This window comes from Schistocerca piceifrons, chromosome 1 (assembly GCF_021461385.2).
Source record: "Schistocerca piceifrons isolate TAMUIC-IGC-003096 chromosome 1, iqSchPice1.1, whole genome shotgun sequence".
Taxonomy (NCBI): domain Eukaryota; kingdom Metazoa; phylum Arthropoda; class Insecta; order Orthoptera; family Acrididae; genus Schistocerca; species Schistocerca piceifrons.
Genome location: NC_060138.1, coordinates 688,566,346 through 688,710,524, shown reverse-complemented (window position 1 = coordinate 688,710,524; position 144,179 = coordinate 688,566,346). Strand labels below are relative to the sequence as shown.

Here is a 144,179-nt window from a genome sequence, read left to right as displayed (position 1 = left end):
ACATCAATGTGCATTGAGCAATTTCTGCAACCCCATAGCAAAGGTTATTAATGATCTCTTCAAATGTGCTGTTTGAGAATTTCCGACATAATAACTGCTTCTGTGGTTCACAGGCATCACATCAGATAATCTTGTGAAAGCTGCACATTATTTCAATGAGACAACTGCTCCTTCATCTTCAGGTGCCTAATGATGTTTTGCTGCAGTGGCTCCCCAATGTATGAACTGGCTCACTAGAAAAATGCTGGCACTATAACTGCTTCTGTGGTTCACAGGCATCACATCAGATAATCTTGTGAAAGCTGCACATTGTTTCAATGAGACAACAGCTCATTCATCTTCAGGTGCCTAATGATGTGTTGCTGCAGTGGCTCCCCAATGTATGTACTGGCTCACTAGAAAAATGCTGGCACTAAGGGATGGGCCTGTGATGTCAACATAGGCTAATCAGAGAGGCCATCAATATCCAGAGAAACAGAGAACAATCTTGATATACATGATGCAGGAAAAACGCAGCCGCAAATCATTGCCCAGTGTATGCATGGACTGAATGGTTGGTGCCAAATCGAAGTATCCCGACTCTCATTCCCTGTCTGTGTTGATTCGTTGGTCTGTGGCTGACAATCTCTTAGTACCACCAGTGTTGGTTCCCATGCCTTACTAAGTTGAAATCCCATGTCTCTATTAATCAGATCGTTACTGATACAAATTTTGATTGCTTCTTTAATGATGGAGTCCCAGCATTTGGAGATGGTTGGAAGGATCTCGATCTCTTCATAGTTCATCCTATGACCTGTAGCTCTTAGATATAGGTCAGTGTGACTTGGTTTAAGAAAACATTATGACCCAAGGAGACATCTTATTTTCTGCGAACCACCTATATCTTCAAATACTAAAAATTTGGCCAGGTCTTGTCTCTCCTGTGGCAAAATGTTCTACACAGAGTGTTCAATTTTTTTATAACTTTCTCATTCAGGTTGCCTTGTGGTAAGTAAAAGGAATTCTTAATATGACTAACATTATTTCTTTCTAGCAGTTTCTCAGATTTCTTTGTCACAAACTGCAGACCATTATCTGAAAGTGGTGCCTGAGGTTTTCTTTTTTGAACAAAGTAATATTTTTTCGGCTTATCTATCAGCACTCTGACACTGACTCTGCAGTAGGTGTAGAACCACACCTTTTAAGAGAACACCCAACACAATGAAAATGCAAATGCACTCACCTCTAGACACAAGCAATGGCCCAAACATATCACAGCGATTATATATCTAGGTTCATCTTCTAGAATGCTCTATCTTGAATACATATGGAAGCTGTCCTCACTTTTTGGCATTGATTGCATGCCATGACTCTCTTCTGTACTTGCCTTCTGCAATGCTGTGAGACACTTTTTCACACAAAATTGGTCATAATTCTGATGTACTAAGGCAATGAGCACTTCTACATGTTGGTCTGGAAAGCAGAGCTTCCAATCCTCTTGGCTTTCATTCTGTGGAAGAGAACAACTTGAAGTTTATAATAGACTAATAGACATGCAACCTTAGGGCATATTCGTATGTTTTACATACTTTTGGTACTCATCCTGATTCTGTTCCCTATGAATCTCCCTGCAGATTAAATGAATTTTTTATTGGTTCCTTTCACATAAAACACTTTGAGACCCTCTTTGCCTCCTTGGTTGAGGTCGCTAATGCACCTTTGTGGAGTGACAGCTGACCTGGGGACAGACAGGTTCAAATCCTGATGGAGGAAAAAGTTTTCACTGCTAGTATCTGGCCAGTAAGGGGAAGAGAGCTGGTGGTGTAAATTTTCTGATAACCACACTTTGCATCGATGTCCTGGTTTAAACGCCAAACCTCTCCACAGCGTCTCATGAAATCAGCGCACGTGACACTGTTGATGTTGATCCTTCTGCCAGATGGGGCCGTTAAGCTTGGTGGCCCCCTTGGTGCGATTCACGAGTAGTAGGCTACATGTCAGCATTGGATTTCACCTTCTCTCATAACATCATAAAACACAAACATTACACCACACTCCGCACAGACATGCAATACGTACATGTAGTATTATAAAAAGTTGTAATGGAGTGCGTTGTAAATAAACAAACTTTGAGACTCTCAGAAGTTGTCACCTGGTTTTTGAGCTGCCTTCAGCAGGAAATCTGCAGAGTGCATCTGCAATAATATTATCTCTTCGTTTCATGTACCATGTCTCCAAATCAAACTGTTGTAGAAATATCATCCACTGGGCCAATATGCTACGTCTTAAGAAGTGCCCTCTTGAGAAAGCTATTTGCTTTGTGTCAACACCACTCTGTGATTACCTAACAAATAACCCTCAAATTTCTGGAAACCACACACAACTGATACAGCTTCCTGTTCTGTCACACACTTTTTTTGTTTTGTTTTTTGCCACTGTAACATCTGACTCACAAATGTGATAGTGCTGCGTTGATTCTCTCCATCTTTGTTTCCAGAGCAGAAAATGTCAGCCATGATACTCTAAAGAGAAGCATCTGAGTATGTGAAAAATTGTCTATTAAACTTTGGTCTGCATCTTACAATGTAACAATTACGAATTTAGTTTCTGGAAGCTGTTTTACATTCTTATGTCCATGCCCATATGGCATTCTTCTTGAGAAGATGATTTAAACATGGATTGTTAAATGCTTCTAATGACGTGAATTGCTTATTGGGGCCAAACAGCCTGAATATAACCTACTACTGCTTTTTAGCCTTGGGACTAGGGAACTTCTGCATAGCACTTAATTTACTCCTTCTGCATTAATGATGAGTCTCAAGAATTTAATTTCACTTCTGACCAATTGAGTCTTACAAAAACTTTATGACACCTTTCTGTACTTGCAGTGCTACACCCAAATGGACATAATCAGTAGTACATCATCAATGTATACAGTCAGTACCTGATACATCACCTTTACAAAGCCACAAATGGATAAATTCAACACAAAAGATACTACATGGAAGTGGTAACACAACCTGTCATAAGAGAACACTGTATACGTCTGTAACTTGGGATCTAACTGTAGGTTCCAATAAACACAAGTAATGTTAAGAATGTTGTCCCATAATGCCTTTGAAGAAGTTTATCAATCAAATCTAGTCTGTCACTTTCCCTTTCCACAATCTCATACATCTTCTGGGCATCTAGTGCTAAACAAACACTGGTTTTTTTTTTTAGAAACACAAACAAAGGTTTGATACACTCACTCTGTGCATTTTTGATAATTCCCCAATCTCACATCCTATTTATTTCTTTTTGTACAGTATCTCTTTAGGAAAAAGGTACCTGATAATTATGTCTCTGCTGTGAATCTTTCATGTGGCTTCACTGCGAAACTACATTCAAAGATTCTAACTACTCCTCAGGAATCAGAAAATACTGTAATGTTTCTCAGAAGTATTTCTTTAAAGATGCTTTTTGTGCCTCAGCCAACATATCCACCCCATGGATTCTTTCACTTATCTCAGCCCTAATTTTTTTTTCGTTCATCAACAAGACGACTGCTTATTCTCACTAGACTTCCTCCTCTCTCTACCCTACACCCTGCAGCGTTCCACTTGGTTTTTAATTCTTCGTTTGTTGTCCTCAGTGTTGACGTACTGCGTTACTACACTGGCTGAAAAATGGGGTTTGTAATTTGGACACTTTACAGAAGCTCTCCTGGAAGGTAGGAGACGAGGTACTGGCAGAAGTAAAGCTGTGAGTACCAGGCGTGAGTCGTGCTTCGGTAGCTCAGAGGGTAGAGCACTTGCCCGCGAAAGGCAAAGGTCCCGAGTTCGAGTCTCGGTCGGGCACACAGTTTTAATCTGCCAGGAAGTTTCATATCAGCGCAGACTTCGCTGCAGAGTGAAAATCTCATTCTGGAAACATCCCCCAGGCTGTGGCTAGGCCATGTCTCCGCAATATCCTTTCTTTCAGGAGTGCTAGTTCTGCAAGGTTTGCAGGAGAGCTTCTGTAAAGTTTGGAAGGTAGGAGACGAGGTACTGGCAGAAGTAAAGCAGTGAGTACCGGGCGTGAGTCGTGCTTCGGTAGCTCAGATGGTAGAGCACTTGCCCAAGTTCGAGTCGCGGTCGGGCACACAGTTTTAATCTGCCAGGAAGTTTCATATCAACGCACACTCCGCTGCAGAGTGAAAATCTCATTCTGAAAACTGATAATTATTTTGGAATTAATGAAGGGCTGGCTTTGCTAACATGTTTTAGAATAGATCCAAACACATTATTCAAGATTACTAGCATTTCATCTTCCAAATGTTTACAATTAGTGCAGAATTGCTATTTGTTTATACTCAACAATAGGATTTTAGTTATGAAACAATTACTGATTTCACCCTATAACACAAGATACTAACTAGTAATAGTCGAAATGAATTAGAAAATTGATTACATACCTAAAACTAAGCACAAAATTAGATCTGGTGTTATATTCTTTAAAACTGAGGGCCACTCTTTCTCTTTTATGAAAATCCAGACTATATTAACGTATGATAATGGTACATAGTTAAACATAAAAAATGAATTTAAGGAGGAAGATGGCAAAACAAGAGGGGAATTAAAACTATCCCAACTTACTTCGTCACAACCTATAGACATTAATCACTCCTGTCTCTTGCTCTCCATCCAATTCTTCAGTCTAATGAGCTTCTGAAGCACCCAAACACTAGAGTTTTTGTTTTACAAAAGACATTACTAGATACTTTCCACCTACCTGGAACTTCAGGTGAAAAGCATCAAAATCTAGTTTACACGAATAATGATTTAGAAAATCGACACCCACAATTGTATCCACATTAAGATGTGGACTAATTAATAATGGGTGTGCTATTTAGATGTTATTAAATTGCAGAGAAAGTGGTATCTCATGTTTGATAGCTTTAGACAGGTTTCCTGTCACCACAAAACTGTTGCACCTAACACTGGCATTAACCTCATTCTTTGTTTGCTTGGAAATGCATCAAAAATGCTCTTGTTCCATTATAGATATCTTCAAACTGATGTCTATTAATATTTCAGAGCTGATACAACCTACTGCCCCTACAATACGTCTGATGTTAATACTGGTTTGTCTCTTGTATTATTTGCATAATAGCTCTTTTCCTAGAACAAAATCTAATGCTCGGATAAATTCTGCAATTGATACATTAAGGCCAAATGGTACAACATGATAGCAATAACATCTTCCTCCATACAAAAATGCAGTATATTTTCTAGTCTGAATCTCCATTGGTACTTGATGGAAACCTGCTGTTAAGTCTAAACCAGACATGTACTTCATATGTTCAAACTTATGCAATAACTTCTCTATGTTCTCAGGGTGATCAGTTTCCCTCTCAAAGTACACTCCTGGAAATTGAAATAAGAACACCGTGAATTCATTGTCCCAGAAAGGGGAAACTTTATTGACACATTCCTGGGGTCAGATACATCACATGATCATACTGACAGAACCACAGGCACATAGACACAGGCAACAGAGCATGCACAATGTCGGCACTAGTACAGTGTATATCCACCTTTTGCAGCAATGCAGGCTGCTATTCTCCCATGGAGACGATCGTAGAGATGCTGGATGTAGTCCTGTGGAACGGCTTGCCATGCGATTTCCACCTGGCGCCTCAGTTGGACCAGCGTTCGTGCTGGACATGCAGACCGCGTGAGACGACGCTTCATCCAGTCCCAAACATGCTCAATGGGGGACAGATCCGGAGATCTTGCTGGCCAGGGTTGTTGACTTACACCTTCTAGAGCACGTTGGGTGTCACGGGATACATGCGGACGTGCATTGTCCTGTTGGAACAGCAAGTTCCCTTGCCGGTCTAGGAATGGTAGAACGATGGGTTCGATGACGGTTTGGATGTACCGTGCACTATTCAGTGTCCCCTCGACGATCACCAGTGGTGTACGGCCAGTGTAGGAGATCGCTCCCCACACCATGATGCCGGGTGTTGGCCCTGTGTGCCTCGGTCGTATGCAGTCCTGATTGTGGCTCTCACCAGCACGGCGCCAAACACGCATACGACCATCATTGGCACCAAGGCAGAAGCGACTCTCATCGCTGAAGACGACACGTCTCCATTCGTCCCTCCATTCACGCCTGTCGCAACACCACTGGAGGCGGGCTGCACGATGTTGGGGCGTGAGCGGAAGACGGCCTAACGGTGTGCGGGACCGTAGCCCAGCTTCATGGAGACGGTTGCGAATGGTCCTCGCCGATACCCCAGGAGCAACAGTGTACCTAATTTGCTGGGAAGTGGCGGTGCGGTCCCCTACAGCACTGCGTAGGATCCTACGGTCTTGGCGTGCATCCGTGCGTCGCTGCGGTCCGGTCCCAGGTCGACGGGCACGTGCACCTTCCGCCGACCACTGGCGACAACATCGATGTACTGTGGAGACCTCAAGCCCCACGTGTTGAGCAATTCGGCGGTACGTCCACCCGGCCTCCCGCATGCCCACTATACGCCCTCGCTCAAAGTCCGTCAACTGCACATACGGTTCACGTCCACGCTGTCGCGGCATGCTACCAGTGTTAAAGACTGCGATGGAGCTCCGTATGCCACGGCAAACTGGCTGACACTGACGGCGGCGGTGCACAAATGCTGCGCAGCTAGCGCCATTCGACGGCCAACACCGCGGTTCCTGGTGTGTCCGCTGTGCCGTGCGTGTGATCATTGCTTGTACAGCCCTCTCGCAGTGTCCGGAGCAAGTATGGTGGGTCTGACACACCGGTGTCAATGTGTTCTTTTTTCCATTTCCAGGAGTGTATTTGTTTAAATGTCTTGATTTGAGCACAAGTCTTACTCCACCATCAAGTCTGGTTATTGTATGCATTATTGCACCTTTCAATTACTTCGCACTCTTCCATCTTTTGTAGTCTTTCTCCACAGCTTTTCTTTTTGAGATGGGTACTGCATATGGTATGATGAAAAATGGTTTGTGAGGCTTTAGATTAAGTCTGCATTCATAGTTTTTCACTTTTCCAAGTTTCTCACTAAACACATCTTTGCACTCTCACAACAAACTACCTGACTGATCTGTCTGTTCTTTACCTGGACTCCCAGCTTCTTTCAGTTTGGTGGCCACTAATTCAGCATACTTATCTTCACTATATTCTTCTTCATTGTCTTCCTCATTAATGTCAATATTTTCATTTACACAAATCACTCTTCTAATTTTGAAATTGTTCTCTAGGCAATTTTGCATAATTAGTTTAGTCACATGTGTTACATCTATCTTTGGGTTGGTAAGCCTTAACTTTTTGTTATTCCAGTCAAAATCTGCCTTTACTCCTTGTATCCAATTCATTTCAAACAAAATATTTTCTTTGAGGTCAAGTACCGCAAAACATCCTTGATTATACTGTACATCATTAACGGTGAACAATATTAAGGCTTGCCTGTTTAGCCGGCCGAAGTGGCCGTGCGGTTAAAGGCGCTGCAGTCTGGAACCGCAAGACCGCTACGGTCGCAGGTTCGAATCCTGCCTCGGGCATGGATGTTTGTGATGTCCTTAGGTTAGTTAGGTTTAACTAGTTCTAAGTTCTAGGGGACTAATGACCTCAGCAGTTGAGTCCCATAGTGCTCAGAGCCATTTGAACCATTTTGCCTGTTTACAACTTTGCTGTGTCTACCAATTATTCCCTTAATTTTGATTCCAATAACAGGATGTTCTCCAAAGTCAGCACTGTGTCTTATCTGGTTTCTATAAATTTTTCAGAAATGGCACAAACAGGGCTACCCTTGTCTACGAGACAAACTCCCTCATAATTTGCAACTTTCGTATGTATATACAGGCAACCCACAAACTCTTCCTCCCTGCTTACCTCATATCCATGCAACAAATCACCCTCAATCTCTCTAAAGTCCAAGTTGTTTATACCATTTTTGCCTGCACAATTTCTCTTATTTGTCTGAATTTTACTTAGAGCTACATCAGATGATTGCTTGATGTCATGTCCATCTTTTACACACTGTCTACTTTTCTTGGAACTGATCTCACCGTAAGCCTGCCGATTGGTTTTACCTTCCCAGTTGGAATGCAATTATTCACAAATAGCCTTGATGACCCTTTTTACTCTGTCACTGTCACTATAACTGTTGTAAGTATCCCATACAGTTTCTAGCAACACACTTAAATCATAATGGCTGCGCACGTGTTCCTTATCTGATGATACCTTCCCAGTTTCCATTGGTACAATCTGGTTCCCATATTCTTCACAAATCCTACTGACATCATCTTCTTCACCATTAATTAAATCTTCTTTAACCTCCATATAAACCATGCCGTCTAATTCTTCCTGCCATTCATCATTATTACTGACATTTTCATAATCAACATTACCACACATGCTTTCATTTTCAATACTAGACACTTCTACAACATATTTACAATGATCTTCAAAATTGTTGACAAGTACATTAGTACAAGTATCATCACTTAAGTGCTTAACAGGGATTAATTTACCTAAACTCATCAAGATTGCTATCAGAACCAACATTTTCTTCACAAACTTCTTCATCACACTGATTATATAGCCTTTAAATAGTTTCCTCCCCTAACAGAACTTGTTCAACATTCTTACAGATGCTAATACTTCTATCTTCGACACTTTCATTCGTACTTTTCCAGAAGTTACTGTTAAACTGTAATTTGCTAATCTGATGTACTCTTCTTACATCAGTTTTGTCATTTCCACTCCAATGTCTTCGATTGCTCTGTCTTGTGCAATTATTTTCAGTGTCTCTAGGCTGGTCGTGTTTAGCTTGATTTCGGTACTTTTTTCTCACCCCAAACTGAAAGTCTCCCAATGAGGTGACTGTCAGTTTAAATTGCCTCATCTGGATTGGTGCTTATCTAATTGTCTGTTACTATTCTCCCAAGGTCTCTAACTGTTGTCATGTCCTCTGTTTCCATTCCCATTACTATGGTTGATCCATCTATTATCACTTCTATTGTAACCACTATTATAATTCTGATTTTCATTATCATTCCTGCCTTGATTCCTGCTCTGCTTCCACCCCCAGATGGTTGACTGCCAAATCTGCCATTATTTAGCCTCTCATTTCTCTCAAAGGCTCTATCCAACTTATCTACATATCTCAAGAACTGATCTACAGAGTTGTCTGGTCCATAAATCAACTCCCACTGTACTCTTTTTGGTAATCTCCTTTTTAAGGCATCTGTTTGTATTAGTTCGTCAAAAGGTTTGTCTAAGTATACTAATTTCTTCAATTGGCTTTCACCCAAAACACTTCACACTACCGACACCTTCTCTATACATTCGACCATTCAAAAACTCACTTTTAATCCTAGCTTGTCCAGATTCTGACCAAAAGTTACTTAAGAACTTTCTTTCAAATTCATCATATGACATGGTAGAAGTACATTCTAATTGGCCCATGATAGTGCTTCTCCATCCAAAAATCGCTTAACAAATTTAATTTTAACATTGTCTGTCATGTCGTTACTAAAATTATCCTGACAATGCTGTAAAAAAATCAACAGGATGCAATTTTCCATCTCCTGGAAAGCATTTTAAAGGTATGTCACCCCATACACAATTAATATTGCTAACAAAATTTCTTTGGGCTACACCCTCTTGCAATTCTACAACTTTCTTACTTAAATCTACAACATTATTTTTACACAAATCTATTTTTTTCATTACAAATCAGTTCTACAGTACTTATTTGATTAGATATGCCTGTAAGTTTTAACCTAGAGTACCTTTTTTAAGTTTCTACTTTTTCATCTAAGAGTCCCCTAGTCTAAACAACCTTTCTAAGAGTCTCCTAGTCTAAACAACCTCTACTTTAAGTTTAGAATTTTCTACTTCTACATGTTTATCTAGTTTTTTGAATCTTTCCTTGTTTTTGGACAATTTCTAATACCTCTAACCTTCCTGCTACTGCACCTACATGAGTACTGAGTTCACCCTGCCCTGTCTCAACAGTAATTTTTAGTGCTGTCAAACCATCCTGGATTTCTCTTATCTTACTAGTATCCTACCTAATCTGTCCCACCTGTTCCTTCGCTTCTTTCATATGCTGCATTAATAACATTAACAAATCATCTCCGCCTACTCTACCCTGTGCAATTGGAGAACTCATGGCAGCATTTTCACTGGAACCATCTCCATAAAAACTTTGATCTACACTTGGATTACTGTTGGACGATAGTTCACTGATACTTGATCCTAGGTCCGAAGTGTTTTCTACAGATTCACCACCTATACGGTTCTCTTCATTCATTTGCATAGTCTCGTTGTTGATCATATAGAAAAAATCACACAACACTATTTAAAATTGGAAAATAAAAGCACAGTTACTCATCTGAATCCCAGCGGCGCCGTCTGAGAATTTGGTCCATTATCATCAGGTAATGATATTCAACAGCTGATTTGTCATCTTCCCACAGCAGGTGATGATTTGTTTTCCTTTGGTCTTACCATAGACTGTCACCACAACTCTGGGCAAAAGTTGTCATCATTTATCTCTTGCATTGGTTTGTTACATAGCCTGAAACAATCACTCATTAAACACAGTTCCAATTTCAATCATCAAATCACAGTTCAACTCCACCAAATATAATGTTCCTCTTGGATCTTTCTATTGCCTAGAGTTCATTTGGTGAAAGAATATAACAGTTTCCAACTGTGAAAAATTTATTGACAACTGAACTGCCTACTCGTCATGTTAACAAAACACTGACTGACATACTTGACAGATCTCATTGACTGACTGACAAAACAGCTACTGAACAAATAACATGCAGCTTCGCTGCATCACTTTATATAGAATTTTAACAATAAATTTCAAAATAACCCATTATTAATTTTGTGCACTTTTGATGTTAAAATTAAAATATACAAAACGTAAAGAAACTGATGTTACAGCCAAATAAGGTACAAAATATAACATCATATTACATAATTTTGTTAGTATTGTCTGTAGTTTTAAATATAAGAAATCAATCTGACCTTTAATTCCAATAATGTCTCTTGTATTATTTTAGTTATGTAATGAATTACACTTTGGATTTAGTTACTAACATTCTATGACAGTACAAATCTCATGCTTTATTTGTAAAATTTACAAATAAGGCCTTAAATTCCGAAAATCAGAAAGTTGTGTAGTGTAAACAATTGGAGAGTTAATTATAAATGTAATTAAAAAGGATATTAATTACAGAGGAGGACATAAAAATAGACAACAAATGAAAATAAATTGCTTGGTAATAACTTTTAAGCCATTTCTCAAGATAATGATGTTCTCTGTGTCAACCCACCAATCAACTGCAATTAAGGTAATTAGATGCACCAATCACTTATGTCAACATTTCCACAGCCTCTTAATATTTGCTGCCAGATATTTAACACTTCAATTTCTTGATCAAACATCTAATTCAGCAACTGTACATAATTTTGTTAATGACAACAATCCCCTGACAATCATGATAATATATGTCCTTCCAGAACATGCTATATGCTTTCACAATGAATATAAAGTGTTTTAGCAAATTGGATGGAATGATATATATATGTAAAGACACACATACAAGTCCCTAGGAAGCACTGACTAGTTCGATAACTATCAGGATGCATATAAAAAAAAGGTGGTATCAGACATTTCATATGATCCTTGGGGGGAGGCTGCACTGTTATAAGGTTGGTTGGTTTGTGGGATTAAAGGGACCAGACTGCTACGGTCATCAGTCCCTTTTTCCAAAACTTAAAAACACCCACACAGAAGAAAAATGAACAATGGGAAAGACGATAGATGACACAGGACAAGAAAAACTTAGACAGAGACCAGACAAAAGGAATTAAAATCACACAGAGTGTGACAGTGGTTGGCTGACCATAGAGACAAAAAAGGAAAAGCCAACTACTGAGAGACACATTAAAAACTCAGTCGAAAACAGACTCAACACAAAAAAAGACAAACACTTAGATTAAGTGATAAAAGCACCCTGCCCGAATAAAACGCAAAACTAAGTCTGCCATGGCAGTGACATCAGTTAAAAGGGCAGCGAGCGTATCAGGCAGTGCAAATGTCTGCCTGAGTACAGCTAAAAGCGGACAGACCAACAAAATGTGGACCACCGTCAAAGCCGCCCCGCACCAACATAGAGGCGGGTCCTCATGGCTCAGTAAATATCTGTGCGTCAGCCGGGTGTGGCCAATGCAGAGCCGACAAAGGACAACAGAGTCCCTGAGAGTGGCTCGCATGGATGACTGCCACACAGTCATTGTCTCCTTGATAGCACGGAGTTTATTGTGTGTGGTCAGATCGCGCCATTCAGCGACCCCAAGCGCGAAAACTTTGCGGTGTTAAGACTGCTCGCAAATCAGTCTCCGGGAGACCAATGTCCAGAGTTGGTTCACTGGTGACCTGTTTGGCCAGGCGGTCAACATGTTCATTGGCCGGGATGCCGACATGACCAGGGGTCCACACAAAGGCCACAGAGTGGCCGCAACGGGCAAGAGTATGAAGGGACTCCAGGACAGCCATCACCAGATGAGAGCGAGGGAAGCACTGGTCGATAGCTCGTAAACTGCTCAGGGAGTCGCTACAGATAATGAAGGACTCCCCTGAGCAGGAGCGGATATACTCTAGGGCACGAAAGATGGCGACCAGCTCAGCAGTGAAAACGCTGCAGCCAGCCGGCAATGAGCGTTGTTCTTAATGGTCCCCTAGAGTTAGAGCATAACCGACACGACCAGCAACCATCAAACCGTCAGTGTAAACAATGCCAGAGCCCTGATATGTGGCAAAGATGGAAAGAAAGCGGCGGCGGAAGACTTCCAGAGGGAGTGAGTCCTTTGGGCCCTGTGTCAATTCAAGCCGAAGGCAAGGGCGGGACACACACCATGGGGGTGTACACAGGGGGGCCCGGAAAGGAGGTGGAAGAGGGAAGACCCCAAGCCCGGAGAGAAGCTCTCTGACGCGAACTGTGATCGTACAACCCGACCGGGGCTGATGTTCTGGGAGATGGACGACCGACTGAGGGAACAGGAGACGATAATTTGGATGCCTGGGCATGCTACAAACATGTGTAGCATAAGTGGCCAGTAAATGTTGGCGCTGTAACTGCAATAGAGGGACACCTGCCTCCACAAGTATGCTGTTCACAGGGCTGGTCCGGAAAGCATCAGTGGCAAGTCGGATTCCGCTGTGAAAGATTGGGTCCAGCACCTGCAATGCAGAAGGGGATGCTGAACCATAAGCCAGGCTCCCATAATCCAGACAGGACTGGATTAATGCCTGGTTGAGCTGTAAGAGGGTAGATCGGTCGGCACCCCAGCTGGTGTGGCTCAAGCATTGCAGAGCATTAAGATGTCACCAACACATCTGTTAAAGCTGCCGAATATGTGGGAGTCAAGTCAATCGGGCATTGAAAACCACACCCAGAAACCGATATGTCTCCACCACAGCAAGAGGTTCACCGCCAAGATAAAGCCGCGGCTCAGGGTGAACAGTGCGTCACTGGCAGAAATGAATAACGCAGGTCTTGGCAGCCGAGAACTGGAAGCCATGCGCTACAGCCCAAGACTGCGCCTTGCGGATAGCATCGAGCAGATGACGTTCAGCAGCTGCAATGCCAATGGAGCTATAGAAGAGGCAGAAGTCATCAGCATACAAGGAAGCTGAGACAGACGTTCACACCGCTGCAGCAAGCCCGTTAATTGCAATTAAAAACAGTCAGACACTTAAGACAGACCACTGCAGTACCCCATTCTCCTGAACTCGGGGGGGGGGGGGGGGGGGGGACTATGGGAGGCCGCAACTTGCATGCGGAAGGTAAAATGTGACAGAAAATTTCGTATGAAAATTGGCAGCGGACCCCGAAGACCCCAACCATGAAGCATAGAGAGGATGTGATGGCGCCATGTTGTATTGTACGCCTTCCGCATGTCGAAACAGACAGCAACGAGGTGCTGATGGCGGGCAAAGGCCGTACGGATGGCTGACTCCAGGCTCACCAGATTGTCGGTGGCAGAGTGGCCTTTACGGAACCCACCCTGAGATGGAGCTAGAAGGCCTGAGACTCGAGTTCCCAACTCAACCGCTGGCTCACTATGCATTCGAGCAACTTGCAAAGAACGTTGGTGAGGCTAATGGGGCGGTAGCTGTCCACCTCCAAAGGGTTCTTGCCAGGTTTCAAAATGGGGATAACAATGCTTTCCCGCCATTGCGATGGAAACTCACCCTCGACCCAGATACTGTTGTAAAGGTCGAGGAGGTGCCGCTAGCAGTCCACTGAGAGGTGTTTCAGCATCTGACAGTGGATGCGATCTGGCCCGGGAGCTGTATCAGGGCAAGCGGCTAGGGCACTGTGGAATTCCCACTCACTGAATGGAACATTGTAGGATTCAGGATGGCGGGTGTGAAATGACGTTCCAACTGCTCTTTAATGGAGCGGAAGGCCAGTGGGTAATTCACAGAAGCGGAACTGAGAGCAAAATGGTCTGCTAAGCAGTTTTCAATTATGTTGGAGTCAGTACAAACTGCTCCATTCAGTGAGAGGGCAGGGACACTGACAGGGGTCCGACAGCCATAGAGGCGCCTAATCTTGGCCCAAACCTGCGATGGAGAGATACAGAGGCCAACGGTGGAGACGTACCGTTCCCAGCACTCCAGCCTGTGTTGGTGAATGATGCAGCAGGCCCGCGCACGGAGCCGTTTAAAGGCGATGAGGTTTTCTGATGAGGGATGCCGCTTGTGATGCTGGAGCGCCCGCCTGTGATCTTTAACCACCTCAGCAATCACAGGCGACCACCAAGGCACAGTCCTCCACCTAGGGGACCCAGAAGAACGGAGGATGGCAGATTCTGCAGCAGTAACGATGCCGGTGGTGACTGAGTGAACCACCGCATCAATGGCTTCATTAGAAAGAGGCTCAATGGCGGCAGTGGAGGGGAACAAATCCCAGTTCAAAAAAAAATGGCTCTGAGCACTATGGGACTCAACTGCTGTGGTCATAAGTCCCCTAGAACTTAGAACTACTTAAACCTAACTAACCTAAGGACAGCACACAACACCCAGCCATCACGAGGCAGAGAAAATCCCTGACCCCGCCGGGAATCGAACCCGGGAACCCGGGCGTGGGAAGCGAGAACGCTACCGCACGACCACGAGATGCGGGCTAACAAATCCCAGTCAGCCTTATTCATAGCCCATCTGCAAGGGCGCCCAGAAGAGTGATGCTGTGGCAGTGACAGAAAGATCGAAAAGTGGTCATTACCACACAGGTCGCCATGCACACTCCATTGGACAGACGGTAAGAGGCTAGGGCCGCAGATCGAAAGGTTGATGGCGGAGTACGTGCCATGCGCCACACTGAAATGTGTGAAGGCACCATCATTTAAAATGGAAAGGTCGAGCTGTGTCAATACATTCTCAACGGTGGCGCCTCGACCTGTTGCCACTGACCCACCCCACAGAGGGTTATGGGCGTTGAAGTTGCCCAGTAACAGGAAAGGTGGAGGCAATTGGGCTATCAGTGCAGCCAGGACATGCTGCGAGACATCACCATCCGGTGGAAGATAAAGACTGCAGACAGTAACAGCCTGTGGCGTCCACACCTGAACAGCAACAGCCTCTAAAGATGTTTGTAGAGGGACAGTCTCGCTGTGAAGGGAGTGAAGGACATAGATGCAGATGCCACCAGATACCCTTTCATAAGCTGCCCGGTTCCTATAATAACCTCGATAGCCATGGAGGGCGGGGGTTCGCATTGCTGGAAACCAAGTTTCTTGAAGAGCAGTACCAAGGAAAGGGTGAAGGCTGAGAAGTTGTCGGAGCTCAGCTAGATGGTGGAAGAAACCGCTGCAGTTCTCCTGGAGGATGGTGTTGTCCATGGCTGAGAAAGACGTGAAGGGACTGGGGAGGCAGATTACGCCGCTGGGTCACCTACTGTCACCAGTTCAGTACCTGCGCAAGTGATATCCATTGTGTCCGAGGGTCCTGTGAGATCCAGGTCTTCAGCAGACACCATAATCTCGACCTCATCCTCAGATGCTGAGATTGTAGGAAGCGGTGGGACAGGTGCCACCACAATGTCGAGATTCTTGGGAACCATTTTCTTTTTCTGCTTCTCGCGCTGTGCCTTCAGTGGTTCAGGCTCGGAGGGCTTCACTGGGTCAATCTCAGGGACGGACGACGACTGTGAGGCCCTACGACCAGCGACTGGTGGTTGTTTCAGCCACTTGGGGGTGTCCGCTTTTCCGCTGGTCTGAACTTGCGACGGGAGGCCCTCAAGGGACCCCTTCCTGGTGAGAGGAGCCGAAGAAGTCTTACGCTTCTCTGGCTGGGAAGTGGGAACTGATGTCCCCGGTGGTTGGGGGGGGGGGGGTGTAGCTCCTGAAGTAGATGGAGTAGGAGCAACAGGGAGTGAAGTGCCCCCCACAATCAAGGGGCCGGTGGATTCTGACGGATCATAGAGCCAACTGTACATGATGACACGGGATATGGGAGAACCGTTGTTGCAGCAGCGGCGTAGGTTGACGTCATTGGCACAGGATGTAGCCTCTCATATTTCTGCTTAGCCTCAGTATAGGCCATGCAGTCCAAGGCCTTATATTCCACGATCTTCCGTTCTTTCTGGAATACCTGGCAGTCCGGCGAGCAGGGGGAATGGTGTTCTCCGCAGTTAACACAGATGGGAGGCGGTGCACATGTAGTATTGGGATGCGAAGGACGTCCACAATCTCGACATGTGATGCCGGAAGTACATCGGGATGACATATGCCCAAACTTCCAGCATTTAAAACACCGCATCGGAGGAGGGATATATGGCTTCACATCACAGTGGTAAACCATCACCTTGACCTTTTCGGGAAAGGCATCACCCTCAAAGGCCAAGATGAAGGCACCAGTGCCTACCTGATTATCCCTCAGACCCCGACAGACGTGCCAGACGAAGTCAACACCTCGTCGTTCTAGGTTGGCGCGTAGTTCATCGTCTGACTGCAGAAGAAGATCCCTGTGGAATATAATACCATGGACCTTGTTTAGACTCTAATGGGGTGTGATGGTAACTGAAACATCCCCCAGCTTGTCACAAGCGAGTAACCTCCTTGACTGGGCAGAGGATACTGTTTTGATTAGAACTGAACCAGAGCACATTTTGGACAAGCCCTCCACCTCCCCGAACTTGTCCTCTAAACGCTCCACAAAAAACTGAGGCTTCGTCGACATAAATGATTCACCATCAACTCGCGTACAGATGAGGTACTGGGGTGAATAATCTGCGCTGCCGTCTTTAGCCATACGTTCCTCACATGGAGTGGCCAGGGAGGGAAATGTTCTCGGATCATATTTCTTGCCGTTGAGGTTAGACCTTGATCGCTTAGAGACTGCTGGTGGAGGCCCACCAGTGAGAGATGATGTACCACGCTTCATTGCGGATCATCCGCACTGATGCCACCTCCCCAAGGGCGCCACCTAGCCACATCAAAGACCACCTGGCAGGATGGCCTTTGCCACAAGTCCTGATGCCCCAGAGGGATAGGCATGTACTCCTCGGAATAAGTGGGGAGGTAGCAGCTCAGGCATCAGCAATGCGATCCCTTTGTAGTTAGGGGGCTTCCACCAAGAGGGTACATGACGACCCCACCACAATGGACTGGCTACCGTGCTGGATGTCAGGTGTCGAATATCCATGTATATCACGAGGGCAAAGATGGAAGCGCACAATAGAGGGAATGTATGCTACCCGGAACACACTGCAGCTGATGTGGCCGGAAGCTCGGTGTAAGTCCAACTCCATGACAATATTGGGTGTGCCAGATCTTAGGGCAAGATGGATATAGAATGCACCATGTAAGGCGTCCTTCCCCAAATGGTACGCACTAATGGAAAATTTTGAAATGTAGTGGTCAAACCCCTTAGGGGACCATCACATTAAAGGCCGAAACAGTTGAGATTCCTTTTAGTCGCCTCTTATGACAGGCAGGAATACTGCGGGCCTATTCTTACCCCCGAACCCGCAGGGGGGTGTACCGTTATAAGTCTCAGCTACCTCCTCAATAATTCAGCTGCCTTGCATCTACCTGCATGTCTGCCTTATGTATTGGCCTTTGGTTATAGGTTGATAACTGTTCATAAAACCATTGTTTTTCTCTGGCTCTTAAAAGGACCAGCTGGCACCTGACTGTGCCATTTCCAGTGTCGCTTTTAATAATGCTTGTACATGGATAATGCTAACTTTTTACTGCCAACACATTCTATGGCAGTATTCATACTATTCGCTGACAATACAATGCATCCTAGTTCACCTTGTCCATTCACGTTTATGTATCAAGTCTGCCTCCTGAATGCCTTGCAGTGGGCCAGCATTCAATTCCCAGCCAGGTCGGAGATTTTCTGCACTTGTAGACTAGGTGTTGCATTGTCCTCATCATCATTTAATCATCATCAACAAACAAGTGACTGAATGTGGCGTCAACTGAAAAAGACGTGCAACTCGGCGGCTGAATTTCCCCAGATAGGGACATCTGACCGTCAGTTCCATATAATCATTTCATTTTTACAAGATACAGAAAAAGGATGAAAACACACATCGTTGTGGAGAAGGACTCTTTGCAGCAATAGTTGGAGGAATAACAGTGGCACATAATCTAGTGCTACAGCAGACTAGCCTGTTATTTTTGCAACTCAATCCATATCAGTGACACTGCATCCTTTTAAATATCACCTGCCGAACCTGGTCTGCACTTGTTTTGATGTCATGCTCCATCTGCTAGCACATGCACAATCTTTGAATTAAATGATGGACTTGGGAAGAGGTTGATTGGTCAGAAAGTAAGTAGCAACTGTGTTTGGTTAAAAACAGACTGTGGCATAGAGCGCCATAAATATCGATATTTGTTCTGTGCTTAAGTGTGCTATCTTTGAGGAGAGGGCTTTGGGTAGGATGTTGGACGCTAATGGCAGTTAGCCTCCGGACTTGTATCTGTGTAGAAGCTAAGTGCGAATAAATCTGTATTTGAGAGAATTCTAGTTGTTTACCTACAACTATTCCATATTCCCTCACTGGTGACCCCGTTTTTGTGTAATACATGTCTGAGTTACCGCCCGAAGGTTATTTACGTGTCTACTGCGTCGGGTTTCTCCACGATCGCGAGGGCCTTTGTTCAGCTCCAGATAATGGCCTTTCAGCATTCACCGCCGCCCGGATTCCAGCAACATCTCTCCAGCACTCCTGCCGTCATAGTGGACATGCCACAAGAATCTTCGGAATCCTTCAGCCAGAACATGCAGTGGAATTCATCGAGTGCCGCCAGTTTCTTCCAACCGCCAACGGTCGTGGACTCTGGCTTTGTTAGCCTGGACCTTCCCACGTGTTCTCCACAGAGTGTTGGTCGGAACATTCCTACTCCTGTATCGAACACACAATTCAATGCAGTTCATGGCGTCGAGCGAGGTTTTGCTACTTTGGAAAATACAGTAGTAAATTCAAACTCGAATCAGTCCCGCCACGTGTGTATCCTTCCGCGCCGGCTAGTCAACAGGTGTTCAATGCTCGCCAAACAGCAAATATCACACCGAGTGTGCATCCTAGTGGACGTGTGTGGGATCCTTGTGTTGCTTCTAATCAAGTCAACAATTCTGTGCTGGACAGTAATTACTCCGACATCTACAACCAGCCCCACCACTCACGGTCGAGTGAATACTGTGTGCATAACGGACATTCACCGGCGTACTTAAGCACTTGTGGCTTCTCTCTGAGCTACCACGTCAATGAGAATGCACATTTTGACTACGATCCTCACACCGTTCGAGCGTCCGTCGCTTCTCAGCCGCCCCCCCGGCGTCAAGTGTATTTCGCGATTCCCGCATTACGGGACGCCAATAATTCGGATTCGCAATCTTCTGCATGCTCTACTTCCGTCCGAAGTAATAGGTGCATCGCCCCAGTGACTGCAGTGCCGAATCTGCCGAACTTACCAGACTTCAAACCCACTCACCCGGAGTTCTGGTTTAACCTGGTTGAGCAAACATTCAATGTCTGTGCTTTGGACGACGACGCACGCTTCACCTGCCTCATGAACCATCTTCACGACTGCGTCGATTTAATTTACGATCTGGTCAAAGCACCCCTCGTAGCAGGGAAGTATGCTGTGGTGAAACAGACGATACTGGAGCGCGTCTCTAAAACCAGGAGAGAAAATGTGCGACAGCTCATCTACGAAGAGCGTCTCGGCGACAGGTCTCCGTCCCAGCTGTGGCGGTGCATCCGTCTGCTCGTCGATGAGTAAGTTATGCCTGATGACACGCTCGCAGAAATCTGGACTGAAAAGCTGCCTTTGCCTGTCCAGACTGCAATCTCTGCGTATGAATATCGGCCAGTAAATGAACGTTTACGCGCCGCCGACAGAGCATACTCCGCCAGGCAACGTGAGCTCCGTGCACTGCATTCTGGATGTGACCGCACTAAGACGCTTTCTGACGCCACGCCCTTGTCTGGTGCTGCTAATAACAAGTTTGTTAAACTAGCCGCCCTGCCTGCACCTTCAACTCCCCGCAATGACAGTGCATCGGCCTTTGTGGAAGACTCTGGGGCACATACTCCGTCACCTAGCAACTACCCACAGGAGCACAGGCCCGCCCAACCTTACTGTTTCTTCCACGTGAAATTCGGGAAGCAAGCTCGCAAATGCCAGTCACCATATTCTTACCCAAACTCCAACCGCAGGTAGGCTACGGTGCCACCTCCTGCGATGTAAACAACGGGCACCATCCCACGTTGCACTGCGTTTCGGACAATAACAGTAAGTGTGGTCGAGTCTATGTTCGCGATTTACGATCAAGTGTATGTTTTCTGGTAGACACTGGCGCAGATGTCTCTTTGCTGCCGGTTCGCCTAGCAACCAATAAAGTGCAACCTCACAAAACAGTACTTCGTGCAGTGAACTTGTCTACCCTACAGTGTTCGGGTTCCACTTTTTATACAGTGAAACTTTCGCCCGAGTGCAAGCTGGAGTGGACATTTCTAGTGTCAACAATTGAAGAACCTATTCTCGGAATTGATTTCCTCAAGCACTCTCAGTTGTCACTAGATTTTGTGCAAAATACTGTGTTTTACCCCTCCCCCTTAACTTACATATTCTTCTCGCTTCACCGAGTGACAGTTCGGCTAACACCAAACATGTGTGCTGTGCTAAGAATTGTGTAAACTTATCCTTGGAGCTGCAATCTTGGACAAACAAGTGGATATTGGAGTGCGCCAAGTCTTCGAATTTGCGGATGGAACGTACGGAAATGCTGCTGCATTTGCGCGACATACACCACGAGTTGGCCTCCACACAACAACGCCTCGCGGCACTACAGGCAGACGACTCGTCGGCTACAGACAAGGTCAGTCCATGCCAATCTGGTGTTCCCGTGCCCGCGCACGTTAACGACAATGTTGTGAACTCTGTAAACTGTGTCAGCACCCCCTTTTGTAATGATAGGGCATGCCCGAGTGCTCATGCTCCTTGCGTTCCGAATGGACAATTAACTTGCCAAGCTCGTGGCAATGAACTACGGCCATCTGCTGTTCGGCCACGCTCACTCGTGCCTACAGCGCTCGTAGCGGCACGGCCCGCTACCAAGAACCAGTGTACCAACCTCGCCCATGTTAACACGTGTACGGCCTTTACGCAGCCTACGAGCGGGTGGCACACCTGTACTTCCGTGCCCTCAGTGCCACAGCTTGGCCCGTCCGCCACTGCCTGCTCCGCTTCACAGACATCTGACTGTCGTGTCGCGCCACGTATTGCAGTAGTCACTAATGGCACAGTTCATCGGTTACGTCTAACTGATGGGCCGCCCATATCACAACGCCCACGCCGCCTCAAGCTGGAATTTATGAAAATTGCAAAAGAACAATTGGACGATCTGTTACAAAAGGGAATAATTGAACCTTCTTCCGGTTGCTGGGCTAGTCCTATCCTGTTTGACCAAAAGAAAGACGGTACTTGGCATATGGTCAGAGACTATAGGCATTTAAATGCCCGCACCATCATTGATAAATATCCGGTCCCACACATTGCAGACTTCAATCATGTGCTCGCAGGTGCAAAGTACTTCTCTGTTTTGGACTGTAAGCACGCATTTCTTCAGATTCCTATGGCTCCAGAGGATATTGAGAAGACTGCCATAACCACTCCCTTTGGGCTGTTCCAATACAAATTTATGCCGTTTGGGTTGAAAACCGCCCCCCAAACGTGGCAGCGTTTCATCAATCAAACTTTATCCCATCTAGACTTTTGTTTCGTATACATGGACGACATATTGGTTTTTGCTTCTACTTTGGAACAGAGTGAGGAGCGTGTTCAAGTCATGACAGATATTTTAGCAGCCGCTGGTATTGAACTGAACAATAAAAAGACTCAATTGCACCAGTCATCCGTCACATTCCTAAGTTATGTTGTGTCATCAGACGGTCTGACACCACCACAGGACAAGATCAAGCCTGTTCTCGAGATGCTACGCCCTCAGACCTATAGGGAATTATGCAGGTTCATCGGAACAGTTAATTATTACCGGAAACATTTGCCAGCCGCTTCTGCGGTGCAGGCTCTTCTCACAGATGCTCTCGCTGGCACACAAACTTCTGGCACTCGCCAGGTACCATGGACACCAGACATGGACAAGGCATTTAATGAACTCAAACAGCTGTTGGTCTCCGCTGTCACTATTGCTCACCCACGGGCGGACGCCACAATGTTTATCACTACTGACGCTAGTGACAATGCTATTGGCGCAGTACTGAGTCAGACATACAACGATGTTACGACCCCCCTGCAGTTTTTCTCAAAAAAGCTAAACAACGCGCAGAAGAAATACTCAGCATTTGACAGAGAATTACTTGCAGTTTATGAGGCCATAAGACACTTCAGAACTGATGTTGAGGGACGAGATTTCTATGTGCTCACTGATCACAAGCCGTTGGTTCCTGCCATAAAAAATCCTGCGGCTGATCCGCCCCCACGACGCTTTCGTCACATCGATTACATCTTGCAATTTACAAATGACATTCGCTACATCCGAGAAGTGGACAATGTGGTCGCTGATTTTCTCTCGTTTGTTGGTGCTGTCACAACCTTAATTGACTTAACGGACCTACCTCGGTTGCAATCGGCAGACCCCGATACCATGCAGTTAATTTCAGACCACAGCTCCTCTCTCCAACCGGTACACTCTACTTTCCCTGGCATATCTGACTTAGTGTGGTGTGATGAATCGACTGGTACGTTGCGGTCATTCATTCCTAAGCCCCTTCAACGCCAGGTCTTTGACAAACTACACACATTAGCACACCATGGTGTCAAAGCTTCCACCCATCTGGTAGCTGAATGGTTTGTCTGGAGAGACATGTGCCGTGACTGTCGGTCTTGGGCAAGGGCATGCATGGTGTGTCAACAGAACAAAGTTTCCAGGCACACTTCTCCACCTCTTGGCTGTTTTGCCCAACAGCCAGGCCGGTTTCACCATGTTCATGTCGACCTCGTAGGCCCTTTGCCCCCCTCCGAGGGTTTCCGTTACTTGTTTACAGCTATTGACAGGATGACTCGGTGGGCTGAGGCTGTGCCTATTCCGAACGTTACCTCTGAGACAGTAAGTCGAGCATTCTTAGATTCGTGGATCTCTAGATTTGGCTCACCTGTTTACCTCACCACTGACCAGGGGCGACAATTCGAGTCTGCAGTTTTCTCTGACTTATGTAAAATGTGTGGTATCGTCAAAATTCATACTTCTGCATACCACCCCCAAAGCAATGGGCTTGTCGAGCGATGGCATCGCACCTTGAAGTCTGCCCTGCGTTGCCATGACTCACTATGGGCAGAGGCACTGTCCTTCGTGCTTCTTGGCCTTCGTGCGACTTTCAAGGAAGGCCTCAAGGGTTCCGTAGCAGAGTTTGTGTATGGCCAACCGCTGGTTTTGCCTGGAGAATTAGTCACTCCGACCCCACTTCCATGGCCCTCTGAACTCCCTTCACTTCTCGAGCGGGTGCGCTTGCACTGCAGCAAAATTCAGCCGCCACCTCCGGCTGCTCATACACCTCTGCGCGTGTACGTACCGCGCACGCTAGACTCTTGTGAGTACGTGTTTCTCAGAGACGACTCAGTCAAAGCCCCGCTGCAGTCGCCCTACACAGGTCCTTACAAGGTCGACAAACGCTCTGAGAATAACATGGATCTCCTCATAAAAGACTCTGTAACCACGGTCTCACTCAACCAAGTGAAACCAGCTTTCATTGAGCCTCAGGTGAACCTCCCTGATTCTGCCCCTATTTCTCCCACTCCTGCTTCGAGTGGCAGTCCATCTTCCCACACCATGCATTCGGGTATTGATTCTCCACAGCGTGCTTCTCTGCCGAGCACTGCTCCTTCTCCGCGTTCATCTAATTCAAGTAGCCAATCTTTTCGGGGCTTCACTCCTCACAGCCCTCGCAGTTGAACTGCCAACCACTCGGATTCTACCATTGTGTTATCATCTTCGTGTGACAGCTCTTTGTCACGCCGTTCAATCCACGCTGGCTCCTCGTTGCCTTCGGTCACGCTCCCTCGTCTGTCAGCTAATCGCCCGAGGTTGTCTCCTGCACAGTCCAGTGCATCTGCCACCCCCCACTTAGCAGATGCTTCCCCCTGCCATGGCTTTCCCACACCTCCCTGCCTCCCTACCATTGCTCGTACAGGTGCCATCCAAGAATTCACAACACATGTGCACCCTGATGACATACATAAATTATCTGTTGTTGTAGATGGCGATACAGTGTGTGTGGTACCCACGTGTGACAATATTGAGGGAGGAAGTGCAGAATCTGGTGTGGTGCGCCGCTTTAAATTGAGCAGAAGTGCTGCGTGTGGCAATTTGCATGCCTTTGTTAGGCCTTCTGGCGAGGTGATTCTCCGCCTGCCGGCTGACGAAGTGCTACACCTCCACTCCAGGACGGGACGTCGTCTTCAACCGCCGGCGTCGCTTGCTGACTTCACTATCGATGTACCGGGTTTCACCCCCCGGTCTCCTACCAGTCGACCGCTTCCGCCTGATGCAGAAGAACTGTGCGTTACCTTCCTAACTTCTCACCCCCCCCCCCCATTCACAGGGACGTACTCCATACTGTGCGGGGGGGGGGGGGGGCTATGTGGCGTAGAGCGCCATAAATATCGATATTTGTTCTGTGCTTAAGAAGTGTGCTATCTTTGAGGAGAGGACTTTGGGCAGGATGTTGGACGCTAACGGCAGTTAGCCTCCAGACTTGTATCTGTGTAGAAGCTAAGTGTGAATAAATATGTATCTGAGAGAATTCTAGTTGTTTACCTACAACTATTCCATATTCCCTCAAGACTATAATGTCAAGGTCCTGTGTACTCCAATTTCAAATCAAAGATAATACGCATCATGCCAGAATTTGGGAGCCTTTATAGAAGGAACCAATTCAAAGTAATTGTCCCAACATCACACCGATGAACTAGCAACCAAAATGGGATATTAAACAAAATATGCTGCCATGGGGGACTTAATAAGAGAAACATTAGGGTAGTTCTGATATTGCTTAGTACTTAGACCCACAAAATATCCCACTGCTATCAAATTTTGATGCAAAACCATGGCCAGGAGGCCATCTGCGATTGTCTATCACAATAACGAGAATATACAAAGTATGATAATAAGTGTAACTCTACTTACCAGTACTAACGTGAGACATGATGTAGTATCAGCATGAAATATCTTTGCTCCTCTGATCTGACCATGTCTAAATCTGTAATCATCATCACAGTTCAAAATACAATTTTTGAGCATCACTCAAAGTCACTTCCTATGTCACTGTACACAGTTATACTTTGTAAATCATCAGATGAACTTACAACAATACTTATTGCACTACTGAGGTTGAGCTACCACCAGCTATATAGTCTAACTTCAGCCAAGTACCAGTGTGATCCACTGAGTAGAGTCATGCACAGTGCTGGTTTCAGGTTGTCCAGCCCATGTTTTGTGTCCTGTCTCATAAGAGCCATGGGCCAGCCTGCCTGGCCCACTGGGCTGGCGATCCAGAGACAGCAACCTGATGGGCCAGCCTTTTGACTTACCATTCCACTGCGCCCTGTGACCTGATCGCGATACTGCTGCAGCCCTTTGACTGTGCTGCAGCATATCTTGCATCTATTCGGAACATCTTGAGATACACAGGGAGAGAATGACTCATTCACATTACGCACTATGTGATTCCCACTGTGAGTCTATTCACTACTACAATAACTGTGATTATAAGAGTCGCATTTCTATGAGAAAGGAATGCTTCTTATTCTGACAGTGTGTGTTTGCTTTGCACTGTTTGAAAATTAATGCACCATAAATTTTTGTTGGAAAACAAGAACTGCATCATATAAATAAACCACTCTTGGAAATCACACAGTTTCTGCAGAATAAATCTTAACAAACAGAAGTTATGCGAATCAGCAGGTCACCAAGATTTTGTGGACTGATCAATGATCTTTTCTCATTGATAGTCAGCCCCACTCAGCTAAAATTGCTTTCTCCAGATGCACTTGTTATGGGGATTACTAGCAGAGATCAAGCTAATCTGAAAAACCTCTTTTTCGCGTACCCTCCATGATGTCAGCAACTCAGCTGATTCCTCATTTTCAGTGCAACCTGTTGCTAAGTAACATGAAATTGCATAGCTGGATCCTCATTTCCAGAGTAAGCTGTTGCTAAGTAAAGAGAATTTAACGTCTGCACTGGATTGCCAATTCAACTTTACTATGGTTCCATAGGGAACAAACCATCTTCTTTCACTGGGAAAAAAAACACATAACTTACGACAAAAACATAACTTACTTATTTTTGTTGTGATTGTTTGCAACAACCGTTTATAATTGATGAAAATGTATCTCCAAACCAGATTGCTCACCATCTTGTGCTAAATAGAACAGACAAATGTGGTGCTGGATTTAAGATATGATACATGTTGAGGTGGAACTTAAGGAACTCTCTTACTAATGTAGTGAAAAAGAAATGCAGGAATCCATTCGACAATGAAAGAAACAAAGTAGCTGACTGGATGATATACTAGTGGAGCAAATAAAATGATTTCATCAAATAACCATTAAATGCCTAGTCAAATTCTTTAACTGCTTGTGACAGAAGCGTATCCCTAAAATATGGAGAAAAAGCAATGTAGTTGACATTTTAATATGGGAAAGCTCCATCCAACCCCAAACAAAACTGGCGTGTTTTGCTCCCATGCCATCTTTATGAGGTATTTGAAAGAGTTCTTTTGAAGCATTTGACCCCTGTGATTTGAGTGTCTATTAACACTTGGGCAGCAGGCTGCAGACCTCAAAGGAACTGCACAGCCAGGGTGTATACGTGGACGAGGAAAAAATTCCCAGATTTTTTCCGGATTTCCCGGTTAGAAATACACTTTCTCCCGGATGAAAATACACTTTTTTCCATGTTAAGTAACAGTACACTTCCTCGTAACAGTAAAACTTATCAATCCTTTTGATGGTTGTGGCATAGATGGTTGCGGCGTAGAATTTCCCGGCACTTTAGAAAACGAAACTCAGGAGAAAAAACACGTTAGCAAACGCCGCATGTTATTTTCCGAAGGACTGAAATCGAAATTGTGATGCGGTTTTGTAAGCCAGTCGTAGCTCAGGTCAAGTGATAGCACCAGCCCATGACAGTGGATATTCGGAGCATAGGACATGTGACAGTCAGCCAATATCAACAACACTGTTAAGCAGGGTGAACACACTAATAGGTAAAGGTAATGGTTTAAATTAATATACACAGTGTTGCTACAAGAAAAGAAATGCTTTCACGTATAATATTGGTCTCTAAGATCAATAAGCTGCAAGAAAAGCTAAGCTTTTCACACAAATGTGCCACTAAAATTTTTACCAACGATATTAATGTCTGATCTTTTGGGCTCAAAAATATTGTAAATGGTCGTCCTCAAATGCTCAGTGATTTAAGAAATTCATCGGACATTTGCGAACAGAGTTCGTTTTGCTTAAAAGGAAATTTACTTTGAAAGTAATGCTTTTCAAACAACCATTCGGAATATTTTCCCACGACCTGTTAGAAATAGATTCGTTTCGGCAGTTGCACCAGATGACAGGCGTCGCCGCACTTACGCAGCTACAGTGACGCAGGAAGCCTGTTTAAGTCGTATGTGTAAAACATTAAAAGATCTTACATTATGTCATGAAAGAAACAAGACATTAGAGGATATTCCAAGAGCATGGGAATTTTGTGAACCATACTAAAATGCATAATTCGGCTTAAAATGCACATTCGTATGTCCAGAATCAGATGTTAATTTTCTTGCAGTACCAGTACTGTATTATCTCATGTTTTGTTCTTTATTATGGCATAATGCCATACGTGCTAGAAGATGAAAACGTGAACTTGAAATGCAGCAAACAGTTGAAGCTAGCCAATCATGTGGAATTAAACACTTCATTTCAAATAAATTGACTGCATCAGCAGAAAAGATTAATAAAAGCAAAATTTCTTTAACAATCCGACAACCATAACTTCATTGTTCTGCAAGGCGGAAACAAAATAAAATCTGAAACTAATAACATATTTTAGCTTTCCGTAATTATGTGAATGTATTTTAATTCACTTGATAGCTCCCGGCCTCAGAAATCCATTTTGTTTTCATTTGACGTGAGAGCAATAAACGAAGAGGAAACAGCAAAACCACTTAACGGTAACATGGGTCATGTGGAGAATACCACCTCCCGACTACAACTCAGACTGCTATGTGCATCAGGTCTGAATCTACGATATTTCCGAACCTGGGCAATATTAGATATTGGCACTCCCCTACCCTCGAGCGTTTGACGTAGGACGCCAAAAATATACAAAAAATCGACTTTTCAAAAATATCTTCATTTTGTAGCGCGCATCTTTCTGAAGAGACTGATACATAAAACGTGTGTTCGAGGGAATGTAAGACATGTTATTTGGTCTTAAGTGTGCCAAAGTGGAGTGCCACGCCTCATCACACAACAGCATTCTTCCATCGCATGTCTCTGTATTTCACTCTGTGGAAACCGGCAGAAGAACTCTTCAGAAAATCTGCAGCCTATCAGCTAATAACTTGTTATTTTGTGTGACATAAATATAAGGAAACGTTAGCGACAGCCCCGGACATTTGCACAAGCCCCACCCATTTACCCCCCTCCACACCTACTGCCCGCCACACCAACCAAGAGCGCATCAATATGATCTTTGGTAGTCCTCATTGCTGTCATGTTTTTGTTCGTCGTTTTTTGTTTTACCGTGGTTGTTCATACTAGCATTGCTGTGCTGTTAGAACTCCTTAGCAGTTTGTGTAATACTGTCAATATGAAACATAGATATGCACTCTCAATAAAGTTATCATACACAAGGTACCTAATCTTGACTGTTGTGGCCAACTGCTGTCAAAACTGATACCTAACAGACATTAAAGTGCGATAAGATGTGTTGGAATGACACTGACGAAATTGTGTACATATGTTTAACAATAGGCAGCTCTAAAGCTCTCAAACACTGAAGAAGAACTCAAAGTAATTTTGTGTCTGCTATAAGCAAGCAGTTATAAGAGTTCACAAGTAAAAATTCACCCATTACACAGGCAAATATTAATGAAGAAAGTCACTGTATAAATATCTGACTGCTTGCATTGCACATTTCTACATTATCCCGCTCTTATATTCTTTAGTCTTAATGAGGTAATCAGAAGCAAACCAAGACATCGATTTTGCCTTGTTTATGCACAACATTGACTTTAGAGTAGACAATCGAGATAATGGACAGCATCCTTGGCGATACTACCAATTAATATTTCCCAACAGATTTTCTTAAACTACGCGATGTGACGGAAATTTGCGCTCACTGCAGTTAACAAATATCAGATTTTTTGATATAGTGCAGATGAAAGCTCATGAAATAAAAAAGAGAGTGTGGATACCATTTTTATTTTTCTTTCTTATTGATGATTTTTCAACTCGCATATTCAGTGAACATATTTCTAATTCTTTTCACGATGGTACCGAAAAAACTGCATTTCGTACTAACTACTGATTTTCTCCCTTGTTATGACTGGCATATCTGTGATACGAACAGCTTTGATGTTGGAAATGCGGTAGATCATGGGCGGAGCTTAGGATATGGATTGTTGTGGAGGGGGGTGATTGGGCGGTACTTGTGCAGTCCGGGGCTGTCGCTAACGTTACGTTAAATATAGGATACATAAAAAGAGCAAAGACGAGAGACAAGCAAGACCGTACACATTTCTTCAATCCTTAAGCCCTAGCTTTTCTTTCCTCTCTAATCTTGCCACAGCTTTATATGGCATACTTTCCTTTCTGGCAAAGAATCTATTACAGTACCTCACCAAAGTTCGTCATCGTTTTGCTACATGGAAATACGAAATGTCGTCGTCTAATACTAGAAAAACTGTTAGTAAAATAGTACCCAAGACTAGTGTGGTTTCTCGATCTGATTACGTGTATTTTGTCAGTGTCTGCTAGATAAAATGAAATAGGCCTGCCTAATATTGCAGCAATTGTTACACATACCAAATAAATGAGACTGTTTTGGCACAAATGGTCATTTTCATAACACGACAGAACATAATTCACGAAGTACCAATATCAAATGCCTATTAAGCCTACTACAAGCAAAAAGTTTTATGTTACGAAATAGCTTCACATTTCATTCATACTCTGTAGCTTCTGAAGCATGAGATCGAAAAGCAGTACTACGAAATTTTTATATAAATTTGGAATCTTCATATTCTTCTGTAATTTGTGTGAGGCCCCGTTTCTTCTCGTTCTTCGTTCTAACAAACAATATTGTCATCACTAATTCTGTAACTATTTCCGACAGTGTCAAAACTTATCCTCTGATTAACTCCACTAACCCTGCCACAGTCACCTTAATAGTGTAGCGGTCTCGCCAAAAATTTTCTGTCAAAATTTCATTTTCTGGGATACACAGAGAAGGCAATACGTAATCTTTGTTGCCTGTTATTCCTGTTAGTCGTTTATTTCCACTCTGGTAGTCTGAATCTATGGAATTCTCTAGTAATTATAACAATGCTGATCATTTGTAAACCCAGTTAACCACATAAACAGCGATTGGCACTAACCCACTCAGCTTTATTCCGATCAGCCCGTATAGCCCCGTCCCCTTTTGTCTGCAGGAAAGTTTATTTCTAGATGCGACGGGGATTCCCCTGGCAGAGGCATCACGTGCACTATGTGCGTATTCAAAAATAAACTTATGATACATTCAAAAAATGTTCAAAAACCAACAGGGGTGCGTTCAAAATCATATGAGTAATGGATAGACAACATGCGCTGGATGCTAGGCGCTTTCTGAAACACGGTCTTTTTGCTCAATAACATGGACTTGGCGCCCCCCGCCCCTGAAGCTGCCACCCAGGGCAGATACCCCCCCCCCCCCCCCCGGTTTGCTCCCACCCCCTAGTTCCGGGCCTGTTGCACATATGTGAATCTGGCAGCTTAGTCCCACCAATAAAATTTTTCCGGATAGCATCTGGCTACTTGCTGCTGTTGCTTATACAGATAATTACTGTAGCCAGAAGCGGGAGAAGGTACTACTCAAACGTGGCCCACCTGCGCATGACCTCGGTCGCAACCGCTCAAACGAATCTAGTATAAACAGTTGTGACATCAAGCTCATCGGAGGCAATTTGTTGTAATGAAACATTGCACAGTCTTCCTCAAACGTTTGTCACATTTTCCTGTTGGCAGACGCTTGTGTGACCACCGTGTTTTGTTGTTGTATATGGTGCATTTCCTTTGCAACTTAATTTTTATTTTCGTTTTGTACTTGTTTTATTGCTGTAGCGAGATACAGTAATATTCTTTGTTAGAGTATTGTTTCTTACCATTCAAAGTTACAAAAATATAACTGAAAACTAAAATAGCGAAAAATTCCAGGAATTCTAAGAGACTCCCGGGTCTTACCCAGTTTTCTGGGATAAAAATTCCCGGGTTTTTCCCAGATCTCCCGGGTCGTATACACGCTGAAAGCTCAAGCCACCAACTTAATACGTGGATGATGGATTTGAAAGACGAGACATCCATGGAGTCATTTTTAGTAATCTGTCTTCAGACTGCTACACCATTAAGCAGCATATATTTCACCATAAGATTTACAGCATTATAGGCGATTGTGGCTTCATGGAAATAATTGACACTTTATTGCACACCCGAAAGTTTTGTTGCATTTCAAGAAAGAAGAAGTCATTGAAGAAACCAAAATAATGGCTTGCTCATAGGAAGTGTCCCCCCCCCCCCTCTTTAATATATACAATAACGACCAATCAAGACCTAACATGTGCAAAAGCTTAATATATGCACACAATCTTGCTTTAGTAATCCGGGCAAACAAGTTTGAGGAAGTTGAGAAAATTCTTACAAAAGCACTGGGACCTTTCACTGAATTGTACAGTAATAACCAACTGAAACCTAATACTCAGGCAATGGATGTCTGTGCTTTCCACCTCCAAAACAGACAGGCAGATAAAAAACTAAAATTAGGACGACAGCAAGTTGTAGCATTCCTTTATGCTTAAATACCTTGGCATCACTTTAGACAGGTCTTTGAAATAATGAAATCTCTGTCTCAGCACCAAGCTGAAAGTGTCAGCCTGAAATAACATAACTCAAATTCACTACCAGTAACCGGAGAGCAGAACCTCTGCCATAGCACTCTGTTTCTGTGAAGGGGAATGTGGTACACTGTAGACTTATCAATGGCTTTTGATAGGGTTGATCATAAGGTACTTCTGTCGAAACTGGCCAGAGATGGCGTAAGTGGAAAACTATTGCACCTCATCACATCATATTTAAAAAACAGAAGACAGTGTACCTCAATCTCACACAATAATGGAGAAACATTAAAAAGTTATACATCAAGGGACAGAAATATTAAATTTGGTGTGCTTCAGAGATCGATAATTGGTGGAGGAGGAGGAGGAGGAGGAGATTAGTGTTTAACGTCCCGTCGACAACGAGGTCATTAGAGACGGAGTGCAAGCTCGGGTGAGGGAAGGATGGGGAAGGAAATCGGCCGTGCCCTTTCAAAGGAACCATCCCGGCATTTGCCTGAAGCAATTTAGCGAAATCACGGAAAACTTAAATCAGGATGGCTGGAGACGGGATTGAACAGTCGTCCTCCCGAATGTGAGTCCAGTGTGCTAACCACTGCGCCACCTCGCTCGGTCGATAATTGGTCCCTTCCTTTTTATATGTTACGTTAATGACTACCGAAGGATAATAAAAAATGATACTGAAGCCTGGAAGTCAAGGGAAGCCAGGATTTGGTTACAATTGTGGGCAGGGCTGTAATCAGTTACTATTGGTTGCCTTTTACAATTACACACAATTTATTTTAAACCAGTAATTCGAGACTCAACAATAAATAAAAATACCGCACATTATTAATGAAGGAATAAACAACTGTGTAAATAATAGTGTTTTCAGTGAGTTACAATTTAGAAAATTATTAAATACAGATACAGCAGATAATGTTTTAAAAGCAAGCCACTTGATCTGGGCAGAAGGCCTTACACGCCAGAAATGGCAATAAATTAAGAATTCTTTAAAAACTCACTGCAACTTAAAAATTACATGTATTGAAATATTAAAGGTAAGTTGCCCCAAACACAGCAGAAGACACCAGGAATGGCAGTAAACGAGGTTTTAAGGCTTACTGCTAAGATACAGATAACAAATTAGAATTTTAAGGCAAATAACCACAATCACGGCTGAGGGACATACACACCAGGAACGGTAATAATATAAAAAATTTAGAAACCTGCTGTAAAACAGCAAATACAATAGCAAAGGTTAATTAAAAAAACAAGCAACTGATCAACAAATGGGTGAAATAAGATGATGGTAAGCTTTGTAACACAACCCTTAACATCCACAGAACACTACACTGCTAGATTTATTTCAGAAGGCGACCAGAACTATTAACTAGATATATACAACCTTTAATGTAGGCATTACAAGGTATTGTAATAAATAATACAATAATAAAACACAAGTACCAGTACACGAGTTCCTTAAAGGTTACCCGCAGAAGGTGTGGGCTGAAGGAGTGTTACACTGAACTTCTGGCCATCAGACCCCCTTTTAGAACACACATGTCTTACAAGAACTAAGGGGCCACAGGTGCTCCAGGAATCGACCTCTGAGAAGGTTCAGCAACAAACACTTTCACAAGCGATGAGATAGGCAGCCAAGAGTTGCATTCACTTCACAGGATAGTAACTCAGACTAGTGGCAGTCTAATGAATGACTAATGATAATCTTGCTGAAGCTACCTGATGTCAGATAAAACAAATGCAACGATGGAACAATATGCCAAAGCTGGAACTGATGGTCTGCAATACGTCCCCAGAATACTACGTTTAGAGCACCCGGAATGAGAAAGGAACCACTACCACCAGAATAGAACCGGCCTACAATCAAGAAATGTACACTGCCATTACATACACTAAGCGACCCCCCCTCCTCCCCCCGCCCACAGGGCAGGTAACTGGGGTGTTAGCGGCCAAATCAGATCTGCCTTGCCCAAGCACTCCACTCGCTACTCTTCGCCTCGGCTACACTACGAGCAGCAACATGAACCCAAGTTGCTGGAGAATCACGAGACGCCACAATTGTGGAAGTTTATCTACTTGGACTGAAATGCACTCATGTTAAAGCTTGCTGGATGTGGTTTACAATGAGGTCGTGCACCCTCGTGACCACAGCCCTTCCATCCGGCAGTCCATGCGTGCCACCAGCAGTCCCGGCGTGTTCTGGCACTGCGTGGACCTGGCTACTACTGAGTCCCCAACCACGATCCGGAAAAACGACGATGTAACCCCAAAGATAGGGCAACAGTTACTACATATTGATAACTGCTGCTGCTACTAGTGGACTCGCAACACTTGCGAAACTGTGTGGTGTCAGTCAACACCAGAAGGAAACAAACAACCGCAACCATGCCAGCTAAACGTTACCATTTGGCCTCTAACAGAGGGCGGAAACCTACAAAACAGCACCAACGCAAGCCGCAGCACGGCTCAGATACCTTCATTACAATGTATGCAGATGACACTTCAGGCCTTTGTTGGGGAAATGATTTTCTTAATCTCAGCATAGAGGTAAAAATATTTATAGATATTGCAAAGGAAAATTTGAAAATGGCACTCTAAAAGTCAACTTAAAAAAAACCAAATATAATCCCCTTCAATGTTGGTGATTTGCGAACTTGTATTGATTCTCAAGATAGTAATATTTTAGGGAAAACCTGCAGTTAGTGTAAATTCCTAGGTATATACATAGATAGCAAACTACTATGGACACAACAAATTGACAATATATGTGCAAGGCTATCATCTAGCCTATATGTTTTCAGAAGTGTAGCTCCACACGTCAATAACCAAATGATGAGGACGAAGTATTTTGGTTTAATACATCCATTTCTAGCATATGGTCTTTCATTGTGGGGCGAGGCTTCCAAAACTCATGTGGACCGAGTATTTAAACTCCAGAAAAGAGACTTGAGAATATTAGGCAAAAAAGATGCTAGAGCATCATGTAAGGGATTGTTTATAGATTTTAAAATACTATCTGTTCTATGTATATGTTCGAAACAATAGTATTATTAACTGTAGAAGATAAGAAAGATACATGTAGTAATGCAGAAATTCATGATCACAATACTAGACAAGTACAAAATTTCTATACGATAAACAGAAGACTGAAAAAAACAGCAAACAGTCCATATATTAATGGAGCAAAATACTTCAAAGCACTGCCAAATGAATTGAAGGTAATAACTGTAGAGACATTCAAAAAAACATCTAAAATTATGGCTCATTGAGCAGTGCTTCTATAGCCTACTGTAGAAACTAATATCTAAAGTATTATTATGTCAAATAATTTGGACCACATTCTTAAGTTCCTATTATAAAGTAAATTCAGGTTGTATACTGTTGTATTCTACTACCAATTGCTATACATGTAATTACATGTTTCACACAAATAAATTACAAAATTACAAATATGTTTGACATTATTTAAGGTGCTCCAAACACTAATTTCAAATCCAATATTGTCACTGTTGCATGTGGAATATCTGTACTACGAAAGTTTTAATTTATTCTGTACCGAATTTTGGAGCTGTGCAAGTACACTAAAAGACACTGAAATGTTCTTGATTTTCTTTATTATAAGCAACACTCAATCTGAAATAATAATGCCACCAGGAATATTGCCACGTCCTTTCTCAAATCCACTAAGTAAGCGTATAGAGAGCAGCGATTTGTACTAGAATCTTTTTATCGCAATGTACAGCCAATACTGCATTAATTTTCACCATTTTTAGAATAAATTGAGCTGCTGTGAAACCACAAATCTACATTTTGTTAATTAGATAATATTTGCTTGCTTACATATATATTTTAACCATGCATCACATAATAGAAACATTTATGTGCTCATAACATCATTGGCAAAAAATTTATACTACAAAGTCACATATACTGCCAATGTAGCATAATAAACCACACTCTGAACAACATGTTTTGGAGAGATTGTTAGTGTACTATACCACTGAAACTACATATTTTCATAATACAAATGTTGTTGTTGTTGTTTTTGTTGTTGTTGTGGTCTTCAGTCCTGAGACTGGTTTGATGCAGCTCTCCATGCCACTCTATCCTGTGCAAGCTTCTTCATCTCCCAGTACCTACTGCAGCCTACATCCTTCTGAATCTGCTTAGTGTATTTATCTCTTGGTCTCCCTCTACGATTTTTACCCTCCACGCTGCCCTCCAATACTAAATTGGTGATCCCTCGATGTCTCAGAACATGTCCTACCAACCGATCCCTTCTTCCAGTCAAGTTGTGCCACAAGCTCCTCTTCTCCCCAATTCTATTCAATACCTCCTCATTAGTTATGTGATCTACCCATCCAATCTTCAGCATTCTACTGTAGCACCACATTTCGAAAGCTTCTATTCACTTCTTGTCCAAACTATTTATCATCCACGTTTCACTTCCATACATGGCTACACTTTCAGAAATGACTTCCTGACATTTAAATCTATACTCGATGTTAACAAATTTTTCTTCTTCAGAAACGCTTTCCTTGCAATTGCCAGTCTACATTTCATATCCTCTCTACTTCGACCGTCATCAGTTATTTTGCTCCCCAAATAGCAAAACTCCTTTACTACTTTAAGTGTCTCATTTCCTAATCTAATTCCCTCAGCATCACCCGACTTAATTCGACTACATCCCATTATCCTCGTTTTGAAACTACATATTTTCATAATACAAACGTATAAATACGATAAACATCAATTACTACCTGTTAGTTTCTAAGTTGGTGGTCCCTTCTGACACTAATCGCTGTTGAGAGAAGGAAAAAGGTCTCACAAAATTAAAGTGTTTTTAACTTTTATGGCATGGTGTTATTCCCTTCATTTTGCACGTTCATAAAACTTGTCCCGTAACACCAGTGACTGAGGGCAGAGTGTACAGTACTCACCACGTTCTTTTCGACAGAGTTATAGCTTATTTGCATTTGGCATCTTTTTAATAGCATATGCGGCACAACAGCACTCGTGTCAAAGGACAGAGGTATTGTGGTAACCATCCCGTCCTTGGATGCCGAAATCTAACCTACTTCACACAGAATAGATTCGTGACCAAGCTGTTGGCTGATGTTATCGAGCAACCTTTGACAGTGGCGAATGATGACAGTTGTCAGTGCCACTATGAACTCAGCTTAGCATTTTAGCTAAGTGAACTAAATATTTAGATCGTGTTAAATGCCACTCAGTATTCTTTTTAAAATTTCCCCATGAACTAGTGTAGCGCTTTGGACAGAGTAAAACTAAGGTTAATTTTTATTGTATTATTTGTAACCAGTATTTACGTCTTAACTTTCTTTTGAAAATCCTTCCGATTGCACATTGCCCCACTCAGCAGGATGCCCTACTACATAACTTAATGCAAAATATATTTTTTGAGAAGAGGTGTTGGATGTACACCTCCGTCAGGTTTAAACTTTGGTAAACGCTTGTATAGATTCATGCTACTGCTTAACTGTAGCTGTTCTAGTAAAGTATTTGTATACAAAGATTTCCTGTACACCGACTTTCCGGGATTTTGTGCCTCGTTTTAGCTAGCTCATCCCACAATTGTTTAAATTTATTATTTGGATGAGTTACTTCATTCCCAGAAAGTCGTACAAACAGAAACAGAATCTCCATTTCCGCTTCTTTGCTCTAAAAGTTCAATACAATTTTGGGCATCTGAGATAAGATCCTTTGCAAGTTTACACTCATTTACTGCAAATTTTCGCAAACTATTTACTCCAGTATGAATTTCCCTAATATGTTCTTGAATTTCGTTACGTACAAGGTGGCATTATAGTATGAATTTCGTTTTTAAAAAAGTTTAATTTATGATCTAGCGTATTCGTTAAACGCTCCTCCAAATGCTCAAATCTCACATCAAATTGAGAAAATCTGTCATTGTTACTGGTAAGTACCTCCTTCTTGGATGACTATATTTTATTATCAATGTCTTTAAACTGATTTTGCATCTGCTTGGTAAATTCATCAAATTTTCCCATGTACTGGTAACCCTCTTTCTTGTGATGGCAGGCATGAACAAATATTTTATTTCTCATCTCAGTATGTTTATCGTCTATATCAATGATTTTAATTGTAAAATTAATTGTATTCTACACTTGTCTTATTGTATCACTGACAATACATACAACCTTTTTAAATTTGCCGCCTACACAGCTCACTGTTAACTTTATATTGTGTGTTGCTGACTAACTGCATGTAGGCTGCAGCGTGCCAACGACAGTGTGTGCGCTGCAATCTTTTGATGACTTCTTGTAGATTGTGTACTGTCCTTGGGTGAATACCGGTTTGTTTCTCCCCAACAAAGTTCTTCTTCCTTTTTCACTCAATTTTATTATTCATTTCTGATTCAGTTTGGCATTTGTACTGTACAGAACATCTTGTTTTATTCCCGTTGCCCTTGGCAATGCATTTTCTTCTTGGTGCTTTCTTAGAAAACTAGACTTGTCTTTTTCGTTACATTTTATCTCAAGCATCAAACACCTAAATAATTTGCCACCTGGACATTCCTTTTATATATGATGAATGTTGCTTACTGAATATTTGGTCAACGTTAAGTATTTTAATCAGGATCCAGTTAGTCTGTGGCCTGAATCTATGTGCCTTCTTCCTCCAATTTGGCTCAGACTTCGCCTCTGCACAGGCTGCAGATAAAGCTGCTCAAAATTAACTTCTCATTCTCATTCACTCCACCACATAAATAAGAAGTGAGATGTAATTCACCTTCTTATATTATATTCAAAATTACTACTCAATAAATGATAAATGAGGGCGGTTACCAACTCTTATACTGCACCTCTGTACTACACACATAAAAGATCTAATATTGAACATTATCAATTACAATACACGTATTACCTTTGATATTTTGCGTTCTAAGATTTCATTGAGCTTTTTCTTCCGCACCGCCTGCTCCATGGAACTCCTCTTTCCTCAGCAGGTAGGGTCGTCAGACTTCTACCAACTTTCGTACAGTCACTAGATCGTTAGCTCTGGCATCAGCACCTACAATTTATAACACCTCCCAATACTGGGGTGCTCATCACTTATTGACTACTTTGTCCTGACATACGTATTTAAGGACATAATACCTCTCATTCAAGGAATGGGATGTATCACTACAACATTTAGTTGTCTACTCATTTGTTCAATTATTTAAACTAAGTAAACTGCATACTGATTTAGCAGTATCTCTCAATATTGCACAGTTATGTAATGTAGAGTTTTGTATGGCTTCTGACTCAAGTAAATGAATAAACATTCTCTCTGGATATTCCACTTTTGTTATTCCTATCCATCTTTAAACAAGGCATGACAGTTTTAAATCCAAAAGCACTGTTAGGTAGAAGCAGATAAGTTGCAGCAATCAGCATGTAAAGAAGTAATATGGTTGATTACTTCTAAACTGGTTTTTCCATTTGGTGAAATCATAATGAGGCAGACACTCTGTGACAATGCGATTAATTATAAATGAATAAATTGTTAACACTGCAAAATGTATACTATATATTGCAAAGAATTTTATTTCAATGTATGTTTACATAAGTCAATTGCAACAAGTAGTAAATCAAGTGAAAAAAGACAATTATGTAATAAATAAATGTACACATATTTTAAATCCAAATTATGTCTATCATAATGGTGGCAATATTTATTCAAATTAAATAAATTTTTATTTGCTGATAAAACAGTATGTGCAAGATCCAAATCAAAGTAATGACACATTCCTTTCTATTTATCAGGACCAGTCTCTCACATTGTATCAAATACAAACAATTTTTATTAATGGTTTATTCTACTGGGAAGTAGGCCTGCAGAAGATATTCATAAATCTTCACATCATTTTCCAGGAACAAGCAAAATATCACTCTGTCCACCTGTGAAAGAAAAATATCCATATCTCGGGTCATTCAATAAAAGCAACATAATTATTATACATCTGTATTTCTAACTGCATTAGGGCCTACTTATTTCAGAATGCATTACTTACTGAATCTCCTTGCTTCTCCAGGAAACTCCGAACTGTTTTAAGAGCAACGTTAGCTGCAGCATTCGGAGGATATCCTAAACAAGATTTCCGTTGTCAAAAAGAACAAACAAAGATGTCATTAATCTAAAGGAAGCTGTAGAATGTCATGTTCAGATATGGTTGTAGTGAAAATGATATGGGCTTGCTGTCCTATGATATGGAATCAGTACACTTAGTTTGCTTCTCACTAGTGCGAAGTTTATGCATTTATGTGTATATGTGAAATGATGTGTGTAAAATGAAAAAATACTAACTAATAAAAAGATGTATGTGTATACATGCATAATGTATAATGTAAAAATGAGTAACAACTATACTTTTATGAATATGTAAAATGTATTTTGATAAAGCCAACTGCATGGTAAACATGCTGAATGGCTAATAAATAAACATAAGAAGCATATGAAGGGATATAAGTTTAATACAGCACTTAATTGTTTTATAAGTATTCTATGGATCCACGGTGTGGCTATATCATCTAGATGTGGGACAAGTCAGCGTAGATTTTACACGGCACATAGGTAATGACAATTACGTTTTTAGCAGTCAATAACAACAATTACTGATAAACTTCTTTAACAATGTGCCATTAACTTCACTATTATAATAGTTGCACAGACATGAAAAAAACTTTCACATACTTTTAATGAAGAGTAGAGAGGAAGGTCTTGGGGATGTTGTCTTGCGTATGTTTAAATTACAATCAGTTTTCTTTCATCCATTTACAATTGATCAGTCGATCAGTTGAGGACTGAAGATTTTAGTATTGGTGTATTTCACCCCCTTTTATGCCAGAGATGGATTAGCTCATGGGAGAAGTCATTATTCAGTGTCATGTTATGACTCTAATACACCTGTAAGAGGCCCGTTCAAAACATTCCGGAACATTGGTAATTTCATGCCAATGGTATATTGGAGTGAAATGCGGTTGGCATCCCTGAACATGCCTGTATTTAATATGTAAAAGGCGGGAGTTTCACTCTTGTATGTCTGTTATTGTTCAGTGCTGTATTGAGTAGAATTTTGTGTTGCACAGTTTGCAAATTTCGTGATGGTAGAGTTGGAAGAACAGTATGTCTGCATTAAATTTTGTGTGGAACTCAAAAAAACCCTTATAGGGACACCCCAAATGATGTAGGAAGCCTACGGTGATGAATGTTTAAACTGTACTTGGTGGAATGGTTCACATGGTTTAAAACTGGCCGGACAGGAAGTTAAAGGATGACCCTCGTTCAGGATGCCCTTCGAAATGTACTGTTGGTGCTTGTGTCAGCAATGCCACCGAAATTGCGCTTGTTAATCAAAGACTGACTGTCTGAGAGATAGCAGAAGAATGTAACATTTCAGCTGGATCATGTCATGAAATCCTAGCACAGCATCTTGGAATGCATGTTGCCGCCAAGTTCATCCCACAACTCACGAGTCAAGATCAGAAAGACCTTCGCCTCACAATCTGTGAAGAGTTTTTGCATCGCACAAGTGAGAACGATATGTTTGTTAAGAGAATAACTGGTGATGAGGCGTGGGCCTATGGTTATGTTGGTGAGACCAAGGTTTAATCTTCACAGTGGGTTGGGAAAGGTTCTCCAGGACCAAAAAAAAGCTTGTCAGGTCATGTCAAATGTCAAAGCCATACTGAGAGTTTTCTTCGACATTGAAGGATTAGTTCAACATGAATTCGTGACACAGGGCCAACGGTTAATTGGTAGTACTATCAGGAAGTGTTGCGACACCTGCGAGAAAATGTGAGAAAGAAACAGCCGGAAATGTTATGAGACAATTCATGGCTCTCGCATCACAATAATTCACCTGCACATTCAACCCTTTAGGTGCGTGACTATTGTACGAAAAAAACAAATCACTGTGTTGCCTCATCCTCCGTACTCTTCAGACCTGGCCACCCCTGCAGATGTTTATTTTTTTATTTATTTTTTATTTATTTATTTATTTTTTTAAGTTGAAAATCTCGTTGAAAGGACAAAGATTTGCAACAATATATGGGATAAAAGAGAATTTGCACATGGTGCTTCACGCTATCCAGATAGAGGTATAACAAGGCTGCTTCCGGAAGTGAAAACAGTGTTGGGAGTGGTGTAAAAATTTTGTGGACAAAGTTCCAGAATTTTTTGAACAGATCTTGTATACTACTCTTTCAATGTTAAAGAAGTAGTTTACAATAACAAGAAGCATTAGAGAATACATTAATTGTGATTTTGTGATAATAATTTCAAGTTTCCAGAAGCAGGATGCTAATGAAGCCAACCCCCCCCCCCCCCCCCCACTTTTTCATGGGAGAATGTTGTGTATGAAACAAGAGGCGCACAACAAATACTGAAAGGGGCCCCGCCACCACACAGGTCCAACCACATGCCTGGCATCTCTCACGTCTGTGCAACAGCCTCCAGGTGGCACTCACAGGCGCGGACCTCGTCCTGTTTCTGCACCACTTCGTTCAGCCAGTTGCACATCTGCTGATAGATGGACATCAGCCAATACAGAACGCTGTTAACTGCACACTACTTTGCTCCCATCTTGTATTGGTGGATGCAAGTTACGAACCAGCAATTAGCAGTGCCTAAAGTCAGCCCAGTTTAGTACTCTGAAGACTACTGTCTGACCTACTAGTCAATATTGATGGTGTTATTGAGTGTTTGATCATTTACAATCAGTTAGAGTGAGAATATATAGACTGCCAAGAGCAGCAACGTTATTTAGACATCGCTGTGTTAGGTTTAGGACAACAAGTTCCATTCATCAAACTTTACTAAATTTAAGTACTATTTTGTAACATACTTTTAATACATCTTTGCTATAGTGCTGTCCTATCAAACAAGTGTTTGTTTGTAGGTGTGCAAATCAGCCACTAATCAGAAACCATTGCAGGGAAACAGTCATCTGCTACTGTGGATGTTTAATCTAGAAACAGTGGTGGCCAAATCAAAAAATGCTGATAATGATACAGTCACAGTTGCTACTCAAGATGACTGTACTTGTTCCATTCATAGGTAAACAATGGTGCTCACTGTTAATTAGAAAAATCAGGGAACTTATCAGAAGACAAGGGAAGCAAGGACTCCTAAATTGGAGACCGAGAATTTTATGGTGACTTCAGCAGAGACATGAAAAGGAAATCTAAAGCTTGCTGCTAAGACTCGAAGAAAAACACTAACAAAATTCTGAAAATGTGAGGACATGTGTATAATGCATATAAAAAAGATAATAAAGGCAAAATTATTCAAAAACTCCAAGAGGGGTATGATGATTAGGTCAAGATGATTAGGTTGATGTGGACTTCAAAGATGTGTCAAAATCAGTTCAAAGGAAGTGTCATCAACCTTCTGTTGGTGATAGGCAGGCAGTATTTAATACATTCTGGGAAATGGTGCCATGGAATCAGAGGAACATTTACGTAATCAGTCTTGTGGATATAAATCCGAACAAATAACCACGAAAATACACTGGCAAATCCAGAATGGGATGCTGATTTATCATTTGAAAAATGAGATGGGAAAACAAAGCCTGCAAAAAAGACATTTCTCAATACTCTTAAGATTAAATAATGGAATGACAAACTGGGTAAGGTAACTCCACACGTGGAATGAGCCTTGATTCGAAACTGTCATGTTCTCAAATAAAACAAATTAAAGAAAAAGATGAGACAACCTTAACAAAAGAATTCCTGAACTACCTTCCAAAACTGACATTACATTACAGCATGAAATCTCCCTTTAAGCTGTACCTTGAGCCTATTTCACAGTGCAAAAGCTGTACGGATAACACAAGGAAAATTTTAATACACAGGGGGTTCCACCATTAAGTGGGATCACCTTTATGTTATAAGAGTGCTACCTTAGCTTCCCCAAAGAAATACCAGTGCGACCTGTGTTACAGTTACAGGTTTCGAAATGTGGGTGAAGACATGGGGAAGAAGCACACAGAACAAAAAGAGCAGACAAGGACACACAATGATCTAGATAAGAACACCACCCAGACATCTACTCATTGAAAACCATGGACTTACAGGTTGTGACAGTAGTTCCCAAATTTACATGACACAGACGACAGCAGTCTCTCGACAGCAGTCTCTGGGCTTCAGTAGCCAGACTCTGTGGTCATGTGTGTGTGTGTGTGTGTGTGTGTGTGTGTGTGTGTGTGTGTGTGTGTGTGGTCATTTGTGATGAAGGCCTAGTTAGCCAAAAGCTCACTTTCTGACAGTCTTTTTGTCGAGCATGCCTGTGATTTTTTTGTTATGCCTATCTGTGACTTAGCATCTCTGCTACATAGTGAGTAGCAAATATTCTTTTCATTATATTTTCCATTCCATCCTGCATATTTCATTATTTAAAATTAGTTGTTCATAATTTTACAATGCATAATTTAGAAATTCATGATGCAGTGTGTTACCATTTGATCAAACACAACATGAGAATTGGTTGCATCAAGTTTTGCATGTGTATAGGACACCCAGTCAAGAACAATTTAGGAAAATTCTGTCCAATCATTTTGTATTCTGATGGCTGCAGATATTAGAACAGGAACACAATATTGTCGTAGAAGAAGCTGAGTAGCACTGTGGTGTAGTGGTTATGATACTAAACTGTTGCATGGAAGGTTGTGTGTTCAAAACTCACCTGGACTGTACAATTTTAATTTCTATATTCGGTTCGAGTACATTCTAGAAGTATCCACAAATGTCAAGACTCATTGTACTGGAATGTTCTGTAGCTGTATACATACTGTATGTGTTCTGGCCTGAGGCAGTTCGCTCTGCGCTCTTATATGTGCAAATGTTGAATAAGCCTTCGTTAAGTGAAGTTAGTGTTCGTCATTAATCTAATTACACCTTCTTCTATGTGACATTATTCTGGTGGAGGTGGAGGGTATTGGAATGTGTGAAAGTGCACATTATCGACGACACAGTGGCTCCCATCAGGCCACAACAGAGCCGCCATTTACATGGCGAGGAACCCGAGTTCGAACCATAGTCAACAGATCGCAATCTACCAGAGACAGAAGAAGAAGAAGAAGAAGAAGAAGAAGAAGACGTTATGATGACAGCAACTGTGTGCCACCACATGAAATATCTTTCCACATTCTGTGGTGATGATGGCCAAGATCCTAACGCGTGGCTAAAGGTATATGAGCGTATAGCCAAATTTAACAAATGGAATGACACCGTGCGTACGGCTAATGTATTTTTCTACTTGGAGGGCACTGCCAAGCAATGGTATGAGAAGAACGAGAAGAAGTTCACAAGCTGGGAAGTATTCCAGGTAGAACTGCGCAAGTATTTCGGTGACACACAATTATAGAAGTGCAAGGCTGAAGATAAATTAAAGTGCAGGGCACAGTGTCCAGTAGAAACTACAGCATCCTACATTCCAGACGTCTTGGAGCTGTGTAAAATAGAGGATCCTAGAATGAAGGAGGAAGACAAGGTTGCGCATCTCAGGAAGGGTGTTGCTGAGGACGTCTATCAAACCCTACTCCTGAATGAAGTTTTGACAGCAGACGACTTCATAAAATGGTGCCACTACATCGAGACAATGCATCAAAAAATAATTACAAGCAAGAAGTTTGAACAGCTTCCAAATGTCGTATCGATGTCTGTGATGGATTCTGGTGGAGGCTCCGAGTATTGGAATGTGTGATAACGCACATTATTGACGATACAATGGCCCCCATCAGGCCACGACAGAGCCGCTGTTTACGTGGCCAGAAACTTGAGTTCAAGCCATAGTCAACAGATCACAATCTACCGGAGACAACTGATTTCACAAGTGTTCTTCATCAGATAGTGACAGGAAGGCACTTGGATTGCATGGCGAGCAAAGAACCAAGACGCTTCAAGAGGTCATAAGGGAGGAAGTGGAACAGACATTGAACCCAATCTCTTGTCCTTCATTTCCCTTCAAAATGATGAAAAAGTTGACGCACAGGTGAAGTTATATTCCTACAATGCCGCATGAAGAACCTGTTTGGGCACCAAGGAAGACTGACATCTGAAGGACCCAGGATAACCAACCAGTATGTTACCACTGCAGATGACCAGGACATGTGGTGCACTATTGTCGAAAAAGTTGGCGGATATTTGATGACGCCTGTGCCAGAAAAAAGCAGACTGATCTTATCCGACGCTAACTCCGGGACAACAAAGATAAACAAGAAGATGTGGGTGCAAGATGACGTGGGTCACCATTGCCGCAAGCTAGCCGCTGGAGAGGACACTCCCCAACATACAGATCAAGGTCTCCATTGCCATTTAGAAGCTCCAGCCAATCACCTAGCCGCTGCAACCTGGAAAGATAAAGGTTGCGACCTTCCTTGGAGGTGAGGTCGCCAAAGAGAAAAATCCTCTGCTGTCGATCACTACAAAAACGATAGAAAACTATGTCGATATCCTCATGGACAGCTGACCAGCCCAAGCTCTTGTGGCCTCTGGAGCATCATATCCAGTGATTTCGGAGAAGTGCCATCGCCACTTGCAGAAAACCATATTCACCAACAACAAAACATCTCTGGTGAAGGTGGCTAATGGGAAATATGTAAAACCTACAGGAAGATGTACCAATCATGTGGGTACAACTGGCCATACACAGCCCTTAGAATTCGTCGTCTTACAAGAGTGTAGTGATGACGTCATTCTCAGATGGGACTTTTTGAAAGCTTTTCAGGTAATTATAGATTGTGGTCACTCGAAGATTATGCTAGAAGAGATGAGATACTGTGGATAGGAAGATATGCATCCGAGTGTGTGGAGACTATGTGTGCTGGATGAAGTGATCATTCCTGCAGTCAGTGCTAGAAAGGTAATTGTTACGTGTCATGCCATGCATCAACCCATGGATCTTGTTGTGGAATGTAAGCGAAGCATACCACTGAAGAATAACTTGCTCATCCCAGCCTCTGTCATCTTGTTTAAGAATGGATTCGGTAAATTGTGGATAGTTAACTGTCGCCGAGAACTGCAGATCCTTACAAGACACATGTGCGTAGGAAACACTGCGCCGTTAATTGAAGAACAGCTGAGCATCATAGAAACCTCCCATGCTGATTCTGTGGGAAAAATTAGCACTACCACTACGAGACAAGATCTTCTAGCTCAACTATCACCAGATCTCACTAAGGAACAACAGAAGAAGCTACATGACATTCTCCAAGAGTTCTCTGAATGCTTCAATCCGCAGGTTAAGAGAAAATTAGGCAAATCGACGGTGAAGCACTGGACTACAACCAATAAGCCAGAGAGCAAACCGTGTGTCAGCGATGGAACATCGAACAATTCGCGACGAGGTAGAGAAAATGATGAAGAGTGACATCGTTCAGCCTTCGCAGAGCCCATGGTCGTCACCAGTGGTCCTTGTCAGGAAGAAGGATGGCAGTTGGCGCTTTTGTGTTGATTACAGGAAGCTTAATAAGGTAACTATAAAGGACATTTACCCTCTTCTACAAATTGACGAGACACTAGATTGTCTGAAGGAGGCTAAGTTTTTCTCAACCATGGACATGTACTCATGATACTGGCAAATCGAGGTAGATGAGGCTGATCATGAGAAAACTGCATACATCATCCCTGAGGGCCTGTATGAGTTTAAGCTAGTGCCGTTTGGTTTGCGTAATGCACCAGCAACTTTTGAACGGATAATGGATAATCTTCCAAGTCACCTGAAGTGGACGATGTGTCTTTGTTATTTAGATGACATTATAGTGTTCTCAGAGACATTTGATGAACATATAAAAAGACTGAGGGTCTTCTTAAGTGTCTCCAACAAGGTGGACTGAAACTTAATCCAAGAAAGTGTCTCTTTGGAACAAAAGAAATCAAAATACCTGGACACCTTGTGTCAAATGAAGGTGTGCGGCCAGACCCAGATCTATAATGGAATTTCCTATTCCTAAAAGCATTAGAGATGTGAGAAGCTTCCTCGGATTATGTTCTTGTTACCGTCGTTTTATCAGAGTTTTGTATCAAAGCCAGACCACTCCAAGAGTTGTTAAAAGCTGATGCTAAATTTATCTGGGGTGGTGCACAACAAGTTTTTTGATGTGCTGCAAAAAGCTCTGACGACTGACTCTGTACTTGGTCTGTACGATGAGAGAACACCAACAGAACTACACATAGATGCCAGTGGGTACGGGATCAGTGCTGTTCTGGTGCAAATTTCGGATGGAAGAGAGAAGGTTATAGCCTATGCTTCTAGGACACTTACAAAAGCTGAGAGAGGCTACTCAACTACAGAAAGAGAAGGTCTTGCTGTGATCTGGGCCATGTGCAAATTTTGACAGTATCTGTATGGAAGGCCATTCACCGTTGTTACAGACCATCATTCACTTTGTTGGTTGACAGGTCTTAAGGATCCAACAGGAGGTCTCGCCAGGTGGAAATGTCTTCAAGAGTATGACATTACCATAGTGTACAAAAGTGGAAGAAAACACCAAGATGTCGACTGTCTCTCAAGAAACCCTGTGCAAGATCATCAAGACTTTGATGAAGATAGTGACTATCTTGCTGCACTCCATGATCTCTCTGCTGAGCAGAAGAAAGATGCCAAGATATCTCAAATTACACTTGCCTTAAATCGGTCAGAGGATGTGAAAGGACAATTTAATGTAGTTAATGGATCACTTTGCAAGAAAAACTTTGATCCATATGGAAAGAGATGGCTACCGGTGATTCCTAAACACATGCGCTTAGATGTTCTACAAAAATTCCATGACACACCTGAGGCCGGACACTTTGGATTTATTAAGACTTATGATAGAATCCACAAGAGATTTTTCTAGCTAGGTTTATTTAGGAGTGTCCGTCACTATGTGTCGCACTGTTGAGGGTGCCAGAGGAGAAAGGCAGTTCTTCAGAAACCACCTGGCCGACTCATACCACTTCCAATAGCCGAAATCCCTTTCCAGCGTGTTGGGATTGTCCTCCTTGGATGATTTCCAACGTCTGCTAGTGGCAATAGATGGATTATTGTTTGCACTGATTATCTGACACGCTATGGGATTACAAAAGCCGTGAAAACAGCCGAAGCTCCCGAAATAGCCAAATTCATCGTGGAAGACACTGTATTAAAACACGGTGCTCCAAGGTCATTAATTACATTACTCATCACATGACTACTGCCTACCATCCACAAACTAACGGGCTTACTGAACGCCTTAATAAGACCTTGACCAACGTCCTATCAATGTTTGTCAATGTTGAGCGGAGCAACTAGGATGAGGTGCTACCTTTTGTGACATTTGCCTACAACACCGCCAAACAAGACACCACAGGATTTACGCCATTTCTCCTGGTGCACGGGCATGAGGCAACTACGACGATGGATACTGTGTTTCTGTTGCATCCTGATGACATGGATGATGACTATATTGGCCAGGTGTTAACCAGAACTGAGGAAGCTTGGCAGTTAGCTTGAGTCCGCACACTGCTGGCTCAAGAAAACGATCACCGAAGGTATGACGCGAGCCAATGCCCTGTTGTCTGTCTACCAGCCTGGTAACCTCATCTGGATCTTCACTTCTGTTCAGAAGATTAGTCTCTCTGAGAAGCTCCTCAGACGTTACTTAGGACCTTATAAGGTTGTAAGGCAGTTGTCTGATGTTACTCATGAAGTTGAATATTTCGACCCTGACATAAGATGATGAAAGATCAGAGATACCATCCACATACTTCGAATGAAGCCCTACAAGGATCCTGAAACCCAGCGTAAATTAAAAGCTCCAGCGGCAGGCAACAAGTGGAAAGGTGATGAAGAGTGTAGCAGCAAAAGAAGTTCTAAGAAGGTCACTGTCCATGTGAGCATCAGTCATCGGGAGTCGGAGTACACAGGGCCGATTACTCGTTCCTGGACTAGGAGGACGCAACACCGAGATGCTGTTCTCTTAAGGAGGGACCAATGTCTCAGAAGAATCTGAGTAGCACTGTGGTGTAGTGGTTATGATACTAAACTGTTGCATGGAGGGCCTTGAGTTCAAAACTCACTTGGACTGTACAATTTTAATTTCTATATTCGGTTTGAGTACATTTTAGAAGTATCCACAAATGTCAAGAATTATTGCATTGGATTGTTCTGTAGCTGTATATATACTGTATGTGTTCTGTCCGGAGCCAGTTCGTTCCACGCTCTTGTATGTGCAAGTGCTGAATAAACCTTCGTTAAGTGAAGTTAGTGTTTGTCATTCATCTAATTACGCCTTCTTCTACGTGACATTATTGTCAAATGCTCTTTATTTGATATTGGAGTTTTGATTATGCAAAAGTTTTGGAGAAAAGACATACTCAAAATGAGTGTGACTTAGTTCACAGTTCCATCTAGCGCAAGCTTGAAGGATGTGAAGTTGAAGTTCCTAGCCCATACACCTTGATACCTAAAGAGGTGACAGTTTCACAACTATATGTGCGCTTCCATGAAGGATTTTAATAAATATTGGTTAAGGTTTCCAAGTGGGTATTGTTACTTGCTTTATCAGCACCAAAATGAATGTAACAGTGTAAAGTTATACAAGAGACTGACAAATACCACAGAAGTAACATACCCTACCACAAATGCCAAGAATGTTCCATGTATCTGTTGTAATTAAGCTTTCCAAAAAGTATTTTCACTGTTTCACTTTTTGATATGATAAAAAATTTCACTGTAGCACTGCAATGCAAATATTGTGCCCCAATGAAATGTATCAGGTATTCTACACAGTTTCTTGTCTCTCTTGCTAAAGTCGTGTTTTGCTACTCATGCAATATTGCTTCTTCACTGACAGTATCATGACCTGCTGTCTGAGACACCTGCAACTGTAGTCTGCAACATTGTTTCAAAATAAATTACCTACTGATTCCACAATGGTAGGTTCTTGTGATTTACACTGTTAAATCATGGTGCCACTTTTCATACACTTCAGCCACTGTCAGATGTTAAACATTCCATCAAATGTTGTGGAAGTGGAACAAAGAAGGGGGGGGGGGGTGGTTTGAGGCAAATTCTAGTCAACAAATGGAATGAATGCTTGACACCTCCCAAACCATCACCCAGCTGAATGCTAAACAAACGGTGAAAAACGCCAGTTAGGAAATTATACATAACCCATTTCTTGCTTTTATCCCATGTCACTCATTCCTCACCAAATGAAAGTACACAAAATGAATGTACTTATAGTAACAATATCTTGTGAGTCATTGGCGTCCATTTCCCAACATATGTTCTACAGAAATGCATCTGTACCTCATAAATGGCACAGTACATTTGATCTTTCAAATCACAAGTAAACTGTAGCATCATCATGTGAAAAACAAAAATCAATTTCTTATAGCTTATACAATATCAGACGAAAAAATCAAAAGAAAGGGGAAACATGCCATGCCGTATTCTGAGAGACCACATATTTGCTACAATAGTTTACCAAAACATACAAATGACAAATTACACAGTTTTGCCACAACATAAGAAAATATAACATGACAAAAATGGTCACGTTTTGGCCAGTTTTCACAGCAAGCATGGTAGACAGTACTAAGAAAACAATATTCAGAGTAATCCGTAAGTGAAAAATAACACTGATACAATTACACCTACACACACTGTGGTGAGCAAAGAACTTCTTTCCAGGGTCAAACTAGACTGCAAATTGCAATTATAATGTTTTTATTCTCTCCATCCCCCCCCCCCCCCCCCCCCCCCCCCCCCCCCCCCCCCACACACACACACACACAATTATCTACCAAGCAAATGACACTAACAAGGCACAGATTGCAGATTATCTGCAAAGCTAACATCAACCATTCATCTTTGGAGACAGAGATGTGCAGTATCATTGTACACAATTAAAAAGTACTGTACAATATGTTGTGGTCAAGTACAAGCCAAACCCAGCTATGAGGAATGGGAAAGAGAGGATCAGCCCAAGATTAAACAACGCCAGCACTAAGCAAAAATAAAATTTTGGTGACTTATGAAAAATTTAAAGAAAACTGTTTTATGTAAAGTCACAACTGGATAAAAATCATGCATACAGTCATTAAGTGATCATACTGGCACCAAATGGAAGATCCTGGGGAAAAGAATTAAACACTGAAGGTGGTCTCTTCAGTTAGTTCACTACATAATTGTATGTTTTTGGCTGGCTTGGGTTGGGTTGGGAGGGTGGAGTTTCACTGGTTGTGACAGTTAGTGTGGAAGGTTGCTTCAGTTAGTGCAGGATGTTGTTTGTTGTTCTTATAAAAAAGATGAGGTGGTTTTGGTTGGAGTGGGAGGTGTTTCATGCCTAGCATTTCATCCCCTCCCCTGCCCCTCCCCCCAAGTTTATTATCATTTTGATAGTTGTAAACTGGGTTATTATTTGTAGTATTTTTATTTCCGTATCTACATTTTACTTTTTGTGTTGTTCTTGTCAGCTTGACTCTACATTTGTTTGGAATTAAATGTTTGGTAAGTTTCACTTCTGTACTCAATCTATTTTTTGTGGTTTTAGTTATTGTTTTTTCGCTGTCTTTTTTGTGTTTGATGCTGTAAATTTTGTCAATTTGTGTTAAAAATGGCATGTGTTGCAGTGTTTCAACATTTATTTTCTTTTTGCTATCTTTTTTGTAACTGAGCTATATACATATATATAGGTCAATTATTGTTGTCAACATTTTTGCATTATCTACATCTACATCCATACTCCGCAAACCACCTGACGGTGTATGGCGGAGGGTACCTTGAGTACCTCTATCGGTTCTCCCTTCTATTCCAGTCTCGTATTGTTCGTGGAAAGACAGATTGTCGGTATGCCTCTGTGTGGGCTCTAATCTCTCTGATTTTATCATCATGGTCTCTTCGCGAGATATACATAGGAGGGAGCAATATACTGCTTGACTCCTCGGTGAAGGTATGTTCTCGAAACTTCAACAAAAGCCCGTACCGAGCTACTGAGCGTCTCTCCTGCAGAGTCTTCCACTGGAGTTTATCTATCATCTCCGTAACGCTTTCGCGATTACTAAATGATCCTGTAAGGAAGCGCGCTGCTCTCCATTGGATCTTCTCTCTCTCTTCTATCAACCCTATCTGGTATGGATCCCACACTGCTGAGTAGAATTGAAGCAGTGGGCGAACAAGCGTACTGTAACCTACTTCCTTTGTTTTCGGATTGCATTTCTTTTGGATTCTTCCAATGAATCTCAGTTTGGCATCTGCTTTACCGACAATCAACTTTATACGATCATTCCATTTTAAATCACTCCTAATGCATGCTCCCAGATAATTTATGGAATTAACTGCTTCCAGTTGCTGACCTGCTATTTTGTAGCTAAATGATAAGGGATCTTTCTTTCTATGTATTCGCAGCACATTACACTTGTCTACATTGAGATTCAATTGCCATGCGTCAATTCGCTGCAGATCCTCCTGCATTTCAGTACAATTTTCCACCGTTACAACCTCCCGATATACCACAGCATCATCCACAAAAAAGCCTCAGTGAACTTCCGATGTCATCCACAAGGTCATTTATGTATATTGTGAATAGCAACGGTCCTATGACACTCCCCTGTGGCACACCTGAAATCACTCTTACTTCGGAAGACTTCTCCCCATTGAGAATGACATGCTGCGTTCTGTTATCTAGGAACTCTTCAATCCAATCACACAATTGGTCTGATAGTCCATATGCTCTTACTTTGTTCATTAAACGACTGTGGGGAACTGTATCGAACGCCTTGCGGAAGTCAAGAAACACGGCATCTACCTGTGAACCCGTGTCTATGGCCCTCTGAGTCTCGTGGACGAATAGCGCGAGCCGGGTTTCACACGATCGTCTTTTTCGAAACCCATGCTGATTCCTACAGAGTAGATTTCTAGTTTCCAGAAAAGTCATTATACTCGAACATAATATTTGTTCCAAAGTTCTACAACTGATTGACATGAGAGATATAGATGTATAGTTCTGCACATGTGTTCGATGTCCCTTCTTGAAAACGGAGATGACCTGTGCCCTTTTCCAATCCTTTGAATGCTACACTCTTCTAGAGACCTACGGTACACCACTGCAAGAAGGGGGGGGGGGGGGGGGGCGGCAAGTTCCTTCGCGTACTCTGTGTAAAATCGAACTGGTATCCCATCAGGTCCAACGGCCTTTCCTCTTTTGAGCAATTTTAATTGTTTCTCTATCCCTCTGTCTACCATTTTGTCATCTGTGCAACAATCTAGAGAAGAAACTACGGTGCAGTCTTCCTCTGTGAAACAGCTTTGGAAAAAGACTTTTAGTATTTCGGCCTTTAGTCTGTCATCCTCTGTTTCAGTACCAATTTGGTCACAGAGTGTCTGGACATTTTGTTTTGATCCACCTACTGCTTTGACATAAGAACAAAATTTCTTAGGATTTTCTGCCAAGTCAGTACATGTTTGTAATGTACTTCTTTTTGTTTTTTTATTGTTTTATCTATCTAAGCTGTTTATGTAAAATGTAGTAATCTATTTGCCAGACGGAAAGTGAAAAGGGACCTCTAAATTTGAGTTAGTTATAATATGTTGAATATAGTTGATTGGAAACAGGTTTTTTGAGATGGCGCATTTTAAAGTTTATTACCGGCATTTAATGTGATGTAGTTAAGAAACAAATTCTGAATATATATTACACTTAAAATTTCCTTTGTCAAATGGCAACCCTTTTTCAAGTTAACATTACACATTAAGTGGTTAGCCCCCTTAAGACCTATAGCACATTATAGTGTACAAAAATTTAAAGCCAAATAAACAGGCCCCACACTGAGAACAATTAGTGTACCCTGCATAGATTTTTTTGGCAAAATATTGGTAATTTTATTCTGAGTTATGGCATGTTTCACACCAAATTTTGATGTTCAAGCCATTATAGGCCCAAAGCTGCTTAAAATTCTGAATTCACAGAACCCTCAAAAATTGAGTCCTGAGATCCCATATTTTATAGTGGCCAAAGGATTCAATTTTCAACTTCTAAACTATTTGTGGCTGAAGGACTTCAAGATTGTTCACAAAGAGCATTTTCATCTCTTCTTGTTTGATTCTGGAATATGTGGCTGGTAAGGTTTCTCCTCATGATCCTCACTGTCACTGACTTGTGGTTCTGGTTCTACTTCAGGACACAGAATGTCTTTTTATTCCTCTATGCAATAGGTCCTGATGTTTATAAAAAGATAACCTTTTCGGGTTTTGTCATTCATGCTGGAATTACTGCATCAGAAAACCCAATGGGTCTATTTTCTTTAGCAAAGATGTAATGCGGAAATTAATTTCCATCAATGTCCATTTTGCAACATACACTATCTTTGTAGCTGATGTTGAACTCAATGTTATTATATTTAGTTATGTAAGGTCTTTGTTGGGATTACTATTCTCCACCATTTAATCAATCATATGTATTCACAGCAACATCATCTTGTTCATCTCTAGCAGTAACAGCAGAATCAATGTGTGTTGCAGGTGCATGTTTTTGTTGGTACAGTAACACTGGCTGCCACCTGGCATTTTAGGACTGCCAATTGCAAATTTAGTAACATCTGTAGGCATTTATAACTCTCATACAAAAAGGCATTACTTGTCTTGTTTGGCATTCTTGTATTCACAAAATGTTCTTTTATACGAAGCTAATAATATTCTGTCAGGCACTGCACACACAGCTGCGAGATCTAGGAAAGGGGGCCTCTTCCTGAACCAATGTTATTTCCCCATAACGACAAGAGGTCATTTTTCAGAAGACTTGCACACATTGTTTTTAATGATATTATTCAAATCAATATGAACATGTAAAGAATGAAAAAAGTACTAGAATTAAAAAAAATGAAAAATAGACATTTCAGACATTATCAGGTAATTTTGCTTGTATTGAAAATTTCACTTCTCCGACAAGACGTTCCTTTTCATTTTACATCTCAGATTCACAGTTTTCCATTCAGTGTTTGTTGTTATTTCTTTAGTTGTTATTTCTTTTAGGAATTATTTCTTTTGGTGTTGCTCTTTGTAGGTGAGCTATGCAGGTCAATTCTAGTTGATGAGTCAAAGGTTAATCTATTCCATTTCTGTGGTTGTACAAAAAAGCAATAGCAAAATGAAAATCCTACAAGAGTACATTCTTACTGCAAGAATGCAAACAATAACAAACTTTGGAATAGAAAACTACAACTGATATGTATAGGTGAATTCCAGTTGTCAATGCCAAGGTTTCTAAGTTATGGCATTTTTCCAGTAGTAGAAAAAGCAATACCAGAAAGTTAAATCCATCATAACTTAACACTACACACCCAAAAAAATTACAAATAACAAAACAACATGACATCTAATTGATCTAAATAGCTAAATTACAAATATTGTCAACAAAAATGGAAATTCTAAAAGAAAGCCCTGCATATAGGAACAGAAAAGATGTAAAAAACCAATGAACTTCACAACTGATAACTAGAAATCACCTACATAGGTCAATTTTAGTTGAAGATTTCAAGTTTATTTTCTTGTATTTGGAGAATGTATGTGCATTGCATTTTATAACAAATACATTCTTCATGTTGCTTTCTATACTACTGTAAAAACTAACAAATCTCAGCAATGACGAACTAGAATTGATCTAAATAAATAAATTCTAGTTACTGATCACAAGGATAGTTATTTTTTGCATTACTACAGAGTGTGATGATGAAAAGTTAAATCCTTAATGAAATGACAATTCAAACCCAATAAAAACCACAAAAAATAACAGAATGTTGAACTGGCAATCAGAAGTGACATGTATAGCTTAATAACATATACTTACACTAAAATTAACAATCCTAAAAGCAAGCACTTCACACAGCTATTGTAGAAATGCAAAAAACAACAAACCTTGAATTGACGACAAGAATTCATCTATATATGTCAATTCCAGTTATCAACTGCTAGGTATATTACTTTTTTCCATTTTTGGAGCAGCTGTGTATGTTTAGGATATTCATTTTCGGTGTTGTTCTCCATACTACTGCGAAAAATAAAAAACCTTGGAATCAATAACTAGAATTGTCCTGTGTAAGTGAACTCTAGTTGTAGATTCCACGGTTTGTCATTTTTCGTGTTTCTACACACTAACAAAAAGTTAAATTTTTAATGAAATATCAATTCACACCTAATAAAACCCACAAAAAATAATAGAAGATGGAACTGAAAATTAGAGTGACACCAAAAATGAAAATCCTACAAGAAAACATGGTACACACCAACAGTGAAAATGCAAAAAATAGCATACCTTGGAATCAGCAACTGAAACAACCTATATAGGTGAATTCCAGTAGTCAGTTCTACACTTTGTTACTTTTCCCGAATTTTCGTTATGTATCTAGGGGGATTTCTGTGTAGATTTCCTGCTTTTTCCTGTTGCTGTCATATTCATATTTTGTATATGTTACTATCTGTTTAATTTTACAGTTGTTGTGTTAAATTTTAATTTGTCCCCACAATACACTTTGCTGCAGCATTCCTGTTGGATTCAACATTATTTTATTAATAAAAATTACCACAATTCTATAATGTCATGAGTTTATGATGCAGAGTATTGTAGTGGAAGCTGAAGCCTGTCTGTGGTTCTTTTACTTATTCACCTAATCTGTGATGATAATTTACTTCACATATGTATATATGTCTGTCTTTTTTTATCATAAAAAGGTAAGTAGGTAATTGTGTGTACTGTGATTGTAATTTATGGTATGTACATGTATTATCTTTTTCCTGCTATATTTGTTTGTTTAAGAATAAGTTTTGATTTCAAGTATTGCTTTCCTGTGGCATCTTTGGGTTATCTACAATGTCACTAGTCAAAGATGATGGGTGCAATCAGACACTAGAATTTCTCCCGAGTTTCTATACAGTTAATGTAAAAGTACTTGCCACCATTCTAGCAGCAGTTTCTCATAGATTGCTGGAACAACAAAGTAATACAAGTGAATAGCAAAAACCACAGAACACGCTCATTTTCAAGAAGGATTGCTGGACACATGAACATAATTATAGGCCTACATCACTGATGCCAGTCTCTTATAGAATTGTGGAACATGTTTTATGCTCACATATTACAGATCCTTTTGTTCAACAAAAATCAAAATAATCAACATTAATCCTGTAAACAGAACTCTTGCAAAACTCTGTTACATTTGTCCACAGAAACCAGAGGGCTGTAACAACAGTGGTGACCTAGTTGGTGTCATGTTTGATAGCTTCCGAAAGGCATTCAATATAGGTATACAAGACAGTTTCGGAAAATTTAATTTGATTCAGGATTTCCTGTTGCATGTGTGCGTGTGTGTTACTGACATCAATGACCAAAAGCTATAATTGTGTGACTCTTTTTGTTGTGCCTATCGCAACTCAGCATCTCCACTATATGGTGAGTAGCAACTTTCCTTCTCTAATATTGTTACATACCATCCTGGATTTTCCATTGCTTGATTTTTACCATTATATAATCTATCTGAAACCTTCCTGTGTCTCTAGGCCTCTTCCCTGTATACAATCCTCTTCCAGGATTCTTGCACCAAGTGTTAACTATGATTATGATGTGCCTTGTGCAAAATTCTATCAGGCGGCTTCCTCTTTCATTCCTCACCCCCAGTCCATATTCACTTACTGCTTTTCCTTCTCTTCCTTTTCCTACTATCGAACTCTAGTACCCCTAGAATATTAAATTTTTGTATCCCTTAATTATCCAAATAATCTCTTTTATTGCATCATTCATTTCTTCAACATCTGCATTACCTGCAGAACTAGTTGGCATATAAACTTGTACTACTGTGGTAGGCGCGGGCTTTGTGTCTATCTTTGCTACTATAATGCATTCACTATGCTGTTTGTAGCAGCTTATCTGCATTCCTGTTTTTATTTTATTTTATTTTTATATAATTAAACCTACTCCTGCATTACCCATATTTGATTTTGTATTTATAACCCTGCATTCACCTGACCAGAAGTCTTGTTCCTCCTGCCACCAAACTTCACTAATTCCCGTTATATCTAACTTTAACCCATCCATTTCCTTTTTTAAATTTTCTAGTCTACCTGCCCGATTAAGGGAGCTGACATTCCCACTCCTATCTGTTTTGTTTCTCCTGAAAACGATGTCCTCCTGAGTAGTCCCTGCCCGGAGATTCGAATGGGGGGACTATTTTACCTCCAGAATATTTTACCCAAGAGGATGCCATCATCATTCAACCATACAGTAAAGCCGAATGCCCCGGGGGAAAATTATGGTTGTAGTTTCCCCTTGCTTTCAGCCGTTTGCACTACTAGCATAGCAAGGCAGTTTCGGTTGTGTTACAAGGCCAGATCAGTCGAACATCCAGATTATTGCCACAGCAGCAACTGATAAGGCTGCTGCCCCTCTTCAGGAACCACACATTTGTCTGTCCTCCGAATAGACACCACTTTGTTGTGGTTGCACCTACGGTATGACTATCTGTATCGTTGAGGCACACAAGCCTCCCCACCATAGGCAAGGACCATGGTTCATGGATGATGATGATGATGATGAGGATGATGATGATAATGTTGTAAGGCCCAATGGCCTGAAGCAAGTCTTTTAATTAGATGCCACAGTTGCATCTTGCATGTCCCTGCTGTATGAGCTAGAGATCACTGATCCAAGGTGGTGATTAATTCTGAGCCTAGATCTTGCCTGTGTCTCATGTCGCACTATATGCACAGATCAGAGGACGTCTTGTATTCTCCTTATTTCACATTAAAAATTATAGTAGACTACAAAAATTTATGTTGTTTAAAAAAAAACAACAAAGAAATGTTACTCTACACTGAGTATCATGCATTACAACACTTCTTATACCTGTTGTCAACTAGCTCTTATAATAGCATATTTCTGCTGGAAAAAAAAGAACAGAAACTTCTTTGTAGGCAAACTCCCCTGCCCAACCTAGCTGAACTAAGGACACATTCTGTGTCCTTTCTGAATGAAAAGTCCTAAGGTGAATGGCTGGATCATCATGGTTGACCAGAAAATATTTTGATAACAGATTGGACTGATGCCAGGAGGCTCGAGAGAAACCAGTCAATTGTCACTCAATGATACTGTAGCCACAGAATACTATGTTTCTGGATTTTGTTAAGTAAAAATTTTAATTTCCGAACATTTAATGCAAGTTATCAATCTTTGCACCATTTTGAAATATTGTCATGGCTCAATATCTGTGCAGCTTTTCCCACATGGTGCCTCACTATAGATAACCACATTGTCTGCAAAAAGCTTGAGATTACTATTAATATTGTCTGCATGGGTACCGAACACTTGCCTGGGGCAAACTGGAAATTACTTTTGTACCTGTTCAAAAAATCCCCAATCTAGTCACATATTTTGTTTGATACCCCATATAATGGAGTTTTTGTTGTAAGTGTTGGTCTGGCAATGAGTCAAATGGTTTTTGGAAGTCAAGAAATACTGTAAATAGTGCTGCTTCTACAGGACTACTTTTATCCAAAGCTTACAGGATGTAATGTAAGAACAGTACGAGTTCCTTTTCATGTGATAGTTGGTTTTTTTTTTTTTTTAATCCATGTTGATTTGCATGGAGGAAAAGGCCATTCTGTTAATGGTACATAATTAAATCTAACCTCAGAATATGTTATAAGATTCTACAAGCAAGTTTTCTGGTCCAGACTGCATACCAATTAGGTTCCTTTCAGAGTATGCTAATGCATTAGCTCCATACTTATCACATAGAACCATTCACTCGACGAAAGATCTGTACCCAAAGACTGGAAAATTGCACAGGTCACACCAATATTCAAGAAACGTAGTAGGAGTAATTCATTTAATTACAGGCCCATATCATTAACGTCAATATACAGCAGGATTTTTGAGCATATATTGTGTTCAAACATTATGAATTACCTCAAAGAAAACGGTCTATTGACACAGAGTCAACATAGGTTTAGAAAACATTGGTTTTGTGAAACACAACTAGCTATTTATTTGGATGAAGTGTTGAGTGCTATTGACAAGGGGCCGATTCCGTATTTCTGGATTTCTGAAAGGCTTCTGGCACTGTACCACACAACTGGCTTGTAGTGAAATTGCGCACTTATGGAATATCTTCTCAGTTATGTGACTGGATTTGTGATTTCCTGTCAGAGGTAACAGTTCGTAGTAATTGACAGAAAGTTATCGAGTAAAACGGAAGTGATTTCTGGCATTTCCCAAGGTAGTTTTATATGCTCTCTGCGGTTCCTTATCCATACAAATGATTTGGCAGACAATCTGAGCAGCCGTCTCTGGTTGTTTGCAGATGAAGCTGTCGTTTATCAACTAATAAAGTCATCAGAAGATCAACTCAAATTGCACAACAATTTAGAAAAGATATCTGAATGGTACAAAAATTGGCAATTGACTCTAAATAACAAAAAGTGTAAGGTCATCCACAAGAGTACTAAAAGGAATTGACTAAACTTTGGTTACATGATAGATCAGTCAAACCTAAAGGCTGTAAATTCAACTAAACACCTAGGAATTACAATTACGAACAACTTAAATTGGTAGGAACACACAGAAAATATTGTGGGGAAGACTAACCAAAGACTGCATTTTATTGGCAGGAGACTTAGAAAATGTGACAGATCTACTAAGGAAACTGCCTACACTACACTTGTTCATCCTCTTTTAGAATGCTGCTGCGCACTGTGGGATCCTTACCAGATAGGACTGACAGAGTACACTGAAAAAGTTCAAAGAAGGGCAGCACGTTTTATATTATCGCAAAATATGGGAGACAGTGTCACTGAAATGATACAGGATTTGGGATGGATATCATTAAAAGAAAGGTGTGTTTCGTTGCGACAGAATCTTCTCACGAAATTTCAATCACCAACTCTCTCCTCTGAATGCGAAAATATTTTGTTGACACTAACCTACACAGGGAGAAACAATCACCACTATGAAATAAGGAAAATCAGAGCTAATACGGAAAGATAAAGGTGTTCGTCCTTTCTGGGCGCTACGTGAGATTGGAATAATAGAGAATTGTGAAGGTGGTTTGATGAACCCTCTGCCAGGCAGTTAAATGTGATTTGCAGAGTATTGATGTAGATGTACGATGAATAGACGTGTCATTGTTATACAACAAAGGTCCAAATGTTAGCCTGAAACTTTTCTTCCTTGCAAGCTCCTGTTTGTGAAGATTGTAAACTGTTAAGAGTACTCTGCAGGAAACTGATTAATGCAAACTAAAATAAAACAGAGAAAAATGAAAATCTGTAGCAACAGACTCATTCCTATCACACAACAACATAATGTCTGGTGGAAATAACAGTGCTTGGCTAACAAAACTTACAAAGAGATTTGATCAATCACAGTTACACTCTGTAATATGTAGGTTTTTCAAAATCTCCAGTCTCTCTCATGGAAAAACAACCACCAATATTACAATAAAGGGAGTTAGGAAGATGAAAGGGGGGATGGGGGCAGAGTTTGCCCTGCAATAATACTCATTGGGTGCCCATTGAGATTTCAGTTAATGTATTTAGGGCACACATTTTAAGTCCCACTTACCATAAACTCCTGTTGAAATGCAGGGAAAGGCCTGAAACAAAAATTTCTATTAAGTATTTAGCAATTTAAAAATATTTATATAATGAATTGCTTAAGTATCACTGATTACAATGATTTTTAAAATATTTACGTAAGTGCTAAACTAACTTCATTGCTTAGTCGAATTCAAAATCTAACAAATTTTACTTATGAAACAGGTGCCTCACTTACAACTGTTCGCAGATTATTGTTGACGAGTATATTCAAACACGTATCATAACAAGATTTAAGAAGGCCTGGGTTTTCTCCTCGAGGACCAACAGTGTGAATGACATCTGCAAATAAATAAATAAATAAATAAATAAATAAGTAAATAATTTGTAAAATACAGTGGGAAGGCATTATCTGAAATATTTAAGACATACCAATGACACCTGTTACAAGAGACATGCAAAGCCATGGAGCAGAACAGGTCAAGAAAAGAAAAAGGAGGAAGATTAAAGTCCTCTAACAGAAAAAGAAAAATCAGGGGAGATAGTCATAACAAATAAGATGAAAAACAATCACACAAAATAACTACTGGTAATGAAAACTTTATGTGACAGTACAACGCTACTTTAAAAAAAAACTGAACATGCACACATAAATGCAGTAACAAAACTAAACTATTATTAGAGAAGACGAAACATTGCAATGACAAATATGGTTGTAAAAGTTAAAATAGGGAAGATAAGGTTGGAATTTCCAACTGGAATTGGAGATCATGAAACACTCTTGTAGCTAAACACCTAAGTCTTAGGGACCAACTGATTACCAAGAGTCAACATTTTATGAGTCAATGATTACAAGTTTTCAGAGAGTATAATTGGGCACTGGCATAAATCTCTTCACGAAAATGTTAATTTATTTTTATATCCTACAGTCAACATTTGGAATTTTTTTATATATTTTGTCCATTTTGTAAACAAGCTGTTATGTCCATCTATTCTGTTATAACCTTTAATCACTAATAAATTGCGTGGATATACAAAAGTAGAAACAATAGCGGGTTACATGCTACTAGCTCCGTATCTGTCATTCGACTGCCGTGCCGTGACATGCGGCCGGCGCCGTTCATAGCCAGCTGGCGCTCCCGCGCTCGGCCGAGCTGCGGAGCGCCTCTATCGCCGTGTTCGTGTACTGACGTAGCGGCACTTTTAAATCTCGTGGCATTGTCACAACACTTTTCCCCCCTTTGAAAAAAAAACACTCACTTCCTTGGAGACACGGACAGTGCGGAGGCATCCATGGCCTCTTGGGAGGCCCCGAGAAGATCCCGCGGAGAAACACGAGAGTATGGTCAAAAATGTCCAGGACAGAAGCTTGTGCGTGGAACGTGCCTTGTGGACGAGATGATGGGTGAAAACTCCGGAGCAGCATCCATAGGTGTCGTGGACTTGGGGGTGTGCTCCAGCGAGATGGGTCCCGGAGAAGGCGGCGTCGCGACTGGGGCCGGTTCCGGCGAACTCGGAAGCGGGAGCGACGTCGGCTGCAGCAACACGCACGGAAGATCAGCAGCAGCGACAGGACTGGCTTCTCGGGCTGGTGGAGGCGAAAGAAGGGGCGGTGGCACCGGCGTGGCCACCACTCGTGGGCGCATCTGGTCGTAATGGCGAACAACAATGCCGTCGTCTGTACGTATTTCACAAAGCCGGCGGCCGCGAAGAGCCTGGACCACCCCTGGAATCCATTTAGGGCGAGATCCATACCCTCGTGCCCACACGTCGGCACCCACCGAGTATTTTCCCGCACGAGGGGACATAGTACAAGGCCTGACAGGGTGAAGCAGGTGCAGTAGAGTGCGCGGTTGGCGGCCATGCAAGAGTTCAGCAGGGCTGCGATCACCAAGAGGCGTGAAGCGATAAGAACTCAGAAATTGCAACAGAGCGTCATCTGTGGAAAAATCACTAAGGAATTTTTTCATCTGGCTTTTGAAAGTGCGGACAAGGCGCTCGACCTCCCCATTCGATTGCGGATGGAAGGGCGGTGCGGTAACATGATGAATCCCTTGTCCAGTACAAAAATCACGGAACGCCTGCGAAGAGAACTGAGGGCCATTGTCCGTGACAATCGTGGATGGAAGACCTTCTAGCGCAAAGATTTTGGACAAAGCCAGTGTCGCCGCCGCAGTGGTGGGCGACGGACATTGAACAACAAACGTAAACTTCGCGAAGGCGTAGCCAATAAGCGCCGAGGAAGGGGCCGGCAAAGTCAGCGTGCACCCGTTCCCACGGCTGCGCCGGATCAGGCCACGGAGAGGGCATTGTACGGGGTGCAGCCAGTTGTTGAGCACGCTGACCACACGCAGCGACCATGTGGGCGATGTCCGAATCAATATCGGGCCAATAAACGTGCCTGCGGCCCAGGGACTTAGTCCGAGAAATCCCCCAATGGCCTTCATGCAATAGTTTGAGAACATCCTTGCGAAGAGAGGCTGGCACCACGACCCGTGGAGATGCGCCATCCGTGGCCAGAAGAACAACACCCTTACGAACAGACAGACGAAGGCGCAAGGCATGGCAGTTGCGAAGGGGATCCGATGCCCGGCCCTTGGTCCTGTCCGGCCAACCCCGTTGAACAAAACCGATCACCTGACACAGGACCGGGTCCCGCGCAGTAGCCGATGCGACCTGCGAACCTGTAAGTGGAAAACCCTCGACCGCACGACGTTCTTCCTCATCAATGTGGAAACAGAGTAGTTCATCTCGATCGAAAACCGGGTCGGGGCCCATCGGCAAATGCGACAACGCATCAGCGTTGGCGTGCTGGGGTGTGGGGCGATAGTGGATCTCATAGTGAAAACGAGACAAGTATAAGGCCCAACGTTGCAGGCGGTGAGCTGCCTTATCTGGAAGCGACGCCGAGGGGCTGAACAGAGAGACCAGCGGCTTGTGGTCGGTGATGAGGTGAAACTTAGAACCATACAAGAAAACGCTGAACTTTTTTAGAGCGTAAATGATAGCGAGCGCCTCCTTTTCGATTTGAGAGTAACGCCGTTGGGCATCGTTGAGGGTCTTGGAAGCGTAGGCCATCATACCGATGGGCGAGAACGGCCCCTAGGCCATACTGCGACGCGTCAGTCGCCAGAACCAAGTGCTGACCCGGACGGAATGTGGCAAGACAAGGTGCCGACTGCAAATGAGCCTTCAGGCGGACAAAAGCCTGTTCACACTCGTCAGACCAACAGCTGATGCAGAGGATGAGCCACCGCCGCCGCGGATGGAATGAATTTGTGATAATAAGCAATCTTGCCTAGAAACGGCTGAAGTTCTTTGACCGTAGACGGCCGGGGTAGAGCGGTAATGGCCGCAACATGCTGTCGTAGAGGACGTATACCCTCACGGGACAAGTGGAAACCAAGATACACAATGGAGGGTTGGAAGAACTGTGACTTGTCCAGATTGCACTTCAACCCAGCCGAATGCAGAACCCGAAACAGTGAACGCAAATTGCGAAGGTGCTCCTCAGCGGAGGCCCCCGTGACAACAATGTCATCCAGGTAGTTGATGCAGCTGGGAACGGAAGCCGTGAGCTGTTCCAAAAACCGCTGAAAAATGGCCGGCACGCTAGCGACGCCAAATGGTAACCGCTGGTACTGATACAACCCACAAGGAGTGTTGATGACGAGAAATTCCTTGGAAGACGCATCCAACAGCAACTGATGGTACGCCTCCGATAAGTCAAGTTTGGAAAAGAACTGGCCCCCAGCGAACTTGGTAAATAACTCCTCAGGACGGGGAAGAGGATAAGTGTCAATGAGGCTCTGAGCGTTGACAGTGGTTTTAAAATCACCACACAATCGCAAACTCCCGTTTGGTTTAGAAACCACCACGATTGGCGATGCCCATTCGCTGGAGGTAACAAGAAGGAGAATCCCCGAAGCAGTTAACTTGTCTATCTCAGCTTTGACAGGTGCACGCAACGCCATCGGAATAGGGCGTGCCCGGAAAAACTTAGGGTGAGCTGTAGGTTTAAGAGTAATGTGGGCTTCAAAATCCTTGGCACGACCCAGACCAGCAGAGAACACGGATGAGAATTCAGAACACAATCCATCCAGCTGCTGATACGGAATATCCTCAGATATGAGGTGCACATCATCATCAATGGGGAACCCGAATAACTGGAAAGCATCATAACCGAACAGGTTTTCAGTGCCCGCATGGTCCACCACATAAAACGTGAGGGGCCTAACAACAGACTTGTAGGCAGTGGAAGCATCAAACTGGCCAACGATAGGAATTTTCTGCTTATTATAAGTTCGTAGATTTCGCATAACTGGAGACAAGGTAGGGGAGCCCAACTCCAAATACGTGCGAGAATTAATGAGAGTTACTGCAGAGCCAGTGTCCACTTGCATGCGAATGTCTTTATCCAGAACACCAACAGTAACAAACAACTTATTTGTTTGAGAAAGCACACAGTTAACATCCATGTCTGATGCCTCGTCCTCGTCGACAGGAACTTTAGGGGACTGACACACAGAAGCAATGTGGCCTTTTTTCCTACATGAATTACACGTGGCCCAACGTTTTGGACACGCGGCCCTGTCATGCTGTACAAAACAACGTGGACAAGAAGGAAGTGCGGAACGAACCCGCTTCTGTGGTTGCTGTTTTCCCTGCGAGCGTGGCGGCCCAACGCGACGTTGTTGACGCGAGTGAACCACCGCCACATCGTCGTTCCCCTGTGACACAGGCAAATTGTCCACGTCGAAAGTGGTCTGTACGGCGCCTACATCACACCACGCGTTTATTTGGGCACCAGCAGCGTGAGACACTTCAAAAGATTGAGCGATGCTGAGAACTTCCGACAACGATGGGTTTGGCAGTTGTAAGGCACGTTGCCGAACTTCTTTATCAGGAGCAAGCCGTAGAATAGCATCCCGAACCATTGAATCAGCACAAGACTCATGATGAGTGTCCGTGACAAACTGACATCTCCTACTCAGACCGTGTAGTTCCGCCACCCTAGTCCGGCAAGATTGATGGGGCTGTTTACGACACCGGTAGAACGACACGCGGGCGGCCACGACGTGGGTGTTTTTTCAGTAATAGTTAAGACAATAAGTCACACATTTCCTGGAAGGACAGAGTGGCAGGTTCCCGCAGAGGGGCTAACTGAGATAGCAGCTGATAGATCCGTGGGGAAATCCAAGATAGAAATAACGACTTACACATAGGAGCGTCGACAACGCCGAAAGCCAAGAAGTGTTGCCGCAAACGCTTCTCATAATCCTCCCAGTCTTCAGCGGCCTCGTCGTAAGGAGGGAACGGAGGCGGAGAAGAGGAAGACAGACGATGAGAAAGCGACGTCGACAACGCCTGAATAGCAGCCGTCAGCTGTGTTTGTTGTTCAATGAGCGCTTGCAGAATCTGTTCCATGTCTGCCCCGACACGAACACACAATCCCACAACGCAGGAAAAAAATATCCGACCTCGTCGCCAAAAAGTGTTATAACCTTTAATCACTAATAAATTGCGTGGATATACAAAAGTAGAAACAATAGGGGGTTACATGCTACTAGCTCCGTATCTGTCATTCGACTGCCGTGCCGTGACATGCGGCCGGCGCCGTTCATAGCCAGGTGGCGCTCCCGCGCTCGGCCGAGCTGCGGAGCGCCTCTATCGCCGTGTTCGCGTACTGACGTAGCGGCACTTTTAAATCTCGTGGCATCGTCACAACATATTTCTTGTGGATTTCTTGTCCTTACTTGTGATGCCAACATAGGGTGTCATGTGTTAGATACTTTATTTTGTCTTTAATTGTTTTTAGATATGTTTTCCTTTTATCACCGACTTTAAATCTATTTTTCATTTGTATTGATGTTAATTGTCACTATATGTTTTACTTTATCCTGATTTATTGTACTTTCAAACATGTAAATGCACTGTAGTGGAGCTTCCGTCGGCTGCAGCAGTGTCCTGCCCGCCATTCTTACATTGTGCGCACACATGCGGTCATATACAACTTATATACCAATATTTGAGTCAAGATTGGAAGTGTGGCCCTATCTAAGCACAGCTGCATGCCTCTGCTGAAGATAAGGATCATCTCCTCTTTCACAGTTTCACCACAAATTTGCAATTTGGCTCTTTGTCACTAATCTAGGGCAATGTTTTTCAAAATCCTTTTGCTTTATCGTTTTAGGTGCACACCAAAATTTTGACTACTTATGACTAATGCATTACCTGTAGTTTCTGTATTTAAGTCTCCCTTGTCTGATGTATCATAGTATTTTAAAAAAAGTTTTTACCATCTTTTTATGTCAGACATGATCATAACCATGATCTGCTTTTCTATATTTTTCCCATGTGGGAATTCTGAAAATGTCTCAAAAAGGCGAAACATGTCAATAAAGCTTATGATGTTTTTGCAACCTAGACCGTGTTTCCCACTCTATGCTGCACCGTGGTCACAGAGTGGAAGGATTTATACTTTCCAACTGGGATCTCATTAGCCTTGAAGAAGCTGTGTGTCAAAAAATCATTCTACTATGAAGTTTACAAGTATTTATGGTTTTCAGTTATAATTCCATTAAATCAAGAAACTGAAGTAAGTTAGTTAGTTTTATGTTCCATGGCTCATTTACATAATAAATAGTGATGAATTGCAGGATGTATACACAGCCACATCGGTTGCACAAAAATTTGCATGTTTTGTGCAACCGATCTGGCTGTATATACATCCTGTAATAAAAAGTGTATGGTTGCTGGCTCACAGTCAATTCAAAATGTTTAAAATTCCAAATAGTAATGATGTGGAATAAGTCATTTTATATTCCCATCAAAGAGATAGAATATCACAGAGAGGCAACACTATGATCAGAGTGAACAACCCTCTGCCATGTTTTTGGAAGTTAAAACAAAGGGGACATGGAACATGATGGGATGTAAGGAAATTATAAAACCTAGCTTAAAATAATAAATTCACATATTCACGTAAAGCAAAACACTCGAATGTTTTTTCTTCACTGGTGTATAACACAAATGAGCAAACCCACCAACATATAATATTTTTTAACAGTATGTACGTGAAATGGGATATATTTGTAGTTTTACTGCTTGTGTGCATTTAGCTATACACTGCGCAAACTTAGGCATAATTTCAAAATGAAATTTGGTAAATGCACATCTTAAAAGTTTGCACACGTACTATCGCACTTTTAAAACAATCACGGAATGATGAGTGACTAAAATGAGGGAGCCACAACTGCTTTTGACTGATGTTTATCTGAAATCAGAAATCAGTCACATGAAATTTCACACTCACTAATTTTCAGAGGATTCATCGTATTTCATTGTTCCTGTACTATAACTTGCTTTTAATGACAGTACGCTGTTTCAGGGCAGTGGCGCATTGAAGATTTATCATAAATACATCACTCTAGATCCGGATTTCTATAATTAAATGTCAGTTAAGGAGATTCTAAGACAAATGATAACAACACAATCTGTGTCTTTCTTATTCATCTAACAATTATATTCTGCAACATTCAATGCTATCTGCATACAAAAACATGACCTATCAGGAGCGAGTTTCTCCAATTTCCCAACTTCATTTGGATTAAAAAATGAAAGATGTTGCTGCTGTGAGTGAAACAAGCAGCACTGACATTTATGAGGTGTATCCTTCAAAGAAATCCCCCTCAGATGCAATACACTTGAGACAACGCTTTTTCCAACGTCAAAGCACTTCTCATATGCACTTTCTGGTACAGCCTTGAGTACTTCCAGTCATGCAAATTTATTTCTTCAATCGTTGAAAATCTTCGTCCTTTCATAGGTCTCTTCAGTTTTGAGAACAGGAAAAAGTCACAGGGAACCATATCCGGTGAATATGGTGGCTGAGGAACAACTGTAGAGTTTTTTTTTGCCAAAAAATCTCACACACACAACGTTGAATGAGCAGGAGCATTATCATGATGCAAAAGCCATGAACTGTTTTTCCACAATTCTCAATATTTTTTGCATACTGCTTCTCGAAAACTGCACATAATATGAAGGTAATTCTTATTGACCGTACGACCTTGAGGCAAAAATTAATTTGGTCAACTTGGTATGCTTTTTTCGGTCTTGACTGTATGGGATGCTTCCGTTGGAACGAATGGGCTTTGTTTCGATGTCATAACCGTAAACCCATGTTTCATCAACAGTTATGACCCTTTTGAGCAAATCAGGCTCATCACTGACATTCAAGAGCTCCTGAGCAATGCTCATGCGACGGTTATTCTGATCAAAATAGAGAAGCTTTGGAACAAACTTTGCTGACACACGTCTCATGCCCAACACATCCGAAAAAATTGCATGACATGAACCGACCGAAATGCCAACATCCTCAGCAACTTCTCTTACAGTAATTCCATGATTTTCCAAAACAATTTTCTTCACAGCTTCAACGTTATCATCTGTTGTTGATTTGCTGGGCATCCAGAGCGAGATTTGTCATTAGTATCTTCTCAGGCATCTTGGAAGAGCATGTACCACTTGTAAACAGACTCGCTGTATCCCACTGTCAACATTTCAAGCGTTTTAGGGCACTTGATTCCATTTTTCACACAAAATTTGATGCAAATTCTTTGCTCCATTGTTTATAATAACCAAAAATTGCCGAGCACACAACAACACATCTAACCTTTCTATCTTCAAAACCAAACAAAGTATGCTGTACACTTGAAACTGTGAACATAGGTTCGGGACATGTGTGCCAATACTACAAAAACAGCAATCATATTAATAGGCTTGTTTGTCATGGATATTCAGATGCCATGGCATCCTTAACAATGCTTTCATAAATTTGGTGGTCAAGACAAAGATCGCACCACACAGCAAGCAACTGACGCCAGATGACCGTTTTCTGAATACCAACTGCAAGTGGCAGTACTTCCTCATTTTAGTCACTCGTACACAATTACTTCCGAGAGTATGGTTGATAATAGTACAGTGTGGCACTGCAAGGAGTTTTGAACAATGAGTCACAGCCTCTCTATGTACATTCTATCTCTTTGATTCACAGCAAAAATTGTTTTGTAAATATGCCTACATGCTGATAATTTAAAGTGGTTTTTTAAAGACTTACATATGTGAGTTGTTATTTCCTAGCCACTAACTTTTACACATTACAGTAATAGGAATTCTTCTATGAAATACAGGCACCGTCAAGGAGAAACTTTTCAGTTTATTTTCAAATTTTACTTTGCTGTCTGCAAGACATTTTGTATTATCATTGAGCAAGTGTTAAAAATTTTGGTTGCAATACTGCGAACCCCTTTTTGTGCTGAAGACACCCTTAATGTGGCATAATGAGTATCACTTTTTTCTTCTGGTACTGAAATTATGTACATCATTGTTCCTTTTGAACTGCAGTGGATTATTTACAACAAACTTCATGAAGAAATAAATATACTGTGAAGTAGTAGTCAAAATGCTTACCTCCTTAAACAGATGTCTACAAGATGATCATGGGTGAGCAACACATATTGTTCTCATAGCGTATTTGTGAGTGATGAAGACTTTCCTTTTTAAGGATGAGTTATGCCAGAATGTTATCCTCTATGACATTATTGAATGGAAACATAGAGAATATGTGAACTTACTGATTTGTCTCTCCGCAACACTTACTCTAAGTGCAACTGTGGCTGAATTAAATTCTTTTGAGAGTTGACCAACTTGCTTTTGCCGGTTTATATTCTCACCAATAAGGAAACAAGAATTTTGAAGCTTCCACTTTAGTAATAATTTCCTTGTCATGTACTACACTTATTACTGGCACAGTACCTCTAGATGTGCAGAACTAAATATTTTGCGTCTTTTTAAAACTGAGGGTGAGACCATTCACAGAAAACCAGTCAATGATACTTTTAAGAACACTGTTTACCATTTCTTCTGTTACCATATGTATGCTTGGATTGATTACAATACCAGTGTCATCTGAAAAAAAGAACTAATTCTGCTTGTTGTATATTAATCGGAAGAAGTGAGTGGTTAAAGTAAGTTTTTAGGCTTTCACAGGCTGTACAATGATGTGTCAATGTTTCCCTACTATTACAAGTGGCCTTCATGAGCAACATTACGTATCCTAACTATGGCCACTTTCAGTAGTCTGCAAACACTACTGCATAATTTTAAAAACATGGACAGGTGTACATTCCAGAAGAATTTTATGAAGATTTGAGTAGTTTGCATGTTTCTGTCATTTTCCTGCCCAGGTGAAGATTTGAAATTAATTTTCATTATTTATTTCTCTATCACACGGAATGCTAAGTGCAAAATGGTTTGAACACAAAGATATTTCTCAAAAAGAAAGCTTACAATGGGTAATTAATTACGGCATTGGTACAATATGTAATCATGTCTAGTAGTGGCATATGAACTTTTCAAGATGGAAGGAGCCCCCTTATGTGGCATAGCTTACTTGCTGCATAGCCACAACCAATAGTATCCAGTTCCTAAATATGAAATACTACTTCATTATCCCAAAATGAAAGTTATTTATCAGATACCTGCATTATAGAATGGACATGTGTGGCTTATTTGTTCAAAGAGGAACTGAGGGTAAAGCCAACAATTATTTGTTAGTGATTTATGTTATCTTCCCCTGGATTTAACAGTAATATCATGAAGCCATTACGTCACACAGCACTTCACTGAGCTTCCCTAAATAGGAAGTGGATGGTTAGCTTCTTGTAGATTACTTAAATGCTACAGCCACATATCTATATATATACAAGGCAATGTCTGACTGACTGACTGACATGTCACCACCCAGCCCAAACCTCTAAGGATAGAAACCTGAAATTTGGAGAAGGTGTGGATCTTATACTGCAAATGTCATTTAGGAAGACATTTCTTGAAATTCCAATCCAAATTGCGTGAAACATGGAATGAAGGCTTTTTTTAAAACAAAAATAGTACTATTATGGCAAATTGGTATTTGGTTTCTTGGTCAAAAATAAAGAAATATGTGTTTCAGCATTTTTGGAAATTAAACCCTAAGGGGGTGAAGTAGTAGGTGGAAGCTTTTTTTTAAAAAAAACCACATGTCATAACTAATGGCTTCTACTGTGTTTTTAAAGCTCCACTTATGAACAATGGTGCTTGACTTCTGGGTTACAAATAAAAAAAGGCATGTTTCAGTGTTTTTGGAAACTGAACCCGTAGGGGATGGAATAGGGGAAGATTTTTAATGAAAATATTTTATTACGAAAACATTTTTAAAGTTAAAACTATGAAAATTTAAAATTGATTTTTCAGTTAGAAATAAAAGAATTCAATCCCCAAGGTGATAAACTAAGAGACGAAAGTTTTTATGGAAATATTTCATCATGCAAGCATCTTTGAAGCTGAATCTATGAAAATTTGTATTTGGCTTTTCTATTTGAAATAAAACATACGCACATTACTGTTTTTGGAAATTCAGCCCCCAGGGGGTGAAATAGGGAGCGAAACATTTTCTGAAAACATTTCATGGCAAAAGCATTTTTACAGCTAACTCTTTGAGAATTGATGTTTGGCTTCTTGGTTACAGATGAAAACATACATGTTTAACTGTTTTTGGAAATTCAACCCCTAAGGGATGAAAGGAGGTCAGACTGATTCACTAACACATCACTGCCCAACCCAAACCACTAAGAACAGAAACTTGAAAGTTTGGAGAGGGTGTGGATCTTATACTGAAGGCATTGTTTAGGAAAAGGCTGTCCAAAATTCCAATCCTAAGGGGATGAAATAGAGGATGAAAGGCTTTTTGAAAGTGTGTCACTATTAAGGGAATTTTGAAGCTAGAACTACAGAAATTGGCATTTGGTTTCTCAGTCAGAAAATAAAAAAAATATGTGTTTCAGCATTTTTGCAAATTCAACCACTAAGGGGGTAAAACAGTGGGTGAAACTTTTTGTAAGTAAATAATTACTAAAGAATTGCTAAAGGATTTTTAAGCCTAAATCTATGACAACTGGTACTTGACTTCTCAGTACGACATAAAAAAATATGAGTTTCAGTTTTTCTGGAAATTCAACCCCTAAGCGAATGCAATAGGGGAGGAAAATTTTAAAGAAAATATTTCATTACAATAATAATTTAAAGCTTTGTTGTTGTTGTGGTCTTCAGTCCTGAGACTGGTTTGATGCAGCTCTCCATGCTACTCTATACTGTGCAAGCTTTTTCATCTCCCAGTACCTACTGCAACCTACATCCTTCTGAATCTGCTTAGTGTATTCAACTCTTGGTCTCCCTCTACGATTTTTCCCCTCCACGCTGCCCTCCAATACTAAATTGGTGATCCCTTGATGCCTCAGAACATGTCCTACCAACCGATCCCTTCTGCTGGTCAAGTTGTGCCACAAACTTCTCTTCACCCCAATCCTATTCAATACTTCCTCATTAGTTACGTGATCTACCCATCTAATCTTCAGCATTCTTCTGTAGCACCACATTTCGAAAGCTTCTATTCTCTTCTTGTCCAAACTATTTATCGTCCATGTTTCACTTCCATACATGGCTACACTCCACATGAATACTTTCAGAAATGACTTCCTGACACTTAAATCAATACTGGATGTTAACAAATTTCTCTTCTTCAGAAACGCTTTCCTTGCTATTGCCAGCCTACATTTTATATCCTCTCTACTTCGACCATCATCAGTTATTTTGCTCCCCAAATAGCAAAACTCCTTTACTACTTTTAGTGCCTCATTTCCTAATCTAATTCCCTCAGCATCACCCGACTTAATTAGACTACATTCCATTATCCTTGTTTTGCTTTTGTTGATGTTCATCTTATATCCTCCTTTCAAGACACTGTCCATTCCATTCAACTGCTCTTCCAAGTCCTTTGCTGTCTCTGACAGAATTACAATGTCATCGGCGAACCTCAAAGTTTTTATTTCTTCTCTATGGATTTTAATACCTACTCCAAATTTTTCTTTTGTTTCCTTTACTGCTTGCTCAATATACAGACTGAACAACATCGGGGAGACAACCCTGTCTTACTCCCTTCCCAACCACTGCTTCCCTTTCATGTCCCTCAACTCTTATAACTGCCATCTGGTTTCTGTACAAATTGTAAATAGCCTTTCGCTCCCTGTATTTTACCCCTGCCACCTTTAGAATTTGAAAGAGAGTATTTCAGTCAACATTGTCAAAAGCTTTCTCTAAGTCTACAAATGCTAGAAACGTAGGTTTGCCTTTCCTTAATCTTTCTTCTAAGATAAGTTGTAAGGTCAGTATTGCCTCACGTGTTCCAGTGTTTCTACGAAATCCAAACTGATCTTCCCCGAGGTTGGCTTCTACTAGTCTTTCCATTCGTCTGTAAAGAATTCGTGTTAGTATTTTGCAGCTGTGGCTTATTAAACTGATAGTTCGGTAATTTTCACATCTGTCAACACCTGCTTTCTTTGGGATTGGAATTATTATATTCTTCTTGATGTCTGAGGGTATTTCGCCTGTTTCATACATCTTGCTCACCAGATGGTAGAGTTTTGTCAGGACTGGCTCTCCCAAGGCCGTCAGTAGTTCCAATGGAATGTTGTCTACTCCGGGGGGCCTTGTTTCGACTCAGGTCTTTCAGTGCTCTGTCAAACTCTTCACGCAGCTACATTTATGAAAATTGGTATCTCATTTCTTGGTCAGATATAAGAAAATATTTGTTAGGGGATAAAAGTTGCTATAGAAATACCTCCACAAGGATGCAAAAGGCATGATTAACAAAAAGGTTGGACTCCAGCTACCAGATTGCTTTTTGTTCAGAAGTACATTCAGAAAAGACCATGCTGATATGGTTTTAACTATATGTCTGCCTGTGTCTGTATGTGTGCGGATGGATGTGTGTGTGTGTGTGTGTGTGTGTGTGTGTGTGTGTACCTGTCCTTTTTTCCCCCTCCCGGGATTGGAATGACTCCTTACCCTCTCCCTTAAAACCCACATCTTTGTTTTTATATATATTTTCCCACGTGGAATGTTTCCCTCTATTATATTCATTTAATTCATGCTTATTTAGACTACAGCTAGCAGAGTCTTACTCTGACAATGTTCTTCCCAAGTAGCCGATATTATTAGGATATCATCTACATATATTATCAAATCCTTTAGCAGATCTCTCCCTAATGCTTCATCTAGTGCACGTATAAATACAGACACTGAGATACTTAGTCCAAATGGTAATACATTAAAATGATATGATTTACCATCAAACAAAAATGATGTATATTTTTTGGATTCCGGGTCTAATTTTATTTCCCAATATCCCGCAGTCAAATCCATCGTGCTAAAGAACCTTGCCTTTTCAAATTTGGTTAACAATTTGTTGATGTTAATTGGTCTGTCTCTTTCTGTCTCTATATGTCTATTTAATGTATGAGCATCTAATACTAATCATACTCTGCCTGCAGCTTTCTTTACCACGACCAATGGATTATTCATGACTCTAGAACTCCACTCTGTAATATTATTGTCAATCATTTTGTTGATTTCATCCTTAACTACTTCTTTCAAACTTACATGTATCGGATATAGCTAAAAGAGAGAGAGAGAGAGAGAGAGAGAGAGAGAGAGAGAGAGAGAGAGAGAGAGAGAGAGAGAGAGAGAGGATTAACTGAACGATCAAAAAACACTATTTCATATTCCATTAGAATTTTACATAAACATCGTCTTTCGTTGTTTGGTTAATATTTGGAATTCATTAACTTTGGCATGTATATCAGCTCAATATGATACATGATTTACATTATCGATGTTTGGTGACAATTGTGCTGTAGCTGTTAATCACAAACATTGACACTCAGTTGTTTGTTTCCCAATGTAGTTATCTGTCACAAACAGTCCCCTTTACCAAAACATACAAGATTTTCATGAAAGTTCAAGATAACTTTAAACTCTAATAGCCAATCTAAACCAAACAATACATCTATATTGATATTCTCTACTATTAACAGCATTTTATGAAATAATCTATTTCCAATGCTGCAGTTCACTCGAGTTTCCTACTTTACAATCTTACTTTTTGTTCCTGTTATTCCAACTAAGTAAACTCCGGTCACTGGTAATAACGGTAAGTGATTTTTAGTCTGTAATGAATCAAAGAATGTATTGGAGATGAGTGATACCTCACTCCCTGAATATATATGCTGACTTTGGAATTTTCCATGATCCCTGCTATTATAGGTTGTGGATTGTTGGTAGTCAAGCTCAGTTCTTCCAGTAGCAACCATTCCTTTGTAGGTATTTTGTGGGTAAAATTAAAATACTTGTGTGGACAAAGGCCTCCTAGTGTATTTCCACGTCCTGGGTCCCGGCCCTGGATCCAGATCGCACTATGTTTTCCTCATTGTCCGTAATCACAGGTTGGTTACCGAAGCGAGGTACTATGTTATCACTTTTTACTCTATTACTACTCGGTAAAAATTCCTGAGAAGTTACTGGACCTAAATTCGAAGGTGGGTGCTTTTTCTGATAACTGTTGTTACTATTTTTCCTGTTGCACTGGTGTACTCTAGCTAGGTTAGCCTCATGTTTTTTAAAATTATTACCACTGTTCTTTTGTAGTTCGGGCTATCACTTCGGTGCAAGATTTCATTGCGGCCCTTATTTAATGCAACCAGTGCATCCACAAAGGACAACAACTCTTCTACTGTTTTCCAACCACTACATAATATATCTTTCCTCACATAAATGGGTAATCGTCTATTAAAATTCGCACTAACCCCCCCTTCTTCCATCGACTTATCTAAGTACTTCGCCCATATTAGATGCCAATCGAAATACTTCCTCATGGTACCCCAAGTATTATTGTAGTATTTCGGGTCCCACAGATCTGATGTTAGTTTTTCCTGGGCACTAGCAGACCAATATTTCTCTTTAAAGTTCCTTTGAAAATCTCACCAAGAGGAAAAGTTCTCAACATTTACGGTTCCCCATTCGGAGGCTTCTCCTAGAAGGCAACCCACAGCAAATTCGATCTTTTTAGAGTCTTCCCAATTTTTCGGTAGAGCTTGGTTAAACCTTTTCAAGAAAGGTGTCGGGTGCACATCTCCATTGGGCTTGAATTTAAAGAATTGTCTCGATAGTCCCAAATTCACTCCCCATTGTAAATCAGTAACTACTTCACTTGTCAGCATAACATTAGGTGAAGTTATCCATTTTTCCACTTTGTCCTGGATAAGTCTGAATTCTTTCCACAAGTCATTTATAACCTTTCGGGTATCTGAACATTCGGAAGAAACAATGGGCGACACGCTACCAAATGTCATTCTCTCGGTGCCTTTTCGATATATGATCCCTTTAAATTGCTCCTCCAAACTACCTATACTTACTATATCAGAGTTTGCTATCTTCTCTTGGAAGCTTCTTTCACTCGTATACTTATACCTGTACTATGCGACTGGATTATTGGCATTAACTTATCTTGCTTTTCAACACTATCTTTTAAAGTAAGCAATCCCTGCTTTACAGCATCAAACTTAACATTGCATACATTTTCAAATGATCCTAACTTTCCATTGATTTCTGATTCTACAGTATTACATTTTTCCTCAACATCAAATTCTAACTTTTTTGCTAAATCTTGTAATTGATCATTCTGTTTCTGACTACAGTCAGTGAACAGTTGATTTACATGAATGTCCAAGGAATTTGTTAATTCTTTCTTAGAGTCTAATTTCAAATCCTCTACTTTACTATTCAAGGTGTCAAATTCAGTCTTTGAAGCATCCATGTATTTGAATAGATTACCACATTCTTTGCTCTGTGAGTCGACTTTAACATTTAACAATCTTAAATTTGTTGTTTGGGCATTCAGTTGGGACTTCACCAAGTCTAGTTCTCTACTTAAAGTCACATTCTGTGCATCTATTTTAAAATTTAACTGCAGACTCTGAGCATTTAAAGCTTCATTTAATTGAGCATTTACTGAGTCTAACTTAAGATTCTAGATGTTCCAAGCTTCCCTCTGAGCATTTGAGTTAGAATGTAATGAGTCTATCTTAAGATTCTGAGCTTTAATTACATTTACTACCTCAGACCAATTAGGCCTGTAGAATCTGGGCTGCATCGGTGAGTGGATGTGTAATCAGCACCAGTGAACGGCAACTGGTGCCAGTGGCGTTGGTTGTTGGTTTCCGCATAGGTGTTGATGAGCGGAAGTGGAAGCAGGTCAGCACTGGTGAACAGCAACTAGTGCCGGCAGCGTCAGGTGTTGGTTTCTGCGTCTGCGTCCCCGCGATGCATGTGAGAGCTGTATATTCCCTACCCCAGATCATCTTAATCAGAGTGATCTCGGCGCATATCTTCTTAAAGAAACACACAGGAATCTCCTCCACTTTTTCTCAATTTAGATTTTTTTTACTTTTGAATACTCGGTCATGTTCCAAAGTCTCGGAGCAAAATCTTGATCCCATTTGGTTTGGGTGCTATGGCAACATCAACATACATGTTTCTCGTTTCTGGTCTTAAATTTCCTGTTTTTGAGGTCCTGTCACGGTCGCCATGTTCTAACGTTTTTGACGACTAGAAGAACATATGAAATGTATGTGCAAACTCCCCACTTCTCTCACACGAGTTGACTTCCTTGGGAATACGCAGCCGATCTTCTCCTCCGGATAGCCGGCTTCTGAAATCTCTACAAACTTCTCCAAGGGATGATGCTAGTCACAGGAACCTTTAAGACTCTCTCTCTCTCTCTCTCTCTCTCTCTCTCTCTCTCTCTCTCTCTCTCTCTCTCTCTCTCTTTGTGAAATAATAAGGTACTCAGGGAATACTTTTCAATAGCTATGGATATATATGAGCTGCATAAAGAACGAAATTCACACTTCACACAAAACATTCAGCTTCACGTAAGTAACTCTTATCGTCTCTCATAAGAAACAGATTTAAGTCCATTTAGAAATGAGTTGGCTTAACAACCGTGTCTCTACTACAAACATATTGTAAAATACATCTTGCCTTCAGTAAGCCTAAGATGAAGAGTTTTTTCACAATTCAGAATCTCAATTGTTCTTTTGTCACTAACAATAGTCACAATTACAAACAGCACAGAATAACACAGAAGTTCCTTGGTTCTTCCGTGTGCTTTCACTACGACTTCCATGGATCGCCTGACAAGTACCTGTCGGTGCCGTTCAACCGCCACGTCGACCTTTTGCTCGCGACTGATTTCACACCTGCACACACAGAAAGGTGATGTGCAGTAGACAGTGTTCCTTTCTCCCACTCACATCTAAAATATCGTGTGTTCGAGAAGGTGGAAGGCCGAGTGGTTCTCGAATTTACGCAGAAATACTCAAAACACTACAGGGCCCATGAGACCGCATCTACAGAGCCATCTGCTTCCTGTAATGGCTGACGACGAATGTCTACACACAGTAATCCAAGTTTCATACATCGGTATCTGCTTCAAATCCATAAAAATGTCGAGTTTTGTGCCTACGAACTATGATTAGTGGACAGCATTGGTTTTCTCTTATCGTTTGAAGAAAAATGCTGTGGAATCACATCAAATGCTTGTTGAAGCTTTCAGTGAACACGCTCTTTGGAAAACACAGTGTTTTGAGTGGTCCAAAAAATTCAAAAGTTGTGATTTTGACATTATAAATGACGAGTGTGGGAACCCACCAAAAAAAGTTTGAAGACAACAATTGCAGGTCTTATTGGATGAAGATGGTACTCAAACTCAACAGGAACTCGCGGAGCAATTGAATGTGATGTAGAAAGCTGTTTATCTGTGGTTGAAAGCTATGGGAAAGGTGCAGAAAGTAGGACAATGCGTTCTGCATGAACTGGATGAAAGACAGCAAGCAAATCGAAAGACCACTTGTGTGCTCGCCAGATACAAAAGAAAGTCATTTCTCCATCGAATAGTGACAGTTGATGAAAAATGGATGTATTTTGAGAATCCTAAGCATTGTAAATCACGGATGAATCCAGGCAAACCATCAGCATCCACTGCGAGACCAAATTGCTTTGGAAAAAAGACAATGCTCTGTGTCTGCTGGGATCAGAAGGATGTAATCTATTATGAGCTCTTACAACCTGGTGACACTGATAACACTGATTGCTACCAACAGCAAATGATTGATTTAAACCAGCATTATGTGAAAAATGACCGGAATATATAAAAATGAGTCAGAAAGTCATATTGGTCCAAGATAATGCCCCATTACCCACATAGCCAAATAGGTCAGGGAAACAACTGAGGCATTCAGCTGGGAAATACTAGAGCATGCAGGTTATTCCCCAGACTTGGCTCCATCCGATTATCATCTATTTGCACCACTGGGACAAGCTCTCACTGAACAATGTTCCAATTCATAGGAAATGGAACAAAAATGGCTCACTGACTGGTTCACCTCAAGAGAAGAACTGTCTTTTCTTTTTTCCTCCCCCCTCCAAACAACAGATATGTAATTATTGCAACCAAATTCTGGTTTCATACTTCTACACCTGGTAGTATCCTATGAATATAACACTAGTGAGTCATAACTGAAATCTGTAAACTCAAACAAATACTTAGGTATAACACTTAGGTAGGACACGAAAGGGGAAAGATCACGTCGGCTCAGTCGTAGGTAAAGCGGGTTTCGGTTTATTGTTAAAATAAGAGGGAAATACAACCATTCTACGAAGGAGAATGCTTAGATGTCGCTCATGTACTCATCCTAGAATACTGCTCAAGTGTGTGCGACCTGTGCCAGATAGGACTGGCAGGGGATACTGAATATATGCAGAGAAGAACAGCACAAATGGTCATAGCTTTGTTTAACCTGTGGAAGAGTGTCACTGAGATGTTGAAAGAACTGAACTGGCAGACTCTTGAGAACAGACAGAAACCATCCCAAGTAAGTCTACTAACAAAGTTTCAAGAACCGGCTTTAAATGATGATTCTCAGAATATACTACATCCATCTACATATCGCACCCATAGGGATCATGAGGATAAGATTAGACTAGATTAATTACAGCATGCACAGAGGCATTTAAACATTCATTTTTCCCATACTCCCTATACGAATGGAATGGGAAAAAGCCCTAATAAACGGTATGGTAGCGCATACCCTCTGCCATGCACTTCACAGTGGTTTGCAGAGTGCAGATGTGGATGTACATACCTACATGAATAGCCACACACAGTATAGCTGATATAGAGTAAGTTAAAACAACAACAACAACATGCATTTTTACTAGCTGTTTTGATAACTGTGCTTCCTGAAAGCAAATATTAGCCAAACCCATTTGCCTCTTTGTTAACACACATGTAATTATTTACTTGGTACTTTAAGCTCCTGGATGGGATTAGTTGTTCTCAGTAATTGAAAACTCTAACCAACAAACTTTTGTCTATTAATTACTGCCAGAAGCTGACAATAAGTCATATTTTACGAAGTAGGATATTATGCGTTTTCACCCACTGGCAGCACCCATAGATTGCTTCCTTTTAAGCAATACTAATAAAGACAAGCAAAAAAAGTGATGTTCACTGGGAAGAAAGGGAGCAACAAAAAGGAAGAGGAAGGGTGGTAAAAAGAAGAACATTGTGATGAGATTAGCACAGACAACTCAGGTTAGCCATTTCACGAAAGGAAGCAATCTACAGGTGCTGTCACTGGGTAAAAACACATAATATCCTACTTTGTAAAATATGACTTATTGTCAACTTCTGGCTGTAATTTTCAAAATATTTTCTGTGTGTGTGTGTGTGTGTGTGTGTGTGTGTGTGTGTGTGTGTGTGTATTTCTCATACCTTTAATTTGTCTTTTATAAACAGAAATTTTACTTTTACATGACGATATTTCACTACTGCAAACTAATATTTCTGATTACACTATAGTCAAAACTTACTAACTTTTTGATGATAATTTATAGCCTTTTGTAATTTTTGCATCACCAGCCTCACAGCCTCCAAGTCCTTTGCACTCATTCTTCAATTCTGGACCAGCTGCCCGATGAATAGCACCATCCACTATAAGAAAACAAGGGAATACCAAAGTAAAGAAATGTTAAATATTCATTATAAACTAAAAAGGAAAATTCAAATATGGTAATGGAAGGCCATTGGTAGAATATTAATAATGGAAGAGACAGCTGATGCCCTGAGAAATCAATAGGCATATAAGACTGAGAATGTAAGTAGCTTTATGGCAATTCTTTCTTCAAAACTATACAGCAGACACACACACACGCACGCACGCACGCACACACACACCTGCATGGCAGCATCATCCTGAGAGACATGCAAAGGATATCTACTGAAAATATTTAGGTAAATATTTGTCAATGAATTTAATGAAGAGTATATGCAAAGAGAGACATATAGATTGCTCAGAGTTACTCTTGTAGTGTGGGAAAATACTTCCAAAATGAATGCGCAGTTTATCAGGTTCAGAGTAATACAACTGATTATTTTTAAATAAAGTTACTATGAAGATGTGGTGCACAAATTTTATTCACATGCTTTCCCACTGATATCTACGATCACAATTGTACTCACTGCAAGCCACTATATGGTGTGTATATAGTGTACCAGAATCAATCTACCCTCACATCTCCTTTTCCTTTTGCGAATGTTGTGAGGGAAGAAATACAGTAAATAATCTTCTGCATACACCTGCTTTTATGCCATTTTTTTCTGAGTATCAAGTAAAATATAGAATGTTGAGAGTAATATATTTTTGTTTTGTATAGCAGTGCAGGCTCACAGACTATTAAGAATATTAACAGCAACGGTCCTTTCCACATATGGCACATTTCTTTAACATCCCCACTGAGATTTTGTGAGGTTTTCTGGGATGTTCTCACATTGATTAAATAAACTCTAAACAAGCACTTCACAATGAACATATCTCTAGAGGAATCAGTCTTCCCTTTTTTCAAATTAGTCCAGCTTGATAAGGACTCCTGTTGGACAACTCTACTGTCGTGCTAACACCTCTCCAAGAAGACTTCAGGCGGACCAGCTAGCTACTATGGAATTCCACTGCCAGAGCTGGAATACTGCTGAGGTGGCACGGTGTGAGACCTCAGTCCACCACAGCAGTGAGCTGAATTACCTCACATTTTGGCATGGTACTGCAGTGCCTCCGTACCTACATGACCAGTAGTGGGGGTTGGTCACAACAAAGCTGGGTAAATCTACCATAAATACTCACAGTGCGGACCTAGCAGTATGACGTGTTCGAATGCTACTGACACCGAGACATACTGGTATTTGATGCCACCAGACAGCCCAATGCAGATCACCCAGCCTCAACTACAGCCTGCTGCTGCTTATGACAGCTACTGGTCTGCGGGCTGCTCCTAGACCTAATGCTGCAGGGCTTGAATTATCCAGTTGGGATCACCCCCAGAGTGACACCAACCAGCCTCTGGGCATCTCTGATTCAGAGTCTGTGCACCAGCTCTCCTCGCTTCTGACCCACTGTTGAACCACTGTCTGTCCAGTGTACACAAGTTCTGCCACTACTGACTCGGGTCCAGCAGCCTCTGATGCTTCTTGCTTCACCCATGTTCTGGCTTTTGCATGGCACGGGCATTGTGCTACCTTGTCCCTACACTTCTGCCTAGCACCACAGCCCAGCCTGCCAGTGTCTGTCACAATCAAGTGGCACATTCAGTATTTGGCCACCCATGTCGTATCAGTATCTGATGCTGCGCCAATGGAGAATGGTTACCACACAAGAAAACTTGCTGTCTTATGCTGAGTGGAGCAGCTGCTGCCATCTTCACAACAATGTTCCCCGACACCGAGTGTCGCAGGGTCGTGCCTGACGACATTCAAGTCACCACAGTACAACAGTCTCAATGAGTACAGATTGTTACTACTAAGGGAGCATTTCTGATCTGACAACTGACAACCTTGGGACTGGTAGTAAGAACCCTACGTGTTGCACAGCATCCTGAATTGACCATCTTGGCTTACGTTGTGTCCACAACTATGCAGCAATTACATTGGTGCCATAAGTGCTGCCAGCAATTACAATGGTGTCAGGAGAATCAGTGACATTGAACAGCAAGCAACTTCATCATCATATTGTGGTGAATGATGGTGAGTGACAACAAATTGTTTGTTTGGGAGAATCGCGTTCAGAGTTTAGTTCATGAAAGTGGACTCAGGCAATGATTTGAAGGAGTTTGGGGAGAACACTAGAGAACATGTTGATATGCACCCAATTAGGTATGTACAATGTAATTTGCTGGGCACAGTACTGTTGTTGTTGTTGAGGTCTTCAGTCCTGAGACTGGTTTGATGCAGCTCTCCATGCTACTCTATCATGTGCAAGCTTCTTCATCTCCCAGTACCTACTGCAGCCTACATCCTTCTGAATCTGCTTAGTGTATTCACCTCTTGGTCTCCCTCTACGATTTTTACCCTCTACGCTGCCCTCCAATACTAAATTGGTGATCCTTCGACGTCTCAGAACACGTCCTATCAACCGATCCCTTCTTCTAGTCAAGTTGTGCCACAAGCTCCTCTTCTCCCCAATTCTATTCAATACCTCCTCATTTGTTATGTGATCTACCCATCTAATCTTCAGCATTCTTCTGTAGCACCACAATTTCGAAAGCTTCTATTCTCTTCTTGTCTAAGCTATTTATCGTCCACGTTTCATTTCCATACATGTCTACACTCCATACAAATACTTTCAGAAACGACTTCCTGGCATTTAAATCTATACTCGATGTTAACAAATTTTTCTTCTTCAGAAACGCTTTCCTTGTCTACATTTTATATCCTCTCTACTTCGACCATCATCAGTTATTTTGCTCCCCAAATAGCAAAACTCCTTTACTACTTTAAGTGTCTCATTCCTAATCTAATTCCCTCAGCATCACCCGACTTAATTCGACTACATTCCATTATCCTCGTTTTGCTTTTGTTGATGTTCATCTTATACCCTCCTTTCAAGACACTGTCCATTCCGTTCAACTGCTCTTCCAAGTCCTTTGCTGTCTCCGACAGAATTACAATGTCATCGGCGAACCTCAAAGTTTTTATTTCTTCTCCATGGATTTTACACCTACTCCAAACTTTTCTTTTATTTCCTTTATTGCTTGCTCAATATACAGATTGAATAACATCGGGGATAGGCTACAACCCTGTCTCACTCCCTTCCCAACCACTGCTTCCCTTTCATACCCCTCGACTCTTATAACTGCCATCTGGTTTCTGTACAAATTGTGAATAGCCTTTCGCTCTCTGTATTTTACCCACCTTCAGAATTTGAAACAGAGTATTCCAATCAACATTGTCAAAAGCTTTCTCTAAGTCTACAAATGCTAGAAACGTAGGTTTGCCTTTCCTTAATCTTTCTTCTAAGATAAGTCGTAGGGTCAGTATTGCCTCACGTGTTCCAACATTTCTACGGAATCCAAACTGATCTTCCCCGAGGTCGGCTTCTACCAGTTTTTACATTCGCCTGTAAAGAATTCGCGTTAGTATTTTGCAGCAGTGACTTATTAAACTGATAGTTAGGTAATTTTCACACCTGTCAACACCTGCTTTCTTTGGGATTGGAATCATTATATTCTTCTTGAAGTCTGAGGGAATTTCACCTGTCTCATACATCTTGCTCACCAAATGGTAGAGTTTTGTCAGGACTGGCTCTCCCAAGGCTGTCAATAGTTCTAATGGAATGTTGTCTACTCCGAGGGCCTTGTTTCGACTCAGGTCTTTCAGTGCTCAGTCAAACTCTTCACACAGTATCATATCTCCCATTTCATCTACATCCTCTTCCATTTCGATAATATTGTCCTCCAGAACATCACCCTTGTATAGACCCTCTATATACTCCTTCCACCTTTCTGCTTTCCCTTCTTTGCATAGAACTGGGTTTCCATTTGAGCTCTTGATATTCATACAAGTGGTTCTCTTTATTCCAAAGGTCTCTTTAATTTTCCTGTAGGCAGTATCTATCTTACCCCTAGTGAGATAAGCCTCTACATCCTTACATTTGTCCTCTAGCCATCCCTGCTTAGCCATTTTGCACTTCCTGTCGATCTCATTTTTGAGACGTTTGTATTCCTTTTTGCCTGCTTCATTTTTATACTTTCTCCTTTCATCAATTAAATTCAATATTTCTTCTGTTACCCAAGGGTTTCTACTAGCCCTCGTCTTTTTACCGATTTGATCCTCTGCTACCTTCTCTATTTCATCCCTCAAAGCTACCCATTCTTCTTCTACTGTATTTCTTTCCCCCATTCCTGTCAATTGTTCCCTTATGCTCTCCCTGAAACTATGTACAACCTCTGGTTCTTTCAGTTTATCCAGGTCCCAGCTCCTTAAATTCCCACCTTTTTGTAGTTTCTTCAGTTTTAATCTACAGTTCATAACCAATAGATTGTGGTCAGTGCCCCTGGAAATATCTTACAATTAAAAACCTGGTTCCTAAATCTCTGTCTTACCACTATATAATCTATCTGATACCTTCTAGTATCTCCAGGGTTCTTCCATGTATACAACCTTCTTTCATGATTGTTAAACCAAGTGTTAGCTGTGATTAAGTTATGCTCTGCGCAAAATTCTACCAGGCGGTTTCCTCTTTCATTTCTTAACCCCAATCCATATTCACCTACTACGTTTCCTTCTCTCCCCTTTCCTACTCTCGAATTCCAGTCACCCATGGCTATTAAATTTTCATCTCCTTTCACTACCTGAATAATTTCTTTTATCTCATCATACATTTCATCAATTTCTTCGTCATCTGCAGAGCTAGTTGGCATATAAATTTGTATAACTGTAGTTGACTTGGGCTTCATGTCTATCTTGGCCACAATAATGCGTTCACTATGCTGTTTGTAGTAGCTTACCCATACTCCTATTTTTTTATTCATTATTAAACCTACTCCTGCATTACCCCTATTTGATTTTGTATTTATAACCCTGTATTCACCTGACCAAAAGTCTTGTTCCTCCTGCCACCGAACTTCACTAATTCCCACTATATCTAACTTTAACCTATCCATTTCCCTTTTTAAATTTTCTAACCTACCTGCCCAATTAAGGGATCTGACATTCCACGCTCTGATCCGTAGAACGCCAGTTTTCGTTCTCCTGATAACGATGTCCTCTTCAGTAGTCCCCGCCCGGAGATCCGAATGGGGGACTATTTTACCTCCGGAACATTTTACCCAAGAGGACGCCATCATCGTTTAATCATACAGTAAAGCTGCATGCCTTCGGGAAAAATTACGGCTTTAGTTTCCCCTTGCTTTCAGCTGTTCGCAGTACCAGAACAGCAAGGCCATTTTGGTTAGTGTTACAAGACCAGATCAGTCAATCATACAGACTGTTGCACCCGCAACTACTGAAAAGGCTGCTGCCCCTCTTCAGGAACCACACGTTTGTCTGGCCTCTCAACAGGAGGCTGTGTTAGTATTTGTGGACAACCTGTTGACAGCTGTGACTTATTGGTAAGAGACAGTTGTTACATATGGTTAAGTTACACTTCATACAAGATAAGAAAGTTAATAAATGTTCAAAGATTAGAAGTGTTGAGGAAAAGCTTACTGCAGCATCATAGGAGATAAAATATTTGCAGATATTAACAGGAGCAGTTCAATCATGTCACAATGGCCAGCACGAATCCACCAAAAATTTCATGGACGGAGTAAGGGACTCGTTTCTTTTTTTTTTTTTTTTTTTTTTTTTCCTTTCTTGAGAAAAAGTGGGCACTGGGAATGAGACTGTAGGCAGAATAGGGTGCAGGACACGGAGGTACAGACAGGGAATAGCAAAAGGAAGGCCGAAGTTCTAAGCCCCCTGTTTAAGAAATTGTTCATCTAGGAGAATCATACAAACATATTATCATTTGACCATCGCACAGAGTCTCATATAGATGATAGTGTAATAAGCATCCCTAGTGTGGAGAAACAACGGAAAGAGATGGAAACAAATAAAGTCACCACATCTGGATGGAATCCCAACTCGGTTTTACAAAAATTACCCTACGTCGTTGGCCCCTTACTCAGTTTGCATTTATCGTTAATCTCTCAACCGGTGAAAGTGCCAAGCGACTGGAAAGAAGCGTAGGTGACTTCTGTATGTAAGAAGGGTAAAAGAACACACCCGCAGAATTACAGACCAATATCCTTAACATCGGTTTGCTGCTGAATTCTAGAATATATTCCAATTTCCTAGGAACTGAAAAGCTCACGTCCACGAATCCGCACAGTTCTAGAAAGCATTGCATGATATATTGCGAATTATGGACGAAGGGCAACAGGTAGATTCAATATTTCTAGATTTCCGAAAAGTATTTGACATGGTACCCCACTGCAGATGTTAACAAAGGTATGTTCGTACAGAATAGGCTCCCAGATATGTGACTGGCTTGAAGCCTTCTTAAATAACAGAACGCAGTATGCTGCCCTCGATGACGAGGATTCATTGGAGACAGGGCAAACATCTGGAGCACCCCAGGGAAGTATGATAGGACTGCTGCTATTTTCTATATACACACATCAAAAATAGTTTTGCATCACCCCAGTTCCCAGACCACCTGAAGATAGACATTGACTGTGGATACTGCATCAGACACACAGTCCCTTTGATTGTTAAGGATGTCACTAAACCCACCCAAAGATGTAAACAACAATGTATGAGCAGCGCCTATTAGACATAGGGGCTCCGACAGCCAATCAGTTCCAGTCATTCCACCAGGAAGGGGGTACACGGCTCATGTTGTCTGTAGTTCAACCATGCCTAGACGGTCAATACCACAGTTTGATCGCATCAGAATTATTAATTTGTGTCAAGAAGGGCTCTCAACAAGGGAAGTGTCCAGGCATCTCTCAGTGATGTTGTTCAGACATGGAAAGATACAGAAAGACAGGAACTGTCGATGGCATGCTTCGCTCAGGCCGCCCAAGAACTACTACTGCAGTGGATGACTGCAACCTACAGATTATAGCTCAGAGGAACCCTAACAGTAATGCCACCATGTTGAAAAATGCTTTTCATGCAGGCAAAGGACGTCATGTTATGACTCAAACTGTGCGCAATAGGCTGCATGATGCAAGACTTCACTTCCAATGCCCATGGGGTGAGATCCATCTTTGCAAGGACGACACCATGCAACGCGGTACAGATGGGCCCAACAACATGCCAAATGGACTGCTCAGGATTGGCATCACATTCTCTCACCAACAAGTGTCGCATATGCTTTCAATCAGACAATCGTCGGAGGAGTGTTTGGAGGCAACCCGGTCACGCTGAATGCCTTAGACACAATGCCCAGAGAGTGCAGCAAAGTGGAGGTTCCCAGCTGTTTTAGGGGAGGTATTATGTAGGGCTGAGGTACACCGCTGATGGTCATGGAAGGCACCATAATGGCTGTACGATACGTGAATGCCATCCTCCGACTGATAGCGCAACCATGTCAGCAGCATATTGGCGAGGCATTCGTCTACATGGACGACAATTCGCGCCCCATCGTGCACATCTTTTGAATGACTTCCTTCAGGATAATGACATCGCTCGACTAGAGTGGCCAGCATGTTCTCCGGACACGAACCCTATCAAACATGCCTGGGACGGATTGATAAGAGCTGTTTATGGATGACGTGACCCACCAACCACTTGAGGAGTAGGACAATTTGGACCAACAGTGCCTTGATAAACTTTTGGATAGTATGCTACGACGAATACAAGCATGCATCAATGCATGAGAATGTGCTACTGGGTATTAAAGCTACCTGTATGTACAGCAATCTGGACCACCACCTCTGAAGGTCTCACTGTATGGTGGTACAACATGCAATGTGTGGTTTTCATGAGCTATAAAAGGGGCGGAAATGATGTTTATGTTGATCTCTATTCCAATTTTCTGTACAGGTTTCGGAACTCTCAGAACCAAGGTGACGCAAAACTTTTTTTGATGTGTGTACATAAATGATCTGGCAGACAGGGTGGGCAGCGATCTGTGGTTCTTTGCTGATGATGCTGTGGTGTACAGGGAGGTGGCGAAGATAAGTAACTGTAGGTTAATACAAGATGACCTAGACAAAATTTCTAGTTGGTGTGATGAATGGCAGCTGGCTCTTACTGTACAAAATAGTAAGTTAATGTGGACGAGTAGGAAAAACAAACCCATAATGTTCAGATATGGCCTTAGTAGTGTCTTGCTCGACACAGTCACGTTTTTTAAATATCTGGGTGTAACTTTGCCAAGAAATATGAAATGGACCAAGCATATGAGGATTGTGGTATGGAAGGCAAATGGTCGACTTCGGTTTATTGGAAGAATTTTAGGAAAGTGTTGCATATAGGATGCTAGTGTGACCTATTCTTGAGCACTGCTCAAGTGTTTGGGACCCACACCAGGTCAGATTCAAAGAAGATATCAAAGCAATTCAGAGGCGAACAGCTAGATTTGTTACCAGTAGGCTTGATCAGCAAGCAAGTATTACGTATATTCTTCAGGAGCTTAAGTGGGAATCCCTGGAGGGAAGAAGACCATTCATTTTGAAGAACACTACTGGGAAAGTTCAGTTAACTGGTATTTGAAGCGGACTGCAAAATGATCCTACTACCGCCAACATACATTTCGTACAAGGACCATGAAGATAAGATATGAGAAATTAGGTCTCATACAGAGGTATATAGAGTGTCGTTCTTCCTTCGCTCCATCTGAGAGTGGAATAGTTAAGGAAACATCTAGTTGTGGTACAGGGCACCCTCTGCCACACACCGTGCGGTGGCTAGTGAAGTATGCAGCATAGCTAATCATCAAGCAGCAATGGGGGATCCAGGACTGTCAGATGGCATTCCCAGTAAAGTTTAGCAAAATTGATACAAGTGAAGAGGTGAAATTTTGCTTAACTGACTTAGTGGGTGGAAGAGAAGACAATGTTTTGTTAGACACAGGTGTGCAATTGTCTATGGCAAGTTTGGCCCGATGGGCGAAAGGCAGTATAACCCACCGTGGCATAAGTTATGTGGAGTTATGGGGTAATGACCCATGTTTCCTGGGATTGGCAATATTGGATTTTCAGGCGGGGAGAAAGAATTTCCAGGAATGCATGGAAGTTTTCCCTCTTATTGGTGGTGGTTACTGTGTGCCCTTAAGGTTGGATTATCTGTGTAAACAAGATGCTAAAACTGACCCTGGGCAACTCACAGTACAAGTCAGTGGGACAATGTTTCATCTAGGGAAAACTGTTCTCGGGACCACACTTCTCGCATATGATTAACCAATTAGGTTGCATGTAAGGTCACTAAAGATGAATACATGCAATTAAATACTGAAATGTATGGGAAAACAGCTACAGATGAGTGTAGGAATTGATTTGCCAGTAAACGTATTATGTGTCATTGAGCCACTGAGAGAGGAGATGAATGAGACAAAACATGGTGTGTTGTAAGTGTTCAGGAAATAAACATTGAGCAGGTGGTGACTGTCAGAATAGGTAACTTTGGGACTGAAGACTTGGATTTGCCTAAGGTTTTGCTGGTTGCCAATTTAGAGATTTTAGAAGATAATTATCTGGATAGAATGAATTTGGACCCTAAGCATTAGCGAGCCTCAAGTATAACGGCATTGCGGGCAAAAGTGAAACACTTAGAAAGAATGCACAAATTAGCAATGGTGGAGTTGTTCTTACAGTTTGAAGAACTGTTTAATCCTCATGGGCCTTTTCCAGTGACCACAATCATACAACAGAGAAAATCAACTGGGAATGAATCGGACATGAACTATAAACCACAATGTGTACATCATCATGTGCAGTCTGTGATGGAGTAGTTCGTTAAGCATGTGCTACAGGATGGCACTACTGAAGAAAGTACTTGTCCTTGCGGAGAACCAGTCATAATTGTATCAGAGCTTATTGTTATTGCTGTGACTACAGATAATCTTAATAATTGTGAGCCTCATTTACAGTGTGACATACTTCCAGTACTATCCACAGTGCAAAAAATTTAAAGTTATCACGCATCACACGACATTAAAATGATTATTGGGTTCATCTAATAGGCCATCATATTGGTCAATGAGGCTAATTGAATTCCATTTTGACATAATTCATAAGCCGGGAAAGAATTATAGGAATATGGAATATAGATGGCCTCAGTAGGAAGATTGGTGTGTTGTGGAGAGAAGATCACTCTGTGATGGAGTGGCAGAAAATGCAAGTTGTTGTCAAGGACTGCAAATTATTTGCAATGTAAAGCAATGCACAAAGATGTGCTATGCAAGAAAACAAAGGTCATACTGCAAGTTGTTCTAGCTATGATGTGTGAGGAACTACTGAAAGTGTTGCCAGGACATGGGGTTCGTAGAACTACAGGACTGGTTGCATTCCAGTGAGCAGGATGTGGAGCAATACATGAAGAAATGTGTTCCATGTGCAGAGCATGCTGAATCGAGTTACCTGTGTATTCCATTGCAAATATTACTGGAGGGTAGTAGGCCATTTAAAATTATTATTATTATGGAATCTTAGGTTCTTTTTCACAAACACCAGTAGGGAACTGCTACATGCTGACAACCATACACCACTTCTCATGCTACATGGTAATGGTAGCTATCCTGGATCAGAAAGCCAACAAATGGTGTGGTAACAGCTGTTCAAGTTTGGTGTTCCAAAAATGTTGGCTACAGACTGGGCATCAATTTTATGTTGGAGCTGATGTAATAGCTGTGTCATCTATTGTGCATTCGGAAGTTAAGAACAAGTGCACAGCACCCACAGTCAAATTGAAGAACAAAGTGTGTGCATTGGATAGTGGGAGAAATGTTAAGCCACTATGTAAATAGCCATTATGATGAGTGGGATACACTATTGCCATATGTGGTTGCAGCTTATAATTTACCAAAGATACACCAAAGTAAAGGCCTAGCCCCAAACACAGTAGTATATGGTCAGAAAATGGTATTACTGTTCAAGACATGTAAAACTAAAGTGCAGAAGAATGGAGAGTCAGTGTGAAATTTCAAAAGCACATTGTGGAAGGTATGGAAGCAGGTAGAGAAAGCCAATGCAAAGGACCTCAAACACAGGACTGGACAGCGTAGTGGAATGCAAAGCTACCTGAGTACTTAGTAGGACAGTGGGTAATGTTGACAAATCTGTATACTCCAAAAGGAAGGACAAACAGTTGTTCATGTCATATCAGGGTCTGTATCAAGTAACTGAAATGACCTCACTAGTGAACTGTCTATCCATCCTACGGTCATACAAGGTAGAGCAAACTGAGTCCGCACAAACTACGTGCACATTTGTGTATCAAATAAGAAAGAAAGTTATGGCAATGAAAAAAAAGATAGTGTATTATGAAGTTTGGGGGCTTTGTTACAAGAATTGTTTTTATGAAGGATTTGTTTTAATTTGTATTTTTGCACGAGATTATACCAAGCTCCAAATCATACAGATAGAGAAATAGATGATGTACGGGTGATGTAGTTTTTGTGTATTTTGTTTGGAGTCTTGCTTATGTTTCTAGTTAGGGTTGAAATTTGAGGGTTCATTTTAGTTCACATGATAGTTCCAGGAGATGATGTTTGTTTACTTTGTTATGTAGTGTAAGTGGTGTATAGTTACGAATATTTTCAGATTTTAGATTTAAGTATAACATGGGGAGTGAAGTGATGCGCAGTTGCATGTAGTGTAGCGTTGAAGAAACTGTGGCAGTTGAGTTGTTTTCGTATGCAGTGATTCGGAAACATGTTTATTTAATCATAGGGCACAGAGGAAACAGTACTCGATAAGTAGGCTGATAGCAGAGGAGCTACAGTGATGTAAGTGAGAGAAAGTTACTATTTGCCCATACAGAATGGTCCAAAGACGGATCCCCACAAAATGTCCTTTTTACATAACCTCATTTTCAGCGGTTAGGACGTCAATGGGTATACTCCGTATATACTCCAGTTACAGCTATCACAAATTGCTGTGAGCAAGGGTGGTTTAAATTGAAAGAATGATTAGGGCCATGGGAGAAAGAGTTCCTACTAAATGGTACAGAATGTGACATCCTGGAACTCAATTTTTGGCTTCTAGCAACAATAACAGAGACTACGGCTCTGCGTCTAATATACCCACTGCAGCATCTACCCGACAAAGCTTTTACGGTATATCTATTAGGAGCATCACCTTCCTGAGCAATACCTAGGATTCCGACATATCAGGTCTCTGGACGAGCTTGCATCTGTACAGACAGGGCGCAAATGTTTCAAAATATTTAGCAGTGATGTAATAGATACCATCACGGAGTCATGGTGGTAGAAATCTCATCTTCAGTTACTATTGTAATCCTGATTCTCATTTGTACAGCATTTATCTGTCTATGGCAGAAAGCCATCCACCCGAATTCTCCGTCCATTACAGAACGACCGAGTGGATCACCTCCAGGACTAGAGTAGATGTCACTGTACTCATCTCCATGCGATGTGATCTGGATTACAATGAGGAAAGATCGTAGTGTGAAAGGTGTAATTAAATATGCAAAAAATGTATAGAGTACTACGTAATATTCAAGTAATTCATATATTTAGCACCAGCCTAGGATTTGGTGAACCAAATCTTCCAAAGGTGCAGCTAGCTGCCTGTGAAATTCCACTGCCAAGGCCGCAATATTACTCAGGCGGCATAGTGCAACACCTGAGACTGCCAAAGCAGTGAGCTAAATTACCTCACACCTTAGCCTGATGCTATGCCACCTCAGTCCCTACGTGAACATTAGTGGGCCCTGATCATAACAAAGCTTGGCAAATCTATCATAAATGCTTGCACCTCGGACTTAGTAGTATATTGTCTTCAACTGTTATCAATGTCAAAACACATTCCACATCCACAGATGGCCCGAAATAGGTCAGCCAGCCTTGACTATATCCCACTGCCTCTTCCACTAGCTGATTGTCCACGGGTCGCACCTACACCTAATGCTGATCCAGCTGTGTCAACCTTTCTGGCAACATCAACCTGCTTTTGGGTATCTCCAGGGAGTAACCTGTGCACCAGCATGCCTCATTTCTGACTGTTGCCTAACCGCTGCCTGTCCAGCGTACATGCACGCTGCCACCGCAGACTTGCGTCTGCCTGCTGTCGCTGCTGCGCCCTTCTCCAAGGTCCAGGGTTCAGGCCACTGTGCTCACTCATCCCTATGCTACTGCCTGGTGTCACAGCATCACCTGCCAGTGCCCGTCACTAGCAGCCTGCATTTTCAGTACATGGCTGGCCATGCTGTCAGCATCTGACACAGCACCACTGGGGACTGTTTACCATGCAAGGCCACTGCATCACTGCACTTTGTTGACCAGAGCAAGTACAGCTGAGATGGCAAGCTACCCCTCACCGCTTGAGGGTCACATGACTTGATTGTGCTTTCGATACACCACCAACATCCATTGCATGAGAATCTCAATGAACAGAGGTAGTAACTGCTGCAGGAACATTCCTGATTTCAGAACTGGGGAGGGACTGGTAATACACACACTACATATTGCACAGTATCCTGAATTGATCATTCAGGCTTAAATAGTACTGGCATTCTCAACATGATTACAGAAGTGCTGCCAGTTATTATACTACACTGTGAGTTTTGTCAGGATTTTATATTCTTTCTTTTTTTTTTGTAAGCATTAACTTACTTCGTGCCATGTATTACTAATGGTTGTACGCTATTTTACTTCTACTAAATCCACTTACAAGTTAACATTTCATGTCACCTCACCAAACTACTGTATGCAGTGAGGTCACATCAGATAACTGTTGTGGGATGCAGAAAGACCCAACAAAGATCAGTGGTGCAAAGCCTGGCAAATGACCTTCAACTGAAATAAATGTAATGAGCAAAAAGATGATAAAACTTTATATTGTATTAATGATGAGACAACAATAAACCACACCAAGTTCTTCTGACATGGTAGCAAGTTACCTGTCTACCCACAAGAGCTGATGCTTCGCTACATTAGCCAGTGCAGCGTTCGGTGAAGTGAAAAGTAGTTTCAGCAGAAGTACAAATGTGAAACGATATTAATAATACACTAAGAACGAAGATCGATTTTTTGTGTCTCCTGCTTGCAGATGACAAACATGTATTTTACTCACCTGTGTAACAACCAGTTTTTTTTTTTTTTTTTTTTTTTTTTTTTATAGCACTTATGCAAAACCAACAGTACAGATATTTTGCAAAGTGTTTCATATTTAACTCCAAAATAAAATTTTCATATGCCAGGGTGTATACGTGGACAAGGAAAAAAAAAAAAATTCCCGGATTTCCCGTTTAAAAATACACTTTCTCCTGGGTGACAGTATATTTTCCCTTATCAGTCCTTTGAATGGTTATGGTTTTATACACGGGCGTACAATTTCCCGGAACTTTAGAAAACGAAACTCAGGGAAAAAGACACATTTTGGAAAAATCTTTGATGTGCAGCAACATGTACGCGCGTATTTTCGTATTACGAAAGTACACATTGGAATTCCACCAAACACCGCATGATAATTTCCGAATAGTTGAAATCGAGATTTCGATGCGCTTTTGTAAGCCGTTCATAGCTCATGTCACGTGATCTCACCAGCCGATGACAGCGGATATTCAGAGCATGGGACATGTGATGAAGTCAGCCAACAGCAACATCACTGTTAAGTAGCATGAACACACAAACAGGGAAAGTTAATAGTTTAAATTAATATACATAGTGCTGCTACAAGAAAAGCAAAGCTTTCACGTATAATATTGGTCTCAAGCTGCAAGAGAAGCTAAGCTTTCGCGTATACTGTTGATCTTTTTTGCGCGTGCTACGCTTTAAGATACATCACGCAAACGTGCCAGTAAAATTTTTAATAATGACATAAATGTCTGATCTTCAGGATTTGAAATTCTTCTAAATGGCTTGTCATCAAAGAGTTGATTTTTAATGAGAGTGAAACACTCTGTGATTTAATAAACTCAAGGTACATTCTTGCACATAGTTCAACTTACGTAAAAGGATATTTACTTTGAAAGTAACCCTTTTCAAACCACTATTCACAATATTTTCCCGTGACCTGTTAGAAATAGGTTCGCTTCAGCAGTTGCCAGAGAGCTCAGATAACAGGCAACACTGCGCTCGGGTAGATATCATGACGTAGGAAGCCCGTATGTACTTATGTGTAAAACATTGAAAGATCATACATTATGTCATGAAAGAAACAAGACATCAGAGGATACTGCAAGAGCATCCGAATTTTGTGAACCATATTAAAATGTGCACATTTAAAGTGCATACTTAAAGTGCATATTTGTATGTCCAGATTCCCAATGAAGTAGACCTCGACCTGATATTAAGCTTTACAGTGTGGTTTTCAGGATGTAAATTTTCTTGGAGCACCAGTACTGCATTATATCATGTTTGGATCTTTATTATGCCATAATGCCATACGTGCTAGAAAATGAAAATGTGCACTTGAAACGCAGCGAACAGTTGAAACTAGCCAGTACTGTGAAATTAAACATTTCGTTTCAAATACATTGACTGCCTCCGCGGAAAAGGTTAACTAAAGTCAAATTTCTTTAGCAAACAGACAAAAATAAATTCATTGTTCCGCAAGGCGATTAGGCTGTCAGAAAGGTGGAAATAAAATAACATCTGAAAGTAATGACATATTTTAGCCTTCTGTAATTATGTTAATGTGTTTTATTTCACTTGATAGCTCCCGGCCACATATATACGTTTTGTTTTCATTTGACGTGAGACTAAACGAAGGGGAAACAGCAAAATCACTAAATGTAAATACAGGTCACGTGGAGTCTACCCACTATAACTCAGACTGCTTTGCGCACCAGCCCCGGATCTACGACGTTTGCGACCAGGTCAATACTAAAAAAATCGGATTTTCAAAATACGTTCATCTTGTAGCGCACATCTTTCGGAAAAGTCTGAAACATAAAACATATGTACTCGAGGAAATGTAAGACATATTATTTGGTCTTAAGTATGCCAAAGTGCAGTGCCACACCTCTTCATAAAGCATTTTTCTACTGCACATCTAAACTATTTTCAGAGAGTGGAAACTGAAATGTCCTGTGGTGCCTCTCCTGCTCCCAGTCAGCCGGTTTGACAGCCTGCCCCTTTTAATAAATAAATCTCGTAATTAATAACGGATGGGATTATTTGTAATCGAGAGAACAAGAACTCTTCAGAAAATCTGAACTCTTTATTGTCTATTGGTTAATAACTTGCTGTTTCGTGTGACATAAAATTAAATATAGGATATATAAAACCAATACTGACAAGAAATAAGCAATAAATTATACATTTCTTCAAACCTTAGCTCATAGCATTTTTTTCTCTCTAATCTTGCTGCAGCTTTATATGGCGTGCTTTCCTTTTTGTGAAAGAAACTATTACGTCATCAAAGATAGTCAAACATTTTGCTACATGAAAAATCGACATGTCGTTATCTAATACTGAAAAAGCTGTTAATACAAATAATACCCAAGACTTGTGTGGTTTCTCGATCTGATTACGTCTATTTTGTCACTGTCTGCCTTTCTAATATGGCAGCAATTTTGTAACACACCAAATAAATGAGACTGTTTTGGCACAAATGGCCATTTTTATAACACGACAGAATATAATCCACGAAGTACCAATATCAAATGCCTATTAGGCCTACTACAAGCAAAATGTTTTATGTTAGGAAATAGTTTCACATTTCATTCATACGCACCAGCTTCTCAAGCATGAGATTGAAAAGTAGTATTACGAAATTTTTATATAAATTTGGAATCGTCTTATTCTTCCATAATTTGGGCGATGTCCCCATTTCTTCTAACAATCAATCTTGTCATCACCAATTCTGTAGCTATTCCTGCCACTGTCAAAATTTGTTCGCCGATTAACTTCAGTAACCTTGCCAGAATCACAGATTTAGTTATCCAGCTTCTGGTTAGACGTTATTACATATTCGAAAAACACATTTTCCGAATTACTTCCAGAACAGAATCTTAAGCGGCTGCTGGCTGTGGACTGTACTACTGGTCCTTACTAGTGTAGCGATCTGGCCAAAAATTTTCTGTCAAGATTTCATTTTCTTGGATACGCCGAGAAGATAATACACAATCTTTCTCACCTGTTATTCCTGTCAGTCGGGTAATTCCATTCTGATAGTCTGAATCTATGGATTTCGCTAGTAATTATAACAACGCTGATCATTCGCGTATGCGTATGAGCCAGTGCGTAGCTGCTAAAACAAATCAAATGTAAACAGTTGTGACTTCACGCTCATTCAAGCCAATTTGTTGTTATGAAGCACTGCATGGTCTTCCTAAAACCTTTGGCACATTTTCAATTGGCAGACACTTGCATGAGCACAGTGTGTCGTCGTCGTATATAGCGCATTTCCTTTGCAATTTAAATTATTTTCTTTTTTCTCTCGTTTATGTTTTATTGCTGAAGTATTATTCTGAAGTAACGGGATACAGTAATATCTTTTGTTAGAGTATTGGTTCTTACCAGTCTAAATTGAAAAAAATATTAACTAAAAACTAAGACAATGAAAAATTCCCGGAATTCTAAAAATATCCCGTGTTTTTCCCAGTTTTCTCCCGGATGAAAAAATTCCCAGGTTTTTCCCAGATCTTCTGGGTCGTATACACACTGTATGCTGTATGAGGGATCTAATGCCCCATGAAACATGGACGTTTCCGAGGTAGGGTGGCTTGCACCCCTCAACAATACAATAGCCATACGGTAGGAGCAACTACAAAGGAAGGGTATCCGTGAAGAAAGCAGACTAATCATGGTTCCAGAAAAGGAACAGCAGCGTATTCAATAGTCGCAGGGGCAACAACAGTCTGAATGGTTGACTCATCTAGACTTGTAATACTAGCCAATATGGTCTTGCTGTGCTGGTACTGTGAATGGCTGAAAACAAGGGACACTATAGCTGTTGTCTTTTTCCCCAGCAGTATGAATCTTTAGTGTATAGCTTAATGATGATGGCATCCTCTTTGGTAAAATATTCTGGAAGCAAAATAGTCTCCCATTCAGATCTCCAGGCAGGAACTACTCAGGAGGATGTAGTCAACATTAAAAATAAGACTTGCGTTCCTGGGATGGAGCATGGAATGTTAGATTCCTTAATTGACAATGCTTACTGTAATGATGACATGTTAAGTTGCAGACACACACAAAGGACACTTACATGTTAGCTTTCAGCCAAAGCCTGCAACAGAAAAATAAAGAGAAACGTACACACGCACATTCACATGCAAGCACACCTCATGCACACATGACTGCCATCTCTGGCAGTTGTTGAGAGGTTCAGGGAGAGCATTAGGGCAATGTTGGACTAAAACAAAGGAAAGTAATGCAACAGAAGAAAAATGGATAATTTTGAGAGATGAAATAAAGAATATAGCAGAAGATCAAGCTAAAAAGATAAACCCCAGTGCTACATTCTTGGGTAACACAGGAAATACTGAATTTAATTGATACAAGGAGAAAATTAAAAAAAAAAAAAATGCAGTAAATGAAGCAGGCAAAGGGAATACAGACATCTAATAAATGAGATCAACAGAAAGTGCAAAATGGCTAAGCTGGAAGAGGGTAACTGCAAGGCTGTAGAAGCACACATAACTAAGGGAATTGTAGACGCTGCCTGTAGAAAAATTAAAGACACCTTTGGAGAAAAGACGAACAGCTGTGTGAGTATCAAGAGCTCAGATTGCTTCAATTCTTTGTCATTTATTAAACAAATATTATTTATTGCTTTTAAATTAGTTTTCAGACTAACACATTTTTTTCACGCATCTCATCTGAAAGTTGATTTATGTAGACTTGTCACAGTGACATACTTAAAACCGAAAAATTGTTTCACAAATGCAAAGTGGATAGCAGAGTATTATTTCTCCTGAAATCACTTTTACTACAGGATACTGATACTGACTCTCAAATCACAGTCCTCCTTAGCAAAACATTAGAAATCATCAATTCTGCTCTAGTATTTGGGAAGTGACTTTGTTGTGATTCCACGTTACGTTTAACCCACAAATGATGTTCGAAATCCATACATATGAGGTCCGTGAGAAAAGTAATGAGACTGATTTTTTTTTATTACCGAAGTTTTTATTTTATTTTATTTTTTCCAAATATGAATATTGTTCCTTTCAAAGCAGTTCCCTTTGGCAACTATACAACGTTGGAGTCATTGCTAGTCTTGGCAGCAGCACTGAAAGGATTCAACTGATTGGACCTTTAACATGTTGGTCACATTCTTCTGAACGTTTTCCAGAGTCCCAAAATGATATCCTTTTAAGACATTTTTCAATTTTGAGAAAATAATATGTCAGAAGGACTCAGATCAAGTTAGGGCTGTAAAACAACAAGAATGTCTTCTGAGGTCAAACATTCTGTGATGGAGTGGCCATGTGACATGGGGTGTCATCATGAAGCAGCATCCATTTGTCTACAATGTCTGGTCTCACTAGATTCACCCTTTTCCTGAGCCTTCCAATGGCATTTTCGTAAACATTCAACAGGTCACACATTATCCTTATTTTTAAACATCAGTCTGATCTCACAAGAGCATGCACACATTCAACATTTTTGTCGGTTTTTGAAGTTTAAGATCTCTCTGAGTGAGGTTCATTTTCATTTTCAATGTGTTCTTAGCCTTTCAAAACTGATCAGTGTCAGCAAAAACTTGTGTTGAAAAGCCACACTTGCTGATTCCCCAAGTTTAACACAAAACTAGATAATATAATGTTGCTCTAAATTCCGCTGTGAGGTATTATAAAAAGTGAGGTATTATAAAATGTGTGTGTGTGTGTGTGTGTGTGTGTGTGTTCCGCTGTGAGGTATTATAAAAAGTGAGGTATTATAAAATATGTGTGTGTGTGTGTGTGTGTGTTTTTTTTCCACAGTTCGTCCTATACCACTGGACCAATTTCAACCAAACTTCGTACATACATCACTTGCTCTCAGGAAACAATCGTTTGGGTGTAAGAATCAACTACCTATCATAGTTCAAGCAACATGATGCCATGAACAATGAGATGCATGAAAAACTCCCACATTGTGTGCGACATTAAATTTGTTACTTCTCTGCTAATAACTCCATTCACAGACAATATCCACATGTACGTAAGTACCTACACAAATATTTCATTGTATGACATATGGTTAAAGAGATATGATGTATACACACTGAGGTGCATGAAAAAAATGTTGCATCATGTGTGAACTTTTAATACATTTATTCTTTACCACTAAGATACTTCTACAGTTACGTCAACTTAAGGAAATACCTGATACCTGGCAATGCTTTCGACTGTTTTCAACTGCAAAGTGAAAATGGTTGTAGTAAAAAACAAGAGCTGTCTATAGAGTGGTGTTGCCATAGAGATGTTTCACTATTTTGTTGTAAACATGTGAAGCAGCTGTGGCCAGTGTACAGTAATAGTTCTACTTAATTTGGAACTGTACTTATACATCTGTACATTATACATGTTTCTTTGTATGGCTATTTCATAATTTTAAAGGTGTTTTCACGAATACATGAAAACAAAATTTTTTCAACAGTATGCTACAAACACAGTTCATTTGTTTTCATTTCTAATAGAAAATTGCCAAAAAGGAATATACAGGCATTGCCAGGTTTGTCAGCTAGATTAAAAATAAAATTTCCTTTTCCATCGTAACATATTTGAAACTCATGACCCAATTTCTTCAACTTTCCTTTAGCTATTTTATGTCTGTTGCGAATGTAAACCTCCCTTGGTTATGGACAGCAATATAGGTGAACTATTTGTTTTTAAATCAATGGTAAAACATTGCTGAAATAGTTGCAATTAGTGTAGAAAGTGAAAAAAGTCTTTTAACAGCCTCTTGACACTTTCTTGATAAAAAGAAGTTACCAGTGTGGTGCAATATTATGAACTCTTTTTAGTACTCAGACCCAGTTTCTGTTCCAAAACTCCTGAATCTCAAGACTTTGTGCAGCTGCATTCTTGCACGTCAGATCAAAAAGCTATTCTATCTTCTAACAGAAAGCTTACTCTGATTTAGACCCAAAACACTTCTGGATAACTTTGAGCATCCAACAGCATTACTCAGGTATTTTAAGAGATTTGAGATTTAACGTCTGTTGATGTCAGTCATTAGCAACCACTGATGTCTTTCTTTGTTCATTATTTTGTAGTACTATCAACTGGACAAATTGCACAATTATTTCAATGAAATAGCCATATCCGAAAGTGTTAGCAATCTTGGTAAAAATGGAGGAATGTATTGCAGATTAAGAGAGTCTGGTATCTGTACTATCTTTGTCTATTCATGCGCGTGCGGAGTACTTCTGCTTCTTGGCAGGGGAAAGGCGAAAGTACCAGCAAGTGCAGTCAGTCGAATTGGGCCATTTCAGTATTGCAACTGCTAACGCCACCTGCCTAAAACATGTTTTTATGTTGCAGTTGTTGACTGCAAAGTAAATAAAGCTGTGTTCAATCTTCTGAAAGCTGCAGTGGTGTTGTTCCCTTGGAAGTGATGTGCCCTTGCCTTCCTCAGATATTTGGACTGGCTTATCCAGCAAATTACAGGTGGAAATATATGAGGGCAGTCAAATGAAAGCCATACACCAGCAAAAACCGGACCATTAAATGCATCTTTACAGTATGGAACTTAATCCACTGAGCCACTGAATGACACTACTACAAAAACCAATAATAATTTATTTATCAAAAAATAACCACAATGTAAGGGGCAAACACTAGTTACACATCTGTACAGGAAGTAAACAAAGAAAATGGGGCGGTACTCTGCACTGTTTCTATTTAAGTAACAGACAATGAATAACAAATAATTATTTGAATTTGCGGAGAGGAATAATTCCTTTATCCATGAATAATTTATTTGCAAATTAATTTGTTTGAATAATCTATTTACAGGAATAATTATCTTGATACAAATTTATTTCCATAATGCCCCTTTATAATTATGATAGGCAAATGATATGAAAGGGAAACTGCAGTTAAGATGGGCACGAGACATGATTGTAGTCTACCTACACAGTTCTTGAATCTGTATGTTGAGCAAGATGTGACTGAAACCACAGAGGAACTTGGAAAGAAAATTAAAGTGCAGGGAGAAGAAATAAAAACTTTAAGGTTTGCCGATGATTTTGTAATTTTGTCAGAGACACCGAAAAACTTGGAAGAGCAGTTAAAAGAATGTCTCGAACAGAAGTTATAAGATGAACATAGACAAAATTAAAACAAGACTGATTGATTTATCTAATTAAATCAGAGCAAATATTTTAAATGGTACTGTTAGTAACATGGCGATTCAATTCATATTACAGCACAACCCCGCTTTTACGTTCCGCCGTTTACGACATTTTTTATCGGTACTGTCAAATGCCCTATGCCCACAATGTTAATTTGCACCTGATTTTGCGTCAACGTATTTATAATTTTCTTGTGATTTATGCATTACGAAAAATATGTTTGTGCAGAAAAAATGACACTGGGATGATGTTGGCCATTCAGTAGTGTTTACAAATATTACTTGGTTAAGTTTCTTGACACCAGGACACACTACTCAGTGGATTTGAACCGATAAATGTGTAAAAGTTGGAACAATTCGTGCTGTATCTGTCCCCGCTGCCAAGCTCTACTTGGCGTGGTGGCTGATGGGAGTAATTAGGTTCGTTCAAATGAAGATATCATGATGAATCACAACCATTTCCAAACTGTGTCTACTGCGCAGATGCAGTCTCGTAATTGTTGTGATCACCTGATACCTTTGTCGAACCATATTTAGCATGTTCCGGTGTCTGGCTACACCGTTATTCACTTTGCATTGCTCAAATGTTTTCAGTTTAAACACAGCGCCGGTTACATATTTTATTCATGCTGCAAAACGTGTTTCAAGAATTTATTCTCATTCCCAAGTGCAGTATTTATATATATGTATTTTTTGGAAAGTTACACAAACAATGTGAGTGATTTTTGTGTGTGTGTGTGTGTGTGTGTGTGTGTGTGTGTGTGTGTGTGTGTGTGTGTGTGTGGTTTTCTACATAACTGATGAGGCCCAGTACCTGATAACCTCAAAAAGTGACTACAGTGCAAGAAACACAGAATAACACATATTCAAACACCACAAAATACTTACTTAGTATTTGCACTTGACAACGAGAAAAAAATTTTCAGAACACTTCAAGCTAAGCATGAAAAAATATGTAACTAGTGCAGATTTCATTATTTAAATAATGAATGACAGCTGCAGGCTTTCAAAAACATCGATTATGACAGATGAAATTGAGTCAAAAGTTTCTACTTCCCAGACAATTATGAGTTCCAGTTACATCAGCCGTTTTTATTAGGTAATAAACGTTCATTAGATAATAAACAAGTCCCTGACAAGTCTTTTGATGCCTGTTATGTACATATACCATACATAAAGTGCAAGTGTGTGTCCTACACATAACTTTTACAGCGTAAAACATTATTTCCCACATTTTACATTTTCCCATGTTTTACACCACTTTTTGGAAGTCCCTTGAAAAATGTAAAAGCGGGGGTTTAACTGTATATTGGTGCCTATGTTTTACATATGGGTCTCAAGTTGGGGTACTTTGGCCAATGTTTTCACGTTTGTTTACTGTTATGGCACACACAGCCTGTTTTGTTGCATTCAAATTCTTCATGATGAACATTTATGGTGTTACATCCAATTACTGACATTCTACACTCTGTAAACCATTAATTCATTCTATTTTGGCTGAATAATAAAAAGCTGGTTTTACACACAAACCACAGTGTACTATATTTATAAAACTTTGAAGATCCTAGAGAAAAAAGCAAGAAAGTTGGGTGACTAAGGGTTCTTAAATAAAGAGTTTCCAGATGGCTTGACAGGATCTGCACATCTAACCCTCTAAACTGAAATAAGCAAAAGCCTTTATGGTAAAAAGACTTGTAGGTTCATTAATGGAATGAATTTCAAACAGAAGGAATAGCTGTTTGTATGATGTGCGGGGGACTTACTGTGTGTTGTTTGACTATTCCAAGCATTTTTAAACTTAAATATGACCAACACAAAACTTTAAAATTTAGTAAGTTATTAATCTATTGTTATTTTACTGCTCATTGCTCAAATTTTCCTCTTTACATGAAGGACAAATTGCAACTTTGAGGACGTATTTTAGAAAAAACTGGATCATTGCATATTATGTAGTACAATGAAATTAAATTTCCTGTTCTATCCCACATTATCTATTTCATATTAAGGTCTGTTGTTGCACTGCAGTAGAAAAAGTTCAAAATTACAAACAGAAAAACTGTCACACTTATACATCTCGACTAAAGTATTCATCACATTAAATCAAAACAAAACTATCAGTTTCTAATGACTTACCTCCTCCACCACCCATAAGGGATGAATTTGCTGCATTTACAATTGCATCAATTTCCAACTTCGTTATATCTCCTTGCCATATTGAAACTTTCTTGCTGAGATTGTTATTTGGAGAATAGCGTGCATCAGGATCACATTGCACTTTGGCATTTGCAACTGAAACAGGAGGCCAATAGCTAAAATTTATCCAATCAATGTAATTAAATGGCAGTTATATTTTACTTCTATTGTTATAAAGGAAATTATTTTTATGATATTCTGCAAATTATTATTTATTTGTTTACGAAATGGATTTCAAGTTCTTAGGCCATCACGAGGTGGCAGCTGAATATCACAACTGCTGATAAAATGATGAGTGACACACACAGACATAACTGATCCAGATAATTCACAAAATTATTAGATACAAAGATTTTACAAAGGAAATAATTACTTTTTACATTGTGTTTCATGATGTATTGATCTGTATAAGTTACATGTCTTATCTGTGTTTGTGACATTTCATTTTCAGCTTGACATTTTGTTTTCACCTGATAATGTCATAAAAAGCACAAGGAAAGTTTTTCCTTCCTAATATTCCTGTCATGTTCTGTCAAGCTCTGGCATAAAACTCAGTTTTATGTCTACAGTACATGAATAAAATCATAATTTGCATATGTCAATTCTGATCAAGATAATATATACACTCCTGGAAATTGAAATAAGAACACCGTGAATTCATTGTCCCAGGAAGGGGAAACTTTATTGACACATTCCTGGGGTCAGATACATCACATGATCACACTGACAGAACCACAGGCACATAGACACAGGCAACAGAGCATGCACAATGTCGGCACTAGTACAGTGTATATCCACCTTTCGCAGCAATGCAGGCTGCTATTCTCCCATGGAGACGATCGTAGAGATGCTGGATGTAGTCCTGTGGAACGGCTTGCTGTGCCATTTCCACCTGGCGCCTCAGTTGGACCAGCGTTCGTGCTGGACGTGCAGACCGCGTGAGACGACGCTTCATCCAGTCCCAAACATGCTCAATGGGGGACAGATCCGGAGATCTTGCTGGCCAGGGTAGTTGACTTACACCTTCTAGAGCACGTTGAGTGGCACGGGATACATGCGGACGTGCATTGTCCTGTTGGAACAGCAAGTTCCCTTGCCGGTATAGGAATGGTAGAACGATGGGTTCGATGACGGTTTGGACGTACCGTGCACTATTCAGTGTCCCCTCGACGATCACCAGTGGTGTACGGCCAGTGTAGGAGATCGCTCCCCACACCATGATGCCGGGTGTTGGCCCTGTGTGCCTCGGTCGTATGCAGTCCTGATTGTGGCGCTCACCTGCACGGCGCCAAACACGCATACGACCATCATTGGCACCAAGGCAGAAGCGACTCTCATCGCTGAAGACGACACGTCTCCATTCGTCCCTCCATTCACGCCTGTCGCGACACCACTGGAGGCGGGCTGCACGATGTTGGGGCGTGAGCGGAAGACGGCCTAACGGTGTGCGGGACCGTAGCCCAGCTTCATGGAGACGGTTGCGAATGGTCCTCGCCGATACCCCAGGAGCAACAGCGTCCCTAATTTGCTGGGAAGTGGCGGTGCGGTCCCCTACGGCACTGCGTAGGATCCTACGGTCTTGGCGTGCATCCGTGCGTCGCTGCGGTCCGGTCCCAGGTCGACGGGCACGTGCACTTTCCGCCGACCACTGGCGACAACATCGATGTACTGTGGAGACCTCACGCCCCACGTGTTGAGCAATTCGGCGGTACGTCCACCCGGCCTCCCGCATGCCCACTATACGCCCTCGCTCAAAGTCCGTCAACTGCACATACGGTTCACGTCCACGCTGTCGCGGCATGCTACCAGTGTTAAAGACTGCGATGGAGCTCCGTATGCCACGGCAAACTGGCTGACACTGACCGCGGCGGTGCACAAATGCTGCGCAGCTAGCGCCATTCGACGGCCAACACCGCGGTTCCTGGTGTGTCCGCTGTGCCGTGCGTGTGATCATTGCTTGTACAGCCCTCTCGCAGTGTCCGGAGCAAGTATGGTGGGTCTGACACACCGGTGTCAATGTGTTCTTTTTTCCATTTCCAGGAGTGTATTTATCTCACAAGTCTTCATTGTGAATGACCGGGCATTTGACATCCAGTTCTTAATAAATGTCATGCATTAAAATCTTCAGAAATACTTACTCATTCTACTCTTGCATGATTCCTCTTGTTACCTACCCTTTTCCATTAGGGCATCACTCATCTATTGGGATATACCGGAGTACTTCCATTACCACTTTACACCTCATCCACTTGCCTGGCTAAATGTCCTCTCTACTTCCATATCACTTTTATTATGTTCATAATCACATTGTCCACCTCTGTCCATTCACTGGCTCACTTATTTGCTTTCCTGTTTCCCCTAATAATTTCTAAAATGCATCTCTTCATTGTTTGTTGGGAAACCGGTTTTTGAATGGATTTCATATTACAGATTAAAAGTCTATGTCTGATTGCCAAGAGACAAAACTGGAAGCATAGTTCTGAAAATCCTGTTTAGTTTACACTCCAGACCATTTTTACTCTTCTATTTCTTTATGTAAAATCTTTTCCACTCCATTGGTTAGCTAGTACAGCAACCATTACAAATTATTTCAAAAAGACTGTTCTCTTTGAAATGCTATTTCCTTCACTGTCCATCCTGATATTGTCTTCAGATGCTTTAAATAAACTGGTTCCACGAGACTGTTTATCTGCACCATTTACATTTTCGTGTGTTGATCAGACAACATTTTAATCTTATTTAACTTGATTTCCATGTCTTCTGTCAAATTCACTCTTTTAAATTCTCCCACTAGTTGTTGAAGTTAATCTACACTAGAGGCAAACTGTATAATGTTGAAAGAAACACAAATGTGAACCACACATTTCATTAATATCCTTTTGTTTTATCAGTTTGATGGTCCAAAAAGTTTCTCAATGGCTGCTAAGAATTTATTTGATAATATGGAATCTCCTTGCCCAATTTTGAATTTCCCACTATTCATAGAAGTCTAATAGAAACTTCACACACACACACACACACACACACACACACACACACACACACACACACACACTTAAAATTCATCATCTTTTGTATGCAGTTGGTGGAAATTTTAGAGAATATTTTTTGATTATAGAGGGGAGGATGGTAAATCTCTCTCTCTCTCTTTCTCTCTCTTTTAATGCCTTGTCTGCTTATCGTGTAGTACAATTAGTGCATTGCTCCTGTGATGCAGTCCAAAGAATGAGGTGCCAAGGCACGATTGGTACCTCACAATGAAACAATAAGCACGCATAGTCGCTGCCAGACACAGCAAGAAATGAGTGCAATTTGAGTACAAACACCCCAAAGAGTTTTCATACACAACTGCCTCAGCAGGCATACTTATGTATGAGAACACTAATGCTCAGCCCAGTCTGCAACCATCACCAAAGATGACAGCATCATCTCTCTACCAAGTCAAAAATGTGATATAGTATTAGAACTCTGCATAAATGTTTACTGTCAACTGTATTCTGTAACAAAAGAGAAGTTTCTTCTTGTTCTGTTATCAAGCGACACAATGTTCTGTGACTAATAAATGCTCATGACATCCTGTGGGCACAGAGTGTTACAAAGTTTTTCATCTTCTTCATGTTGCATTGAAGTGATCTAATATTTGATGTTCTGTGACTAATAAATACTCATGACATTCCTTTGGACATAGATTGTTTCAAAGTTTTTCATCTTCTTCGTGTTGCATTGAAGGGATCTAATATTCGTGTGTTGTAGTACCACCCCAGCTTCCTTTAGGAGTAACACTCAGAATCTGTCACTTTACCGATGAGTGTTATTTCGTCCAGTGCATCATCTTTCTGCTCAGATATTCTATAAATATTTTTTGTAAGTTCTTTTCCTATCACTTTGCCTTCAACTATATTTACTGAAACAGAATTAGCTACAAAGAGTTTTCCCACATAATCTTACCTCGAACGGCTTTATAGCCATCTTCTGGAATGCAAAAGTATTTATTATTAAGTACCTGTGTTTCAGAGAAATCTCTTATCTGCTATCAGTTACCTTCCATCTAGGAGCAAAAAATGTGATGTCTACCCAGCATCAGTTTGTTTTTATTTTCATCAGTTCTTAATGTTTATACCTGTTTCTGTCATTGTTTCTATTGTACATTTTCAGACACCGTGAAAGACTTACCTGAATATTTTTGTTCATTTCAAGAAATTATGCCCTGTTCCTCTTTTTGCATATTTGAATCTCTCGTCTTCTGTTCCACTAACTGCCCTGTTCTAACTGACATTCCAACACACTGTGCTGTTTGCATATTTCTTCAATAAGTACAACTTCATCTGTGTAATCCTTGTCTAAGATGCTGAGTTTGTTGTTTCATTGAATGTGTTATATATCTTCTTATCCTTAAGGCTTCTCAAGATCTCAATTTCTGATTTCCTGCTTGGTGAGTGCTTCTTTATAGCTTTGTATCTATTAATTATGTTTTAAGATGTTAATACTCTTTGTTTTTGAGCTTGTTAGGAAAAACTGAAGAGCAATTCTGCCTTACAAAAAAGAAACAAACAGTGTTTTGCATAAGGTGGAATATCTTTCCATTCTATACCTATTTTTAGCCAGTATCTTGTATAGTTTTGACCACTGCCAGTTGCAAGTTTTTTTTATGACACTTCCTGTACAGTTTCTTCATAGCATTCTTTATACTTCCTCATCATCAGAATACGAGTACATCATGATTTCTATTGAATATCTTTTGAAGTCTCAGATTCCCTCAACAACTGTAGTGCTGTACTTAACTTCCCTATTCACAATAAAGCCTACACATGAAGTCTTAGCTGCTCTTTACCTCTGAAATGAAATAAGCTATCTAATTTCAATTATATTTTTTCTGCTTCACCTACAATATCCTATTTTATCTTATTTAACTTTTCTCCACTCCACTGAACTTGTTTTAGACTGTAAAATTCCACAATTTATTGTCCCTAATAAAAAATCGTTAGAAGCAGTTCAGTTTCTAAGGCCCACATCACTGTCTACTTAGATGAATTTGTTTAGCAAGATGCTTCACAACATTCAACAGCTTGTTGTTCCCACCTGCGAACCACCACATCCTTAAATACGTCTAAACATGTTATGCAGATGATAGAGAAGTTGCTGCTCTCAGACCCACTCATCATCTATGGCCTTCAAAGTCAACTAGCATGTGAGATAGGTCATACAATGAAGTATTGCATGTTTCAACTGGTCCAAAACATATTCAATTGAGTTCACGTCAGCAGACGACTGTATGTCATCCATCCTGTTCCTTACTGCCTCCTGTAGGAAGGCATTCATTATATGGCCGCAGTGTGATTACGCATTTTGTCTTGAAAGACAAACCCATTGCCAAAATGCTGACTGTGAAGCCAGACAACATGTTCGAGAATCTTGTCATAATACTTCACAGTATTCCAAATACCCTTGATACCAATAAGAGATGTCTGAATGCAAACAGCAGCCTAAAACATGAGTGCACCACCTGTCTGCTGAACTCAAGGGACTGTAGGCATGAGATTTGCACATCCGAAGAAAACCAAATGCCATTTATCAAAGTTCCATAACAGGCACTTCCTAGCACACTTCTTTCGTGTGCCATGGTGCTAGGTAGTTTACACTGTTGTTCATAATGGATACCTTGAGACCATATTGATCATATGGAGATGGCTTTGTAGTGCCTGGGTAAACACAGCCTTCTTAATTTCACCCAAAAAGGCAGTGTGCAGTTCTGTTACATTATCCTTAGGATGCTTATGAGCTGTGGATTTACCAGCTGGTGGTTTAGATCACGAGTGGTCACTTGAGGAAGATCTTGTATGAGGCTATCAGCACAATAGTGGCCTAACACAATTTTTTTTGGAAAAAATGAGATATTCACACAGTACATCACTTTACGCCCTACCATTACATCCTACAATCGTAGGACATGTATTTGGACACCATGGACAATGTGGCAGTGTCAGATGTTGTTTATGCACTGTGCAGTGCCTTACAAAATGGGGCGCAATAGTGGCCTATGGCACATAGGCCACTATTGCACCATGTACGCATAGTGATGTGAAAATTACCAAACTATCAGTTTAATAAGTCACAGCTGCAAATTACTAACGCGAATTCTTTACAGACGAATGGAAAAACTGGTAGAAGCCGACCTCGAGGAAGATCAGTTTGGATTCCGTAGAAATGTTGGAACATGTGAGGCAATACTGACCTTACGACTTATCTTAGAAGAAAGATTAAGGAAAGGAAAACCTATGTTTCTAGCATTTGTAGACTTAGATAAAGCTTTTGACAATGTTGACTGGAATACTCACTTTCAAATTCTGAAGTTGGCAGGGGTAAAATACAGGGAGCGAAAAGCTATTTACAATTTGTACAGAAACTAGATGGCAGTTATAAGAGTCGAGGGGTATGAAAGGGAAGCAGTGGTTGGGAAGGGAGTGAGACAGGGTTGTAGCATCTCCCCGATGTTATTCAATCTGTATACTGAGCAAGCAATAAAGGAAACAAAAGATAAATTTGGTGTAGGTATTAAAACCCATGGTGAAGAAATAAAAACTTTGAGATTTGCCGATGACATTGTAATTCTGTCAGAGACAGCAAAGGACTTAGAAGAGCAGTAGAACGGAATGGACAGTGTCTTGAAAGGAGGATATAAGATGAGCATCAACAAAAAGCACAACGAAGATAATGGAATGTAGTCGAATTAAGTCGGGTGATGCTGAGGGAATTAAATTAGGAAATAAGACACTTAAAGTAGCAAAGGCGTTTTGCTATTTGGGGAGCAAAATAACTGATGATGGTCGAAGTAGAGAGGATATAAAATGTAGACTGGCAATGGCAAGGAAAGCGTTTCTGAAGAAGAGAAATTTGTTAACATCTGGTGTCCGGAAGCCGTTTCTGAAAGTATTTGTATGGAGTGTAGCCACGTATGGAAGTGAAATGTGGACGATAAATAGTTTGGACAGGAAGAGAATAGAAGCTTTCGAAATGTGGTGCTACAGAAGAATCCTGAAGTTTAGATGGGTAGATCACATAACTAATGAGGAGGTATTGAATAGAATTGGAGAGAAGAGGAGTTTGTGGCACAACTTGACAAGAAGAATGGACCGGTTGGTAGGACATGTTCTGAGGCATCAGGGGATCACAAATTTAGCATTGGAGGGCAGTGTGGAGAGTGAAAATAGTAGAAGGAGACCAAGAGGTGAATACACTAAACAGATTCAAAAGGATGTAGGTTGCAGTAAGTACTGGGAGATGAAGAAGCTTGCACAGGATAGAGTAGCATGGAGAGCTGCATCAAACCAGTCTCACGACTGAAGACAACAACAACAACGCGTAGCGAGTAGGCTGGTGGGACAGTGTACCATACGTCATACAGCATGTGACGGCCGGCGGAGGACACAGCTGCAGTATAGACTCACAATATTGTGGTCGACACACCACTGAATGGTCATTAGTGTGTGTGTACTACAGAACGACATGTGCAGTAGCCCTGGTGAAGATGTCGAAGCTGCACTACAAGGTAATGATGGTGTTATGTTCCCTTGTTTGGACTCATATGATCAGATATGAACACCGGTGCAGATAAGGAATATTTCCATTTCAGACCTATTTGGATCGGACACTACTACCAATGCCTCAGACGTGGAATGTGCACCTGGCCAATTCAGCCAGCGTGCAAGTGGTACAGCAGATTAGTTACATGTCATGATAGCACAGCCCAATCTACCTGGTACATGAAAGGATACCACACCCACTATGTCAACCATAGACGTACCAGAGAGGGATCATAGTACTGGTATTGTAATTGCACCGCAACGAGGAAGAAAACTGGTCCAGAATGCACACCCGTGGGCACGGAACACTCAAAAAGAAAAGTGACCGAAAGGGGAAGAATACATTAATGTGAAGGGAAATGTGCCAAATAAATGTCCCACCCTCTGAGCATGCGCGTGTCAGAAGGAATGTGGTCGACATTTTTCACCTGAACACCAGCAACATATATTTGACTCGTTCTATGCATTAGGTAGTTTCGACTTGCAGTCGGCACACATTTTTGTTATGATGAAGGTAGTCCCCTACAGCACGCATGTGTTCCTCTGGTACTACAGAGTCGAGACAAGTAACAACACACCTATACCATTTCCAGAGCGAAGAGTGGATGTGAAGGTGTGTAAAACATTCTTTAACACCATTTTACAGATCCCAGATAGTAGGATTACAAGGGTTGATTCACACAAAGTGCAGCACCAGACCTCACCTATCGATAAGTGAGGTGCATGACCTGCTAAAAACAAAACATCAATAGTAGAGACAGTTGAGGTAGAGAACTTCATAAAACGGTTTCCAGCATATCGGAGCCATTATGCATGAATAAATGAATGAATGAATGAAACAGTGGATCGGAAGTATTTGTCGCCAGACCTGAGCATGGGGAAGTTATACCATTTATATAAAGTCGAGCATGATGACCCGGTCTTGTACTACATGTTTGGTTAGATATTTAATACAAGATTTAATCTTGTCCTTTCATCCCCCTGTAAGTGATTCCTGCCATAAATGTGATCTCTATAACATCAAACATGCTGCAGCCGACACCACAGAAGGAAAGGGTAAATGGGAACATGAAAGAGAGTTACATCAATGAAACGCCAAGAGTGCGCTGATGGGAATGCATCACGATGCAGCAGAAGAGGGCATCAAGACAACGATATGACCGTGATTGCCTTTGATTTGATGAGGACTTTACCGACACTGGTACTTACAACAGGTATCTGTTACTACAAGTGACAACTGTGGACATACTGCCTGGGTATAGACGACCTATGTACCAAGAAAGCACCATGTATGGAGTGAGGGTGAAGCATACCGAGGACCGCAAGAAATTGGATTGTGTCTCATGCATTACACTAAACATAACGTTCAAACAAAGTGACTGATTATGTACTCGGATCAATGTGGCGGGCAATATCAGAATATAAAAATGGCCTTACTGTGTCAATTCATAGTGCTGCATGCAGACCTCACACCGGAAGTAATCCATCACAAATTCCTGGTCAGTGGGCATTCATACCTACAGGACTTCTGTATCATCACAAAGAACAGGAAATTTCACCCAAACATATACACACCCTCTGACCGGATGAATGTCATTAACGCTGCACATAAACAACAATCCTTCACCACTATACCCATGACAAGAAACAATTTCATGTCCACAGTATGTTTAGAGAGAAACATATGTAACCGTAAAGTGTCAACACAAAATAACCAGGATGCAACGGTTCCATACTCAGTGGCTTCAGTATAAAGCATCCTCTCCACATATCATGTTTTGGAAGCACTCCAATGAGCCAGATGTCCCGTTTGCCGATGTCAGTTTTGCTAAACGAGGGTTGAGATTAATTGAGACTCTGGGCGTACTATATCCCAATGGATGCGCTATTAGCACGTTGAAAAAGACCCGATTTAATGAACTTGCTGCAATTCATACCCTCATTGTACCATAGCTATTACCATAACTTGAAGACATCTGCACAGCTGTGTGGCAACACCATCCCTGTAAATGATGATAAGGATGATGAACATTAATGCCTCATTTATCTTGTCCAATGTTTGACTACGGCGTGTAAAACAATAACAGCCAATCCCACATATTTTGTGTATTATGGCCAAGTGTGCCAAAACAATAGTAGCCTAACCCACACAATAAACGGTCTAAAAACACTATTACTGTTAACTCCATGTATAGCCGATCACCGGACACCATACCACGTTACGTATACCACACTCATTGCTATATGCCGCAATCACTACCTCACACATCAATTCTGCAAACGACAATATCTTCCAATGGCGATTCCCACAAACCAGTGTGCAGTGGGTTAGGCCACTATAGTGCTGATAGCCTCATATGTTCTGACCTCACAATAGCTACTGAATGTTCCAATGATGTTGTGGTGGGAACATAAAGCAACAGCGGTGCACACGGTCTAAGCTTGATTTATGCTCTGAAAACTGTTGACAGGCTGAACAGCATAGAAGAGCCATATTTGTCCCATTCACGACTGGAGCCACAACATGCTCTGCTGACCTTACCCGAGAATGCAGGCTTACTTTAACTTCCATCACACAAAAATTGTCCACAGTGACTTCCTATGGGCAAAAGAGTATTGAGAACAAAGTTTTTAAAGTTTCCAACAACAAAAACAACTACTACAACAATAAAACTATCAAGCCATGAGGGTTATGTAAAATTTTTCTGAGCAAATTATTATATTATACCTGTGTGGCTCTGGTTGTATGATTAAAACTAAAAATACAAAGGTTCAAGGTTCAATTCTCAGCCAGTCACAGGCTTTTTTCCTATATTTTATCACTTCTATTAGAGATACTGTTCACACCAAAAATGTCAAGTTTTACCATGGTTTGGAGCCCCAGTAAGGCCTGAGACACCCTGTAATAGGCTCGACATGTTAATTCAAAGGATGGAAGAAAGAAAATGCATACCACATAACACTTCTGACAAACTGAAAACTTTTCTATTATTATGGTTTTATTCTTGTATGATGTATCTGGATATTTCAGTTTCTGAAGAGCAAAGCCTCTTCCAGTCATCACACCACAAAGCTTTATATGATTTTTGTTTAGTGAATTTTAAATTGTAACTCATATAAATCACTGCATCCTATCATAAAATACGACCCATTATGTCATAGTTGTAGTACAAAGGTTAACATCTGCTGACAAGTGATTACAAACTATGTTAGGAAGTTTTAACATAAACTGCAATCAGATTTCTTGTTACATTTCATGAGCTACAACAGCAGTTGGAGCAAAGAAACCGCAGCTACTTCCTTTGCATTGATTTCCAGCAGGAAGGTCATTTCTATTTGTAGGATGCCTCACTAAAAGACTGTCTGACAATAAATCAAAATAAAGATGGAGAAGGATGAAAAACTACTTACCATGCAGCACCTGACACATGTGCAGTCACATAAAACTAGCATCCAGAACAAGAGGTTTCATCCTACAGCAAAAGAGTGTAAGGATAAGAAGAAACTGGTCTCATATTAAGTAGGAATAGTATCCAGGATTCCTGATTAATTGATGCATGACAAGATAGTAGAAGGATAGGAAGAAACTAGTCTCAGATTAGGTAGGACAGAATTCAGGATTCCTGTTTAAGGGATGCATAACAGTAAAGAACAGAAGGGGGTTTCTAATTCTGGATGCTGATGTTTATGCCACTTTCTGCTTATTACTGTCCACTGCACCCTTTTAATCAAGGCAAATTTCCTGTTCCATCCTTGCAGGTACGCATAACTGGAGGGTGCAATGACTATTTAATATCGTTCAAATACCAAGTTCAATGATCAGGCCTATTATAAATAGAAGAACTGTGAAATTTAATGAAGATCTTGCACAAGTACTTACAATGATCTTTCAGTCGGTCTCTGTTCTTCTTAAAGTACTGATCCCACGTATCAACATGGTCGAGATTTACAATTTTTGCAGCACCTGCCATTCCTGAAAGTAGAATGCTTCGTTTCTGTGATCTTACATTTATGTATGACTTTCAAGTTTAGGAATGATGAATAAAAATCTTACAAAAGTCCTCCAACATGTGCACATGCTCACTTTGTAGTTTTCAGTATTCCATTGTTTGTATGAGTGAAAATTTGACCACTGTTTTTTACTTAAGTCATGAGATATTCTGGAATGTGATTTAATAGACTTTATAGATAACAGTCTTTTAGATTCACATAACAGCTAGGTCTGCTGAAATAAGAGAGAATATTCCCTGACAAATTGTATGTGGATGTCTGCTTTCTTCATCTCAAAAAATAGTTTTCCATCAAAAACAAAACACATAGTTCAGACTCATTCATTAATTTTATGAAATGTGGATGCTTCATGGTTTTCTAGACTGCCATGCTTACAAGAGCACCACGGCTACTCGTTGTCATCGATTTTGTTCAAATTTACAGTATACGCAAGGCATGGCCAGAAATGAAAGTGACAGAAGTGTGAGTTCTAGATGGCCAAGTGTTTCTTTTTTTTTAAATAGCGCTTTTGGACTGGATCAGGTGAGGGATCAGCCATTTACTTCAGTGCAGCAGCCAGGCAGCAGTTGGCATAGTGGAAAAGTACAGAATGGCAATGTGACAGTCCCTCTGCAAACACTTCTTTTTTAATTTTCAATTTTTACATTACTTACACTGCTAATTAACCAAAATAATGCTGAATATATTGTATTTATACATATTTCCATAGAAGGCATAAAAAGGAAAGGCAAAGGAAAAGTCGGGACTGCAAATATATTATGAAGGGATTGTAAGGTGGACACAAGAAGTTCTTAAATAAAATTAGAAACTGTTCTTATTTTGCAGTTGATGATTTACATATGCTGAAGTCATATTAATCATAAAACAAGGGAAGCAGTACATACAATAAATTTAGACGAAATCAGGGACGACAAATAGGTGCGGTCCCCTTGTTAGTCAACATAGTTTATGTGCTATGTATTTCTTGCATGCATCATCTTCACTCCAAGCATATACAGACAATTTTATACGATCAAGCTTTACATATATCAACTGCTATAAGACTATTTTGATTTACTGATTAAATTGTCCTTCTAATGCTACCCCCATCAGAAGACTTTTTTTCCATAGTCTTTAAACTCTGCTATGTCACTTTTAGAAAAATGATGACACTTTGCACAGCTGCTTTGATCGGGAGACATAAATGTTGTTGTGGTCTTCATCCAAGTTGTTGACCTCCTGATGTGTCAGAGTGTGTCCATCAACAAATTCATTCTTTTAATCAAGTTATGCCACAATTTCTTTTCTCCTCAATTCTATTTAGTACCTTCTCATTGGTTATGTTATCTACCTGCCTAATCTTCAGCATTCTTCTGTAGCACCATATTTCGAAAGCCTCTACTCTCTTCTTGTCTGAAGTGTTTATTGTTCATGTTTAACTTCAATAAAAGGCTACACTCAAGACCAATACCTTCAGAAAAGACTTCCTATCACTTAAATCTACATTTCATTTTAAGTAATTATTCCTCTTCAGATGGAAACACTTTTCCTGCCACTGCCAGCCTACATTTTATACCCTCAACACTTTGGCCATCAGTTATTTGCTACACAAATAACAAAACTCATCTACTTCTCATTTCCTGATCAATACCCTTAGCAGTGCCTTCTTTACTCTGACAACATTCCATTATACCTGTTTAGTTAATGTCCGTCTTATATCTTCCTTTCCATACCCTGTCCATTCCATTCAACTGTTCCAAGCCTCTTGCTGTCTCTAACAGAATTACAATGGCATCGGTAAACCTCAAAGTTTTCATTTCTTCTCCCTGCACTTCAATTCCTTTTCCAAATTTTTCTTTGGTTTCCTTTACTGGTTGTTGAATGTTGAATAACATTGGGCGTAGACTACAACCCTATCCCATTCCCTTCTCAATTATTGTTTCCCTTTCACATACTTTCACTCTTGTAACTGCAGTCTGGTTTCAATAAAATAGCCTTTCACTCCCAGTACTAAGCCCCTGCTACCTTCAGAATTTCACATAGGATATTCCATTTGACAATGTCAAAAGCTTGCTACAAGTTTACGAAAGACATTAACGTAGGTTTGCCTTTAATTAACCTATCTTCTATGGTAAGCCATTGGGTTAGTATTGCCTCAAGTATTTTTGAACTTTTCGGGAACACAAACTGATCTTTCCCATGATTGGCTCATGCCAGTCCTCTCAGTCTTCTGTAAATCATTAATGTTGTTATTTTGCAGTCATGACTTATTAAACTGATAGTTCAGTAATATTTACACCTGTCAGCACCAGATTTCTTTGGAATTGGAATTATTACATTCTTCTTGAAGCCTGTCTCATACATCTCGCAAAGCAAGTGGAATAGTTTTGTTATGGCTGTTCTGCCAAGAACTTCAATAGTTCTGAGGGAAAGTTGTCTGCGACAGGAGCCTTGTTTTGATTTGGGTCTTTTAGTGCTCTGTCAAATTCTTCTCGCAATATCAAATCTCCTATCTCATGATTTAAGTCCTCTTCCCTTTCTATAAAACTGCCTTTCTTTCCCTTGTTCAGGCCCTCCTTCCACCTTTCCCTTCTTTGCTTAGTAGTGGTTTTCCATCTTGGCTCTTGATATTCATACATCTGCTTTTCTTTTCTTTAAATGTCTATTCAGCTTTTCAATAGGTGGGGTATTTACCTTTCCTCTAGTTATATATGCTTCTATATCCTTACATTTCCATGTAGCCATTTTGCACTTCCTGTCAGCCTCATTTTTTAGATGTTTGTATTCCTTCTTATCAGCTTCATTTACTGTTTTTATATATATATATATATATATATATATATATATATATATATATATATATATATATATATATATATATATTTTCTCCTTTCATCAATTAAATTCAGTATCCCCTGTGATACCCAATGATTTCCACTAGGTCTTCTCTTTTCACTTACTAGATCCTCTGCTGGCTTCACAATTTCATCTCTCAAAGCTACTCATTTGTCATTTTCTGGATTCCGTTCCCCTTTTCAGTCAATCGTTGCCTACTGCTCCCTCTGCAACTCTCAACCACATCTAGTTCTTGCAACTTATCCAGGTCTCAACTCCTTAATTTCCCACTTTTTTGCAATTTTTTTCAATTTTAATTTACAGTTCATAACCAATGAATTGAGGCCAGAATCCAAATCTGCCTCTGGAAATGTCATACAGTTTAAAATCTGCTTCCAAAATCTCTGTCTTATCATAATATAATCAATCAGAAACCTTCTAGTGTCTCCAGGTCTCCTCCACTCAATCAACCTTCTTTCATAATTAAATTATGCTCTGTGTAAAATTCTAGATGGCACCTTCCTCTTTCATTCCTTTCCCCCAGTACCTAATTCTACTATTTTTCATTCTCTTCCTCTTCCTACTACTGAATTCCAGTTCTCCATCACAGTTTTATTTGCCTATCCCTTAACTATTTGAACAATTACTTTTATCTCATCATAAGTTCTTTCTATCTCTTCACCATCTGCAGATCTAGTTGGCATATAAACTTGTGCTACTGTGGCGGGCATTGGCTTCATGTCTATGACAATACATTCATTATGCTATTCATGGTAGTTTACCTGCATTCCTATTTTCGTATTCATTATTAGACCTACACCTCCATTATCCTTATTTTATTTGGTATTTATAACTCTGTATTCAACTGACCAGAAGGCCTGTTCATCCTGCCACTGAACTTCGCTAGTCCCCACTATATCTAACTTCCCCCTATCAATTTTCTAACCTATCTGCTCAATAAAGGGATCTGACATTTGTGACCCCAATTCGTAGGCTGCCAGTTTTGTTTCTACCGATGACAACATGTTCCTGAGTTGTCCCTGCCAGGCCTCATTTTACCCAAGAGGATATCATCATAATTTAATCACACAGTAAAACTACATGCCCTCTGGAAAAATAATGGCTGTTGTTCTGAGTGCTTTCAGATGTTCGCAGCACCAGAATAGCTGTCACATGTTGGTTGATGTTACATAGTCATCACTGTTCACTGAGGTGGGAGGGGAAATGGGGGGGGGGGGGGGAGATAATAGCCCCTTTAAATCATAAAAAAATTAGTATTTTGTATTACTGTACTATTTGTAATGTTACTCCCTTTGGTCTATAAAATTCTGCCAGTGCCGGTCCCAAGCCCAGAGTCTCACCTTGCAAGTGGTGGGGAAGGAGGGGGGGGGGGGGGGGGGGGGGGGGGGGAGGAGTAACAACCTCATTAAAAAAACTTGTGTCCATCTGGCTCCAGATGGTAGTACCCTGTAAGGGCCCCTCACCAGGGTAACAGATGAAAACAGACAACGGATGGAAAGCGGAAGAGGATTTTACAAGTCCCAATGGTGGAAAAGCGGAAGAACTGTCTTTGTATCTTACTTCCCGTAGTGTCTGTACACCCAAGGTGTGGCTACAAACGGCGTCTGTTCTCCATCTTAGCAGCCTAAACATATGTTGGTAGCAGCTCTAAAATGCCTTTGGGAGTGGCGATCTCGTCGTAATAATAGCCTATATTTGAAATGGTACTTCAAAACCAGCCTCAGAAAAGGTTAGTGCATTCCCTGCAGGTGATGCACAGTTCTTGGGGTGCTGGGGGAACTGTGAGAAGTGGGGCGAGCGACTAGGCACCAACACAATGAAGGTGGGTATCATTAATGTGATGACCCTTACTGGGAAGGCGGAAGAGTTGATAGACTTCATGGTAAAGGAGAACATAGAACTGTTGAGACATAGTGAAGTTAGATGGAAGGGAGGAAAATGAGGAAAGGCTACACACTCTACTGGAGTGGTGGACAAGAACTCAAAACGGGAGTAGGTACCATAGTAAAACCAAACCTAGAGGAATATGTGGAAGCAGTGGAATACACAAGTGATTGGGCGACAAGGACTCGGCTCAGGACAAGGAATGTAGTGGAGGACTTCATCCAAGTATATGCAGCACAAACAGGAAATAAAGAAGAAAACAGAGGATTTTCTAGAGACATTAGAGAGTATAATTACAGATGTGGAAGCAATAGTAATGGGGGACGTAAATGTGCTGGTAGGCAAAGAAAGGCTAGGGAAGGAGGAGATAATTGCCCCATATGGATATGGGAGGAAAAATGGGGAAGGAGAGAAACTGGTTGATTTCTGTGAAAGAAACGGGCTGATTGTGGGCAACACATGGTTCTGTAAAAGTAGTAGTAGTAGTAGTAGTAGTAGTAGTAGTAGTAGTATGGTATTCTGCCTTATGGCAGGTCTTGCCATAGGTTAAGCCTCTTCCACTTTAGTCTGTCCATAGCCAGTCTTTTGATTTCTGAATATTTTTCTCCTTTAATATCGTCCAGCATCTGATATCTTCTTTTTCCTCTTTCCCCTTTTCCCTCCACCATTTGTTCTATTCCTTCCTTCAATAAACAGTCCCTCCTCAAACGATGTCCAATCCAGTTCTGTTTTCTCTTTCTGATTACTTTCAGCATGTTTCTTTCATCTGCAACTCTTCTTAATACTTCTTCATTCCTTACTCAGTCTTCCCATTTCACTTTTTCCATTCTTCTCCATATCCACATCTCTAGTGCCTCCGATCTTCTTTCATCTTCCTTCCTCAATGTCCAGGTCTTCGCACCATATAGTGCAACGCTCCAGGTGTAACATTTGGCAAGTCTTTTCCTAAGATCTTTGTTTAGTGGTCCACAAAGTAATTTCTCTTTCCTCTTGAATCCTTCTTTTGACATTGGGGTGATAGATGGACGAAGATTGTCATTGATTACTTTCTGGTAGAAAAGAAAAATCGGAGACAGTTGATGGATGTAACTGCACTCCCAGGAGAGGCTTTAGATGGAGACCATCGAGTGGTGGTGGCAAAGGTGAGATTCGATAAATTGAAAGACATAAAGAAAGAAAGAGAAAGGAAAATAAAAGTGAGGAAACTAAAGGATGGCATGGTACAAGAAAAGTTTAAGGAGTTACTCAAGCGTAAAATCCCTAACACCGAGTATGGCAATGTGGAAGAGGAATGGGGTAAGTTCAAAGAAGTATTTGTAAGCTCTGCTGAGAAGACATGTGGCAGAGTGTCTGGAAGGGTAATGGAAAAGGAGACACCATGGTGGAATGAGAGGGTAAAGGAGCCAGTAAAAGAAAAGAAGAAAGCCTGGCATGAATGGAACAGAGACCGAACACCTGAAAGTAAAAGGAAATACCAGGATAGTAAAAATAAGTGTGAGAAAATGGTAGCAGAAGAAAAGAGAAAAACTGGGAGAAATTCACACAAGAGTTGGAAAAAGATGTTACTAGCGGTAAAAGGATGATATATGGAATTACAAAGAGTATGAGGAAGGGAAAAAAAACACACACAAAGCTAGTGAAATGGGAAAGCAGAGAGCTATTAATGCAACCAGAGGAGATAAGGAAAAGATGGAAAGAGTACTTTGATAAACTACTAAATGTGAAGAACGACAATGGAAAGGAAATAGAAGTACAGCAGGAGGGCAGGGGTCTGGAAGAAGAGGAGGATGTAATGATGTTAGAAATGGAACTAGCTCTGAGAAAAATGAAAACAGGAAAGGCACCTAGGATGGATGAAATTGCTGTGAAGATGATAAAGGCAGCTGGACCAGTTGGGCTACAGTGGCTATATAGACTACTAACAAGGGAACCTCCCCATCGCACCCCCCTCAGATTTAGTTATAAGTTGGCACAGTGGATAGGCCTTGTAAAACTGAACACAGATCAATCGAGAAAACAGGAAGAAGTTGTGTGGAACTATGAAAAAAATTAGTAAAATATACAAACTGAGTAGTTCATTCGAAGATAGGCAACATCAAGGACAATGGGAGTCAAGGAGCGCCGTGGTCCCGTGCGTAGCGAGAGCAGCTACGGAACGAGGGTCCTAGGTTCAAGTCTTCTCTCGATTGAAAAGTTTAATTTTTTATTTTCAGTTTATGTGACAAACTCTTATGTTTTCATCACTTTTTTGGGAGTGATTATCACATCCACAAGAAAACCTAAATCGGGCAAGGTAGAAGAATCTTTTTACCCATTCGCTAAGTGTACAAGTTAGGTGGGCCGACAACATATACCTGTCATGTGACGCACATGCCGTCACCAGTGTCGTTTAGAATATATCAGACGTGTTTTCCTGTGGAGGAATCGGTTGACCTATGACCTTGGGATCAAATGTTTTCGGTTCCCATTGGAGAGGCACGTCCTTTCGTCTACTAATTGCACGGTTTTGCAGTGCGGTCGCAAAACACAGACACTAAACTTATTACAGTGAACAGAGACGTCAATGAACGGACGGACAGATCATAACTTCGCGAAAATAAATAAACTAAAATTTTCAGTCGATGGAGGACTTGAACCAAGGACCTCTCGTTCCGCACCTACTCACGCTAACCACGGGACCACGACGCTCCTGAGCTCATATTCTCCTTGATGTTGCCTATGTTCGCATGGACTACTCAGTTTGTATATTTTATTAATTTTTTTCATAGTTCCACACAACTTCTCCCTGTTTTCTCGATTGATCTGTGTTCAGTTTTTCAAGGCCTATCCACTGTACCAACTTATAACTAAATCTGAGGGTGGTGCGATGGGGAGGTTCCCTTGTAAGATGCATTTGGACCCATAAAAGTGTACCTGAAGAATGGGGAAAGGGAATAATAATCCCAGTTTTCAAGAAGGGGGACCGGAAAGTATGTGATAACAATCAAGGGATCATACTCATACCCCAAGTAGCAAAATTAATGGTGAGGATACTGGAAAGAAGAGTGAGAGAAAAAGTGGAAGAGCAGTTAGAAGAGGAGCAGTATGGCTTTCATCATGGTAAATCAACAATGGACCCAATCTTTAGTATGAGACAGTTGATGGAAAGACATTGGGAGTAAGGGAATGATCTGGTGATGACATTTCTTGACCTAGTGAAAGCTTACGACAGTGTTCCCAGGGAAAAGGTATGGGCAACATTCAAGAGAAAGTGAGTTGGAAAGCAAACACTTGAAGTCATCCAGGCACTGTATGAAAAAAGCTCTAGTTGTGTGGAGACACCAGTTGGAAGAACTGATGGTTTAAGAATGTTACGGGACTAAGACAAGGGAGTGTGATATCACCACTACTATTTATAATGGTGATGGATGAAACAGTCAAAGAGAGAAAAGAAGCCCATAGAGGAAGGGGGATGAAGCTGTTACTATTTGCTGATGATACTGTGGTGTGGGGAACAAGCAGTAAGGAGGTACAAAAACAAAGACATCCTAAATGATAAGATCGTGAAATATGGAATGAAATTTAGTGTGGAGAAAGGCAAGACCATGGTGGCAACCAGAGTGGATAGAGAGGGCAAGGGACAAATTCATATTAAGGGACGGGATATTGAAATAGTGGACAACTTTAAATATTTGGGACGTGTATTAATGGGTAGTGCTCGATTAGAGACAGAAATTAGCAAAAGAATACAACAGTTTATTACATTTTACCAGTGTGTTAAGGGCATGGTGTGGGGAAGGGAAGTACCAATGAGGTGCAAGCTGGTGCTATACAGGACTTTCTTCACACCCATACTAATTTACAGTTCAGGTACTTGGACTATGACTAGAAGACAGGAGGGTAGGATACAATCCAGTGAAATGAAGTTTCTGAGAAGTGTACTAGGGAAGACAAGGAGAGACAAATGAAGATATTAGGAAGGAAATTGGACTGGAGAAGTGGACTCAGAAAACTGAAAAAATTGATTAAAATGGTTTGGTCAAGTGAAGAGGATGGGAGAGGGAAGAATACCAAGAAGAATGACTGGGTTCAAGATTGAGGACAACAGGCTAAGAGTAAGACTGAGAACAAGACGGATTGATACAATAAAGATAAGTTTAAGGAAGATAAACCTGATATGGAACCAAATTGTGGAAAAAGAATGGTGGAAAGACAGAGTAAAGTGGCGAAGTACCCTTGATACCCCAACTCAACCCAATCAGATTTTGGATAGAGGGGAAACAAAGATGAAGATGACTCCATTTGGCCTCTAAATGTGATATTCTAGCACTCTAACTGATTGGATTAGAAAAAGGCGATGACTCAAGCCTATCAAAAATTTTTCTGAGATTTCCAGATGAAATTCCGAATCTGATAATTGATGCTTGAGACAGCAAATTTTGTTTACACCTCAAAGTTTTTATTTCTTCTCCATGGATTTTAAACCCTACTCCGAATTTTTCTTTTGTTTCCTTCACTGCTTGCTCAATATACAGATTGAATAACATCGAGGAGAGACTACAACCCTGTCTTACTCCCTTCCCAACCACTGCTTCCCTTTCATGTCCCTCGACTCTTATAACTGCCATCTGGTTTCTGTACAAGTTGTAAACAGCCTTTCGCTCCCTGTATTTTACCCCTGCCACCTTCAGAATTTGAAAGAGAGTATTCCAATCAACATCGTCAAAAGCTTTCTCTAAGTCTACAAATGCTAGAAACGTAGGTTTGCCTTTCCTTAATCTAGCTTCTAAGATAAGTTGTAAGGTCAGTATTGCCTCACGTGTTCCAATATTTCTACGGAATCCAAACTGATCTTCCCCGAGGTCGGCTTCTACTAGTTTTTCCATTCGTCTGTAAAGAATTTGTGTAAGTATTTTGCAGCCGTGACTTATTAAACTGATAGTTCGGTAATTTTCACATCTGTCAACACCTGCTTTCTTTGGGGTTGGAATTATTATATTCTTCTTGAAGTCTGAGGGTATTTCGCCTGTCTCATATATCTTGCTCACCTTATAATTCTGTCAGAGACAGCAAAGGACTTGGAAGATCAGTTGAACGGAATGGATAGTGTCTTGAAAGGAGGATATAAGATGAACATCAACAAAAGTAAAATGAGGATAATGAAATGTAGTCGAATTAAGTCGGGCGATGCTGAGGGAATTAGATTAGGAAATGACACACTTAAAGTAGTAAAGAAGTTTTGCTATTTGGGGAGCAAAATAACTGATGATGTTCGAAGTAGAGAGGATATAAAATGTAGACCGGCAATGGGAAGGAAAGCGTTTCTGAAGAAGAGAAATTTGTTAACATCAAGTATAGATTTAAATGCCAGGAAGTCGTTTCTGAAAGTATTTGTATGGAGTGTAGACATGTATGGAAGTGAAACATGGACAATAAATAGTTTGGACAAGAAGCAAATAGAAGCTCTTGAAATGTGGTGCTACAGAAGAAGGCTGAAGATTAGATGGGTAGATCACATAACTAATGAGGAGGTATTGAATAGGATTGGGGAGAAGAGAAATTTGTGGCACAACTTGACTAGTAGAAGGGATCGGTTGGTAGGACATGTTCTGAGGCATGAAGGGATCACCAATTTAGTACTGGAGGGCAGCGTGGAGGGTAAAAATCGTAGAGGGAGACCAAGAGATGAATACTTCAGAAAGACTTAGGTTGCAGTAGTTACTGGGAGATAAAGCAGCTTGCACAGGATAGAGTAGCATGGAGAGCTGCATCAAACCAGTCTCAGGACTGAAGACCACAACAACAACAGTGCTGATGACTGCAAAGGGCAAGTTGTCATCACTTATTAGTGGTTATTCAAAGTTAAGTTTGTTTGAGAAATTACATTCAGTCATAAAACTGTTAAAAAAAATATTGCATAAAATTTCATATATGTTACAAGTATCATTTCCATTGACTAACTCAAGTAGTAGTCCGACAAGGCATGCAGGAGAACTTCTGTAAAGTTTGGAAACTAGGACAGAAGTACTGACAGAAGTTGTACAGCAGGTTGTGTGTTGTGCTTAGACAGCTCAGTCAGCAAGAAAAAAACAAGGCTGTCATGACTTGCTCACTACCAAACTTATTTGCTCCTCACATTGCAAACCGAATTAACTGATTTATTTTGTATATATAAATAAGAATTATGATTCAATTCTACAGTTTAAGATCTCACTTAAAAAATTTCAGTGCTTAATCCACTGAATTATCGTAATGCACACTAAAGTATTATTTATGATAGGTAGCCCCAAACTGCTTCATTTTCCTGAAAATGAGTTCTGCCAATATCCTAAAAGCAACATAAACTTTCGTAAAACAGCACCTACACACTTGTTTGAAGGCACTCATTTGTTTACATTAACAATAATACTTTTATAGCATGAAAAATAGCTTATTTCCTCCTAATTTCTAATGACCCCTTCTCACAAAACCATAGGACTACGAGGAAACCTTACAAAATCCATTTTTTTTCTCCCAGTTCCAAGCTGGGTGGTCCTCTTCTAGTTTTAAAATAAGGAAAATCAATACTGTGCATGGGTTTGCACCCCTCCCCCCCCAAACACACACACACACACACACACACACACACACACACACACACAGCTGTTTGAGCAATTGGAAATATTAACCACAGTGTCACTCGTCCAGTGATGAAAATTTGTTGCCAACAAATCACGCAGCACTGGCACTACAATATGGCCCCAAAAAAATTAATGAACACACTGTAATCACTAAATAGGATTCCGTGTAGTACAAAATCAAAAAGTAGTGTTTATACCCACGAAACTATCTGGCAAAAGGACACTGAATTTTGTTTTCTACTTTTTTCCATTGTTTATGTTTTCAAGTGTGTATCATGTGCCTTAGTAGAACAATACAGACAACTTCTTTTTTTTTTAAATTTACAGACATCCATTTCTAAGAAATATACATTAAAATTAGAATGCCTATTGATTGTGAGCCATAAGTTTGAACATAAATCTTATTGTGAGCAGTGACCTCAGCCTGGTAAGACATCTCCGGTGTTAGGTTTCTTGCACCTTCTTTAGCTACACGACTTACCCCACCAACAGAGACTTTTGTCATTTAATGTGTTTCTGCAAAGTGTTTGGCAACATAGTTTAATCAGTATGAGGCATAAATGAAAACTTTTTAATAACATTGAAGCAACTTGGTTTACAGCTACCAGATAGTCAGCAAAATATCACTGAGTGAATTGCAACACTAGGAAAGAATTATATGACTGGAGCATTAAGCTATTTCCTAATCCCCATACTACAACAGTTTATGGAGACCATTTCATCTCGTACAAGATCTAATGAAGAAAACTACTTCCAGTTTAGTAGGTTGAAGGGATTGTGTGTGAAATCAATGACCCCACCCATCCCCTCCATCATTAGATCTTATAGGTATCGTGACAGTTACCTGTAGGATAGCCCAAAGCCTCTATGTTATGTTATACTGCGATAATTTGTTTGTGAGCTGGCGAAGCCAACGAATGCAAGCGCCAAATTATGGTTGTGTTAAGCTGTTACACAGCATAATATTTACACTGACGCTAAATTCATAAGCACTTTTCAACATAAAAAATATCCGCATGGTGAATTCAGAAAACGCATAACAGATAATGGGTAACTATTTTGATGCATGTAAGATACATAAATTACGAAAAATGTGGGGAAAAGGTCCACTAAGTAACTGTTACCCTATTTGGTATTGAGATACCAAAGCCGGCATTGATTGGTTTCTATTATAGCTTCTGAGACTTGCTGTCTACAGAAATCTCATGAGTCTATCCTTACTGACAAGTCTTAATATGTCTGGGGCAACCATATTTACAATTTCCAGCAAGGTTTCAGTGCAACAAGTAACATGACGTACCATAATGGTTTTGTTACTGTATCACATAACTGACGTTGATGCAACTTCTCTTAGAAGCAAGTATCGCAAAGATTCATGCAATAATCTACAATATACACGACTGAATGGATATGATAATGAAAGAAAACAAAGCCTTACCCCGTCTGCCTGTAAAATTACGTTTCTCCACGATATTAGTAAAACTGCAAGTCAAATACCAAAACTTCCGAGCACGTTGACTATTTCCACAGACAATCGCCGCTAAATTTCTAGTTACGGGAACCTGTCAAAAACGCTTAAAATTACTGTCAGTAAAAGCTTTCTCTAGCAGCTACCGGATGTATAAAACATCCAGACCTAATGCATGCATAAAATACCTTATTGCTGAAACCAGTAAGCACCGCAATAACGGTTTATTTTGTACCATGTTAACGGATGTATACAACATCCAGACCTCATAAATGCATAAAATACCTTACTACTGAAACCAACAAAACAACAAAAAACGTATTGTTTATTGTCATAAATCAACTTAATTATAGAAATCTCGTGCACCTTTTCACCGCTACGGAAAGCAACAATAGCTTTAAATTACGACACTTTCAATATTTTCAGATTTTCCAGAAAGGCTTCACAGCGTATTTATTTAAAACAACCCGAACCCGTACAATGCCTACCGTTAACATTATTTCTTAGGCGTCAACAACGTGCAACTCCAAGCACAATACGCTCGCTCGGAATTTGTTTCAACTTTCAGTAAACACATCGCTGGAGACATAGACTCTCTGTGGCTATCCCCTGCAATGCAATTATGGCTCCACATTCAGTCCACAGGCTCGATCTCTGGAGCAACGAAAGTGTCGCCACAGTTAGCGATATACTGCAGTTGCTTGTGTGAACTCCCAGTTTTTAGTGGCGCACCTTAAGAGACGCAACTTTTATCACGCCACAAAAAGCGTAGCTTGGTTGTACTTCGTTGCGCCACTCACTGATACCTTGCGGCAGTACTTCGAAACACGAGCAGTCTGTCGCAGTTAACGTGCAGTAAAGGCTGCTCTACTCCGCTGGATTTCAGTGTGTTTTTATTTTATTTCTGAAAAAAGAGTGAAAACAGTAGTCGGCAGGTACATTTTCGCAGTTTTTAGAGCTACGAGAAAAACAGCCTATATTCCATTTTCTGCAGCAGTGTGTGTGTATGTGTGTGTGCAAACCAATAACATATCCCACGAAGGAATAAATAAATCAGGTAAACCAAAACAGCGAGTCGCATAAAGTTCGTGAATGTGAGACCAAGCATTGTATAAATTGTGGAGCATATGCAGGAAATACCTCCAGAGTGAGATGTGGCAGCTATTAGACTGAAAATTAGTTATTCGAAATGCCAATATCAACGAATAAAAGAAGGTTCTAAAATCTTGGAAGAGCGGCATGTGCACAGACGATAATTACATGCCAGCTATAAATTAGTTTGCCATTGCAGACAGCATTTTCGTCTCTGAGTGCTATGTCTTTTGTTGTGTTTGTTTCCTCTGATTTATGGCTATGCGAAATATATTTTCGGATCCAGTCTGTGAGTTTCGTCTTCCTTGTATTTAACTCTTGTCACAGCTCTGAGGCCATCACTTGCACTATAACATTCTTACCCACTGATATGACTTCAATTGACACCTTAGTGAAAGCTGTGCAACTACGTAGAATTTGTAACATCCTGTGTGAATGGTAGCTCACGATGCCACCACAGTAAGCCACAAGCTGTGGATCACATTGGATGCGTGTGTGAACGGAAGCTACAACAGACATTTGGGTCTGGTCACACGATGTCCCTTGCTCGCTACTTTGAGGAATCTGTATTGGATTTCATCAAATTTTGTTGTTTTTGTGTTATAACTTGCATGTTATGATAGTATGTCTTTGAAGGCGATAGAGCACTGAAGAATTTCAGAAGCGTCACTTTTGGTGCGCTTTGTTGCAGTTAAATATCAATTAACGACAAAAAAGCGTTTAGCAGATACTAAGATAAGCGATACTTATGTATGGATTTGTATGTGATCAGTGGTTTTGTGGTTGGAGTTGTGTGATTATGGAGTCGAAGGAAGTAGGTTTGCGCTGTGGTACAAGCTAATTTTTTTTTCATCTTCGCGTTTTTCACAGCTGCTGCTTCTTTCTTAGTCATGTAAAAAGAAGCATGTTCTGCAATATTCAATACTATTTACATATAAGAGTGTGCTCCCTCAGGAATGAGTTTCTTCTATTTTGTGACTTCAGTCTGAGTGAAAAACGAATGTTGAAACTCCTGCAAGTGAAATGACCAGCAATGATGTTTGTATTCTCGATTGTCACACATATTTCGCCGTTTCTCCGAATATGTCGCGATATCCAAGGGTGTGGTCAGGCAAGGAACCTAAAAATGAAGCTTTGTTGCTGGGAGTGAAACGAGCAGCGATTAAATTTATATTTTAGCTTGTGATGAACACTTTGTTATCTTTTCCGAATATTTCGCAATTTCTGAAAGCGTGGTTAGGCAGGAAACTAAGAGCACACCTTGAATTGCTGTGAATGAAATTAGCGGAAATGTCATTTATATGGTTCAAATGGCTCTGAGCACTATGGGACTTAACTTCTGAGGTCATCAGTCCCCTAGAATCCATGCCCGAGGCAGGATTCGAACCTGTGACTGTAGCGGTCGCGTGGTTCCAGACTGTAGCGCCTAGAACCGCTCGGCCACCCGGCCGGCGTCATTTATATTCTTGCTTGTCACAGATATTTAGCTATGGTCGAATCGTTAACAATGGTTTCGTAAATTCGGCGGCCAGGACAAAGATCTCGCCATACAGTGAGCGACGTGACGTGAACACCAGCCAAATGCTAAATGCCGATTGCAGCTTCTGAATTTTAGCCACGCGTAAGAGCTGGAGCACTAAGTGGTATGGTGCATGCTGTGCGAGATAGAAGATGAAAAAAAACCTCGGTGTTCGGTGACCTGATATCTGACGCTTTGTGGCACAGAGCACCAACATATAAGTAGTGCAGAGTACATGTTAACCTTCTTTCCACCGAAGCAAACTCAAGTAAACGGAAAACAGCGAACGAGAATTCTCTCTGGTGTAAATGCTAGGCATATGGTTTCCGGTCGCGTGTGGGTGGCATTCACAGGTGTTCACTTGTAATCTGCTGGTTGTCGGTTTTAGAGCGAATCATGATAGGAGGCCTCTCTGCTTTGGTGCTAACTACAGTGTGATAAACAGAGTGCACTCGCTTTGTCACAGAATTCGTTTTTCATGCACAAACTATTTATTGTTTATTGGAAGTGATTTTTGTGGCGATGATGATAGTACACTTCTGTTGACAGAGGAGTAAAGATCCTATATGTGCTTCTGGGTTCTTAGATATTGACAGGGTAAAACATTAAAAAATGGTGCTTGGCAAGAAACTGTTGAACTTCTTTTTTTAGAGTCAACAAAGACAAGTCACGTTTTGTTGCTTGCAGCCAACTATCTGGAACCAGACTTCCATCCCCAATTTCTTCATCACTTGTTCTTGGAAGTGCCTTAAGTTAGGTAGTACTACTGTCTTTAAGAAACTGATTCACACACATGAGGAGAGGATGGAAGATACATGAGCTCTAAAAATGGTGGAGGATTAAGCAATGTCATATTTGTGCCTCATATTGTATCAGAAGAAGTACACAGAGAGAAAGTAGTGGAAGACAGTGGGCCATGACGAAAAAAATGGTAATAAAGTAGATAGTGAATTTTATGACACTCTACAGAGACTCAGAGGTTGGCCTGTGTTTAGGACTCCTGACACCTCTGGCTAAAAAAATTTCTGCTGTTCCTCTCCCTCCCAGATTTGAAATACCGACACCTATTAAAGGTTGTGTAGCATGTGAGAATGTTTTTGTCTTGTGTAATATTTAACTATGAGTTGTAAACCTGAAAACATCCTTTTATAAAAATTACAAATAGAAAATTTAATAAAGTGTCATACAATAAATGTAATTGCAAACACTGCCACTGTGCTTTTATTAAGGCTAAATAGAGACAATACAAACATATTACATTTATGGAGGTATCAGAGGCAAATCACTGTTTATTTAAATAATAATATGTTGTTCTCCTTTTGTGTTCTTTTCAAACTGTTTTCTTCATAGTCCAGTTTCACTGTCAAGTCTGATTCAGTGCCAAGGACACAAAGATAACTAAGATGACCCTTTTTGTGACATCCTTTAATAGTTGTTTATGCATCTTACGGCAGAAAATGACATTTTATTGAGGAGCTGGAAGTGGGAATACTAAAGTCAGGGTTGGCAAAAGGCACGTGTGAAACATGCAGCTGCACAGGGTGGCACAACTGCAGGGCAGCTAGTCTATTGCAGGTTTCCAACCCCTTTTTGGACAAGGCAAGGGAGAGAAGGGAGGGGAATTTTGTGATTACTCATTACTTTCCTGTTTTGTTTTGAGAGTAGCCATTGTTATATTTATGTGGTCGCTGAGTATGATAGTTATTTGGTCAATTATTATCTTTATTTTTAGAAGATGTATTGTAAACTGAAAAATATAGAATTCGTTTTGGCAGTTGGACGAGAGAGTCAAGACTGATCAGACACACTTTCATTACTTTTCCTAACTGTAGAAAAATAGGTGCATCACAATTGTTGTAACTTGTGATTACATAATTTACATTAATGTAAATGTACGCGTTTTTCATGCACAGTAGAATTAGTACATAAGTCATACTTTTTTCCCTCCAAGACTACAGAATGGAAAATTTGTTTCCTTATGAACTATTACTTGAAAAATTGGCAGGGCCACAAATAAAGATGCATTGTCCCAATAGCTAGTACAAAAACAACTGGGAAGAAAAGTTAACTGTAACTGTGATGAAGAGTGTTTGTTATCCTTTATTGAATAATTAGACACAAAAGAGCTAATGAATGAAAAGGTTGACATATGTCCAATGGTGATTCTTTCTAATGAGTGACCTTGGTGAAGGGCATTAGTATTTTTCTATTTACCTTACATTACGTTCTTATTTTCAGAATTAGCAAAAATTTACGAAAAATTAAAAGAACATCATCCCACTTGCTTGCCTCTTCTTACCTCTGTAGATACTACTATGAACCATTAGTCTTTACTACACGCTATGTCTGTAACAGGGAGCTCAGAAGAAAGTGATGAAAATTTATGAAATTAAGCCTTATTGATGCATGAAGCCAGACCATCTCAGTTGGCTGCACTTTTCTGTAATTCTTACTTCACTGTTGTATCTTAGGAATAGGTAGGCAAAGACTATGTTGCACAGGCAGACAAAAGTGCAACTAGAGAGAGGGATTTAAGTTGATTTTAACATTATAATATTAAATATACTGGTTTGCAAAAATCAAATTTTATTTAATGTACAGTCAATCAAGAAAATAGGTTGTTGGGGTGATGACTTCAAACGGTTATTCCTCCTACAGTATTTTGTTGAGAAACACATAAGTTCAAAGATTTATAGAAATTACTACTGAACCCAGCAATGCTTTGCATTTGCTAAATATGTATGGGAGTTGCACATACATCCTATATTCAGTTTACCCTCTGTCTGTGCCCATCCTCTCATCCCTCGCTGTGCAAAATTTCTGTCCCCACCTCCCTGTACATTTGCATGCCGTGTGTGAGTCTCCTCGGAAACGCGAAATCTTAATTAAATCATTAATCTCTCACAAATAAATAAAGCCTATGGCACAGAACTGCAGCGCTATGCCGCTGATAAAACAAAATACAATTATGACACTCTTATGTTTCATTAAGAAGAAGTAGGTCTGGTAGAATAGCTGGTGCAGGAAGCACGTTTATTTTATTAACTGGCACACCTCCCTTTTTGATGTTACGTAAGAACACTGGGAGTTGCAATCTCACTAGGCACTCGACCCTGTAAAGATTCTATATTTATGAAAGTAAGTTGAATTATTTAACTGTAGGCTTATTCGTTGAATATATCTGATTTAACTAACTGTGTAAACTTTTTTATGTTTAGTAGACAGTCACCTCTGTACGACGTATTGACATGGCTGGCAAATTATTCTAATATTGACATTTTGAGTCCACACCTACCGCAGCAGTCTTTGGAAACGATTTAAATACGAAGTCCGATTATTTGGGTCTTATTTCACGGTCAACTACGAATAACATTGCATTTACGAAAAAGTCATTGTCAAGCGTCTGATACCAAATAATTAAACGTCCACGTTCCAGATAAGCAAATATTAATTACAACCAATCCCTATCATACATATACAATAATTAATATTTTATTTTATTTTTTATTTATTTATTTTATATTGGCGATTGCATGTCGGACTTGTTATTTTGTCATTTGTTACATTGTTCTCTTTGTTTCATGTGAAAAATCAACTTTCTGGACCTGGACTTGAATATATGAGAAATAACAAAAATCTGAAGATATTTTCCAATTCCAAAATTTTGCGGGAAGATGCAACGAAGCTTCCAGCAAAATAAGGTAAGACGCAGCATCTTTGCATTGGCAGGCTTGACCAGACGCATAATTCAGTGCATTAGCTTTTCAGCAGATTCTGTAGTATTTCTTTCGCACATAGCAGTTTTCAGTGATAAATTTCATTCTCAGTACTTTTCCTTAAACAATAACTTCTGCAACAATACCATTACACGAGTGTACAATATTTCCGGCTTCTGTACGATACGTTGTAACATGGCCAGCAGCCATTAAGAATAATCCGATATTCAGTTTACATTTTTAAATTAACAAACAGCCATTGTTGCTATGAGCGATTCATGTTCAACTGCATTTTATTTTAAAACCAGTGTCAAACTTAATTTTCTTAAAGCATATCTTACATGTGGCATGGTCATAACTAGAAAATAATACGCAAAGATGGAACAGCAAAGACATACTATTCAGACGCAATCCGACTCGGACGCGAGACAAATGTTAGAAAATGACTTTACGACAGCAACCGGTAGTGACGATTCATCAAATATTGACGCAAGTGTTAACGGAAATTTTGACAATAGGCCGTCCACCACAAAAATTTCAAAGTCTCAGTCAGAGCCCATGTTAATACATGACGTCACGTCTAATGACGCGGCTGGGGCAGAGACCTTCCAAACAGTAAACATTGCCAACATATTACAAATGCTAATGAAACAAAACGCAGAAAATATGGCAACCTTAAAGACACAAAATGAACAGTTAAAGACACAAAATGACGAAATTACATCTGATCTCATAGCAATCAAGACATGTAACGACACTTTATCTAAAGTGTGGGACTTATAGACGCCACACTGACCAAACAGATGACTGAACTCAGTACGAAATTTTCCAAGCTTAATACCATACAAGAAAAGACTACAAATGACATAACACTTTTACAGACACAAGTAAAAATTCTTAATGTCACGTGTGAAGCTCTTACTGGACAAATTCGAACATATCCTTCAGTACATGACAACCTTGAAAAATGAATTACTGACGTGCAGAATAAATTTGACAATGTTGAACAACACCTGACTGACAGATTACAATCTGATGCCACAGCTCATTTTCAAAATATTAATAAAGAATTTCATGATTGGGTAGAGAACAATGACAAACATTTTGATAGATGCATATGTGAAAATTTACCAACAATTGTGCACGACTCCGTAGTGGAATACATCACTAATAAGAAACAGCTGATTAGTGATGCAGTACAGTCTGTCACTGCACCAATGAAACAATTCACGGATCAACCACAGTCTGAATGTAACGAAAATATCAGTCAAAATGTACAGTTTAGAAACCAATATACATAGGAGTATGACACACACATACCGCACACGGCAAACACACAAGAACAAAACACACCACGACAACAACACATACCATGACGTGCAAACACAAACACAAGCTATTGTCATGGTAAGCCACAGCAACATTATCGTAATTACTCGCCATCTGAACATTTCGGTAATTACAGTGGAACAAATCCATATCATAATGCAAAGGAAGAAGAAAGCTTAATAAAACACAGGCAATTTCAGACTTTTATCCCAGAAAAACGAACCATTCATCCAGTGATTTTTCTTAAATCTTTTAGTAACGCATTTCCACGCACTTGGAGTGGCCGAAAAAAGATTTCATATATTGTCGATTACATCCAACGCGATGCAGCTGTCTGGGCATACACTCAAGCTGACGTATGTACCATGTACAGTGAGTTTGAGGGTGCCTTTCTGAACAAATTCTGGTCGCAATCCGTTCAGGACCGACTCAGAAGGCAAATTTTAGAACCTGAAACTTTTAACAGTAAAAATGGTAACTTACGCAGATATTTTGAAAAACACTTGAACATGGGACTTTTTTGGACGAACCAGTCGCAACACGTGATATACTCCGTGTGTTGAAGGCCAAATTGCCTTTCAACATTAAAGAAAAACTCTTACATATTCCGGATGACGATCCAGATTATTTTTTAACAGCTTTAGATTCGGTTGACATGTTACTAGAAGATCAGCGCTTCACGTGGCAAAACAGCAGCCACAATGTTTATATTAGTGGTATGCAAAACATGCAGGCTTGCCAACTCAATTCTGGCGCGCCGACAGTTGGATACGCGGTATAGCAAAAACAGCCAACTCACATGCCGTCTCAATACAGAAATCAAAATCAACACATGTATTCCAATACAACCAACAGTTACAACAGTAATAACACTTCATGCGGCAATCCATACAAAAGGCACCGCGGTAATATCTACAACAACAATGGTAACAATGGATACAATTATAACAACAAAAACACAAACAGAAATAGAAACAATAATAACTATGAGCCAAGACAGCATCAAGGCTGGACTCATAGCGATCAATACTTTCATTCAAATACTGCTACACCACAGCAGCCACCAGGACAAAATTGGAGCATGCCTTACGACCGACAGGTAAGTCATAATGCGCAACAGCAACAACAACCGCAAAAGTTTGGAGATCACAACAGGCAATATCGGAATGTGAATATAATAAAAGTGACACCTGATACACAACCTCAATCTGTGTCAGTTCCTAATACAAATGATAATCCAACAAACTAGAAACTGTCACTTCTATGCCCCAGGTTGTGGCTGAAGAATTCTTGGGGGGGCGACTTCAATGTTAATCAGTTATTTGACACCACCATTGAACAACAAAATATTGATATGCCTAATAATTGTAAACAAAAACTACCTGTTTTATTTATAAGATAAACCAAAATGAGAATATAACAGATGAACTTTTGCAAGACAGTACACAATGTCATTCAAACACAAATGAAATTGTTTTAGCCTCTACTACTGGTGTAGTAGGTGGGATTCCAACTACTATTATCTTAGATACAGGTGCAGCTGTGAGCGTTTTGTCTTTTAATTTCTATAAAAAGATGTGTGAATTGGAGCCTGTGCCTGAGTTTCCTGCCCAGAACTGTAAAATAACTACTGCTCTAGGTAATAAGTCATGTAGGGTTAAGAAGCAAGTTTTTGTAAACATTAAAATAGGTAATGGAACCGTACAATGGCCATTCCTGGTTGTACAAAACCTTGTGACAAATTGCATATTAGGATTAGATATTATGAGCGAGAAGGACTGCATTATAGACTTTTCCAAGGGTAAATTTATTTTAAATGATAAAGGCAGTGTAATTATTATTGATTTGGACAGGAGAACTCTAAAGCATGACAAACACTGTACAGGGTACAAGGTTCAGTTAGTACTTGACAATGACATTCAAGACATGCACACACACTCATCTGACACAGAGCTAATCGACTTGAAAACATTGATTGATCATAAGATAAATGAAGCTACAGCTCTCAGTGTACATGAACATATGAAATTACAGGAAGTGTTATACAAATATTTACAAGTTTTTACCAAACAATTAGGTGTTATCAACACGTATGTCTACAAGATTGAAGTTAAGCCTCACAAGATCTTCTACCACAAGACATATAACGTATTGTCATCTCAATGACCTGCTGTGTGGCAAGAACTAAAACAAATGTTAGACTGGAAAATCATAGAACCATTACCTAAGTTGTCAGACAAGGAAATCACACCTGAACAGAAAGTAAGAGAAGTATTGACTACACTGACACATCATGCACAGATACGAAACAAACATCACACAAACATAATAAAAAGAAAAACAAATTCAAGGCAGGAATGCTTGTACTACTTCGTACTCATCATAAATCTCTAGCACTCAAGCAATGCAATGCTAAGTGGCGTCTGCTATATGAAGGACCTTATATTATTGTTAATATACTGTATCCTGGTGCGTATCTGTTACAACATCCTAGAACGAACAAAATTATTGTGCTATACGTACACCGAGATCTTAGAGTATTTCATGCTAAATAATGTCAAAGTTATATCCATAAAAACATTGCTAAGCAACTCGCAAAACTCCATTTGCTACAACATAGATAATAAGTAGTATAGAAATTTTCGTTTCAGCTGTACCAGTGACGCAGTTGGAGACAGAAGAACTTTTCTTTCAATGTCGTGGCACTACCAAGAAGAGTGAATATTAAGGTAAAATTTATGATTATGTAGCAGTGAATGATATATTAATTTTTCACGGAACATATGTGACTGTAGGTACCACTGACTTGGTATGACACCTGACGAACTGACAGATATCATCTGTAAAGTGATCTTTTACTTCGAGAAATAGATTAGACGCACATCTCTCAGCATGAAAAGCATCTACCAGTAGCCAAGGCCACACAGACACTATACACACACGCATAAAATATGAGGAATCTAACAGTTTTCCGTCTCTTATTATTTTGAATATTTATGGAGTAGTGAAAACGCCTAGTCTTGCCTACTGATGTAATGAATGTTGTGTCTAACCTATCTTAATTTCAGATGACATCACAAGAAACATCATAAAAACCCAGTAAAACCCTAAAAGAGAATGTAAATATCTGCAATTCATGTAATCAAATGTGACATAATGTAATAATTTATAGCTATGAAATGATGATGTACATGTTTATGTGTAACTGTATTATGTTTATGCTAAGAAAGTATGTGACATGTATATGTATGATTACTCATGTTTTTTCGAAATGATGTATAATGTAACTGTTACTATGTAAAAATTTGAACGATAACGAGTGCCAAAATGTGAAAAACTTTTAAAAACAAATTGGATAGTGAACCACTGTTCACGGACATTAACGTACATTACTAAGTCTGCAACTACGTATGTGAGAAACTGTTATTATATTCATCATGCATCATACCTTTGTAAACGCGATGAACGATTTCTACGAACATTTA

General features: G+C 40.5%; 1 protein-coding gene across 5 annotated transcripts; it reads right to left on the bottom strand.

Moving 5' to 3' along the window:
- Window positions 1–40,218: 40,218 nt before the first annotated feature.
- On the bottom strand, window positions 40,219–133,679 carry LOC124709755 (ADP-ribose glycohydrolase MACROD2-like). 5 transcript variants are annotated; one of them, XM_047240866.1, is made up of 9 exons: window positions 133,527–133,679; window positions 133,009–133,132; window positions 120,122–120,214; window positions 108,602–108,757; window positions 84,112–84,228; window positions 63,478–63,581; window positions 63,268–63,298; window positions 40,711–40,784; window positions 40,219–40,597 (listed from the first exon to the last, which is right to left on the bottom strand). In XM_047240866.1, exons 1-9 carry the CDS (start codon window positions 133,533–133,535, stop codon window positions 40,511–40,513), a joined length of 795 nt encoding a protein of 264 aa, XP_047096822.1. In that variant the 5' UTR covers window positions 133,536–133,679; the 3' UTR covers window positions 40,219–40,510. The 5 variants fall into 5 exon arrangements, with proteins under 5 accessions (XP_047096822.1, XP_047096824.1, XP_047096825.1 ...); XM_047240868.1 differs by having other exon boundaries at window positions 133,405–133,545; XM_047240869.1 differs by lacking the exon at window positions 133,527–133,679 and adding an exon at window positions 133,227–133,351.
- Window positions 133,680–144,179: the final 10,500 nt, after the last annotated feature.

What these genes read in the sequence shown, in the direction of transcription:
- LOC124709755 (XM_047240866.1), bottom strand. An exon ending in CCTTATGGGTGGTGGAGGAG is followed by an intron (nt 84,229 to 108,601) that starts GTAAGTCATTAG and finishes GTTTTCTTATAG; the next exon opens with TGGATGGTGCTATTCATCGG. An exon ending in TGGAGAAGCAAGGAGATTCA is followed by an intron (nt 40,598 to 40,710) that starts GTAAGTAATGCA and finishes TTTCTTTCACAG; the next exon opens with GTGGACAGAGTGATATTTTG.